The 144,179-nt window shown below is 41.3% G+C and overlaps 3 protein-coding genes across 7 annotated transcripts in view; 1 reads left to right on the top strand and 2 right to left on the bottom strand.

Moving 5' to 3' along the window:
- Window positions 1-21,584, bottom strand: part of LOC137644180 (tudor domain-containing protein 1-like) — a 61,210-nt gene extending 39,626 nt beyond the window's left edge. For 3 of the 4 annotated variants that reach the window (XM_068377179.1, XM_068377176.1, XM_068377177.1), the window contains exons 1-6: window positions 21,465-21,584; window positions 15,885-16,016; window positions 14,674-14,746; window positions 14,037-14,158; window positions 10,725-10,857; window positions 8,866-9,003 (exon numbers count right to left, since the gene is read on the bottom strand). In XM_068377179.1, coding sequence (XP_068233280.1) covers window positions 8,866-9,003; window positions 10,725-10,857; window positions 14,037-14,158; window positions 14,674-14,746; window positions 15,885-16,015 — 597 coding nt within the window. In that variant the 5' untranslated portion in view covers window position 16,016; window positions 21,465-21,584. The remainder of the gene's footprint in view (window positions 1-8,865; window positions 9,004-10,724; window positions 10,858-14,036; window positions 14,159-14,673; window positions 14,747-15,884; window positions 16,017-21,464) is intronic. The other variant, XM_068377180.1, reaches the window with a different exon arrangement.
- Window positions 21,585-27,052: 5,468 nt separating this feature from the next.
- Window positions 27,053-136,206, top strand: LOC137644179 (uncharacterized). 2 transcript variants are annotated; one of them, XM_068377175.1, is made up of 24 exons: window positions 27,053-27,216; window positions 37,402-37,546; window positions 38,624-38,947; window positions 49,803-49,960; window positions 52,245-52,359; window positions 66,618-66,753; window positions 68,613-68,794; window positions 71,675-71,790; window positions 72,976-73,128; window positions 73,301-73,382; window positions 74,039-74,211; window positions 82,621-82,901; window positions 94,186-94,346; window positions 95,054-95,223; window positions 103,065-103,191; window positions 105,289-105,366; window positions 105,916-106,115; window positions 113,924-114,080; window positions 114,440-114,549; window positions 115,986-116,187; window positions 118,160-118,346; window positions 124,410-124,572; window positions 130,140-131,584; window positions 136,146-136,206. In XM_068377175.1, exons 1-23 carry the CDS (start codon window positions 27,169-27,171, stop codon window positions 131,574-131,576), a joined length of 4,905 nt encoding a protein of 1,634 aa, XP_068233276.1. In that variant the 5' UTR covers window positions 27,053-27,168; the 3' UTR covers window positions 131,577-131,584; window positions 136,146-136,206. The 2 variants fall into 2 exon arrangements, with proteins under 2 accessions (XP_068233276.1, XP_068233275.1); XM_068377174.1 differs by lacking the exon at window positions 136,146-136,206 and having other exon boundaries at window positions 130,140-133,156.
- Window positions 136,207-140,153: 3,947 nt separating this feature from the next.
- Window positions 140,154-144,179, bottom strand: part of LOC137644662 (uncharacterized) — an 8,568-nt gene continuing 4,542 nt past the window's right edge. Inside the window, exons 2-5 of the mRNA XM_068377614.1 lie at window positions 143,299-143,696; window positions 142,639-142,850; window positions 141,180-141,966; window positions 140,154-140,813 (exon numbers count right to left, since the gene is read on the bottom strand). Coding sequence (XP_068233715.1) covers window positions 140,759-140,813; window positions 141,180-141,966; window positions 142,639-142,850; window positions 143,299-143,696 — 1,452 coding nt within the window. The 3' untranslated portion in view covers window positions 140,154-140,758. The remainder of the gene's footprint in view (window positions 140,814-141,179; window positions 141,967-142,638; window positions 142,851-143,298; window positions 143,697-144,179) is intronic.

The following is a 144,179-nucleotide window of genomic DNA, read 5'->3' as shown; positions in this document are numbered from 1 at the left end:
AGGTATATCAAAGGACTTAGGCCAAGGACGAGAAGGCAGTTCATTTTTGGCCAGGAAACCAAGTTGAAGTGAACATGTGGCTTTTTCTGTAGAAAAGCCGATGTTCTTACTGAAGGCATGAATTTCACTGACCCTTTTAGCCGAAGCCAAGCACACTAGGAAAAGTGTCTTGAGGGTGAGATCCTTCAGGGAGGCTGAATGTAATGGCTCAAACCTGTCTGACATGAGGAACCTTAGGACCACGTCTAAGTTCCATCCAGGAGTTGCCAAACGACGTTCCTTAGAGGTCTCGAAAGACTTAAGGAGATCTTGGAGATCTTTATTGTTGGAAAGATCTAAGCCTCTATGACGAAAGACCGAAGCCAACATGCTCCTGTAGCCCTTAATCGTGGGAGCTGAGAGGGAGCGAACATTTCTCAGATGTAAAAGAAAATCTCCGATTTGGGCTACGAGGTACTGGAAGAGGACACAGATGCTGACTTGCACCAGTCTCGAAAGACTTCCCACTTCGACTGGTATACTCTGATGGTAGAAGCTCTCCTAGCTCTCGCAATCGCACTGGCTGCCTCCTTCGAAAAGCCTTGAGCTCTTGAGAGTCTCTCGATAGTCTGAAGGCAGTCAGACGAAGCGCGGGGAGGCTTTGATGAACATTCTTTACGTGGGGCTGACGTAAGAGATCTACCCTTAGAGGAAGACTTCTTGGAATGTCTACCAGCCATTGAAGTACCTCGGTGAACCACTCTCTCGCGGGCCAGAGGGGAGCAACCAACGTCAACCTTGTCCCTTCGTGAGAGGCGAACTTCTGCAGTACCTTGTTGACTATCTTGAATGGTGGGAATGCATATAAGTCCAGATGAGACCAATCCAGTAGAAACGCGTCTATGTGGATTGCTTCTGGATCTGGGACTGGTGAGCAATAGATTGGTAACCTTTTGGTCAACGAGGTGGCAAAGAGGTCTATGGTGGGTTGACCCCAAGTCGCCCAAAGACTCTTGCACACGTCCTTGTGGAGGGTCCATTCCGTGGGTATCACCTGACCCCTCCGACTGAGACAGTCTGCCAAGACGTTCAAGTCCCCCTGGATGAATCTCGTCAACAGGGAGATGCCTTGATTTCTTGACCATATGAGAAGGTACCTTGCGATCTCGTACAGCGTGAGGGAGTGTGTGCCTCCTTGCTTGGAGATGTACGCCAAAGCTGTGGTGTTGTCTGAGTTGACCTCGACCACTTTGTTTCGAAGAAAGCTTTCGAATTTCATCAAGGCCAAGTGGACTGCTAATAGCTCCTTGCCGTTGATGTGCATGCTCTTCTGACTTGAGGTCCACAGACCCGAGCATTCCCGACCGTCCAGGGTCGCACCCCAACCCAAATCCGACGCGTCTGAGAACAACACGTGGTTTGGGTTCTTGACTGCTAGGGATAGTCCCTCTCTCAGACTGATATTGCTGTCCCACCATTTCAGGCATGCCTTTACTGGTTCGGAGACTGGGATTGATACCGTCTCTAACATCTTGTCCTTGTTCCAGTGAGAGGCTAGATGGAACTGGAGAGGCCGAAGGTGTAGTCTCCCTAGCGAGACAAACTGCTCCAGGGATGAGAGAGTCCCTAAGAGACTCATCCAACTCCTGACTGAACAACGTTCTCTTTTCAGCATTAGTTGGATTTTGAGCAGGGCTTGTTCTATTCGGGTGGCAGACGGAAAAGCCCGAAAAACTGGACTGCGAATCTCCATCCCCAAATATAGAATAGTCTGGGATGGGATCAGTTGGGACTTTTCTAGATTGACCAAAAGTCCCAACTCCTTGGCCAGACCCAACGTCCAATGTAGATCCTGCAGACAGCGATGACTGGACGATGCTCTGAGAAGCCAGTCGTCCAAGCACAGGGAGGCTCGGATTCCCGATAGATGGAGGAATTTTGCCACATTCCTCATGAGCCTCGTAAACACGAGAGGAGCAGGACTGAGGCCAAAGCACAGGGCTCGAAACTGGTACACCACATTCCTGTAAACAAACCTCAGAAACGGTTGGGAATCCGGGTGTATAGGAATGTGGAAGTATGCATCCTGAAGGTCGAGAGAGACCATCCAGTCGCCTTCCATTAATGCTGTCAAGACAGCTTGGTAGACTTCATCGTGAAGTTTGTCTTGACAATGAACACATTGAGCGCACTTGCCTCTTACGTACTCCTGCAGTGAACGTGGCTGCCAGATCATTGGAGCCATCCCTGATAGTCTTGTTCTTGCAGAGAACGTGGCTGTCAGATTATTGGAGCCATCCCTGATAGCCTTGTTTATGCATGACATAATTGTACAGCAAAACTTCAAACGCTCGAAAAAACTCCTAACAGGAGATGGTCTAGCTCTGAAGCCGACCATAAAATCTTGGAGCGTCTCATGGCCAGGCGCCAGGGAGAGTCTATGAGGTTTGAGAAGTCTATCTGGGCAGAGGCAGGAACTCCCAAGCCGAGAACTTCTCCCGTGTCATACCAGACGCTCGCTCTATAAGCCAGTTTAAAAGGGAGGGAAAGCAAAGGCTGTCTCCCCCAAACTCCTCCTGGTGATCAACCAGTCGCCTAGCAAACGTAAAGCTCTCTTAGAAGAGCGAGAGAGCACTAGCTTAGAAAACAACGGCTTCGAAGTAGCTAGGCCTAGTGTAAACTCTGACGTTTAGGCGAACGAGGAGCAGCAGTTACAAAATGATCCGGACAAAGATCCTTAAAAATCAGCATGATTTATTTAAAGTCCATAGAGGGCTGAGCAGCTTTAGGCTCCTCTCCGTCTGACAGAGTCCACAAGGGAATATCAGTAGAAGGGGGATCAGCAACTTCCTCATCTGAAGGAACCTCGTCCGACAATTGCCGAGTCTCAAGCAAGGGAGAGACCTGCTGTGGTGGCAATGCTTGACAAGCAGAGTCCACACGCAAAGGAGCATCAGTAGCAGTCAAGGACGATACGTCATGTAACTGCTTAAAGGACTGACCAGCAACAACAACAGGTGCGGGAGGACGCTCGACGTCAACTCGAGACTGCCTTGACTGCCTAGACTGAGCAGTCAAAACAACTCTTGACTGCGGTGCTTGACGCTCAACGTCAAAACAAGTCAACTTCGCTGGTTGGCGAACGTCCTGAACGTCAACAAGAGCAAGCGGCAGCGGCTGAACGTCCACAAGCGGCTGAGAGTCAACACGGGACTGCATCGAGTGAGGCTCTACAAAACGTGATTGACGTGACTTTGTAACGTCAACGTCAACAGGACGAGCAAAGGCTCGTTTGGGCGGCTGACGGCCAGGATCTCGATCAGCTAAGCGGCGAGGATCATCGTGAACCTGCTCAGCAGAATAGTCCTCCATAAGAGAGGCAAGCTTATTCTGCATGTCTTGCAGTACAACCCATTTAGGATCAACGGGAATGGGTGCGGTAAGAGACGAGGGTAACGTCTGTGACTGCAAAACCTTGCCTACACTAAGACTCTCGGAGACTGTGTTACGCTTCTGTTTAGGCGTCGAGCAGTCTTCCGATGACTGCACAGGGTCAGAGCTGTGCCAATGGCTACAACCAGGATGCTGGACCTGTCCTGAAGGGACTGACTTTCGCTTTAAGGGTCTCGAAACCTTGCTCCACGGTTTCTTACGCGATAAGCCTTCGGATGACGAGGAGAAAACCGTCTCGCTCGTCTTATGGTAGGGGCAGTCTTGACGAGACACGCCTGAAACCATAGAGGGAACGTCTGTTCGTTGGTTAAAGCCTCTCGAACCCATAAGTCCTACGACATTACTTCTCCCTGGGGCATGGGAGCTTGCAAGAGGTCTCGGACTAGGCGAACGACAGGCACGAACAGACGAACCCTCTGTCGCAACACTGATAACACTTTGCGCAATCATCACTATCACTACGATTTTCTGTTTTTGCACTTACTTCACTGAAATCGAATTTTTCAATAATTTCACATTAGGCATGAATAAAACTGATTTCTACCTGAAGCACGCAATTCTACCCTACATCAAAAGGTTATAATTGCGAAATGAGTCGTATAATGTAAGCACATTAATACAAGCAAAAAACAGTAAACATATATATCGAATAAAACGGAAATATATAAAGATAAAAGGATCAGTGACTGGGGAGGAGACTAAACACTAGTTCATTCAAAACTACGTTTTCAATCTCTCACCGTACAGTGCCTTGGGACGAGAATAAAAACTAAAAACGTTTTATCCTTTCTCCCCGTACAGAGACTTGGGACGAGAATAAAGATCGGAACGTTCTCTCTTCCTCTCTCTCCCTCCGTCTCTCTCTCTCTCTCTCTTGATTTCACACCGAAGAGAAAAGCCCACTCACCTTTCGTCCATAAACAGGTTATTTGACCAAAGGAAAAAACTGAAAGGACTAAGAAATTGAAAATTAACAAGTTCCTTTAAATTAGTATTTAAAACATTTCAGTTTGAAAGAAGAATGAACAAAACGTCAGAATCGATTTACTCTTTCTGCAAAGTGAAACCGTGATTCTCTCTTTCTCTATCGTAACGATAGAGCGCAAACTGCGTAGCATAAATAAACCAAACGTTAGTTCATCTTTGAAACAGCACGAAGACTATTCAAAGAAAATCTTTCATAAAATATCTACTAAAAAATATTCATTTAATAAGTTTTAAATCATTTGCTCTGTAAGAGTTATTAACGATTGAAAGGGCTCAACGTTGTTTAACTTCGGTTTCCAAGTTAGGACCGCCTACTCTCGGATTAGGGGAGGAATAGGTAAGGCCGCATATAAACAAATCATTAAAATTTATCTTGATGTTTATTATAAATGGAAAGCTAATCGAAGAGGCCTAATAAAGGCGGGTGAGATATAAAATATGTAGAGGAAAATCTATAATTAACTTCCGTACTAATGGAAGGGTCGGCCATTTTGAAAAGTCAAAGAAAGTCCAAAAAACAACCCAAAGTCATCAACAATTAAATCTATCCAAAAAAGAGTTCAAGATTTAAGTTGAAGATAAAACACCTGCACTGCGAAAGCTCAAACCAAAAGGAAGTACTTCACCAAGACTGTTGAAAAACTCCAGGTTAACAGCGAGTAATGGTACGTCTTGTCGATCAGACCGACAGAGAAGAATTGAAGCTGTTTACATGTATATGCGGTATCTGGCCGATAGTTGGCGCTGGTGGGCACACCCGCAACCTTCATAGCGATCGCTCGCGAGTTTTTGTGTTTTTCTGTCGAGCCGCCGGAGCGTCAGCTATTATATATTCACCGGCTAAGTTAAATATTTAAAAATGCTCGTTCACGGGAGAGGGAGAAAACGTCTGGGGGGAGAGGGAGCCTTCCTCAAGATGTCCAAGGAGCCAGCTTGACCCTCGGAGAAGTTACCACAGTTTCTACTCCTCTCTTTCTCTTCAGTGGGGTCGGAGCCGCCATAGTTTTGAGACCCATCTCAGCAAAGGCAGGTTTGACAGCCTGCACGACAGCTCTGATGAGGGATCCAAACCATGGCTGCTTACTGACAGCAGCGCTGTCAGAGACTCCCTCTGAAGGGAAGGGGATCGGGCGATCCTTTGGAGTAGACACAACTGCTGGACCTGCCTGGAAGGAAAGGGAAGAAGAGGAAAGTTGGTCCCTGGACCCATCTGGTGATTTCCCTCCCTCCTGCGAGCGCGATGGTCTGTGCTTGCGGGGGGAGGGGGGGGCGGCGTGAGGATGGCCTGGCTGCTCTCGTTCCTGTAGGCGCGCGCAGTGGCTCACGCGGTGGCTCACGCGGTAGCTCACGTTGTGCCTCCCGATGAGAAAGGCACTGGGGATGGCGCTGGCGCTCGCGCGATAGTATCCTACTAGGATCGCGTTCGGGCGATCGGTCGCGCGTGCGCGCGAGGATGATGGTGCACAGGAGAGTGATGGCGCGTTGGCGAGCGATGGCGCGCAGGCGAGCGATGGCGGGCAGGCGAGCGATGGCGCGCAGGCGAGCGACGGCGCGCAGGCGAGCGATGGCACGCAGGCGAACGATGGCATGTAGGGCGTGTAGGCGAGCGACTGCGCACAGGTGAGGGTGCGTGCGGGAGCGTAGGAGATCTCAGAGATGGCGAGAAGGCGCGTTGGAGCGCTGGCGAGCGATGGACCGCGCGGGCACTCTGAAGATCGTTGGCGCGCAGTTGCGCAATCTGGAGAAGCAGGAAGCGCAGGCGGGAGTGCAAGCGTTTGCATGCGCGATGGAGATTGTTCGCAAGCACGTGGGTGCGCAGGATCTCAGCGACCTTTAGGCGAGCACCCACGCGCAGGGGTGTTACCCCTAGCGCATGGGCATGCAGGAGGGCGCACAGCAGGAACTGGTGTCTGTGCACGATGACGCGTAGGCGATGGCTGACGAGCTGGCGGGGTTCTATGGCGCATCGGCGAACGCTGAAGAGAAGGAGAAACTCGGTTCTTCCTTCTTGCGCCCAGATCCGGAGATCGTGGGCACGCAGGCGAACGATGGCGTACAGGCGAACGATGGCATGCAGGCGAACACTGGTGCGCAGGTGAAGAGCGCTGGCGAGCAGGAGACCGTGGGCGCGCGGGGCACGCATCAAGATAAGGGCGTGCAGTTGTATGCGGGCGAGGAGAAGATCGCAGGCGAACAGAAGAGCGCTGGCAAGCAGGAGCGCGCTGGCAAGCAGGAGCGCGCTGGCAAGCAGGAGCGCGCTGGCAAGCAGGAGCGCGCTAGCAAGCAGGAGAGCGATGGCGAGTAGTCTCAGCTGCAGAAGGTCTCTGGGGCGTTGTCTCCGAGGATGAAGTTCTGAGCAGAGACTTCACCGCAGGCGAGCGCTAGCGCGCAATTTCCGCACAAGCACGCAGGAGAACGGAGCGCAGGGGATACCTGGCGCTTAAGGGACTTGCTCACATTGTGAGAAAGCCCCTTTTGCCCCGAAGGCACCGGTGCCCGTTGGAAAACGGGATGCGTGGGCGCCCAAAGCGCGTCAGCAGCCAGGAACGGAGACGACAGGTCCGAAGGAGAACGATCAGCAGAGAGGTCCAAGGATGCAACTGCAATGGTCGGTGCACAGCGAGGAGGATCCTCTACGGGGGACTGCGACGGAGAAGAGCCGAAGAGGTGCCTCCTAACTCCCTTGTGAGGAGAAGGAAGGCCTCTACGGCGAAGAGGAGGGCGAGTCTTCCGATGGATACGTCCTCTGGGGGTGGCAGGCAGACCATCGTCAGTCCTCCGAAAAGGCGTCTCTGTCAGTGAACTCCCCCAAGGGGGAGAATCACCAGCAGGAGAGACCGTTGGACTTAGCTCCTCCCTCGAAGGATGTTCGGAGGGAGAAACTAAGCTTTCAGCTGCATCGGGAACCAAGGCAGGGGTTTGACCTAACTCGTCGGAGGCCCCTGCCACAACAACGTCGACGATAGACAAGAGGGTCAACCTCTGCTACCGCCGGCGACTGTTTGACAGCAGCCCCCAACTGGATTAAGTCAAACAGGACTTCCTTGGAGGGCGAGCCCTTAAGCCCCAAGGAAGCCCTTAAGCCCCAAGGAAGCCCAAAGCTGCAACAAATCATCATTAGCAACAGTGATAATAGATAAATCCTCCCCCGGGGGAGGAGGAGGAGCTGCCTCGCTATGGGAGGCAACTTCCTCTCCCGAACCCCGAGGTCGATCAACAAAAGAACCGCCTACCGCTACCACTCGACGGCCTCTCGGAAGAGACCACTCGAGCGGGAGCTTTGGAGTAGGTTCGGGCTACGTTAGAAGGCTACGGAAGAAGAGTCCTTGGAATTTTCTTTCTTCAAGGAAACCATTGAAGGAGAAAGATCCCTTTTGGACTTCTTCTTCCGGCGCCGGGAAAACCTCTCCCACTAGGAGGTAGACCACTCCCTACACACTTTGTCTCTATCACACTGTTGGCCCCTGCAGAACGGACATGAGGTGTGAGGGTCCGTTTCGACCACCGACATATAAGTACCACAAGGGCGGTCAGGTAATCCGGGGCACTTCCACATAATGGTAGAGGCCAACTTCCACGTACACACTGCAAAGAAAAAGCAAAAAAGATTAAGGCTGTCTATAAGCGAGGGTGGGAGCAGACACGTCTGTTCATCACCCGAGCCAAAAGCAAAGTGAGCTACTCACCGGTGTGTGAGGGGGGGGAGGGGTAGCTAGCTACCCCTTCCCTACCTCCTCGCTAACTAGCGAGGGAGCAGTAAACCCTCGTTAAAAATCTAATGGCTCGTCATTTCAGCTATGCCGAAAGTAATACCCTAATTAAATAGCGTGGTTTGTATTTCGGTTACGGAACAAATAAATATTTCCTATAAAAACTAAAAAAACTTTAACAAAACAATAAGAAGAAAAATTAGATAGAATAGTGTGCTCAAGCAAGAGAACTCTATCCCAAGAGATAGTGGAAGACCATGGTACAGAGGCTACGGCACTACCCAAGACTAGAGAACAATGGTTAGATTTTGGAGTGTCCTTCTCCTAGAAGAGCTGCTTACCATAGCTAAAGAGTCTCTTCTACCCTTATCAAGAGGAAAGTAGCAACTGAACAACAAATAGTTAACCACTTGGGTGAAGAAAAATTGTTTGGTAATCTCAGTGTTGTCAGGTGTATGAGGACAGAGGAGAATCTATAAAGAACAGGCCAGACTATTCAGTGTACGTGTAGGCAAAAGGAAAGTGAACCATAACCAGAAAGATGGATCCAATGTAGTATTGTCTTGGCAGCCAAAGGACCTCGTAACTCTCTATGGTAGTATCTTAACGGGTGGCTGGTGCCCTGGCCAACCCACTACCTAGTACAACTAAATATTTACCAGTGTACTTGTGGAACAGGAAGACCCAGCACTAATACTGTCACTCAAACTCTACGACTGAAATTAGAAAGACTTACCTCTTTGGCTATTGCAGATAACATCTTACCACGTCCAATTCCGCACTCACTGATTGGTGGATGTTCCTGCGAATTACTGGCTGGCATCATTTTCTCTAGGTCCTCAGTACATATACGATTGGATACAAGAGTTTCCATCTGCAAGGATAACAATCTTATAAGGAGAAATCTACAGATTTTTTCACAGCTCATTTAATCCCTCTGTATTACGTGTTTTTATACAAAAGCGTAATCAAATTACTAACCATGTTACACATTGAATAACATGAAGTAGTTCTAGTAAAATAGAATTAATTTTATAGAAACTTGCATTAATAAAACTTTGCTCAATAAGAAAGTAGTAAATGATGACTATCAAATATTTACACTGTATAGCAATATTCCTTCTATAATTTATTCATGCTAGACCACAGTAGAAAACTGTTACCTCTTGGCTGTTATTTCCATTATCATAATCAATAGTTCTGAATGACAAGCTAACAAACTACCATTTGACCTTTTTTGTGCCTATACCCAAGAGCTTTAGATTTGAGGGGTCCTCTCCTTTGCAAAATGACTTTACAAATGGGGAAAAAAGAAAAGAAACCGTGTCCAATTTAACATTTCCCTTCGACCTACAACTTGTTGCATACCACATTAAAATTTGTCATGCTTATTGATAAATGATTCTTATTTACATATGTTTTATCATAAAATATTATTAGTAAAGGTACACCACTGATAGGTCAATAACTTAGGTTCAACAGCCTTGCAGGGTTACGGGGGGGGGGGGATATTCTGTATCACATCTGTCTTCCTAAAATTACGTCATTACGTTTACTTCAACTTTCTAATTATACATACAGTATACTGCTGTCTTAACTATATTGGACTGATAGAAATTTTAATTATACAGCAAAACATATTCCTATTTGCATTAACATAAAGCTATTGTCGTAAATATCCAAAGGCAGAACTGTTTGTAGTGTAGTTCTACTAAGCCAAGATGGGAAGAGACGTGGAAATAAGCGATAAAGTATAGTTTTAAATTTTCATCAGGCTGTACATAAATCAACTTATTTGATATGAAGACCACAATATGAAACATAACCTATGCTAAATAAAATAAACCACAATGTATGAAAAATGAAATTTATTTAGCTTTCGAAGGGACCATCTCCTTTCCTCTTCAGAATATGAAGAGGAAGGGAGATGGTCCCTTCGAAAGCTAAAAAAATTTCATTTTTCATAAATTGTGGGTTATTTTATTTATCATAAATACACGGAACATTGTGTATTTTAATGTAACCTATGCTACTTATTTCCCATTACAAATTATAAGAGTAAAAATAATATAAGCTAAAGTAAGTGATTCCCACCTACAGATTCCAAGCTTCCTACCAAACCACAACAAGAGCTTTAAAACAAGGAGAAAAATACTGTAAAAAAACATTTATATCCACTGAAAAGTAACATCTAGGACAGCCTATAACAGGTATATATATAACCTTGAGCTATAATATCCCCAAAAACAATAGGACCTAAAGCTTCATTCAAATAACCCTTGGAAATGATTCATTTGGTACTACACTGAGCTACAGCTAGAGCTGCTTCCAAGAATATCACAAGCTCTTGTCTTTACTTTCTGAAATGGAAGAGGTGCTTCATCTAACTATGCATGGGCTAGAGTAAAAATACACTTAAAAAAACACAAGTCTTTCATGGGGAAACATAGGGAAATCTAACCCTACAGGATATATTAGGTTCAATAGTCACAGCAAATAAGAGAAAAGAACATTGCAGTAATAATTACAAAAACTAGAGCGTCACTGAAATTGCCGACTAAAATTCCTTTATATTTAAAAATTATGGAATCTAACCTCTTTCTGAGCACTTTTCTCCATTTCTTTTTCCTGTCTTCTCTTTGCTCTTTCCTCTTCAGTTAGAGACAGCTCTACTTTTAACTTCAACGGACTCTTGAGATTCAGCGCCGTGATCATTGCCAATGCATCCCTGCAATAAAAAAAAACATTACTGAATAAAAAGCCTTAAAATTACACTCCATATATCATCATCATCTCCTCCTACACCTATTGGCGGAAAGGGCCTCGGTTAGATTTTGCCAGTTGTCTCTATCTTGAACATTTAATTAAATACTTCCCCATTCATCGTCTCCTACTTTGCACTTCATAGTCCTCAGCCATGTAGGTCTGGGTCTTCCAACTCCTCTAATGACTTGTGGAGCCCAGCTGAACGTTTGGTGAGTGCAAACAGCATGCCATTTACAATGAATGAAAGACAGTAGCATTTAACGTTACAAAACTCCTATAACAATTAATGGTCTGACACTATAAATTGTCGTTATCCTAATACTAACTACTGTATGCTTCAACCCTAGTTGGTAAAGCAGGATGCTATAAGCTTAACTCAAGGGCTCCAAGAAAAAATTACATACAATAATAGTTGATATAGAACTCAGAGCTGCTAACTTTCAAAAATATGAGTTATACTCATTAAAAAAAATGTTAAAGAGGTTTACTTAGATTTTATATTTAATAATGAAACTACTAAATTCATAAAAATATTGTTTTTTATCATACTGAAAAGAAAATTGAAAATCACTAATATAGTATACATTATCTACAAAAGGAAACTTGAAATGACTATATAATCTGTTACTGGTAATACAGTACTTTAATGTATAGGTCCTTGACTTACAAAATTAATTGGTTCCAATAAAAGGTTTTTAAGTCAAATTTTGTTACATTTTGGCCTAGGGTAGCCTAACCTGAATCCCATGTCTAAGATTTCTAGCTACAAAAGTCCACAAATAGTCAGGTTTCATATGAAATAGATATGAGGTCATTAATAATATAGATTTGCTTAGTATATTACCCCTTTTACCCCCACTGGACGTACTGGTACATTTCACAAAACTCATCCCTTTACCCCCATGGACGTACTGGTACGTCCTTTCAAAAAACTGCTATTTACATTTTTTTTACATATTTATTTTTTAACTTTATGAGAAACTTCAGGCATTTTCCAAAAGAATGAGACCAAACTGACCTCTCCATGACAAAAATTAAAGCTGTTAGAGCAATTTAAAAAATATATATTGCAAAATGTGCTTGAAAAAAAAAAAAAAACGGCTGGGGGTTAAGGGTTGGAAAGTTCCAAATAGCCTGAGGGTAAAAGGGTTAAAGATATAATATTGTTTTATTACAGTATTTATTTACCTTTTCATTGTTATTTTCAGTTGGATTTGTTGGGTTGGATATCAAATTTTAGGCCTTAAGCCAAGCACTGGGGCATCAAAGACCATTCAGCGGTGTATAATGTAAATTAATTAACCATAACCATACTCTCACATTTGGTATTTTAACATCTACAACTAATCACACAACTTTCATACAATGATATCTAAAGGCAAAAAAAGGAGGGAATAAAAGGATTAACCCTTATGCCCCCAAGCTATTTGGAACTTTCCAACCCTTAACCCCCAGGGGTTTTCTTTTTCAAGCACATTTTGCAATATATTCTTTTTTAATTGCTCTAACAGCATTAATTTTCGTCATAGAGAGGTCAGGTTGGTCTCATTCTTTTGGAAAATGCCTGAAGTTTCTCAAAAAGTTATAAAAAATATGCAAAAAATTTAATTAGCCCTTTTTTTTGCAAGGACGTACGGGTACATCCATAGGGGTAAAGGGATGTGTTTTGTGAAACGTACCAGTACGTCCATTGGGGGTAAAAGGATTAACCATACCTGTACTCACACATTTGGTATCATTTTAACTTCTAAAGACAACCACAAAACTTTCATACAATAATATCTAAAGGCAAAATAAGGAGGGATTAAAAGGATTAAAAATAAAATTAATAAAATTATTTAAAGCTCATTATCTCAATGTTTTTAAGTTGAAGACCTTCTGTAATTAGAACAGAAAGTGCAGATTTTTTACAGGGACTGGGTTATAAAAGAACAGCCGAGAGTAATTAGAATGAGTTTAAACGATTTCCATCTTTTCTCATCATTTATTTATTTCCTAATTTCCTTTCCTCACTAGGCTATTTTTCCCTGTTGGAGCCGTTGGGCTTATAGCATCTTGCTTCCCCAACTAGGGTTGTAGCTTGGCTAATAATAATAATAATAACCTAAGACTAAAGCACGAAATTTACAACATCCATTGAATAATTCTGATAAAGAACCCTATGATAAATCAAAAGATAATCCAACTAACAGAATGCCGGCCCTCTTAAAGGAAAAGTTACGGATTAATGTCAAAATTTCTTCTTTTCATGCTGACAACAAATTTGTATCATATGAATAACCATCAGCTTTCCCTTTAATCATAGAATTGTTCTTCAGCTGCATCTACATCTATCTAATTTGCCGTTACACAGGAATACGTTGTGATCCTTGTCGTTTTAATGTAGAAAATATATGTGGATTTTGTGCTGGAGAAATAACATGATACCATAAGCGCTGTAGGAAAAACATAATACTATAGTGCTGTAGCAATTGTATAATACAGTACTATAAAGTGCTGTAAACCACCTGAAAAAGAAAAGAGCTAAAAAAAGAGAATATATCGAAGGAGGTTTAATTATTAAACCTCCTTGGAATATATCTAGGAGCCTGTAGTAACAATAATACAGTACTGTAAAGGAGGACATATCTGTTTTGACGTTGTTACTGTTTTTAGAATGATATATTGTTAATTTATTCTCATCACTTATTTATTTCCTTATTTCCTATCCTCACCGGGCTATTTTTCCCTGTTGGAGCCCTTGGGCTTATGGCATCTTGCTTTTCCAACTAGGGTTGTAGCTTGGCTAGTAATAATAATAATGACCTTAGAAAAGAATGTGGGGATAATGAACAAGAGGAAGGAAGGATTACCTATGCAGCCATGGGACAATTTTTTATGGTAAACATAAATACAGATTATCCAGTGTTACAGATTAAGCTCCATAGATTTTGTGGGTCTGCAACCTCCCTGTCTTTTAGAGAAAGGGATGAGCAGTTTGAGGGAGCACTGCATGAACTCCGCTTGTCCTAGCTTGAGTGAAGTGGGGGCTTGGACACCAAGCATAGGTATATACCACCAGTCTCTAAGAAATTGTTATGTTCTCTTTCTGCCGCACGTGAAATCTTTAAAACATGAATTCTACAACCCTGCTATACTTACTTCATGCTCTCCACTTTCACTATACCCCAGGTTTGATTTGAGGCTGCAAAGTCAAGCCGAGGTTTGCCGATGAAGACGTTGAGAACCTTCCCGTGAGCACTGAAGATTTTAAACAAGCTTTCCTGGAATAAATGCAAAAGTTTGTAAAACCAGGACAAGTATATGAATAACTGGGAACTATGTTTGTTTAATAAGTTCGTAAGCCCCAGAAGGATCTACTCAAAAAGAAAATCTTACTGTAATAAAATACATTATTCTGAGACTTGCCTCCAAGTCACATTACTTATATCTATAATTACTTATAAAAGTAAAAGAAGCAAATAAAACAAGACACAGATGGAGACATATGAGTGTTTCAGTCAAGAAACATGACAAGCGCCATTTGTAATATTGCAGAACTCGCGATTGAAAATAGACATTTTTCAATTGCGATTTCTGCAATATTAAAAATGTCACTTGTCATGTTTCTCGACTGAAACACTCATATATGGGCCAAAGCTTTTCTATTCAACTTTAAAGGCTCATATGTTTCTCAATGGTAAAGACTACATTCCATATGCTTTCATGAGACACAAAACAGAAAAACCTTGCAAAGCAAATCTTATACAACACTAAATCTTCCTCCATGTGAACTTACCTCCGACAAAGACACTGGAATATTCCTCACGTAAAGACCACGAGTCTCTCGTACGACCTCTTTGGTTCGAGCTCTAAAAAAAAGAAAAACTTTCAAAGTAGATTCAATTTCAAAGCATTCAATAAATTACTTATCCCATATACCACACATAAATTTCCTTGTCTTTGGAGAAAAAGTTACAAAAAATATGAATAAATCTTTGCTGATACATAAAATATAATTAATCTTTTTATCAAGTCCTCACTACTTTAGCTTCATTACCAGCAAAACTTAGATCTCTTATTTTTTCACTTATAATGAGTGTCTTATGGGTTTTCTTTAGTTTGATCATTAGCAGCTTTACTGGAAGGTTATAGGTTCAGTTCAAAGTAATGATAAGAGTTCCAAGTCCATAGTAAAATATAGAGTACATTTAAAGTGAAAACAGAAATTTGGATTTACAGGGGGCAAGTAGAAATCCAGCAGGACCCCAACATTGCACTAATAGGCAAAACTTGAAAGAGGTTGAACAGTAAGATAAAAAGAAAAGAATTCCCAATAGTAATGAAGAGGGAAGATAGGTAAAGTATAAAGACAAAATGTGAGAAAAGTTTGGGACTAAAGCGACACATAATACCCTAAAGAATCGTCAATAGTTTGAGGCACGAGGTGAACTAACGACTCATATCACCATTGCAGTAAACACCTCACAACTTTTGACACTTTAAAAAAGGTCAGAAAACAGTAAGCAAGAGGACATATGTCAGAATTAAAACCAAATTTCAATTTCATGTTCCATATTTTCCATCAACTGAATCAAACTGGATGAAATGACTTCATATGATAGAGGTAATAACTGGATATGCTCAGAAAACATCTAGAGAAATCAGTATTGTATACTAAAAGAAAAGCTTGCCATTTTGTTTGAGCTAAGCATAGATAATGCATTCATTTTTCACTGTGAATGTTTTTCAACTTATACTTTAAATGTCCTACCAGATTATTAATATTATTAATGTAAAAATTACTACTATATTTGTGTATTTTCATGTGTGTGTTTCATACAGATTCAGATAAGATGGTGTGACTGGGAAGGGAAAAATTCTAAATTTCCTATACTCGGTAAACTCTGGAATAGTTTTCTTCAAGATACATATTTTATACACCATTACGATTTAAGTCAGCATTATAAGGGGAAAAAATGCCATTTACATTGCAGAGCGTAAACTTACAAGTTGTTTGTTCGGCTAAAATTGGTGCCAAAGCTTGTTGAACTCTGCCGATCCAAGTAATCCTCTTTTCTTGGATCCCATCCTCCCAGTTCGTCCTCCCCGCCATCCTGCGGACTCTTCAGCGAACCCATTCTGTGTACGATAAAGAGTAAATTATTAGCTGCAATGCAGTATAGTACACAGAGTATACATAAAATACACCAAATATTTTGTAAAAATAAATTCATGAAGAAAAAATAAAACTTTAAAAGCAATTAGTATTTTCTTAACTAGAAACCTGAGTACTTCAATAGGGAATATGACTTCAACTTGGCTAGAACTCTGCTATTTAAATCTATGAAAAGTTGTTGCTAGTAACTGTTAGGGTGGGACGAAAGCCTCCGCCCCCCCCCCCACACATAATGATACAATTTGACCTTGACCTAGGGCACGCAAGGAGGGTGGGGTCGCGGCAAGAAAAGAAACTTACCAAAATCCGGTTTGTAGTTTAGTAAAATACAAATTTGTTTTTAGAACTAGTGATTTGTTCATATACTAATACAAATCCTCATTTAATAGACTTGCCCTTGGGGGTAGGAAGCCCCTAAAACCCAGTATGTCAAAGGTTAGGCAGATGGTCACAGAGGAACCTATATCCTTGAAGGATATGCTATCATATTGTAGGGCCAATATAAAGTAATGAGTTCTGCATACAAACCATTTTCCCCCTCCTTATCCTAGTCTAACGTAGAAAATGTTATCCTAGACATGATCGGCGACCGTTATCTTAGACGGGATCGGCGACCGTTATCTTAGAAAAGATCTGCAACCGTTATATTAGACGTAATCAGCGACCGTTATCTTAAGACGTGATCAGCGACCGTTATCTTAAGACGTGATCAGCGACTGTTATCTTAAACTGGATCAGCGACCGATATCTTAAACGGGATCAGCGATCGTTGTCTTAGACAGGATCAACGACTGTTGTCTTAGACAGGACCGGCGACCGTTGTCTTAAGACGAGATCAGCGATCGTTATCTTAGACAAGATCAGCAACGGCTATCTTAGACGAGATCAGCGACTTTTATCTTAGACGAGATCAGCGACTTTTATCTTAGACGAGATCAGCGACTTTTATCTTAGACGAGATCAGCGACCACTATCTTAGACAAGATCAGCGACCGATTTCTTACACAGGATCAGCAACCAATTTCTTAGACGAGATCAGAGGCCGCTATCGTAGACTGAGATCATCGACCGATTTCTTAACCCTGGATAGGTACGGTCCTCGGACACCCCTTTAAGGGTATACTCGGACGCGAACGACCCCGACGCCAAAAAAAATTCTTGAAAAATCAGTTTTTGCAGTAACCTCCTTTTTTCTTTTGCCAAAAAAAACTTCAATGAATGCTTAAAACAACTGTAAAGATAAATACTACTCATCTGCAGAAAAACTATTTATTATAAATATTTTAAAAAATTAAGTAGAAAAAATAAAAGACCTGACATAAAAATTCATAAAAAAAAAGTTTATACATATATACACAAATCCTTTTAGGAATTGATTCTTGAATGTTTAGGACACATCTTGATGTATTTTGGATGAAGTCAGACCCATGGAGGTGAAGATCTGAAATGAGAAAAAAAGGGTAACTTTTTTTGGCCAAAAAAATCTGTCCAAATTTCATGAATTTTTTTGGGTACCCAAATGAAATAGGAAGTGGCTAATTTTTTTAGGGAATAAACATATGTTATCCTAAAATAGAAATATGTAAAAAAATCTTCATTATTTTGTAAATTACATTTATATCAGGGGCCATATCTAAAGGTAATTTTTTGAGTACTTGGAAATTTCGTAAAAAAAATACATATATTTAATATATAATATGATATTTATGCAGGTAAAAATATACCAAAATATCACAAATTCTATAGGGAACAAGAATATATATAGATAGGGCAGCTTACGCTTCGGATATGTCCACAAAATGGCCGCCAACCACACTGACTCAGACTCCCTAATCTGCCACTTGAAATGTAGGAAGGGTATGTCATTTTCAAGGTGTTATTTACTAATCTAATTATTATTGGATATGCATAAAAATTGTATGGTGGGTTGCTGGATAATTGTCGATTATTTTACGACTATAAAATTAAAATTCTGACCCAAAAAATTTTTTTTGAAGGGAAATAAAATCGAAAAAAAAAAATGTAAAACAATATTTTAGCTAAAAAAATTTGATGATATTCAATCAAAAAAAAAGTAAACAAAATTTTCCGACAAATAAACATCTAGAGGAATCATTACTCTGTGATAGTTCCTTAGTACGTAGTAATTTTGAAAGAATTGGGAAAAAACGAAAAAATGGCAATCACCGGAAAATCGAACACATACCTATATATACGCCATATCTGGCTAAAAAAAAGATAGGCATGGGTAGCCAGATCATCTAGAAACACTTTCCAACACTATAAAAATATAAGTTTTGCGACACTACTTGCCAATTCCTTACGGTAACATGACTAAGCAAAAAAATGCAAAACAAATAAAAAGGGGCACTCGTGGAAAAATGGCCATTCTAATATACGGCATTTCAGAAAAAAAAAATTTCAGCCACGTGCTAGGCAAACCATCAAGGCATATTTTCTGACAAATAAACATATAAATGAAATATTACTCTGTGATAGTTCCTTAGTACGTAGTAATTTTGAAAGAAATGGGAAAAAACGAAAAAATGGCAATCACAGGAAAATCGAACACATACTTATATATACGCCATATCTGGCTAAAAAAAAAATAGGCATGGGTAGCCAGATCATCTAGAAACACTTTCCAACACTATAAAAATATAAGTTTTGCGACACTACTTGCCAATTCCTTACGGTAACATGACTAAGCAAAAAAATGCAAAACAAATAAAAAGGGGCACTCGCGGAAAAATGCCCAACATTCTAATATACGGCATCTCAGATAAAAAAAAAGACATGCACGTGTTAGCCCAACCATCAAGGCACACTTTCTAACACATAAACATGAAAAAAAAATCAATAATATACGGCAATTCCTTACTACGTAGTAAATTTTTACAAATATTGAAAAAAAACAGAAATTGGCAACCGCAGTTAAATACCCAATATACCAATAACTACGTCGTATCTGACAAAAACAAAATCACGCATGGGTAGCCAGATCATCTAGACACACTTTCCAACATTAAAAAAGCAAAAGTTTTACGACACTATTTCGCAATATCTTACGGAAAAATGACTTGGCAAAAAAATTTAAAAAAATTAAAAAGGGACACTCGCGGTAAAATGCCCGACATTCTAATATACGACATCTCAGATAAAAAAGAAGACATGCACGTGTTAGCCCAACCATCAAGGCACACTTTCTAACACATAAACATGAAAAAAAAATGAATAATATACGGCAATTCCTTACTACGTAGTAATTTTTACAAATATTGAAAAAAAAACAGAAATTGGTAACCGCAGTTAAATACCCAATATACCAATAACTACGTCGTATCTGACAAAAACAAAGTCATGCATGGGTAGCCAGATCATCTAGACACACTTTCCAACACTAAACAAGCAAAAGTTTTACGACACTATTTGGCAATATCTTACGGAAAAATGACTTGGCAAAAAAATGAAAAAAAATGAAAAAGGGGCACTCGCGGTAAAATGGTCCTCGTGGTGATGAACGACATTTTAACTAAAAAAAAAACATGCACATGGTAGCCAAACAATCCACCAAGACTTTCCACAACTGATAACCTATACAAGTTGCACCATTCTACGACAATTTCATAATACGTAATAACTTTGATAATTATGCAAACTACCTCAGAAGGGTAAACTCGGACGCGAACGACCCCGACGCGTCTCAGAAATCGGGGAAGGAGTACAGCTACAGCAATGCACATCTGGACACTACTAGAGCGTGTAGGGGAGACACCTCCTGCAGGTCGATCACCCACAAATTCAGTCACAGGGGTGAGTCACGTGAGAAAAACCTGTTTTTTTTTGACGCTCGGGGTCGCAAACGACCCACCGTACCTATCCAGGGTTAAATCAGCGGCCACTATCTTAGACGAGATCAGCGACTGCTATCTTAGACGAGATGCCCCTTACCCCAAAAGGAGGTAGGTACAATACACAACCTTCTAAGCAGCTACCACATGTCCCAAGACTACTGGGTACACTTTCACAGATAGTACCTCCGAAGGGCTTATGCGGTCACGAAGGGAACATCTGTGGCCGAGTCGTACTAGTAGTCTTGTATCAACTATAACAGATTCTCTATAAGATAATGGAGATTCTGGACAACTTCCATCCGTCCTTAGGGCATTAGTTTTCCTACTAGCAAATGACCATGCTTTTAGCGATGGTTCCCTCATGCGTCAGCTTCTGGATTCTCTATGACCTGGAACTAGAGACACCTTGTGAGTTGGAGAGTAAAAACTCTCCTACGACAATAAGAATATGCGCTTGAAACAATCATAAACAGCACGAAAATCAAGGTCCATAGTACGGACTTCCTGTCCACAATCAAGAGATTTCTGTACATTATTGACAATCTTAAAGTCGTATGTTCTAAACTCTTTGCAACAACCGAACTGTCAATTAAGGAAAAGGTGAATACCTTCAGCATAACTATTTAGACGTTTTGCCAAAAGACGTTCAATCAATCTGCAAACCAAAAGGGAAAGGAAAATATTGCATTTAAAAATCCAAATTTTGTCGCGCACAAGCAACAATTGTCGACTCGTTTTAAGTATAAACGTAAAGTTTCCTACTTTTCAGTTTCAGACATCATGCTATTACAAGAAGGTTCGTATTCATGTAGGGATAAACCCTCTTCTTTAGGGTTTCCTCCTGAAATACCCCATATTATATAGGAGTGAAAAAACACAAAATCCTGAGCTTTGCAAAACTAATAACGGTTAGACGACTAAAACACAGAAACATTAAATGCTATGATTCCCTAAGTTACATTGCCCTGTAATACACTACAATGAACCCATTAAATGGCATAATATATGGTTCATGTGTTCGGCAAGAAATTTTTATCATAGCACTATTTCAGGTTAAGTTTAGGTAACAAAGCATCATTGCATTATACTTGTCTTCCCATTTTGTTGTAATACTTTTTTATTTGCACCCCCCCAAAAAAACACACAAATTATGGAAGTTTTCCACCTTTATTAACATCTCCTTCTTCAAGGAGGTCCTGTATCTATTAAATTACTTAAATTACTCATCGCGTCATCACTGAACATGTGCAGAGTACAGCCCTTGTGTAAGATGAAAATTTCCAAGAGTTCAAAACTAAAAAAGTTTATTGATTATGAAATTTCACATATGTGATAAAGGGAAGCTTCTGATACACACATTTCCTAATAAACACACTGAGAAAACAGTAAAGAAAACATGGAAATAAGCCAATAACTTCAACGTAATGGAATGACATTGTCCCTACGAGAAACTTCTGGATTTGACTTTCAATGGAGAATAGCAAAACATTTCATGGGTCTTATCAACTGGTAGTTAGCCCACATTGAAAAGACAACGAGTGTATACAGAATACTTACTTTAAGTACCTTTAATAGCCAAAGAATAGCTTAATTCACACCACACAGAGAGAAAACAGAAATTTAAGAGATAATGTGTCGTCGTGGACAGAACCAGCCGTCAGGGAACGCCAAGGAATCTCAAGGAGGCACTCATCTTTACAAATAATTATATTAAACGAATTTTATTTATTTTCATCTAATTTTATACAATAAAAATGTTCATTAAAATTTTATATAGAAAATTATGATGTTTATATTAATATGATTAATGTGGTGTTTTATTAATCATATAAATGCTCATTTAGTATGAAGAAAACACCCCTTACTGATGTTTAACATAAATTATATTATACGAATTTTAACCGTTTTTAATCTAATTATATACAAAATATTTATTCATTAAAATTTTATACGGAAAATTATGATGTTTATATGAATATAATTAATGTGGTGTTTAATTAATCATATAAATGCTCATTTAGTATGAAGAGAACATTCCTTTCGAGTTTCACTGATGAATAATATAAATTATATTATACGAATTTTATCCATTTTTAATCTAATTATATAAAAAAGTTAATTAAAAATTTTATATATAAAATTATGATGTTTATATAAATGTAATTAGGGGGGCATTTATTTAATCACATAAATTATCATTTAGTATGAAGAGAACATCCCTCGGAATTTTCAATGATGTTTAATCATTATTTACAATAATGTTCTTCATTAATAACGAAAATACAAAACAAAAAAACAATATCTACAAATAAATAGATTTCATAATCACTAGGGTTTGTTCGTATAATATTAATGGTAAATTGCTCTCTCTCTCTCTCTCTCTCTCTCTCTCTCTCTCTCTCTCCTTGTGTATGCATGTGTATTATACATATACATATATATATATATATATATATATATATATATTGGCGTTAGTACTTTCGTCTTAATAGTGACATCAACGGACTCTTAATGTGAATGTATATACAGATATATCGTATATATACAGGGGAGTGGGATCCCTCAGCTGTCAGATAAAAGATGAATTTAAAGAAGTTCGTATCTACATCATCTCATAAAAAGGAGATGAAGATTTTCTTGATAACAAATGATAATTTATTTATGATAGTAAATCGTACAACAATTTGTTTCTTTACATCCTAACGTGAGTGATTGTAGAGAGATTGGAAAACAATATTTACTTCATTTCGTAGAAGGGGAGGAAGACTTGTGAATATAAATTAAAACATATTACTGAGGGTAATTCGTGCAAGATTGTATTCCATTTATATCCAATCGTGAATTATTGTAGATAAATTTCACTTACCAACCAACATTGGAAGAAGAAAAGTGAGGGAAGCTGTTGAAATGACGGTTGAAAACCAGGTACTATGATCCTACATCTAAATTCACAAATATTTACTGCGATGTGAATCCTTATCACCTTTTTCGTACTAGTTGTCAGTTAATGATTATATCTACCTCTGATAATTTGTTGATAAACAGCAGCTTATTTAACCTAAGGAAAGAATTTTGAAAAATTACAGTTTTGAAGAAAAAAAAAAAAGCTTACGTTTAGGCCTACAATGTAATAACAGACATGAATTACGTCAAATAATAAAATAAAAATATGACGAAATTAAAAACCTGGTATTTGTCATATCACTTGCTATCAGTTATCTTGAAATCTTAGACCAGAAGGAATGTTTTAACTTCTTTTTCCCTTAGTTTAAAGAACCTTTGCTTCAGGTTATGATATATGAAGATGTTGTAAAGGTTATTGTAGGTGAAAATACTTATATTTTAATGACGACGTTGTAGAGATTGTTGTAGAAAATAAGTAACTATCAACAATAAGTTTTTAATGGTGTCACACCAGAAAACAGCGGGGACTTCAGCTGATCTCTTGTCAATCTTTTAAATGACCAACAAAAACGTTAATGACATATAAACTAAACAAGAAAAAGGGAAAGAATCCTATTTTTTATATTGCTTATGAATCCAACTGTCTTGCAAGCAGGATAAACTTAGAAAGAAATCGAATAGAGAACAAACTTTTTAAAAAATAGTTTTGACGCACCAATAAGCATGTTCACAAAGCTACCTATCTATGCTATTCTATCTTATTTCTCTTCCTCTTGGTTTGTTAAAGATTTTATAGTTTATATAGAAAATATTCATTTTTAATATTACTCATCTTAAAATATTTTATTTTCATTTTTTTCCTTTCCTCACTGGGCCTATTTTCCCTGTTGGAGCCCCTGGGCTTTTAGCATCCTGCTTTTCTAACTAGGGTTGTAGCTTAGCAAGTAATAGTAATAGTCATAGTTCTTGAGAGAGAGAGAGAGAGAGAGAGAGAGAGAGAGAGAGAGAGAGAGAGAGAGAGAGTATATATACTAGAAGCATTCCGAGTTTTTCCTTAACGTAGTAACATCAACGACTTTACCCTCTCGTGATATCTCTAGTTATATTTATATTGTGTTTTGTGGGACTAAACCTTCATTTATTGTTATATATAATAAATTTATTTTTAGTTTACACCATTCATAACACAGTGCTAGATCATTCAAATAAACTTTTCTTTTATTTATCAAGTCCTTGTGCTATCCAGAATGGTAAAAATTTTATCAAATTGTGGAATGATCTGCCTTTTCAAACATTTGAATCAGTGGCGCAAAATTTGGTAGAAACTGTTGATATGAGTTTTATTCTATAATTTATTCTTGAACTATTTATCATACATTATAGCTATTCATAAATTATTATATCCTTTGTTATTCCCTTTTTGTAGTTTGCTCTTTATTTATCTTTTTTTCTTTCTTCACTGACATTTTTTATTCATTTGTTCCACTGGCCTTGTAGCATTCTGCTTTTTAGGACAGGGTTACAACAACAACAACAACAACAATAATAATAATAATAATAATAATAATAATAATAATAATAATAATAATAATAATAATAATAATAATAATAATAATAACTAGAAAAGTACCCTGGGAGTGCAGACCTCCACCACGGCAGCATATTTCTAGAAACCAGCTTGCCTTTCCCAGAATCAATTTAAACCGTAGGCATATTTGAAGGCTATGTGGCAACCATGTCGAACTTGGGGTTAAGGTTAGGGTTAATTCGGTTGACCTTTAGCTCGACCTTGACCTTTGACCTAACACTTTAAAAAATGAGTAACTTCCACGTCTCAACATAACAATTAATCCCTGAAAGTTTCACTTCTCTCTGAGTAAAATTGTGGCAAATATAATAAAAAGATAAATATACTTTCCTCTTGTTAAGGGTAGAAGAGACTCTCTAGCTATGGTAAGCAGCTCTTCTAGGAGAAGGACATTCCAAAATTAAACCATTGTTCTCTAGTCTTAGGTAGTGTCATAGCCTCTGTACCATGGTCTTCCATTGTCTTGGGTTAGAGTTTTCTTTCTTGAGGGTACACTCGAGAACACTATTCTAGCTTGTTTCTCTTCTTGTTATTTTGGAGTCTTTATTTTCTTGTTATTTTCAAGTTATTATAGTTTATATATGAAAGATTTATTTAAATGTTATTATTGTTCTTAAACTTCTCTTGTAATTTTTCCTCATTTCCTCTCCTCACTGAGCTATTTTCCCTGTTGGAGTCCTTGGGCTTATAGCATCCCACTTTTCCAGCTAGGGTTGGGGCTTAGCAAGTAGTTATGATAATAATAATAATAATAATAATAATAATAATAATAATAATAATAATAATAATAATAATAATAATAATAATAATAATAATAATAATACAGTATATTAAGGGAGTCAAGAGTTATAGGCCTAGAAACCTTATAAAAGTAACCGTCGAATTATGATATATAGGAATATTTAATAAGATTTCCAACAAGTGTAAAAGATATACAGAAAACAGAAATTTGAGATGTTGGTGTCTACACAAGGAAAAGCCTTTTTTAAAGGTTGTTTTCCTAGGCCTATCACATAAAGAAACTTTAGGCACTACATGATTTGTTTGTTATGTACATTCTTATGCATTTAGAGTATCGTCAAAACCACAATATCGAAACACTTTCAGAGAAAAGAAAGTTTTATTAATATCTTTAGTCTTTTGGATGTATAGTGGGGGCTTATTACATAGTCTTAGCCCACACATTCTAAACCTCTAGAACCTACAGTAGAAGCACATATTGCCTCTAATAACTTGAAACTTTATATATGAAAGATTTATTTTAATGCTAGGCCTACTGTGCTTAAAATGTTTTATTTTATATGTTCATTACTTCTCTTGTAATTTATTTCCTTTCTTCAGAGGCGCCATTGGCTTATGGAATCCTGCTTTTCCAAATATGATTGTACGTTAGCTAGTAATAATTATCACTATTTTCTTGTCGACATGTTCGTTTTCTCCACGATGTTTAACAATTCTCTTATAAATTTTGGACGTCCGGTTCTGATAACTTAATGAGTCATTGTACATATCTTAAACTTTATTCTAGTTTTAAATAAATGGAATATTTCTAAGGGTAAAATTGTCTTGTCCACATCAAAATGAAATTTATTATCAAGGAGGTAAGTGGCCATTGCCTGTGGCATCTAATAAACCAAATAAGCGAAATAATGTATTGTATTCTATGTAAAGGATCTATCTAAAACATTTTACACGACAAATATATGTTATATTAAAAACAACATACAATTGGTTGGTGATGTATCATTTAACATGATTGTTACAGTTTATCAAATACAACACAAGGAATACATTGTATTTTATGCAAATGACCTGTTTAAAACATCTTGCAAGACAAAATAGATGTGATATTATAAAATATTATCATCAGGATAAGTATACGATTAGTTTATCATAGATAATGATAAAAATTGTCTAATTTATCAAACAAGAAACAGTAAATTACGAAGTAGAAGACGTCGAAGAGGAATTGTATTTTATGCAAATGACCTGTTTAAAACTTCTTGCAAGACAAATTAGACGTGATATTATAATAATATAATTATAATAATAAATATACGATTAGTATGCGATAGATAATTATAAAAAATGTCTAATTCATCAAACACGATACAGTAAATTACGAAGAATAAGACGTCGAAGAGGAATTATATTTTATGTAAATGACCTGTTTAAAGCATCTTGGAAGACAAAACAGATGTAATATTATAAAAAAATATCACTATCATTAAAATATACAATTAATTTGTGATAAATAATTATAAAAACCGTCTAATTTATCAAACACGAAATAGTAAATTACGAAGAAGACGCCGACTAAGAAGAAGACAAAGGACAAAACAGATGCGATATTATTAAACAGTATCATTATCAGGATAAATATACGATTATTATGCGATAAATAATTATAAAAACCGTCTAATCTATCAAACACGAAGCAGTAAATTACGGAGAAGACGACGTCGAAGAGAAATTATATTTTATGCAAATGACCTGTTTAAAACATCTTGCAAGACAAAATAGACGTGATATTATAAAATAATATCACCATAATTAAAATATACGATTAATTTGTGATAAATAACTATAAAAACTATCTAATTTATCAAACACGAAACGGTAAATTACGAAGAAGAAGAAGAAGAACGCGATGTCCCCCGAAATTCAGCCATTCTGTGCGAAGCTGACCATTAATATTTCACACATCTTCTCCTCTCGTCCGTTGGTTATTAAACCCTGAAATGGTAAAATTCTTCTGTGACGGTTAAAATGGAGCAGACGAATTTCGTAGAGGTGCAGGAGGAAGTTATAACTCCGGTAAGTTAAGGAGATAAAGGAGATAAATGAGTCTTTGGTGAGGTACAGTTCGAGGTTGAATTTTTGGGGATTTTTCTGATGGGCGCGCCCCCTCATTCATGAATTCAGCTTGAATTAAAATAATGGATATATTGAAGTATTAAAATTTACTATTTAAGGTTAGGAGACCCTAGAAGGGCTACCGTATTAATGCAGATATGATTTACAGTCCCCAGAGGACCCTCCGTAAACTTCCCCAGTGGGTCCTTCGTAGGGTCCTCGTAGCGACGTAGGACCCTCCATATTACTATAGATATGACTCACAGACCCTAGAGGGCTCTCTATATTAATACAGATATGATTTACAGTCCCCAGATGACCCACCGTAAACTTCCCCAGTGGGTCCTTCGTAGGACAAAGCCAATATTACTCGCAGCAATCGTAGCGACGTAGGACCCTCCATATTACTATAGATATGACTCACAGACCCTAAAGGATCCACTGTATTAATGCAGATATGATTTACAGTCCGCAGAGGACCCTCCGTAAACTTCCCAAGTGGGTCCTTCGTAGGTCAATGGAAATGTTACTCGCAGCCCTCGTAGGGACGTAGGACCCTCTATATTACTATAGATATGACTCACAGACCCTAGAGATGATTTACAGTCCCCAGAGGGCCCTCCGTAAATTTCCCAAGTGGGTCCTTCTAGGACAATGGAAATATTACTCGCAGCCCTCGTAGCGACGTAGGACCCTCCATATTAATATAGATAAGACTCACAGGTCCTAGAGGGCCCTCTGTATTAATGCAGATATGATTTACAGTCCCCAGAGGGCCCACCGTAAACTTCCCCAGTGGGTCCTTCGTAGGACAAAGCCAATATTACTCGTAGCCCTCGTAGCAACGTAGGACCCTACATATTACTATAGATATGACTCACAGACCCTAGAGGGCCCTCTATATTAATACAGATATGAATTACTGTCCCCACAGGGCCCTCCATAAACTTCCCCAGTGGGTCCTTCGTAGGACAATGCAAATATTACTCGCAGCTCTCGTAGGACTCTCCATAATAATATAGATAACTCACAAACCCAAGAGGGCCCTCTGAAATAATACAGATATGAATTACAGTCCACAGAGGGCCCACCTTAATAATACAGATATGCCTCATTATTAAGGAAAATACTTTGGGCAATGTTACGTCAGGTTAGCCTACTAGATTTTACGGCCCGGTGTTCGTTTTACAGATGGCTGAGTTATTTTAGCTTAATCAAAGACAAAGTGTTGTGAATTATCCATAGGTTAAGAAGGATGAAGTGGTTTTAGGTGGGGGTCTATGTCCCATGGTAGGTAGGGATACAGTTCCTACGGTAGGTTAGGTGGTGCTCTTGTGTTTGTGCGGTAAAATTATAGTTACGGACGGGACATTTCGATGTTTGTTTTACCATTTTGCCAGTATATTTTCCCCACCCTAAACTCCTAATGTATAGAGATATAAAAGGTTTGTTTGACCATTATCTACCTATTTACCATTTTCCCAACCCAAAACCCCATGTTCCTATGGGGGTCCCCCATTATCGATGGATATCGTTACAGATATATTTCCCTAAGTATTTATTTGCTGTGAAAACAAGTGTAATTTTTTAAGAAAGTGGGCATGTTTCTATTAGAAAAAACTGCTTTTTAGTAGAAAAGCTTGTCCCGTCCATAGCTATACTAAAACCGTATGTTCCCCCTTTTAAAATGCAAGTTTTCAATATTAAACTTACCCGATAATCATGTAGCTGTCAACTCCGTTGCCCGACAGAATTCTACGGGAGGGATACGCCAGCTATCACTATACTAGAAGGGGGTGTACTCACCAGCGCCACCTGTGGCCAGGTACTGCAGTACTTCTTGTTGACACCACCTCAATTTTTCCTCTGTCGTGCTTCCGGCAAGACGTTCTGGGATACGCTTATAATTTTGGAGTATTGTTCACGGCTTTTGGTGAAGTATTTCTCTAAGATTTCGGCTTTCGCTATACTGGAAACTTCTCTATTAGCTTAGATAGCTTTTATTTGGTTTTGATTAATGGTTAACGATCTTTTTGCTTGATTTGGAATCCCCCTTGACTAGCTCTTTGATTCAAGATGTCTGACCTTTCACAAGCCCCACCCCATAGACGATGTAGGTCTTGTAATAGGCGTATTCCGAAGGCCTCGGTTGATCCTCACACCGCTTGTTCTGACTGTAGGGAAAGACCCTGTCAGTTGGAAGATCGATGTGAGGAATGCGCCGGACTTTCGGAACTTGAATTTGTTCGTTTCCTTAAATATTCAACCAAGTTAGAGAGAGAGAGAGTTAGGAGGAGTTCTTCTCGCTCTTCGCTTTTTTCCTCACCTCATGATCCTCAACCTTTTCCTCCCCCTGTAGTGGCTACCCCCGAACCTACTATTTGTGCTCAACCTGATATGTCCGATGTTTTGCGTGCCATTCAGGCTTTAGGTGACAAAGTGGAATCGGTGGTTAGTGACCATAAGTCTCTTATGGCAGAAGTCAAAGAACTTAAGGTCAAAAGTGCAGTGGGAGGTGATAGTGCCAGTGCTGTGCCAAGTGCTAGTGTCAGTGCGTTGCCAAGTGCTAGTGTCAGTGTCAGTGTTGTGCGTGAGGGTACTTCTGTGCGTGCCAGTCGTCCTCCCAGTCCGGGACCTCTTGCAAGCTCCCAAGCCCAGGGGAGAAGCAATGTCGAAGGGCAAAAGGGTTCGGCAGGCCTTGATCGGCGCACAGAAGTATCCTCGGTGGTTGCGGGCGTGTCTTACAGAGACCGTCACTCCCACCCGCAGACGATTGAGCCCGTCTTTTACTCGTCTGCAGAAGAAATGTCGGGGAGAAAACGCTGGACTCAGGTCTCAAGACCTCTCAAACGCAAAGTCCAGACCTCAAGAGTTCTACAACCTGGTTGCAGTCATTGGATTAGCTCTGACTCTCCGCAGTCATCAGGTGACTGCACACCTCCTAAGAGAGGTAAGGTGATGCCGCAACAGACCTCATCTTCTGTTAAGGTTTTGCCTCAGCAGACCTTAGCGTCTGTTGACCCCAAGATGACTTTGCTGCAGTCCATGCAGTCACAGCTTGCGGTCTTAATGCGTGAGTTTCAGGCTGAGAAGGTTACACCTCCTCCTGCGAGCGCTCCGCCTCACCGCAGTCCAGTCTGCCAGGCGTACGAAGTTGAGGTTCCTCAGGCTACCTTACCGCGTTCTGAGTTGCCAGTTACCAGCGGTGTGCAGCAACCTCCGCCTTCCTTAAGGCAACCTCAGCAATGGGAGCAGGAGTCTTATGCCTTACTTCCTCCGCTGCCTCTTGCGGTTAAACCAGCGAGGCAACAACCTCTTGAGGTACGACAACCTCTTCCATCCATGAGCCAGCCACCTCAGCACTCGCTGCAGCGACCTCAACCCTCCTCAAGGCGAGAGCCTCAACTCCTTAGGCTAGCACCTCAGGAACCTCAACTCGCGAGACAGGAACTGCGTTCTGCGCAGCCGCTACCTCAACTCTCGCAGCTCACACCTCAGGAACCTCAACTCGTTCCTCAGGAACCTGCTACTGCGCATCCGCAACCCTTACAGCAAGCGCAACTCTTGAGACAAGAAACTCATGCTAGGAGTCAGCCACCTCAACCCATGCGCCTACCTTCCTCTACTCTTCTTGACCAGTCTTTGCAGCCTGAACCTCAGGTTTTAACTCAGCAACAGAGACTTGAGGATGAAACCACAAGTGTTTATGCACCCGCTTGTTCAGATTCTGCTGTTCAGCATACCGCTGTTACATTACCTCTCACTTCGCTACACTCTGGTGATGAGGTTTCTGAGGAGGAAGCTGCGCACCTGGATCCCTCATCAGACGTGGAAGAACCCAAGTCTTCTCCTCTACCCATTGACTTTCGTAAGGTCCTGGCTCTTTTCAGAGAGGTATACCCGGACCATTTTGTTTCTGCTACCCCCCGCTCTCCTCCATCTGAGTTTTCGCTGGGCATGCAACCTGTTAAGTCAACTTATACTAAGCTCGTCTTTGCTAGGTCCTCTAAGAGAGCTTTAAGAATATTAGGGGAGTGGTTGCAGTCCAAACAGCAACTAGGGAAGACTTCCTTTATGTTCCCACCTACTAAGCTCACTTCTAAGGCGGGTGTATGGTATGCCACAGGAGAGGAACCAGGCTTGGGAGTCCCTGCCTCTGCCCAGGCTGACTTCTCAAGTTTGGTCGACTCTCCTCGTAGATCAGCAATGAGGCGCTCTAAGGTTTGCTGGACCTTTTCCGATTTAGACCACTTCTTAAAGGGTGTATTTCGTGCCTTTGAGATTTTCAATTTTCTAGACTGGTGCCTGGGGGCCTTGAGCAAGAAGACCTCCCCTGCGGACAAGGACTCAGCCATGCTTTTAATGTCCTGCATGGATAAAGCAATTCGGGATGGGTCTGGCGAGCTTGCATCAATGTTTGTTTCAGGAGTTCTTAAGAAAAGGGAGCAACTTTGCACCTTTCTTTCTTCCAGCATCACACCTTGTCAAAGGTCTCAACTCCTTTTTGCTCCGCTTTCTAAGTTCTTGTTCCCCGAAGAGCTTATCAAGGATTTGTCTGCGGCCATGATTCAGAAGGACACTCATGATCTTGTGGCCTCTTCAGCTCGTAAGGCTAAGGTTGCTCCCTCAGTTCCCAGGACTTACCGCACCCCAGTGGCTGATACTCCTGCTACAAGGTTTATTCCGCCCTTTCGTGGCAGAGCCCCCAGCCGAGGAAGCTCCCGTTCAGACTCTTCCAGGAGCAGGTCTAGGAAAGGTCCCAAGACTTCAAAAGGCAAACACTGACTCTCCTCCTCTCCAGACAGCAGTAGGAGCCAGACTCAAGACCTTCTGGCAAGCTTGGGAAAGAAGAGGTGCAGACGCCCAGTCTGTCAGGTGGCTCAGGGAGGGTTACAGGATACCATTCTGCCGCAAACCCCCTCTTACCACTTCTCCCATCAACCTCTCTCCCAACTACAAGGAAAAGGACAAGAGGCTAGCGTTACACCAGGAGGTGTCGCTCCTGTTACAGAAGAAGGCAGTGGTTATAGTCCGGGACCATCAATCCCCGGGCTTCTACAACCGTCTCTTTCTGGTGGCCAAGAAGACAGGAGGTTGGAGACCGGTGCTGGACGTCAGCGCGCTCAATGCTTATGTCACCAAGCAGACGTTCACTATGGAGACGACGAAGTCGGTCCTAGCAGCGGTCAGGCAGGAGGACTGGATGGTCTCGTTGGATCTGAAAGACGCTTACTTTCACGTTCCTATTCATCCAGACTCCCAACCTTTCCTGAGATTCGTTTTTGGAAAGGTTGTGTACCAATTCCAAGCCCTGTGTTTTGGCCTAAGCACAGCTCCTATGGTGTTTACGCATCTGATGAGGAATATTGCAAAATTCCTCCACTTATCGGACATCAGAGCCTCCCTTTATTTAGACGACTGGCTGTTGAGAGCCTCCACGAGTCGTCGCTGTCTGGAGAGTCTCAACTGGACTTTGGACTTGATCAAGGAACTGGGTCTGTTAGTCAACTTAGAAAAGTCCCAGCTCATTCCCTCCCAATCCATAGTTTACCTGGGAATGGAGATTCGGAGTCAGGATTTTCGGGCTTTTCCATCGGCCCCAAGGATAAGCCAAGCCCTAGATTGCATCCTGAGCATGCTGAAGAGGAACAGTTGCTCGGTGAGACAGTGGATGAGTCTCACAGGGACCCTGTCATCGTTAGCCCTGTTCGTCGAGTTAGGGAGACTCCACCTCCGCCCTCTCCAATTCCATCTAGCAGCTCATTGGGACAAGGATTTGACGCTCGAAGCAGTCTCTATCCCTGTCACCAAAGAGATGAAGACCACTCTCTTGTGGTGGAAGACCAACCTCCTTCTCAAGGAGGGCCTATCGTTAGCGATTCAGACCCCCAATCTTCATCTCTTCTCGGATGCATCAGACTCGGGCTGGGGCGCGACCTTGAACGGACAGGAATGCTCGGGAACGTGGAACAGGGAACAGGAAACGCTCCACATCAACTGCAAGGAGCTACTGGCAGTTCATATGGCCCTAATGAACTTCAAGTCCCTCCTGCTAGGCAAGGTGGTGGAGGTGAACTCCGACAACACCACAGCCTTGGCTTACATCTCCAAGCAGGGAGGGACCCATTCGAGGAACCTGTACGAGATAGCAAGGGACCTCCTCATTTGGTCAAGAAGTCTAAACCTCACTCTAGTAACGAGGTTCATTCAGGGCAACATGAACGTCTCAGCAGATCGCCTAAGCAGAAAAGATCAAGTCATCCCCACGGAATGGACCCTTCACAAGAGCGTGTGCAACAGACTTTGGACCTTGTGGGGTCAGCCTACGATAGATCTGTTTGCCACCTCCATGACCAAGAGGCTTCCTTTGTACTGTTCCCCAGTTCCAGACCCAGCAGCAGTTCATGTGGATGCTTTTCTGCTGAATTGGTCCCATCTCGACCTTTACGCATTCCCACCGTTCAAGATCATCAACAGAGTCATTCAGAAGTTCGTCTCGCACGAAGGGACACGGCTGACGCTGGTTGCTCCCCTTTGGCCTGCAAGAGAATGGTTCACAGAGGTACTACAATGGCTGGTCGACGTCCCCAGGACTCTCCCTCTAAGAGTGGACCTTCTACGTCAACCTCACGTAGACAAGGTGCACCCAAACCTCCACGCTCTTCGTCTGACTGCCTTCAGACTGTCGAAAGATTCGCTAGAGCTAGAGGCTTTTCGAAGGAGGCAGCCAGTGCGATTGCCAGAGCAAGGAGGGTATCCACTCGTAGAGTCTACCAATCCAAGTGGGAAGTCTTCCGAAGCTGGTGTAGAGCCAATGCAGTTTCCTCTACCAATACCTCTGTAACCCAAATAGCTGACTTCCTATTACATCTAAGGAATGAGAGATCCCTTTCGGCTCCTACGATTAAAGGGTACAGAAGTATGTTGGCTTCAGTTCTCCGCCACAGAGGTTTGGACCTTTCTTCCAACAAGGACCTTCAAGACATCCTTAAGTCTTTTGAGACTTCTAAAGAACGTCGTTTACCCACTCCAGGCTGGAATCTAGACGTAGTCTTAAGGTTCCTTATGTCTCCTAGGTTCGAACCTCTCCAGTCAGCTTCCTTCAAGGACCTTACCCTCAAGACTCTTTTCCTCGTCTGCCTTGCAACAGCTAAAAGAGTCAGTGAGGTTCATGCCTTCAGCAAGAACATTGGGTTCACATCCGAATCTGCAACATGTTCTTTACAGCTCGGATTTTTAGCTAAGAATGAACTTCCTTCACGTCCTTGGCCTAGATCGTTTGAAATTCCTAGCCTTTCCAACATGGTGGGTAACGAGCTAGAAAGAGTTCTTTGCCCTGTCAGAGCTCTGAAATATTATCTTAATAGGTCAAAACCTATACGAGGACATTCAGAAGCCTTATGGTGTGCAATCAAGAAACCTTCGATGCCCATGTCCAAAAACGGAGTTTCGTATTATATAAGGCTTCTGATTAGAGAAGCCCATTCTCACATGAAGGATGAAGACCTTGCTTTGCTGAAGGTAAGGACCCACGAAGTGAGAGCCGTAGCCACTTCGATGGCCTTTAATAAGAACCGTTCTCTGCAGAGCATTATGGATGCAACTTATTGGAGGAGCAAGTCAGTGTTTGCATCATTTTATCTTAAAGATGTCCAGTCTCTTTACGAGAACTGCTACACCCTGGGACCATTCGTAGCAGCGAGTGCAGTAGTAGGTGAGGGCTCAGCCACTACATTCCCTTAATCCCATAACCTTTTTTAACCTTTCTCTTGAATGCTTTTATTGTTGTTTTTTTTGGGTTGTTACGGTAGGCTAAGAAGCCTTCCGCATCCTTTTTTGATTTGGCGGGTGGTCAATTCATTCTTGAGAAGCGCCTGGGTTAGAGGTTGTGTAGAGGTCCTTTAGTATGGGTTGCAGCCCTGTATACTTTAGCACCTTAGAGTTGATTCAGCCTCCTAAGAGGAACGCTGCGCTCAGTAAGGAAGACGAACTTAATAAAGGCAGAGTAACGGTTCAAGTCGACTTCCTTACCAGGTACTTATTATTTCATTGTTATTCTGAAATAACTGATTATATGAAATACGGGATACTTAGCTATCCTTTAGTCATGTACACTGGTTTTCACCCACCCCCCTGGGTGTGAATCAGCTACATGATTATCGGGTAAGTTTAATATTGAAAAATGTTATTTTCATTAGTAAAATAAATTTTTGAATATACTTACCCGATAATCATGATTTAATTGACCCACCCTTCCTCCCCATAGAGAACCAGTGGACCGAGGAAAAATTGAGGTGGTGTCAACAAGAAGTACTGCAATACCTGGCCACAGGTGGCGCTGGTGAGTACACCCCCTTCTAGTATAGTGATAGCTGGCGTATCCCTCCCGTAGAATTCTGTCGGGCAACGGAGTTGACAGCTACATGATTATCGGGTAAGTATATTCAAAAATTTATTTTACTAATGAAAATAACATTTTTCGGTCAAAACTTTTGGAATCTTAAAATGTCTGTATGGTGAAAAATACAGATTTCTCCTTATTATTTTTATTAAACTGTTCAAAGTACCCATAGATACATCAGGAACTTATTAGGAATTTTGTGCTAAAGTAAATATTTGGTAAATACTTACCCGAAAAGCCTAAGTAGATTAGCTCAGAAATGAAAGTCTATTAAGTAGTAACGATAAAAACCTTGGCCTCCTTAGGGCCACGGTATCCTAACTACAGTGATAGGCTGTCTATTGTAGTGTGAGTTTTATCCCCATTTATAGGTTGAAAATACAATTCTCCTCCTACAGAGGTAGAAGTTAGGCTAGTCAGTCATTTTGTCTGTTGCCTCCATGAGGTGTGGTTTGATGAGCCAATTATCTAAAATTCTAGGGAATTGTAAGGATTACTAAGGAACTGAGAGGTTCCTGTTTAGATATTATTGTTTGAACCATATAACAGATTAGTTGTGATCGAGGAAAACCTTATGGCAACATTTACAGATGTCAAGGCATCCAATGTAGTAGAATTAGATACTTGTCTAGTAAATGTAGAGACTTTATTTTAAAGGACGAAAGGTTTGTAAACGTTTAGGAAGAAATAAATTTTGTATTTTTTCTAGTTATACAATCTGGAATCCTTCATTAAAGGTTAAAGGTGTCTGGTTTCAGTTCCAGTTCCATCAGAATAGATGCTCACCAGAACATCAGCCGGGCAAGCCCAATCCCCCACTGTGGTGCCCTACCACAGCAGTAGCCTCCCCAGTAAACAGCTTAAACTCACGGCCCTGCGCGGGGATCGATCTCTTGCCACGCGAATGCGAGGCAAACACGTTACCACTGTACTAGCCATCTCAATCCCTCTCAGTCATATAGGATAAAAGTGGCTATTCTGTGACAGGAAGGTGGGCGGGGACTTCAGACCCGTGCCACCTGTTGTTACTCAACATTAATACCTCACCCTACATCGTTAATCGGTTCGAGAGTCCCGAAGTAAGGCAATTTTAGATGTAGGTCAGATATTTGTGTTATACATTAGAGTGATTTATGTTTCCTATACTGCTCAGTACACGTACTGAACATGAAAAAGTACTTCTAACTTATCATTCTATAAAAACCATATTCTGTACTGTACATACAGTACAGTAAAAAGTTTTTATGTGAAATAGAGTACTGTATATTATAGCACTTTATCATTATTTTGTGATGTAGAAACCTATGCAAGGTCGAACTGATGTTTGTCGAACCGATGTAAAGAGGGTTATTATTGTACTGTACCTTGTTGATGATTTAAATGCCATTCTAGTGCTGATGGAGACATATCCCCATTTTAAATGATTCAGGTTTGTATAGGTAGGAATAATACAAATTAATTAATTTTATAATTTGTTATACTTCAGTTTTATTTAACAAACTTGGCTAAACAAAATTATCCTCAATCAAAGAAAAACGGGACAAATAGAATTGCAGTTCTGCTTGTAAACTTTTATAAATATTTCACATTTAATAAACTTTGTTCCTATTTTTTCATCTTTGGAATGCCAACAGATATGTTCTCTTGCAGGTGTGAAAGATTTCAAATCTGGCTTTGAAATCGAGAGAAGACAAGAACTCATTTCACTGACACTAAAGTTATCTGTAATTCTCTTTACCTTACAGGACACAACCTACATGTGTGGTGCTTGTTATGTGTGGTTTCCTCACATAGAAGATTTCAACACTCATGACTGCCCTGGTGGTGAGGACAACCATGTCCAAGAGAAAAGTGATAAGCAGTCTTCTGTTACTTTACAAGATGATGGGGGTAAGTTTGTCCTTGCTATAGGCTGCATGTTTTTTCGGTGCAATTGTGACGAGCCGAGAGAAGGTTGTGACTCAAAGACAATATGGAAGCAACTGAGTAAATTTATTATAGAACACTCTCCTTTATATACAAAAGCTCAAAGCAACAAGAAATTTCATGTTAAAAAAACAGACACTGTTACAGAGGAGAAAAGCAGACATGTTCATTCTGGTTCTTTTTAGTGCGAGGGAAGAGAGAAGATACAAGCATAATACATACACAAAATGAACTATGTACGATCGTGTAACACACGGTTGGTACACTATTGTCATTTTTTTGTTATTTTCTGAATCCTGATTCTTTTTTTTTTACTTTGACGATTGAATTCAAAATATAAACCTACCTTTTATTGAAACCTTACTGCTTGTTAGGATAGACAAGAAGTTATTTATTAGTTGTTAAAATAAGTAAAATTGAAATTAAAAGATGGATGCGACCCTAACTACTAGGTTCTCATTATGCATTACTACCGATAGTGAGCCTATTTTGGGTTCATTGTAGGCACTACTAACCTTTTGCGGTGCTCGTTGTACTCACCGTCCTTATCTTTTGTTTAGTGTTAGATCTAACTACCAAGGACTGTGGATATATGTATATATAATGTATATATACATACATATAAAAACACACATGACTATCCTCCAGAGCTCCTTGTGTGAACTCTGTTGGCCAAATTAGTATGCATATCTAGTTCATATAATAGATTTAGTAATGTACTGTAATGAGAACTCATGGCGTGTGTGTGTATATATAAAACACTTTACAAATGAAGGAAGACTTCTTAACCATTTTCTGATCACTGACCAGTGATTCTGTATTTGTTATTATTTATGCAGGGATGAATATTGAAGAATTTCATAAGAGTACAGTGATAAGCTCATGTCTGTGGAATAAAATATCTATACAGAAGACATTGTACAGTAAATCTAAAATACTATATAATTGGTTTATTTCTCTAAGAAATACATGATGGCATATTTTGTAGGTATAAATTACTCGATGAAAACTATACGTATACTGATGATGCTTTTATTTCAGACGTGGAAAAGGCTGTGGCAAATATCTTGGGTGAAATGAAGTATTCCATTCCATCGAGAGCTGCTGGTGATATGCAGGACAAGACGTACGTCATCAATTGTGAAGTAGATCCAGATCAATATCAACCGATAGCAAATGCCGAAGAACAGCGGATGCACTATGACATGGAAACTGTCGTCGACGTGAAGTCCGACATGGAAAGCGTGGAAATTCCATCGTCGTGTCTTTTCCCATACGAAAACCCGGTGTACTTGAACCGTTTGATGAAGGACAACACCGTTGGGAAGAGAGTAAGGCACGATGCGCCTTACTCTCATCGGTTAGGTGAGAGATCTTGCATTGTGTACAATAAGGGATTTTATTGTTTTAGATGGTTTTGAAGGCAGTCATCATAATCATGCCTGGTTTGCTCTTACAGTTTTCCATTATTGTTATCACTCTTACTACTAGCTAAGCTACAACCCTAGTTGGAAAAGCAGGATGCTATAAGGTCAAAGGCTCCAACAGGGATTGATTGATTGATTGATTGAAAGTTTTCTGGCATCCTGACATCTAAGGTCATTGATGCCGATAGCATTTATTATATATGAAAAATAAACGAGAATTCAATTAAAACCATAAAAGTTAAGAAGTCATTAGAATAGTCAAATAGTTTTCAGAAGACCTGCTTCTGAAATAAATCTAAAAATTCCGCTCGCATAGCAGGACACATCATGTCCAAGAATCTTGGCAAGGATGAACCTGCCATCCTCACCTCGAGCCTCAAACAGATATTTATTTTTTAAGTTAAAATTGTAGGCATGTGAGTTAGTTGAATTCTACCCTAGGCCAAAATTTAACAAAATCCGACTTATAAACGATTCAACTCACAAATAGCATCTTGGAACCTGTTAAGTTTGTAAGTTAAGGATTTTCTGTATCCTCTTTTACCGAGTGTAGATCATGACCTGTTAAAAAGTCAAGCTTATTCTTTATTCTTGGAGGAGGCGAGAATGCAAATTTTTCAATATTAAACTTACCCGATAATCATGTAGCTGTCAACTCCGTTGCCCGACAGAACTCTATGGAGGGATACGCCAGCTATCACAATACTAGAAGGGGGTGTACTTACCAGCGCCACCTGTGGCCAGGTACTCAATCATTTGTTGTTGACACCTCCTCAATTATTCCTCTGTCGTGCTTCCGGCTAGACATTCTGGGATACGCTCATGGTCTTCGAGTCTTTTCATGGATATTTGGTGAAGTATTCTCTTAGATTAACGGCTATCGCATACTGGAATCCTTTTTATATTAGCTAGTTAGCTTTTATATAAACTCTGATTTACGGTTAATGAATTTTTGCTTGTTTTTGGATCACCCTTTGACTTACTCTTTGAAACAAGATGTCTGACGTTTCGCAAGCTCCCTCCCATAGACGATGTAGGTCTTGCAATAGGCGTATTCCGAAGGTCTCGGTAGATCCTCACACCGCTTGTTCTGACTGTAGGGACAGGCCCTGTCTATTAGAAAATCGGTGTGAGGAGTGCGCCGGACTTTCGGAATTGGATTTTGTACGTCTTTTAAAATATTCATCCAAGTTAGAGAGAACTAGAGCTAGGAGAAGTTCTTCTCACTCTTCTATCTTTTCCTCCTCTCATGATCCCCTACCTTTTCCTACCCCTGTAGTGGCTACCCCCGAACCTACTGTGTGCCCTCCGCCTGATATGTCAACTGTATTGCGTGCTATTCAGGCTTTAGGAGATAAAGTAGAATCAGTGGTAAGTGACCATAAGTCTCTGATGGCCGAGGTTAAAGAGCTGAAGGTCAAGAGTGCAGTGGGTGGGAATAGTGCCAGTGCTGTGACGAGTGCTAGTGTCTGTGCAGTGCCAAGTGCTAGTGGTGCCAGTGTGGTGCGTGAGGATTTTTCTGTGCGAGCCAGTCGTCCTCCCAGTCCGGGACCTCTTGCAAGCTCCCATGCCCAGGGGAGAAGCAATGTCGAAGGGCATAAGGGTTCGGCAGGCCTTGTTAGGCGCACAGATTTATCCTCGGTGGTTGCGGGCGTGTCTTCTGTAGACCGTCACTCCCACCTGCAGACGATTGAGCCCGTCTTCTCGTCCGCTGATCTTCATGCAGGGAAGAAACGTTGGTCTCAGGTCTCGAGACCGCTGAAACGTAGAGTTCAGTCAGCGAGTGCTCAACCAGGGTGCAGTCATTGGTTCAGCTCCGACTCACCTCCGTCATCGATCGACAGTACTCCGCCCAAGAGGAGTAAGGTTCTGCCTTTACAGACCCCGACTGTGACTTTACCTCAGTCTTTTATCGCCTCTGCCGACCCCAAGTGGACCCTGCTTCAGTCCATGCAAGTTCAGCTTTCGGACTTAATGCGTGAATGTCGGGCTGAGAGTGTTGCACCTCCTGCACTCCCTCCACCTGTTCTCGCTGCACCTGTGCTCTCCCAGCCTGCACCTGCTCCGCCTGTGCTCTCCCAGCCTGCACCTGCTCCGCCTGCACTCCCTCCGCCTGTTCTCGCTGCACCTGTGCTCGCCCAGCCTGCACCTGCTCCGCCTGTGCTCGCCCAGCCTGCACCTGCTCCGCCTGGTCGCAGCACCATCTGCCAGGCGTACGATGTTCAACCACTTTCGGAGTTTGCTGGTCATAGTGTGGTTCAGCCTCAGCCTTCTTTAAGGCTTCCTCTGCTTGGGGATCAGGAGAGTTACACTCTTCCTCCTCCTCCCCTTGTTACTCCACCAGTGGTGCAACTCTCGGATGGGGTACAACAACCTCTCCCCTCCGTGAGTCTGTCTGCTGCACCAGCGCTGCACCGAGTTCAACCCTCATCTAGGCAAGCTCATCCACACCATGCACTTGCGCCTCAGGAGCCTCGGCTTGCTAGAACTTTACCTTGTTCTGCGCAGCCTCAACCTTCTCATGCTCCACTCATCTCTCAGGAACAGGAACGGACTACTCCGCCTCCGTCCTCCGCTCAGCTGGTGCAACCCTTGGGTGCAACTCTTGCTAGGAGTCATCCTCCTGCACCCTTGCACCTGCCTTCTGCTCCGACTGTCGTTCAACCTATGCAGTCTGAACCTCAGGTTTTCCCTCAAGTTGAGGAAACCTCTGTTGTTCCTACCCGTTCTGACTCTGCGGTTCAGCACTCTGGTCCTTTTGCTTCGCTACATTCTGCTGATGAAGTTTCGGATGATGAAGAGGCACATCTTGATCCCTCATCAGACGTGGAGGAGTCTAAGCTTTCTCCATTGTCTGTTGATTTTAGAAAGGTCTTGGCTCTACTCAGGGAGCTTTACCCTGACCACTTCGTCTCTGCTGTTCCCCGCTCTCCTCCATCTGAGTTTTCGCTAGGCGTGCAACAAGCTAAGTCGAGCTATACTAAGCTTGTCCTAGCTAGATCCTCCAAGAGGGCATTAAGGACTTTAGGGGAATGGCTTCAGTCTAAACAACATATGGGCAAGACTTCCTTCATGTTCCCTCCAACGAAGCTCGCATCGAAAGGTTGCGTTTGGTATGCCACTGGGGAAGCACCAGGCTTGGGAGTTCCTGCCTCTGCCCAGGCTGACTTCTCAAGTCTGGTGGACTCGCCTAGGAGGACTGCGATGAGACGTTCGAAGGTTTGTTGGACCTTCTCAGACCTGGATCATCTTCTGAAAGGGTTGTTCAGAGCCTTCGAAATGTTCAATTTTCTCGACTGGTGCCTGGGAGCCCTCAGCAAGAAAACATCTCCTGCGGACAAAGACTCTGCCATGTTGATTATGTCCTGCATGGATAAGGCTATCAGGGATGGATCGGGTGAGCTGGCGTCGTTATTTGTATCAGGGGTGCTGAAGAAAAGAGAACAACTGTGTTCCTTCCTCTCAGCCAGCATTACACCGTGCCAGCGGTCGCAGCTCCTTTTTGCTCCACTCTCAAAGTTCCTCTTTCCCGAGGAGCTCGTTAAGGACTTGTCGGCTGCCCTGATACAGAAAGACACGCACGATCTTGTAGCTTCTTCGGCTCGTAAGTCTAAGGTTACCACCTCTGTCCCCAAGACTTATCGCTCTCCAGTGGCTGATACCCCGGCCTCTAGGTTCATACCGCCCTTTCGTGGTAGAGCCCCCAGCCGAGGAAGTTCCCGTCCAGTCTCTCACAGGGGCAAACCTAAGAAAGGACCAAGGACATCTAAGGGAAAGCACTGACTCTCAGATTCTCCAGACAACAGTAGGCGCCAGGCTCAAGATCTTCTGGCAAGCCTGGGAGAAGAGAGGTGCAGACGCACAGTCTGTCAGTTGGCTGAGGTACGGTTACAGGATTCCATTCTCCCTCAAACCGCCTCTGACCACATCGCCCATCAACCTCTCTCCCAACTACAAAGAAGAGGACAAGAGGCTAGCATTGCAGCAGGAAGTGTCGCTACTTGTGCAGAAGAAGGCAGTAGTTATAGTCCGGGACCATCAATCCCCGGGCTTCTACAACCGTCTCTTTCTTGTGGCCAAAAAGACAGGAGGTTGGAGACCGGTGCTGGACGTCAGCTCTCTCAACGAATATGTCACCAAGCGGACGTTCACAATGGAGACGACCAAGTCGGTCTTAGCAGCGGTCAGACAGGAGGACTGGATGGTCTCGTTGGACTTGAAAGATGCTTACTTTCACGTTCCCATTCATCCAGACTCCCAACCTTTCCTAAGATTCGTTTTTGGAAAGGTTGTCTATCAGTTCCAAGCCCTGTGTTTTGGCCTAAGCACAGCTCCTATGGTCTTTACTCATCTGATGAGGAACGTAGCGAAATTCCTGCACTTAGCGAACATCAGAGCCTCCCTCTACCTAGACGACTGGCTGTTGAGAGCCTCCACGAGTCGTCGTTGTCTGGAGAACCTCTCTTGGACTTTAGATCTAATCAGAGACCTAGGTCTATTTGTCAATTTAGAGAAATCCCAACTCATTCCATCCCAATCCATTGTGTACCTGGGAATGGAGATTCAGAGTCGGGATTTTCGGGCTTTTCCATCGGCCCCCAGGATAAACCAAGCCCTGCAGTGCATCATGAGCATGCTGAAGAGGAGCAATTGCTCAGTGAGACAGTGGATGAGTCTCACAGGGACCCTCTCATCTCTGGCCCTGTTTGTCGAGCTAGGGAGACTCCACCTCCGCCCTCTCCAATTCCATCTTGCAGCTCATTGGGACAAGGGCTCGACTCTAGAAGCAGTCTCTATCCCTATCAACCAAGAGATGAAGGCCACTCTCCGGTGGTGGAAGCACAATCTTCTTCTCAAGGAGGGTCTATCATTGGCCATCCAGACCCCCCATCTTCATCTCTTTTCGGATGCATCGGACTCGGGCTGGGGTGCAACCTTGGACGGACGGGAATGCTCAGGAGTATGGAACAAGGAACAGAATTTACTCCACATCAACTGCAAGGAACTGTTAGCAGTCCATCTTGCCCTGTTGAACTTCAAGTCCCTCCTGCTAGGCAAGGTGGTGGAGGTGAATTCAGACAACACCACGGCCTTGGCTTACATCTCCAAGCAAGGAGGGACCCATTCGAGGAGCCTTTACGAGATCGCAAGGGACCTCCTCATTTGGTCAAAAGGTCTAAACCTCACACTAGTCACGAGGTTCATCCAGGGCGATATGAATGTTACAGCGGATCGCCTCAGCAGAAGGAATCAGGTCATTCCTACGGAATGGACCCTCCACAGGAGTGTGTGCAGCAGACTTTGGAAGTTGTGGGGTCAACCTACCATAGACCTGTTTGCCACCTCCGTCACCAAGAGACTTCCGCTTTATTGTTCCCCTGTTCCAGATCCTGCAGCGGTTCATGTAGATGCTTTTCTTCTGAACTGGTCCCATCTCGACCTGTACGCATTCCCTCCGTTCAAGATTATACACAAGGTTCTGCAGAAATTCGTCTCGCACGAAGGGACACGGCTGACGCTGGTTGCTCCCCTTTGGCCTGCAAGAGAATGGTACACAGAGGTACGTCAATGGCTAGTCGACTTCCCCAGGACTCTACCTCTAAGAGTGGACCTTCTACGTCAACCACACGTAGACAGGTTACATCCAAACCTCCACGCTCTTCGACTGACTGCCTTCAGACTGTCGAAAGATTCGCTAGAGCTAGAGGCTTTTCGAAGGAGGCAGCCAGTGCGATTGCCAGAGCTAGAAGAATTTCCACTCGTAGAGTCTACCAGTCTAAGTGGGAGGTCTTCCGAAGCTGGTGTAGAGCCAATTCAATATCCTCGACCAATACCTCTGTGACCCAAATAGCTGACTTCCTTATTCATCTTAGGAATGAGAGATCCCTTTCAACATCTACGATTAAAGGGTATAGGAGCATGTTGGCCTCAGTCCTCCGCCACAGGGGTTTGGACCTGTCTTCCAACAAGGACCTTCAAGACATCCTCAAGTCTTTTGAGACGTCTAAAGAACGTCGTCTTTCCACTCCAGGCTGGAATCTGGACGTAGTCTTAAGGTTCCTTATGACTTCTAGGTTCGAACCTCTCCAGTCAGCTTCCTTCAAGGATCTTACCCTCAAGACTGCTTTTCTCGTTTGCCTTGCAACAGCTAAGAGAGTCAGTGAGGTTCATGCCTTCAGCAAGAACATTGGTTTCACAACCGAATCAGCTACATGTTCTCTTCAGCTTGGATTCCTAGCGAAGAACGAGCTTCCTTCACGTCCTTGGCCTAGATCGTTCGAAATACCTAGCCTCTCCAACATGGTAGGTAACGAACTAGAGAGAGTTCTTTGCCCTGTCAGAGCTCTCAAATCTTATCTGAAGAGGTCTAAACCTATTCGAGGACAGTCAGAAGCCTTATGGTGTGCCATCAAGAAACCCTCGAGGCCCATGTCCAAGAATGGGCTTTCGTACTATATAAGGCTTCTGATCAGAGAAGCACATTCTCACTTAAAGGAGGAAGACCTTGCATTGCTGAAGGTAAGGACCCACGAAGTAAGGGCTGTAGCTACTTCGTTGGCCTTTAATAAAAACCGTTCTCTGCAGAGCATTATGGATGCAACATATTGGAGGAGCAAGTCAGTGTTTGCATCATTTTATCTGAAAGATGTCCAGTCTCTTTACGAGAACTGCTACACCCTGGGACCATTCGTAGCAGCGAGTGCAGTAGTAGGTGAGGGCTCAGCCACTACATTCCCATAATCCCATAACCTTTTTTAACCTTTCTCTTGAATACTTTTATTGTTGTTTTTATGGTTGTTACGGTAGGCTAAGAAGCCTTCCGCATCCTTGGATTTGGCGGGTGGTCTATTCATTCTTGAGAAGCGCCTGGGTTAAAGGTTTGGTAGAGGTCCTTTAGTAGGGTTGCAACCCCTTGTACTTTGGCACCTTTGGGTTGATTCAGCCTCCAAGAGGAACGCTGCGCTCAGTAAGGAAGACGAACTTTAAATAAAAGGCAGAGTAACGGTTCTATTCGACTTCCTTACCAGGTACTTATTATTTCATTGTTATTTGAGATAACTGTTATATGAAATTTTGGGATACTTAGCTATCCTTTAATCATGTACACTGGTTTTCACCCACCTCCCTGGGTGTGAATCAGCTACATGATTATCGGGTAAGTTTAATATTGAAAAATGTTATTTTTATTAATAAAATAAATTTTTGAATATACTTACCCGATAATCATGATTTAATCGACCCTCCCTTTCCTCCCCAGAGAGAACCAGTGGACCGAGGAATAATTGAGGAGGTGTCAACAACAAATGATTGAGTACCTGGCCACAGGTGGCGCTGGTAAGTACACCCCCTTCTAGTATTGTGATAGCTGGCGTATCCCTCCATAGAGTTCTGTCGGGCAACGGAGTTGACAGCTACATGATTATCGGGTAAGTATATTCAAAAATTTATTTTATTAATAAAAATAACATATTTCCCCGGTATATTTTTTAACAACTCCCATGACAATGCTGGAAAGTTTATTTAGCACTCTGCCATTTGCTGAAGCTTCTGAATATATGGCCCTGGCTTGGTCCCGGGGTGTAGGGCTCTGGTTCCGGAGGAAGGAAAACTTCAATCTATGTTGGGGAGATTTTTCAGGGTTTGAGTGTGAGGTGATTTTCATACTCCAGTGTGCCGGAAGCTCTTCCTTGTAGACTGCCAATGAGGAATAGGTCTTATATATAGGCCCTTCGTACCTTTGAAGGAGCAGGTAGTTGATGCTACTTTTCCCTTGATAACCCCATTGGTGATACTTGTGATTGAGTTGATCCCAGTGCCAGCAGTATCAGTGCCCCAGTACCAGTGACCCTATAGTCAATTTCTTTTAGTGATGCAGATTTGCACCGACTCGCAGCGGTGCCCTTTTAGCTCGGAAAAGTTTCCTGATCGCTGATTGGTTGGACAAGATAATTCTAACCAATCAGCGATCAGGAAAATTTTTCGAGCTAAAAGGGCACCGCTGCGAGTCGGCAGCGGTGCCCTTTTAGCTCGGAAAAGTTTCCTGATCGCTGATTGGTTGGACGAAATAATTCTAACGAATCAGCGGTCAGGAAAATTTTCCGAGCTAAAAGGGCACCGCTGCGAGTCGGTGCAAATCTGCCTCGATAAAAGAAATGGACTATAGTGGTTATCCCTGGATTATACCCCAAACTAAGAAAGCAGCTGAATAGGCTGCTAAGAAGGCTTTTGCTCCTATGGAAGGGAAAGTGCCCACTTCAGAAGGGCATAGGAAAGCGCTGCCCATACCTTCCACCTTTAAGGAGCTTCAGAGAGATGTCTTCATCCAGGACAAACTGCCTGAAATTTCCTCTCTTGGGTGAGAAGAAGAGTCCAAGTTGACCTATTCCACTATATATTTTTGCATTAAAGTAAGAAAAAGAAGGTGCTGATTACTGTTACTTAATAGATTAGACTTCTATTCCACTTTGAAGACACTGAACAGTTGTTATTCTTTTCCGACGAACTGCAAAGATGGCGGTTTAGGGCGTACTGATGCACTGGTAGCATTGTCTCCAACTGGGATGATGGTTTTTTTTCTATGAGACGATGACATAGTAATGACGTCACGCATAGCAGGTGAAGTTCAGCATTATTGGTGCTTTGTCGAGTTCTGTCGAGCCTGAACTCCAAGGTCTCCCTTGTACACACTGAGTCCGAGCTTTGCACGTTGATACACTTAGAGATGGTGAGAATATTTCTTTCGTATTTATGATGTACTGGATTCCCTGGTCTAGCCTTCCACATGGAAGGTCTTGGAGACCACACAGGACCTCCCCATACATAGGTTTTTCCGTTTAAAGGTTTAAAGGTCGCTCATGAATGGCAGAGGCAAGGGACAGTGACAGTGCCCTAGCATTTAGGACAATGCCCTAGAGACTGACCATATGTATTATATGATCAGCGCCCAAGCCTCCTCTCCACCCAAGCTAGGACCAGGGAGGGCCAGGCAGTGGCTGCTGATGACTCAGCAGATAGACCTATAGGCTCCCCCAAACCCCCCAACCGTAGCTCACAAGGATGGTAAGGTTGCAGACACTAATGGCACTAACGAGTCTGAGTGGGACTCGAACCCCCGACTGGCAAACACCAGGAGAGATGTTACCAATCAGGCCACAGTAACCCCTTTTATCGTAACACCCTAAGATGGCATCCTTTCTCTCAATTATTTCCTTCTGTTCAATTTCTTGATCTCACTTTTTTTTCACTTTGCCTTTTCATAATTTTTTATATGATCCTGTCTCACCCACTTCATTGTCTTCGGCTTCAAGATTCTTATTTCCTTTATTATGTGTCTTGGCCTTCTTCCTTTATCCCCTGTGGTGCTCTCTGCTCTCTTCCTTGCTTGTCCTTTGCCAGAAGTGAAGGATTCGCTTTTTTATTTCAGTTGTGTGTATGTCACTATCAGTAGAGCTTCAAAAGCTCAAACTTACAGCAAATGTTTTTATGTTGAACAGGCTGACATAAGTGTTTTTATAGTTTATGTATGAAATATTTGGTGTGATGTTTCTGTTTTTAGAATATTTTGTTAATTAATTATTTCTCAATCTTTGTCTGCATCTTTTCCCACTTTTATGTGGGGTCAATGTTTCTGGCCAGCTTTCTCTGTCTACCTCTGTCCCACACTTCATCACCGGTTAATCCCTTTGATTGAAGGTCATCCTTAATACATGTTAATTATTTCTCATATTGTTTTTTTATTTCCTTATTTCCTTTCCTCACTGGGCTATTTTTCCCTGTTGGAGCTGAGATAAGCTAAACTACAACCCTACTTGGAAAAGCAAGGTGCCATAAGCCCAAGGGCTTTCCCTAATTTCACTCGGCACACTTGCTGACTTGATTTATTTCAATTCATCTTAGATTATTTTCTCTATTACTCGTCAGTATTGTGGACTACTGATAAATTAGATTTTTTACGATATGTGAAATATGTTATTTTTCAATGTTCAGATACATTTTTCCTCGTTTTAAGTGACTAGAAATGAATTAAAAGTGTTTTCTGATTGATTTACAAACCAAAACTCGCTATTTGAAAAGATTTAAGATGCAGTGTTACCATCTCTCTCTCTCTCTCTCTCTCTCTCTCTCTCTCTCTCTCTCTCTCTCTCTCTCTCTCTCTCTCTCTCTCTCTCTCTCTCATATACAGTATATATAAGAGGAGTAAAAATAAGAATAGATTTACTTTGGTCCCAAGGATTCTGTTTACATAGGGTGCACATTTCTTTAAGAAAGAATAAAGCAGTCATAGAATATCTATTCTGAATGCATGTATGTAACCAAAATTTGGGCCAGGAAGCAAGTTACTGTACAAATATTTTTTTTAACCCTTTTACCCCCAAAAGGACGTACTGGTACGTTTCACAAAAGCCATCCCTTTACCCCCATGGACGTACCGGTACGTCCTTGCAAAAAAAGGCTATAAAAATTTTATTTTGCATATTTTTGATAATTTTTTGAGAAAATTCAGGCATTTTCCAAGAGAATGAGACCAACCTGACCTCTCTATGACAAAAATTAAGGCTGTTAGAGCAATTTGAAAAAAATATACTTCAAAATGTGCTGGGTAAAAAATAATCCCTTGGGGGTTAAGGGTTGGAAATTTGCAAATAGCCTGGGGGTAAAAGGGTTAACATTCTACCTTCCTTGTTGCATGTGGCCACAACTACTTTGCCTAATATTACCAACGATAAAACACATTTTTCATTGGTTCAAAATGTATTTTATATTGATATAACAGGTCTTCAATACATTGACAGGTCCATGGGATGACGTTTCTACAAAATTGTTAATAAAATTTGTCAAAGAAGTTCCCGCAGCTTGTTTCATTGCGGATGATAACGTCAAACGAACTGAAGCCTGGGAATTAATTCGGAATAAGCTCACTGAGGCTGATCACTATTTCACTGTTCTTCAGGTAAGTAAAAGTTAATTGCACTATGTTACAATGTAGTTTATTTCATTAGTTAAATTTCAGTGATATAGCTCGATGTTAAACTGGTCACTTAACCAGTTTTTCCCCCTCATCAAGAAATAATTTGTCCTGAGGGAATCATAGGGGCCAGTTTGTCTCAAGGAGTTAAATCTTGACTGCTTAGTTATCAAACCTTAATTTTATGTGCGGGAGATTTGGACGTACTGTTGGTAGTTACGGAGCTAGAAGATGTAGGAAGAGGAGGAGGAGTAAGTAGAGTGGGCTTCTCCATATTAAATAAAATACTTTAAAGAAAAGAAGGAACAAGAAAATGAAAACATAACCAAAGAGATTACGATAACATTGATGAAAATATAGAGTAAAAACATTTACTATAATTGCTGTGACATTAAAAGACTTGGTTGCTGCTACCCAAGCTTTATTCAACTTAAAACTTCAGTAGATTATTCCCTGAAACAACCATGAACATAATTAGCAGACCCCATAATAATTGTAATACAAACTATGTTAGATCCTCAAAGTAAATCTAATTAAACCAAATAGATACAAATGGAATAAACAAAAGGAAATACAAAAGAAACAGAGAATTACTTGATAAGTTGCTTTGACTGTCCCTCCATCAGGTGAGTAAACAAAGTATGAAAAGATCACCAGACAAACGGTTCAGAGTGAGGTATGAAAGAGCAAAAGGACAAAACAATATTATAACAATAATGTTTTAAAAATCTGTCACAAAGTGAAGTGACAAGTGGTTTGGTTGAACTAGAGTGTAGTTTTGTTTACTTAAGCATGCACCATATCAGGTCAGGCTAGTGTAAGAGGGGCATTCATTTTGGACTTTAATGCAACTGTACAGCCATATTAGGGTTGTGGGAGCCCGTTGGAAATATCCCTTCCTGGCAATCTGTCGGCTGTGATTTTGAGACCTGCTTGAACTCGGTAGTTTCTAGTAGTGTGTGCAACCTTACCATCCTTGCTACCTAAGGACTGGGATTTTGAGAAACCTATAGGTCTACCTGCTGATTCATCAGCAGCTATGGCTTGGCACTCCCTGGTCCTAGCTTGGTAGAGAGGGACTTGGGTACTGATCATATAAATATATATATATATGGTCAGTCTCTTGGACATTGTCCTGTCCCTTGCCTCTGCCATTTGTGAGCGACCTTTAAACCTTTACGGCGCTAAATTAACTTATGATTAGTAAGTTGTATTTAGATAATTATGGTATTAAGGGAAGATGGACTACACTTTTGGTAATGAATAAGCATAATGGTAAAATTGAACATTGACTTAATGTTTTGGTGTTAGTGAAAGTTATACTGTCGGATTGTATGTCCCTTGTGGATTCCTATTTTATTATCTAAACTATGGCGATAAGGGTACAGTACTGTAATTCTAATGCTAAGGCTTAGACACTGAAAGTTCTTGTGTTTAAGTATATCAATATGAAAAATGTTGATAACTGTTTACATACATCATACATACACCAAGGCACTTCCCCCAATTTTGGGGGGTAGCCAACACCAAACAAATGAAACAAAAAAGGGGACCTCTCCTCTCTACGTTCCTCCAGCCTGACAAGGGACTCAACCGAGTTCAGCTGGTACTGCTAGGGTGCCACAGCCCACCCTCCCCCGTTATCCACCACAGATGAAGCTTCATAACGCTGAATCCCCTACTGCTGCTACCCTCCGCGGTCATCCAAGGCACCGGAGGAAGCAGCAGGGCCTACCGGAACTGCTTCACAATCGCTCGCCGTTCATTCCTATTTTGATAACTGTTTAGGTTATGTAAATAAAGAATTGGATTTCGTTTATACTGTAATAATAATCTTGTTAAATACTTGTACTGTATATACGTAGCAAGTCTCATTGTACCTGGATTGGCAAGTACATGTATTTACAGAGCGTGTTCAGTATAACAGTGGCGTCAGGTATATATATATACACACACACATACATTTATACACAATTAGTTTCCCCTGTTTCTTTCAAGATCATTAGAAAGTCAAATTTATGGTTATCAACTCAATATTATTGATAAAGTTTTGAAATTTTTTAATTTGTTTTCTTAGAAATACGTTTTTTCAAGTACTTGAGTTCAAAACTCAATTATTTTTCTCCTAAGTCTCAAAAGTAAGTACAAAATATTGTACTGTATTTAAGCCCCCATGCTGATATTTGTTCCTGTCTTCAGATAAATGATTGCCTATCAAATTATGAATTCACTAATTTATTAGTATCTTAAATCTACTATTCTCTTTCAGATTCGAATGCGATGGCGAGAGTTGTGTAAGAAATACCGAAATGTCGTTAACTGCAATGAGATTCATGGAGGAAATAGGACTTGTCAGTATTTCAACGAGCTAAATGACTTATTCGGTGAGTTGATAAGATGAGTTATCGTTTATGGTTAAAAATTCCACTTTATTCTTGGTAAGGGTAGAAGAGACACTTTGGCTATGGTAAGCAGCTCTTCTAGAAGGACACCAAAATCAAACCGTTCTTCTCTAGTCTTGGGAAGTGCCATAGCCTCTGTACCATGGTCTCACACTATCTTGGGTTAGAGTTCTCTTGCTTGAGGGTACGCTCGGGCACACTATTCTCTCTGATTTCTCTTCCTCTTGTTTTGTTAAAGTTTTTATTATTTATATAGGAAATATTTATTTTAATGTTGTTACTGTTCTTAAAATATTTTATTTCCCCTGTTTCCTTTCCTCACGGCTATTTTCCCTGTTGGAGCCCCCAGGCTTATAGCATCCTGCTTTTCCAACTAGGGTTGTATCCTAATAAGTAATAATAATAATAATATATATCACGTAAAATACTATATTAAATCCTCCTTAACAGCTGATTCACCAACCTCTGGATTCAATTGTATTTTATTAAACCTTTTGATAATATTAGGAAAAAAATTTATGCTGGTACAGTGAACCCTCGTTTATCGCGGTAGATAGGTTCCAGACCCGGCCGCGATAGGTGAAAATCCGCGAAGTAGTGACACCATATTTACCTATTTATTTAACATGTATATTCAGACTTTTAAAACCTTCCCTTGTACGTAGTACTGTTAACAAACTACCCTTTAATGTACAGAACACTTAATGCATGTACTAACGTACCCTAAACTAAAACGCACAAATATTAAGGGCGACTTTATATCATGCGTTTCCTAAACATGCCAAAAAGCACTATAAAAAATGGCAACCAATGTTTTGTTTACGTTTATCTCTGATTATAATGAAGAAACAAACGCATTTACACATCTGTGTATAGGTTAGTTTCTGCATCGATTATATTGATTATTCAGTACAGTAAGTTGATTTGGTTATTACTAATGTTTTACTTAATTTTTCTTAGGACTTCCAAATTAAATGTTTTTCTTTATGACGCCGCCTGAAACGACGGCGTCATAAAGTACGCTCAGTAAACAAACTAAGGAATTTAACGCGCATGATGAAAGTGATAAATAATGATATTACAGTAAAAGCTTTAATAAAATATGTTTTTACAAATATTATTTACCACATCTATATAAAATCATACATACGTAGCAAAGCAGGAAAACAATCTACGAGAGAGAGAGAGAGAGAGAGAGAGAGAGAGAGAGAGAGAGAGAGAGTTGTTTTACATACGTAAATGTAAATTTAAAAACAAAAAATAGCCCCATTTCATATAAAATAGATTACAAATATTTCACTTTATCATATTACAGTAGTCTGTACAATACTGTAAAGTTCAGTACAGTATGTTGTTGTTAAAGTCGTGGCGATGAAATTCTCACGAAACAAAAACACGCCATTTGAGTACAACAGCTGATTCTCTCTCTCTCTCTCTCTCTCTCTCTCTCTTCGTGTTATACAATACAGTAGGGTCCCGAATTATGCGAGAATTTGGTCGATGAAAGGCCTCGTGTAATTGGAAATTTGTATATTTCGAAACACATCATGGCGGCAAACAGCAACCCACCCGTCAATTTTTTTTTTCACTCCATTTCTAGCTTTCTAGCTATATATATACTGTATATACACTGTGTGTATGTGTGTATGTATGTATGTATATATTATATATATATAAAACATATATATATATATATATATATATATACTGTAGCTTTTATCTTAACAATACTGTAAGAAATCCTTCTTATAGATTTTTTTTTATAAAATACTGTACAAAATTTCTTTTATGGATAAATAAAACAATAAAAAGTTGTTAAAGTTTTGATAATTTTATATGACTGTAGTATTTACTACTGTACTATGCATAGCTTACTGTTTTCAGTATTTTCCGAATGATGTAGAATTATTTCCTATAGATACAAAAAACAAAAAAGGGTTTTCAAGGTTTGATACAGTACGTATCTAGCAATAGTTAAAAATTACAGTATAGTACTGTATATCCATGATGACACTCCCACACGTAAACACGGCCACTAGGCGCAAGTGTGCACTAGGCTGCTGTACGATAATCACGCTTTTTTTGCCCTGAGCGGTCATTTCACTAATGATAATTTTTCAAAGTTAATATAATTTCTTTATGCTTATAATTCGTAATTATAGTTAAAAGTAGGGATATTAATTAAATGGTTGAGTAAAAAAAACAATTAATACTACTATTTAATTTCAAATGGCTACATAATACTGAATATTCTAATGGGTTCTTTTTATCTTCAATCGTAAATCTTACGCCTGGATAAGCAACAAAAGGAAAGGAATAGGTTTCTCTCTCTCTCTCTCTCTCTCTCTCTCTCTCTCTCTCTCTCTCTCTCTCTCTCTCTCTCTCTCTTCATATCGTTTCCTGTATAGTTTTCAAATATGTTCGTCATACATTTGTACATTATTTATCCACTTTATTCTCTCTCTCTCTCTCTCTCTCTCTCTCTCTCCTCTCTCTCTCTCTCTCTCTCTCTCTCTCTCTCTGTCTCTCTCTCTCTCTCTCTCTCTCTCTCTCTCCTCTCTCTCTCTCTCTCTCTCTCTCTCTGCATTTCCTTTCCCTTTATAGTTTTGTGAAATTTCGTTGTCCAGTCATTCGGTAATGAGAAGTCATTTTCGCTTTCGACATCCAAAGAAAACTTTGTTTCTTCAATATACTCATCACTGGAGGATTCAGAACTAGTGCTCTCATTATCAAACAGGTTATCATTATCAAAATCCACAACAAGAATATCATTTATTTCATCTAAAGAAATAACCTTCCTCTTTAGACCTTTCATTACAAAAGGAACAACAAATAACCACTTATGCATGAACGCCCGAGCGCACTGATAGGAAACCAGTTCAAACCACAGTTTTGTAACATCAAGCTACCTTCAGAAAAATAGTTGCCAGACATCATATAAGTTTCTATTCACAGTCCCCATATGCTGAGAGTGTTGCCAAGTGGTGATCCTATACTTACTATACGAGTAAAGTAACATCACGAGACTGACGGCTTGTAAAAGGCAATTAAAGTCATGAACGGAATATACAGTTGAAGGCGGTACCGAGTAGATCGTGGTGAACGGTTTTATCACGTGGGTGACGCTTAACAGGTTAAAAAAAACATTTTATATAGTTCGGTATTTTCTCTATCCATCCTCTCCCAGAAAACCTTCAAATGTGAATTATCGGAATGTGTGCAGATCTTGGAAGTGCGATAACTAGTTAGCGACTGAGAATAAAAAAAATAAAAAGCCCGATTGACGAATGACGATGCTGATGAAGAGGATATCGAATACCGATTTTTCCCTAATTGATTTTTTCTACGTTCTGTCTAATCCAATGTACAGTACATTCTTATGTAAAGGGCGAACCCCAACATTTCTTGATGCTGCTACACTTTAATTATAGATATTTTACCACCAATTTATAATCTTTATTTATAATAACATCTTTAGTAAAAGCTCTTCAATATCACTTACAGGAGTAAATGCGTTTATGATCGACGATGAAACGTAAAAAAACGTTTTCCTTTTAAGAAGGCGTTTTTTTAGGGAAAAAAAAACCACGAAATAAAATTGCTCATATTTCATATATTTTGATTTTCTAAGGATAAATAAAACATTAATTATAACATTATTATTACATAGTACCTGGTAAGATATCTTTTGCCGCAAAAGTTAACCTATAGACAGATGTTAAAATTGGTTAGCGAGTTCGTTATGATCAGCGATGGAACGTACTAAACAAAGTAATGGGTTTGGTTGTGGTGACATGTTTGGCAGTAGCATGATATAAAATAGTCTTTATTTTGATGGTTTTTAATTTAAAGTTTAATGAATAAGGATTTTTCACCATAATCACAACATAAGTATAAAAATTAATTAGTACAAATATGGAATATTATACATATAGGTGTTGAACAGTTAGGCTAGGCCTAGCGACAAGTTCACACAACAGATGGGCAAACCTTAACATTTTTCATCCAAAACTAGTCTTAAAATGTTTGAACAGAAATCTTTCTCTCACATTCTCCCCCCCCCTTCTCAGACATCGGGGAACCATCACCCCCCCCCCCAATACAATTAAGAAAACAATAGATTTCCTACGCTTCGCGGTGCTTGACTCGCGGATTTAGAATGCTCCTCGCAAATACAGGAAAATTAATTTTTAAAAACTATCGATCGCGTAATTGAGGAATCGCGTAATTAGAACACGTGTAATTCGGGACCCTACTGTACTTACATTTAGATGAAGAAACTAAAATTAGTTTTCTTAGTGTCAATTAAATACGAAACGAAATAATTAGGCCGAGTCTACATCCATTTCAATCATAGCTAAAAATATGGCATCCAATTTCATCAGCAAACCACTATTTTTTGGGAAATATCATTTTATTCTAGAAAATTGCCACTCTTTAAATAGTTAATTGCACATTAAGAAAGCGTGTACTTTTGTTTTTAAATTTCGGGTTTGTTTTAAAAATCGAGTATTGTTGACTTCTTTTTTTTTTTACTTTTGGCTGTGATTAGATCAGCTGTCATCTAGCTGCCGCTCTTGAGTGTGTACGAATACACTAACAAAGTATCATTTATACCATTTCTTAACTTATTCAAACCGTCTACAGTATACAGTTGATATTACATAAGCACCAATGTGTTATAACCTATCAATTTTTTTTGTTTATTACATTTAAACCCCCTCTCTCTCTCTCTCTCTCTCTCTCTCTCTCTCTCTCTCTCTCTCTCTCTCTCTCTCTCTCTCTACCTCTTTCTCTCTCTCTCTTTCTCTCTCTCTCTTTCTCTCTCTGTGGGCTACTTGTCACTACCTCCCATTCCTTACCTCTCTCTATCTCTCTAACAAATGATATCTTTGTTGCTCCTCAAAGTTTCATTTATATTGAAAATCAATCACGATTCAATTTTCCTTACTTTCTCCAATCTCGCACCATCGGTCACATCGCGGTATTTTCGATATTTCTGGAAAATCCGCGATATATGTATATACATGGGTTATGAAAAATATCCGCGAAGTGGTGGTCGAACCGCGAAGTAGCGAGGGTTCACTCTATAAGCACTGCCAAACACTGTTCCACTTTCTACTCAGTAGAGTAACATGCTTTGAACACCACTTTGGGACCTTCTTGACCCTATCTCTATAAATTGGCGCGAAATAGTATGGAATTATAAGAGAGATTACTCTAGTGCCATATGTGGATGAGATCATGGTGAGGTGTAGATGGAGATGGTTTGGGCATGCTCCTCGCACTCCCCAAGATAAATTAGTTCACCAAACTTTTAACTGGGCTCCACAAGGCACTAGAAGAGTTGGAAGACCCAAGCCTATATAGCTGCGGACTATGAAGCATGAAGTAGGAGATGATGAATTGAAAAGAATTGATTTACAATCTCAAGGTAGAGACGACGGGCAAAATCTAATTGAGGCCCTTTGCGTCAATAGGCGTAGGAGGATATGATGAGAACGAGTCTAGAGTTACGTCGGGGTACTGCAGTGTTTCTTGAGCAAACCTGTTCCTGATGTATGAGCTGCCCCACAACAAAGCACATGAGCTGCCATAATAATTTTGTCCTGAATTTCTTTGCTACTCTAATTTCATCTGATTGCCTCACTGTATAAAACTGGTTCTCACCATAAATGGTGCTCAGGGGAAGATACATAGCTACTTTAGATAGTAGGTTGGCCAGGGCACCAGACGCCCGTTGAAATACTACCGCTAGTGTTATGGGGTCCTTTGACTGGCCAGACAGTACTACATAGGACCTTTCTCTCTGGTTACGGTTCTTTCCCTTTGCCTACACAAACACCGAATAGTCTGGCCTATTCTTTACAGATTCTGCTCTGTCCTCATACACCTGACAACACTGAGATTGCGAAATAATTCTTCTTCACCCAAGGGGTTAACTACTGCACTTTAATTGTTCAGTGGCTACTTTCCTCTTGGTAAGGGTATAAGAGACTCTTCAGCTATGGTAAGCAGCTCTTCCAGGAGAAGGACACTCCAAAATCAAACCATTGTTCTCTATTCTTGGGTAGTGCCATAGCCTCTGTACCATGGTCTTCCACTGTCTTGGGTGAGAGTTCTCTTGCTTGAAGGTACACTCGGGCACACTGTTCTATCTAGTTTCTCTTCCTTTTATTTTGTTAAAGTTTTTATAGTTTATATAGGAAATATTTATTTTGATGTTACTATTCTTAAAATAGTTTATTTTTCTTTATTTCCTTTCCTCACTGGGCTATTTTCCCTGTTGGGGCCCCTGGGCTTATAACATCCTTATTTTCTAACTAGGGTTGTAGCTTAGCATTTAATAATAATAATAATAATAAAAGTGTCTGAAGCTTTGATGCTAAAACAAGTTAGGTTCCCGTTGACTGAGGAGTATGCACGTAAAAAGTTGCGGTCAAAGTCGACACCCTTTTATTCGTCCTTCACGGCGTATTCTAAGTCAAAGGGCATAAGAACGACACCAAATTGTATCGTCAGATCCTCAGAGGTTAAGATTCTGCTTTCAAAAAATTCCAACACCATTCGAAGCATTACAGTACAGTACTTACCTTGCTACTGAAGCTCTGCCAATACAGTTGGAAGGGATTGAAGATACATTATCCATTCTTTTATGTGATTGCATAATTGGAATGCTTTTATAGAAAAGTGGTTTTGTGTGGGGATATGTATTATTATTATTATTATTATTATTATTATTATTATCATTATTGTTATTATTATTATTATTATTATTTTTTCAATATTAATCTTACCCGATAATCATGTAGCTGTCAACTCTGTTGCCGACAGAAATCTACGATCGGGATACGCCAGCGATCGCTATACAGGTGGGGGTGAACACCACAGCGCCATCTGTGATCAGGTACTCCAGTACTTCTTGTCAACACCACCTCAATTTTTCCTCTGTCGTGCCTCCGGCTAGACCTACATGGATACGCTGTTGATTCTGGAGTTTTTGCTCACGATTTGGTGATGTATTTGCTCTAGAGTTTAGCTTTCGCTATTCAGGAAGTTTTATCATTAGCTTAGCTAGCTTTTGGAATTAATTTGATTAATTATGGTGACGAAGAGAGTATGAACTCTCTTTCACTTTTAAATGGCCGACCCTTCCCTTAGACGGAAGTGTTGGTGTCTAAGAGAGTATAGACTCTCTTTCTTAATTTTGCTTAACAAAGTTATAGATTTATTTTATATCTCTCCGCCTTTTATAGGCCTCTTCGATTAACTTTCTTTTATTATAAACTTATTAAAATTAATTTTTATATTTGTTTATATTCGACCTTTCCTAATAGTAGGCGGTCTTTTCTTGGTACCGAAGTTAATTAACATTGAGCCCGTCATTTCGTTTTTACCTGTTAACATATTATGCTATTTTAATGTTTTTGAAAGAATTTCTTTGATAGTCTCGTACTGTTTTCAAAGTTGAACTAACGTTTTGTTTTGTCTCTGCAGTTGTTGACGTTCAGAACGTTCAACTTGCGCTCTATCGTTACGATAGAGAGAGAATTTTCACGGTGTCACATTGCAGTAAGAGTAAACCGATTCTAGCGTTTTGTTCATTCTTTCTTAGCTTAATGGTTTTAATTCTAATAAAGGAACTTTTTATTTGGGAAATCTTTCAGTTTTTTTCCTTTAACAATAATATGTTTTAACGATATATATGATTGGGCTCATCTCTCAGGTTCTAAGTCAAGAGAGAGAGAGAGAGAGATAGAGACGGAGGGAGAGAGAGGAGGATAAACGTTTCGTTCAAGCGAGTAACGTTGTTATCGTTTTTGCTCTTCTCCCTAGTCTCTTTAGGGGAAGAAGGTAAACGTTTCTAGAGTTTTATTCTTGTTCTCAAGCTTTATGCGGTGAGAGATTTTAAACGTAGTTTATTTGGTCTAGTGTTTAGTCTCTTTCCAGCCACTGAATTATTTATCTTTCATTATATTTTTCTGTTACATTGTAATTCTGTTTTCGCAATTACTAACTTTTAAGGAAGGATAGAATTGCGTGTTTCAGGTACAAACCACTTAAAGTTTCGAGTTCAGTGAAATAAGTGCAAACAGAAAATCAAAAGTGATAAAGTGATAAGCGCAAAGTGTTACAGTGTTGCGTTCGAGGGTTCGTATGTTCGTGCCAGTTGTTCGCCTAGTCTGGGACCTCTTACAAGCTCCCAAGCCCAGGGGAGAAGTAATGTCGAAGGACTTATGGGTTCAGCAGGCCTTGATCGACGAACAGACGTTTCCCTCCGTGGTTTCGGGTGCATCTACACACGTTGCCGACGTGATCACCCCACCCATACAAAGACGAGAGAGCCCTTTTATTCCTCGTCTGCGGAAGAGGTTTCTCGCAGAAACCATGGACCAAATCTTGCAGCTTTTAAGTGCAAGTCGGTCCCTTCCGCGCAAGTCCAACTCCTAGGTGTAGCCATTAGCACTGGGTCAGTTCGGACTTGCTGCAGTACGACAACTGCACACCTCCCAGAGAGGCAATGTGGTATCGCAACAGGCAGTAGCTCCGTCTGTTGCCGCACCAGCTGTTTTAGACCCTCAGTCTCAACGGACAGTAGCTCCGTTTGTTGTTGTCTTTCTTAAACTCTAGTGGTCTATGCTGCAGACAATGCAGTCTCAGCTTGCGGTGTTGATGCAGGAGTTTCAGGCAGAGAAGGTTAACACACCTCCTCCTGCGAGCGCTCCTCCACCTCTACGCAGTCCAGCCTGCCAGACGTATGATGTTGAGGTTCCTCAAGCTACCTCCATGCGTGAGCTGCCGCATTGGGAGTTGCCAGATACCAGCTCTGTGCAGCAACCTCCACTTTCCTTGAGGCAGGAGCCTCTTGCCACGCGGCAACCTCCTCAACACTTGAGGCAGGAGCCTTATGCTTTGCAGCAACCTCCTCTACCCTTGAGGTAGGAGCCTCATGCGTTGCGACTACCTCCTCCATCCTCGAGGCAACAACCTCTTGCGGTGCGACAACCTCCACCATCCTCGAGGCAGCAACCTCAACTCCACCTCTGCGCAGTCCACCCTGCCAGACGTATGATGTTGAGGTTCCTCAACCTACCTCCACGCGTGAGCTGCCGCATTGGGAGTTGCCAGATACCAACGCTATGCAGCAACCTCTTGCGTTGCGGCAACCTCCACCATCCTTGAGGCAGCAACCTCAACTCTTGCGGCAGCCACCTCCGCTCTTGAGGCAAGAACCTCAACTCTTGAGGCAAGAGCCTCAACTCTTGAGGAACTTCATGCTATGAGGCAGCCGCCTCAACGCATGCAGCAACCGCATTCTTCACAGCATGAGCCTCTCTCTGCGCAGCTACCTCCTCAACCCTTGAGGCAGACGCAACTCTTGAGGCAGGAACCTCACAGGAGCCTCATGCTATGCGGCATCCTCCTCAAACCATGAGGCAGGAGCCTCATGCTATGCGGCATCCTCCTCAACCCATGAGGCAGGAGCCTCATGCTATGCGACATCCTCCTCTACCCATGAGGCAGCCTCATGCTATGCGGCATCCTCCTCAACCCATGAGGCAGGAGCCTCATGCTATGCGGCATCCTCCTCAACCCATGAGGCAGGAGTCTCATGCTATGAGGAGCCTCATGCTATGCGGCATCCTCCTCAAACCATGAGGCAGGAGCCTCATGCTATGCGGCAACCGCCTCAACCCATGAGGCAGGAGCCTCATACTATGCGGCATCCTCCTCAACGCATGCGGCATAAGCCTCTTCCCTTGCAGCTTGAGCCTCATCCCATGCAGCATGAGCCTCATACCATGCAGCATGAGCCTCATCCCATGCAGCATGAGCCTCATCCCATGCAGCATAAGCCGCACGCCATGCAACATGCTCTGCTTACCTTACAGCATGCTCTACATACAGCATGCTCTGCATACCTTACCGCATGCTTCTCAGTCACACATCTTTGGTTGTTGCCAACTCACTAGACTGTCAAGCAGTTTCATAACGTTGCCTTCTAGTCTGCTGCTTTTGCTCCAGTGAAACCCTCACTGAGAGAACTTAGCTTTTCTCGGATATGGTTCCTGTAGATGAGAAAGTGCTATTCTCCCTCCTTCTGATATTCCCTTGAGGACTCTGTCATTTGGAGAGGAGCCTTTAGCTGCGTAGCCTCCTATGGACTTTTATTTAAGCATAACATGCTTCCAGGGAAGGTAATGGTTCCACTTCAGTCGCTAACCTCGTCTGTTACCACACCTGCTCCCATAGACCTTGAGCTGTGTTGTAAGACATGCAGTCCAAGCTTAGTCCTTGTTAGAGGATTTTTTATTTACGGAGTCAGTGTGTCACTGGGAAGACGTTCAACAACCAGCAGAAGTGACTTGTTGTGACGCAGTGCGGCAACCTCAGCAACCCGATAAGGAGTTGTCTGTACGACCCAGACAGTCTAGACAGCTTCGGGTTGTCACTGTACTTCCTCGCTTCCCCATGGTTAACAGTTCACAGACTGTGCAGCAGTACCATGATCTTGTGTCCGGCTCCGTCAGACGACTAGCTTTTAAGAGCTCCCACAAGTCGTCGCTGTCTGGAGATTCTCAGATGGACTATGGATCTGACCAAGGAACTGGGCCTCCTGGTCAATTTTGAGGAGTCCCAGCTCGTCCCATCCCAGACCATTGTCTACCTGGGTATGGATCTTCAGAGTCGAGCTTTTCGGGCTTTTCCGTCGGCCCCAAAGATCTACTAAGCCCTAGTTTGCATCCAGAGCATGCTGAGAAGGAACCGATGCTCAGTCAGGTAGTGGATGAGTCTAACAGGGACACTTTCATCGCTGGCCCTGTTCATCGAGTTAGGGAGACCCCACCTCCGCCCCCTTCAGTATCATCTAGCGGCTCACTGGATAAAGGACATGACGCTAGAGACGATCTCAGTTCCTGTTTCCGAAGAGAGGAGGTCTACTCTCACGTGGTGAAAGAACAGCTTTCTTCTCAAGGAAGTCTACCTTTGGCTGTTCAGAAACCCGACCGCCGTCTCTTCTCTGACGCATCAGACACGGGCTGGGGTGCGACTTTGGACGGACAGGAATGCTCGGGAACATGGAATCAGGAGCTAAGGACACTTCACATCTTTTGCAAGGAGCTGTTGGCTGTTCATCTGGCCTTGATAAACTTCAAGTCCCTCCAGCTTAACAAGGTGGTGGAGGTGGACTCTGACAACACCACAGCCTTGGCTTACATCTCCAAGCAGGGAGGGACTCATTCGTGGAAGTTGTTCTAGATCGCAAGGGACCTCCTCATCTGGTTAAAAGATCGAAAGCTCACGCTGGTAACGAGGTTCATTCAGGGCGATATGAATGTCATGGCAGATCGCCTTAGCCGGAAGGGTCAGGTCATCCCCACAGAGTGGACCCTTCACAAGAATGTTTGCAGCAGACTTTGGGCCCTGTGGGGTCAGCCAACCATAGATCTGTTCGCTACCTCGATAACCTAGAGGCTCCCTTTGTATTGTTCTCCGATTCCAGTCCCAGCAGCAGTTCACGTGGATGCTTTTCTGCTGGATTGGTCCCATCTCGACCTGTATGCATTCCCGCCGTTCAAGATTGTCAACAGGGTACTTCAGAAGTTCGCCTCTCGCAAAGGGACACGGCTGACGTTGGTTGGCTCCGCTCTGGCCCGCGAGTGAATGGTTCATAGAGGTACTGCAATGGCTGGTCGACATTCCCAGGACTCTTCCTCTAGGAGTGGACCTTCTACGTCTACCTCACGTAAAGAAGGTACATCCAAACCTCCACGCTCTTCGTCTGACTGCCTTCAGTCTTTCGAAAGACTCTCAAGAGCTAGGGGCTTTTCGAAGGAGGCAGCCAGAGCGATTGCCAGCGCAAGGAGGACATCCACTCTCAGAGTCTATCAGTCTAAAGGGGAAGTCTTCCGAAGCTGGTAGAAGGCCAATGCAGTTTCCTCATCCAGTACCACTGTAACCCAGATTGCTGACTTCCTGTTACATCTAAGGAACGTAAGATCCCTTTCAGCTCCTACGATTAAGGGTTACAGAAGTATGTTGGCAGCGGTTTTCCGCCACAGAGGCTTGGATCTTTCCACCAACAAAGATCTACAGGACCTCCTTAGGTCTTTTAAGACCTCAAAGGAACGTCGGTTGTCCACTCCAGGCTGGAATCTAGACGTGGTCCTAAGGTTCCTTATGTCATCAAGATTTGAACCTCTCCAATCAGCCTCTTTTAAGGACCTCACGTTGAAAACTCTTTTCCTCGTGTGCTTGACAACAGCTAAAAGAGTAAGTGAGATCCACGCCTTCAGCAGGAACATAGTTTTCACATCTGAAACGGCTACATGTTCCTTGCAGCTCGGTTTTTTGCTAAAACGAGCTTCCTTCACGTCCTTGGCCTAAGTCGTTCGAGATTCCAAGCCTGTCCAACTTGGTGGGGGACGAACTGGAGAGAGTACTTTGCCCAGTTAGAGCTCTTAGGTACTATCTAAAAAGGTCATAACCTTTACGAGGACAATCAGAAGCCTTATGGTGTGCTATCAAGAAGCCTTCTCTTCCAAGGTCTAAGAACTCAGTTTCTTACCTATTCAGGCTCCTGATTAGGGAAGCACATTCTCATCTGAAGGAAGAAGACCTTGCTTTGCTGAAGGTAAGGACACATGAAGTGAGAGCTGTGGCTACTTCAGTGGCCCTCAAACAGAACCGTTCTCTGCAGAGTGTTATGGATGCAACCTATTGGAGAAGCAAGTCAGTGTTCGCATCATTCTATCTCAAAGATGTTCAGTCTCTTTACGAGAACTGCTACACCCTGGGACCATTCGTAGTAACGAATGCAGTAGTAGGCGGGGGCTCAGCCACTACATTCCCATAATCCCATAACCTTTTTAACCTTTCTCTTGAATACTTTTTATGGGTTGTACGGTCGGCTAAGAAGCCTTCCACATCCTTGTTGATTTGGCGGGTGGTCAATTCTTTCTTGAGAAGCGCCGAGGTTAAAGGTTGTGATGAGGTCCTTTAGTATGGGTTGCAGCCCTTTATACTTCAGCACCTAAGAGTCGTTCAGCATCCTAAGAGGACCGCTACGCTCAGTAAGGAAGACGTACTTAATAAAGGCAGAGTAATGGTTCAAGTCGTCTTCCTTACCAGGTACTTATTTATTTTATGTTATTTTTGAATAACTAATAAAATAAAATACGGGATACTTAGCTTCTTTGTTAACATATATGCTGGTCTCCACCCACCACCCTGGGTGTGAATCAGCTACATGATTATCGGGTAAGATTAATATTGAAAAATGTTATTTTCATTAGTAAAATAAATTTTTGAATATACTTACCCGATAATCATGATTTAATTGACCCACCCTTCCTCCCCATAGAGAACCAGTGGACCGAGGAAAAAATTGAGGTGGTGTTGACAAGAAGTACTGGAGTACCTGACCACAGATGGCGCTGTGGTGTTCACCCCCACCTGTATAGCGATCGCTGGCGTATCCCGACCGTAGATTTCTGTCGGCAACAGAGTTGACAGCTACATGATTATCGGGTAAGTATATTCAAAAATTTATTTTACTAATGAAAATAACATATTATTACTAGCTAAGCTACAACCCTAGTTGGAAGAGTAAGATGCTATAAGCCCAAGGGGTCCAACAAGGAAAAATAGTCCAGTGAGGAAAGGATATAAGCAATATAAGAAATGATGAACAATTGATATGAAATGTTTTAAAAAACATTAGCAACATCAAAACAGATATTTCATATATAAACTATTGAAAGACTTATGTCAGCCTGTTCAACATAAAAAAATTTTCTGCAAGTTTTAACTTTTGAAGTTCTACCGATTCAACTACCCGATTAGGAAGATCATTCCACAACTTGGTAACAGCTGGAATAAAACTTCTAGAATACTGTGTAGTATTGAGACTCATGATGGAGAAGGCCTGGCTATTAGAATTAACTGCTTGCCTAGTATTACGAACAGGATAGAATTGTCCAGGGAGATCTGAATGTAAAGGATGGTCAGAGTTATGAAACATCTTATGCAACATGCATAATGAACTAATTGAACGATGGTGCCAAAGATTAATATCTAGATCAGGAATAAGAAATTTAATAGACCGTAAGTTTCTGTCCAACAAATTAAGATGAGAATCAGCAGCTGAACACCAGAGAGGAGAACAATACACAAAACAAGTTAAAATGAAAGAATTGAAAATACTACTTGCTAATCAGTATCAATTATATTTTCAGGAATCTGGAACAAAGATGCTACTGAAATTCTAATAAAAGAGTTAACAGGAAAGAATATAAAGCAGAATGGAGGGCTGCGCATGAGGTACACTACTTGGGATAAGATACGGAGAACATTAATCGACAGGGGATACAGGTAAGTGGTCCTGCTTTGGAACTCTGTTTCAACCTTAATCAATTTAAGTTTTACTTATTAACATTTACGATTTAACTTGGATTGTCTTTGAATCTTTTTTAAAATTATGAATGTCCCCAGAAGTTAACCCTTTTACCCCCAGGCTATTTGGAACTTTCCAACTCTTTACCCTCAGGGGTTATTTTTTTTCAAGCACATTTTGCAATATATAACAATTTACGACTTAGCGGGCAAGTCCAAAACAGAAGGATGACCTGGAGGGCGCGCGTAGAAGGTGTCGGTGGGGTAGTCCAACTGTGTTTTCTAGGGCCTGTCACGGCCCCCCCTTTTGATGAAGGGATTATCTAAATGGAAGACAGCCTGTGAATAGTGGTTTTCACACGCCCCTGTTGTATACACGACACCCACAAGGTGATCGCGCGAGGGTAGTAACCTCTGCATTCCATGCTTTTATCTTTCTCTAGTATATTTGGAAGATTTATATTAGAAAAGTGTAAAGAAGGACTTCTTTCACCGGCCGTCACAGGTCTCTTCCCAGAAATAGATTTTTCCTTTGTCAAAATCCCTTTTTTTAAATTGCTCTAACAGCCTTAATTTTCGTCATAGAGAGGTCAGGTTGGTCTCATTCTTTTGGAAAATGCCTGATGTTTCTCATAAAGTTATCAAAAATATGCAAAAAAAATGTAAATAGCAGTTTTTTGCAAGGACGTACCAGTACGTCCATGGGGGTAAAGGGATGAGTTTTGTGAAACGTACCAGTACGTCCATTGGGGGTAAAAGGGTTAACGTCAGAAGGATTTTTTTGGCCAAGTTGGCAAAAAGATAATCTATTCTTTTATTTCTATTCTTTTTGTATCCACATATATAATTTTGGTATCCGTTTGACAACTAGTAAATTATTTTAAATGTTATCATTAGGATAGTTCAATAAGTTTTAATTAAAAATTACAGTAAAGTGATAAATATTTAAAAATTACAAGCAAAAAAATATAAGTAATAGGTTATTTTATATAAGTGTTTATGAATAATTCTGCCTCATTTTCAAATAGATATATATTCCTTTATATTTCACTTTAAGTGTTAGCTTGAAAACAATTTGTATTACTGATAATAAAGTGTCGTCGTTTAATACTTGAATCTGTACTACTTTATTTGCAAACTGATTGATGTGTTTTTAGTTGGGGAAGTGTTGAATGGGCTTCTAGAGTTCTGCAATATTGTTTAAAGTGCGCCATCGTAAATTTATTTAAAGAAATGCACAGGATAGGATGCAGAGATATTGATAAATAGAATTAGTTGGAAAGCCAAAGCAAAGTCCCTCAAAAGAAGGCAACTGTGTTACCCCATACGAATGGGAAAAAAGCACGCTAATAGTAGAAGATGTCATTTATGCTGATGAGATAATGTTGATGATGCATGTATTAACCCTTTTACCCCCAGACTATTTGGAAATTTCCAACCCTTAACCCCCAAGGGGTTATTTTTTTCCCAGCACATTTTGCAGTATATATATTTTTTTAAATTGCTCTAACAGCCTTAATTTTTGTCATAGAGAGGTCAGGTTGGTCTCATTCTCTTGGAAAATGCCTGAATTTTCTCAAAAAATTATTGAAAATATGAAAAAAAAAATTCTATAGCATTTTTTTGCAAGGACGTACCGGTACGTCCATGGGGGTAAAGGGATGGCTTTTGTGAAACGTACCAGTACGTCCTTTGGGGGTAAAAAGGTTAAAAACATAGAGGCGTAATTACTATTATTACATCTGTTGATTTGTCGGTCAAACATTGAATTTCTTGTTGAAATTTCAATATTTTGTTTATTTTCTTTAAAAAATCTGTCTTTTGTGGTTTTTCCATAGTTATTCTTCCCACCAAATTCACGGCCGATGGAATGCGCTAGTTACGTTGTACCAGAGAATGGTGGACCGGAATATTAATCCAGATAATGAACCCTTGGAGATGGCCTACAAAGATTTGATTGAGCCCATGTTTCCGTATGTTTCATCCAAGAAATTAAAGGCTAAAGTGAAAGAACCAAAAGGTGAGACACTTGTTTTTGTTAAAGTTTTTTTTAGTTTATATAGGAAATATTTATTTTGGTGTTGCTGTTCTTAAAATATTTCATTTTTCCTTGTTTCTTTCTTCACTGTGCTATTTTCCCTGTTGGAGCCCCTGGGCTTATATCATCCTGCTTTTCCAACTATGGTTATAGCTTAGCAAGTAATGATAATACAGTGAACCCTCGTTTATCGCGGTAGATAGGTTCCAAACCCGGCCGCGATAGGTGAAAATCCGCGAAGTATTGACACCATATTTACCTATTTATTTAACATGTATATTCGGACTTTTAAAACCTTCCCTTGTACGTAGTACTGTTAACAAACACTTAATGCATGTACTACAGTACCCTAAACTAAAACAGGCACAAATATTAAAGGCAATTTTATATCATGCGTTTCCTAAACACGCTAAAAAGCACGATAAAAAATGGCAACCAATGTTTTGTTTACGTTTATCTCTGATCATAATGAAGAAACAAACTCATTTAGTGTACACATATATGTATAGGTTAGTTTTTGCATCGATTATATTGATGTATACAGTATGTTGATTTTGTTATTACCAATGTTTTACTTAATTTTTCTTAGGACTTCCAAATGAAATGTTTTTCTTTATGACGCCGCCTGAAACGACGGCGTCATAATGTACGCTCAGTAAACAACCACGCTCAGAACAAAGAAGGCATTTAACGCGCATGATGAAAGTGATGAATAATGATATTTACAGTAAAAGCATTTACAAAATATGTTATTACAAATATTATTTACCGTATCTATATAAAATCATACAGTACATACTGTACGTAGTAAAGCAGGAAAACAATTTACGAGAGAGAGAGAGAGAGAGAGAGAGAGAGAGAGAGAGAGAGAGAGAGAGAGAGAGATTTTGATTGATTGATTGATTGATTGATTGATTGTTTTACGTACGTAAATGTAAATTTTAAACAAAAAAAATATGATAGGTTACAACATGTATACTCTTCAGACTTTTAAAACCTTCCCTTTAACTTAATGCATACAGTACTAAACTATAAAACAGGTACAAATATTAAAATGTTAGAATATTAAAGTAAAAAATAAAGATTGTTACTGTACTCACCACAAAAGAAGTTCAAGAAAAACTTGAATGATGATGGCGATGAATTTGCTGCACAGTAGAAATGATGATGATGAAGCTGATGATGTCTTCTACTGTGCAGCCAATAATAGTATTTTACGTCTCTTCAGACGGAGGTGTCTTTTCCTGGGACACCTCTTCAACTTCTTCCTGAGACACTTCTTCAATTTCTTCTGAGGGCATTGTGATCGGAAGTTGCTGCCGCTGCTTCTTTTTTCGCAAGAGCATCCTGTAGGGAGCCATGTGTTCATCGATCTTGGTGCAGAATTGTACAGAACGAACCATATCCTCGTCCCACTCTTGCGACATTTCTTTCACCTCATTCGCAAGCTTGCAGAGCTTGGCAAGCCGTTCTAATGTTAAGACCGTTTCTTCGACATTTTCTTGGATCTCTTCCTGTGTTTCACTGTCTTCACTGCCCGATTTCGTCAGGTCTTCGAGGTCTGCGGCCGCTTAACTTCTACTGTCTTTTAACATAGTATCGAGAAGCGTCACCTTCTCAGCAATCGTCATCATCTTTCGGTGCTGTTTAGGCTCACTACCAGCCTTAGTAGAAGCAGAAGGCTTGGGAGGCATTGTACAGTAGGGTTTAACAGAAAGTTCAACAAAAAGTTCAACTTAAAACAGTCACGCACACCACAGATTAAAGTTCACAATTAACAACGTCAACACAGCGATACATCGGGAGACAAAATGACCGCGGAAAGAGATGCTGCGGGTTGGAGAAGCGGTCAAAACACCAATCAGAGGCTAGATTACAAAACTTGGGTTCTGATTCGTCATCTATCAGCGCTTGAACCAATCACAACCCAATTCAAAGTACAAGATACCCTGCGTACAGTATACTGTACAGTAATAATAATAATAAATAATGATACTGTAATAATAATAATAATAATAATGATAATAATAATAATAATAATAACAATAATAATTTTAATAACAACAATAATAATAATAATAATAGCTTTACGTATGCTATTTTACGCTTTTGTTGTAGGATGTGTGTGTGTGTCTCTCTCTCTCTCTCTCGTACGCTTATTCGAAATGTGATTTTTGCAACAAAGAATATTATTGGATGCAGTACTACGTACGTATACATACAAAAGATTCATGGAAAAGAAGCACTTCCATTACATTTGTAGTAATGTACAGTACAGTAGTAGCCAACAGCAGCCTTACACCATTCTAATATGGTATGACTGCATCTGATTTGCGTTTCATGTTCGATTTAATTTTACTACGTACTGTATACAGTACTGAATTATCGTATGATCACATTCTCTTTTCGTGTTTTATTTCTTTCTGTGCTTAATTATATGTCATATGTAATGCAATGAACAATCAGTAAGAGCAGATATTACTAATTACAGTATTAATGGAATTACAGGTAACGAAATATCGTATTTGGGGTCTTCAGATATTGCGGTATTTTCGAAATTTCCGGAAAATCCGCGATATGTATATATATATGGGTTATGGAAAAAACCCGCGAAGTGGTGAATCCGCGATGGTCGAACCGCGAAGTAGCGAGGGTTCACTGTATAATGATGATGATGATGATTATCTTTTACTATATCTCTACAAATATCTATAATAAACTACAAAAAATAGTTAGATTTTAGTTTTGATACTTGGTATTGAGAAAGATAGTGTATGCTAATTTGTTTTATAGGGTGTCAATAATGATCATTTGTTATTCATTGCCCTTATTTTATCTTATTGGATTTTTTCGTGTTTATAGATAAATGGAATGTCCAGATGGAGAGAGCCCTACTGCAGGCATACACCGACAACATTGAAAACTTTCGGAAGAATGAATCTAAAAACAATAGACAAATTTGGTCAGGTATAGTTGAGGTAAGTTCTACGCATTTATTTTTATATTGGAAAACGGGAAAATATATAAATAAAAGGAGGAAATGGCAGAAGGAAAGAAGGACTCTCAAGACTGGAGTGATATTTTTTGAAAAGGATGAAGGGGTAGTTATATGAGAAAGAAGGATAGTCACAAGACTAGAGGGATGCCTCGGTTAAATACATCACATGAGGTGCAGATTTACAAAGCTAAGCAATGAGAGTTTAAAAGGTTTAAAGGTCGCTCATGAATGGCAGAGGCAAGGGACAGTGACATTGCCCTAGCAATCAGGACAATGCCCTAGAGACTGACCATATATTATATGATCAGTGCCCAAGCCTCCTCTCCACCCAAGCTAGGACCAGGGAGGGCCAGGCAGTGGCTGCTGATGACTCAGCAGATAGACCTATAGGCTCCCCCAAACCCCCCAACCTTAGCTCACAAGGATGGTGAGGTTGCAGACACTAATGGCACCAACGAGTCTGAGCGGGACTCGAACCCCCGACTGGGAAACACCAGGCAGAGACGTTACCAATCAGGCCACATAGCATAGCTGGTCTTAGTGCCAGGTAGTGTGAAGTAAAAGAAACTGAGACTTATGTTTCCCCTTATATATTTTTTCTTTTCATTACAACTATGTTGTAATTATATAGGTTTCCTCACCCTTATATCTCAGTTGTTACCCAGGTGTTGTCCTTGCATTGCCTTGTAAGAATACTTTAAGTATAGAAAGCTTGCGTTACTCCTTAGGGTTTCTCAGCTTCTTGGTAACGTCCTTGCTTGGTAATTGACAACTGGGGATCGAGTCCTCAAATTCATTAGTTCCTTTGATTGCTGCAATCTCACCATTCTTGTGAGATAGGGATGGGGGTTATGGGAGGTTTGGGGGAGCCTATAGATCTATCTGCTGAATCATCAGCAGCCATTGCCTGGGCCTCCATGGTCCTAGCTTGGGTGGAGAGAGGTTTGGGCACTGATAATGTATATATGCTCAGTCTCTAGGGCATTGTCCTGCTTGATAGGGCTATATCACTGTCCCTTACCTCTGCAATTCATTAGTGGCCTTTGAACCTTAAGTAAACCCTTTTGAGATGTTAAATTGCATTTTTATGACAGAAAATTTGGTACGTATGATTATAGTTTAATTTTGACATCTTCCTTTTAATCCAACATAAAATTCTTTACAGCAATTGAAGAGAGAACAAAACTTCAATACAACCGTTGAAAAAGCAAGGACCCGCTTTTACGAGCTTACAAAATACTACAGCTCTATGCTACGATATAATTCGCAACCAGGGGCTCTACACAGAGAATCCAAACATCATGAAATTCTTGCAAAAGTGAGTTTTGATTTTTGAATTTTATGTAAATGGTATCGCTAGAACGTACTATATAGTTTGAGAAGTATTCTCTTGAATATAGATAATCTTATTAAGCAATGTCTAATGCTTTGTAATATATATTGTGGAAGCAGAAAAATGTTTCTATAATTTTCCTAATTTTACATTTTAGATCTACAGCCAGTACAATTTGTGGCCTCATGATGGCTCTATCATTAAATTGGACAACACAAATGCCAGGAGAATGAGGCAGTGTAAGTTCATTTTATTTTTGAGCAAAGAAATATTGTATTTAAAGAAAAAAAACTTCATCAGGTTTTTGTTACGTTAATAATTTAAGTAAAGCTAATTTCACATATCAAAAGGCTACTTAACCCTATTACCCCCAAGGTATGTTGAACTTTTAAGCACATTTTGCTATATATTTTTTTTTTAATTGCTCTAACAGCCTTAATTTTTGTCATAGAGAGGTCAGGTTGGTCTCATTCTTTTGGAAAATGCCTGAAGTTTCTCATAAAGTTATCAAAAATATGCAAAAACATGTAAATAACAGTGTTTTGCAAGAACGTACCGGTACGTCCATTAGGGGTGAAAGGGTTAATTTTGGTACTGAGATGAATGAATTACTGCTTTTATATTTTGATTGATACATCCAAAAGCTTTTTATTATTTAGTAGACGAAGTAAGTTTTAGTATAGGTTCTGGTACAGTAATTGATTTGATAAATGCCTGATTTGTTCTTATGATGCAACTGTTCTTCCTTTCAAAGCTTATAATTGCATTGTTCATCTGAGTAGCTTCCTAAATAATGAGGAAATACATACAGAGAAGTTTTGGAATAATGATGGGTATGTATTTATGAAATTTAAAACTATCCTAATTTTTATTTTTATTTTTTGACGAACATCAGTAAACGCACAGCTTCGATGGTCGGAAGAAGAGTCGCGGGCAGTGTTGCAACTCTACCCCCAAGTCTTGACGGAACATTTACAGAGTGCGGAGCAACAGCCTTTAGAAGAGCTGTGGGTGCAGATGGCCAAGATGCTACTTTGTGTGAAAAACATTCAGAAACTCCCATATGAGGTATGATATTTCTATTTTAACCCTTTTACCCCCAGGCTCTTTGGAAATTTCCAACCCTTAACCCCCAAGGGGTTATTTTTTTCCCAGCACATTTTGCAGTATATTTTTTTTAAATTGCCCTAACAGCCTTAATTTTTGACATAGAAAGGTCAGGTTGGTCTCATTCTCTTGGAAAATGCCTGAATTTTCTCAAAAATTCATCAAAAATATGAAAAAAAGAAATTGTATAGCATTTTTTTGCAAGGACGTACCAGTACGTCCATGGGGGTAAAGGGATGGCTTTTGTGAAACGTACCAGTACGTCCTTTGGAGGTAAAAGGGTTAAAAGAAATTTTTAATAATTGATGCTTTTGAAAATTAAAAGTAATACAGGAAGTCCCCAACATACAAATATCCGGAGATAAAAACATAAATCCAGCTGAAAATAGCAAAGATACCATAAAGAAATGATGTAATAAAACAATATTATGTCAGTTGATACAGTAAACAAAATTATATTTGTCATAACCTGATATCTATTTCATATGAAATCTGTCTACAGTATTTGCTGACTTTTGTAGCTTGAAATCATAGGCATGAGATTCAGATTAGGTCTATGGGATTCCGGTTAGGCTTACATTGCCCAAAATTTCACAAAATTCAATTTGCAAACAATTCGATATACAAACAGTTTTTTGGAACCTAGTAAGGTTGAGAACTTTCTGTATTGGGTTTCAATTGTCTTGCATGACAGTACTGTACACTATTATTATCTGTTCTGAGTTTTCTTATTTTCAATATTAATCTTACCCGATAATCATGTAGCTGTCAACTCTGTTGCCCGACAGAAATCTACGGTCGGGATACGCCAGCGATCGCTATTCAGGTGGGGGTATACACAACAGCGCCATCTGTGGTCAGGTACTCTAGTACTTCTTGTCAACACCACCTCAATTTTTCCTCTGTCGTGCCTCCGGCTAGACCTACTTGGATACGCTGTTGATTCTGGAGTTATTGCTCACGATTTGGTGATGTATTTGCTCTAGAGTTTAGCCTTCGCTATTCAGGAAGCTATATCATTAGCTTAGCAAGTTTTTGGAATTAATTTGATTTAATTTTTGATTTAATTTTGGTACGAAGAGAGTATGAACTCTCTTTCACTTTTAAATGGCCGACCCTTCCCTTAGACGGAAGTGTTGGTGTCGAAGAGAGTATAGACTCTCTTAATTTTGCTTAACAAAGTTATAGATTTATTTTATATCTCTCCGCCTTTTATAGGCCTCTTTGATTAACTTCCTTTTATTATAAACTTATTAAAATTAATTTTTATATTTGTTTATATTCGACCTTTCCTAATAGTAGGCGGTCTTTTCTTGAACCGAAGTTAATTAACATTGAGCCCGTCATTTCGTTTTTACCTGTTAACATATTATGCTATTTTAATGTTTTTGAAAGAATTTCTTTGATAGTCTTGTACTGTTTTCAAAGTTGAACTAACGTTTTGTTTTGTCTCTGCAGTTGTTGACGTTCAGAACGTTCAACTTGCGCTCTATCGTTACGATAGAGAGAGAGTCTATCACGGTGTCACGTTGCAGTAAGAGTAAACCGATTCTAGCGTTTTGTTCATTCTTTCTTAGCTTAAATGGTTTTAATTCTAATAAAGGAACTTTTTATTTGGGAAACCTTTCAGTTTTTTTCCTTTAACAATAATATGTTTTAACGATATATATAATTGGGCTCTTCTCTCAGGTGCTAAGTCAAGAGAGAGAGAGAGAGAGAGAGATAGAGACGGAGGGAGAGAGAGGAGGATAAACGTTTCGTTCAAGCGGGTAACGTTGTTATCGTTTTTGCTCTTCTCCCTAGTCTCTTTAGGGGAAGAAGGTAAACGTTTCTAGAGTTTTATTCTTGTTCTCAGGCCTTATGCGGTGAGAGATTTTAAACGTAGTTTATTTGATCTAGTGTTTAGTCTCTTTTCCAGCCACTGAATTATTTATCTTTCATTATGTTTTTCTGTTACATTGTAATACTGTTTTCGCAATTACTAACTTTTAATGAAGGATAGAATTGCGTGTTTCAGGTACAAACCACTTAAAGTTTCGAGTTCAGTGAAATAAGTGCAAACAGAAAATCAAAAGTGATAAGCGCAAAGTGTTACAGTGTTGCGTTCGAGGGTTCGTCTGTTCGTGCCAGTTGTTCGCCTAGTCTGGGACCTCTTACAAGCTCCCAAGCCCAGGGGAGAAGTAATGTCGAAGGACTTATGGGTTCAGCAGGCCTTGATCGACGAACAGACGTTTCCCTCCGTGGTTTCGGGTGTAACCAACTCACGTAGCCGACGTGATCACCCCACCCACACAAAGACGAGAGAGCCCATTTATTCCTCGTCTGCGGAAGAGGTTTCTCGCAGAAACCATGGACCAAATCTTGCAGCTTTTAAGTGCAAGTCGGTCCCTTCCGCGCAAGTCCAACTCCTAGGTGGTGCCATTAGCACTGGGTCAGTTCGGACTTGCTGCAGTACGACAACTGCACACCTCCCAGAGAGGCAAGGTGGTATCGCAACAGACAGTAACTCCGTCTGTTGCCGCACCAACTGTTTTAGACCCTCAGTTTCAACGGACAGTAGCTCCGTTTGTTGTTGTCTTTCTTAAACTCTAGTGGTCTATGCTGCTGACAATGCAGTCTCAGCTTGCGGTGTTGATGCAGGAGTTTCAGGCAGAGAAGGTTAACACACCTCCTCCTGCGAGCGCTCCTCCACCTCTACGCAGTCCAGCCTGCCAGACGTATGATGTTGAGGTTCCTCAAGCTACCTCCATGCGTGAGCTGCCGCATTGGGAGTTGCCAGATACCAGCTCTGTGCAGCAACCTCCACTTTCCTTGAGGCAGGAGCCTCTTGCCACGCGGCAACCTCCTCAACACTTGAGGCAGGAGCCTTATGCTTTGCAGCAACCTCCTCTACCCTTGAGGTAGGAGCCTCTTGCGTTGCGACTACCTCCTCCATCCTCGAGGCAGCAACCTCTTGCGGTGCGACAACCTCCACCATCCTCGAGGCAGCAACCTCAACTCCACCTCTGCGCAGTCCACCCTGCCAGACGTATGATGTTGAGGTTCCTCAACCTACCTCCACGCGTGAGCTGCCGCATTGGGAGTTGCCAGATACCAGCGCTATGCAGCAACCTCTTGCGTTGCGGCAACCTCCACCATCCTTGAGGCAGCAACCTCAACTCTTGCGGCAGCCACCTCCACTCTTGAGGCAACCTCAACTCTTAAGGCAAGAGCCTCAACTCTTGAGGAACCTCATGCTATGAGGCAGCCGCCTCAACGCATGCAGCAACCGCATTCTTCACAGCATGAGCCTCTCTCTGCGCAGCGTCCTCCTCAAACCATGAGGCAGGAGCCTCATGCTATGCGGCAATGGGCTCTCGTGGCATGGTTGGTTTCGACCTGGCCTTTCATTAGAAGGGGCTAGCGTTCGATCCCAAGTATGAGGTAGAAATTTATTTCTATTTGAACACGATGTTGTGTTGATATTTATCCATATTGACTCATTAGGGGTAATTTGAATGAATTACTACCAATTGTGTCACGTGGTGGCCCGGGGAAATCTGGTAAAACTCGCTGGTAAAGAGACTGATGTCTCAACAGGTAAATCCTCGGACAGCTAGATTAGGGTCAGGTTCAGATTTCCTTTTAAGAATAAATAACCGCCTCAACCCATGAGGCAGGAGCCTCATACTATGCGGCATCCTCCTCAACGCATGCGGCATAAGCCTCATCCCTTGCAGCTTGAGCCTCATCCCATGCAGCATGAGTCTCATACCATGCAGCATGAGCCTCATCCCATGCAGCATGAGCCTCATCCCATGCAGCATAAGCCGCACGCCATGCAACATGCTCTGCTTACCTTACAGCATGCTCTACATACAGCATGCTCTGCATACAGCATGCTCTGCATACAGCATGCTCTGCATACCTTACCGCATGCTTCTCAGTCACACATCTTTGGTTGTTGCCAACTCACTAGACTGTCAAGCAGTTTCATAACGTTGCCTTCTAGTCTGCTGCTTTTGCACCAGTGAAACCCTCACTGAGAGAACTTAGCTTTTCTCGGATATGGTTCCTGTAGATGAGAAAGTGCTATTCTCCCTCCTTCTGATTTTCCCTTGAGGACTCTGTCATTTGGAGAGGAGCCTTTAGCTGCTTAGCCTCCTATGGACTTTTATTTAAGCATAGCATGCTTCCAGGGAGGGTAATGGTTCCACTTCAGTCGCTAACCCCGTCTGTTACCACACCTGCTCCCATAGACCTTGAGCTGTGTTGCAAGACATGCAGTCCAAGCTTAGTCCTTGTTAGAGGATTTTTTTGTTTACGGAGTCAGTGTGTCACTGGGAAGACGTTCAACAACCAGCAGAAGTGACTTGTTGTGACGCAGTGCGGCAACCTCAGCAACCCGATAAGGAGTTGTCTGTACGACCCAGACAGTCTAGACAGCTTCGGGTTGTCACTTTACTTCCTCGCTTCCCCATGGTTGACAGTTCACAGACTGTGCAGCAGTACCATGATCTTGTGTCCGGCTCCGTCAGACGACTAGCTTTTAAGAGCTCCCACAAGTCGTCGCTGTCTGGAGATTCTCAGATGGACTATGGATCTGACCAAGGAACTGGGCCTCCTGGTCAATTTTGAGGAGTCCCAGCTCGTCCCATCCCAGACCATTGTCTACCTGGGTATGGATCTTCAGAGTCGAGCTTTTCGGGCTTTTCCGTCGGTCCCAAAGATATACTAAGCCCTAGATTGCATCCAGAGCATGCTGAGAAGGAACCGATGCTCAGTCAGGTAGTGGATGAGTCTAACAGGGACACTTTCATCGCTGCCCTGTTCATCGAGTTAGGGAGACCCCACCTCCCCCCCTTCAGTATCATCTAGCGGCTCACTGGATAAAGGACATGACGCTAGAGACGATCTCAGTTCCTGTTTCCGAAGAGAGGAGGTCTACTCTCACGTGGTGAAAGAACAGCTTTCTTCTCAAGGAAGTCTACCTTTGGCTGTTCAGAAACCCGACCGCCGTCTCTTCTCTGACGCATCAGACACGGGCTGGGGTGCGACTTTGGACGGACAGGAATGCTCTGGAACATGGAATCAGGAGCTAAGGACACTTCACATCTATTGCAAGGAGCTGTTGGCGGTTCATCTGGCCTTGATAAACTTCAAGTCCCTCCAGCTTAACAAGGTGGTGGAGGTGGACTCTGACAACACCACAGCCTTGGCTTACATCTCCAAGCAGGGAGGGACTCATTCGTGGAAGTTGTTCTAGATCGCAAGGGACCTCCTCATCTGGTTAAAAGATCGAAAGCTCACGCTGGTAACGAGGTTCATTCAGGGCGATATGAATGTCATGGCAGATCGCCTTAGCCGGAAGGGTCAGGTCATCCCCACAGAGTGGACCCTTCACAAGAATGTTTGCAGCAGACTTTGGGCCCTGTGGGGTCAGCCAACCATAGATCTGTTCGCTACCTCGATAACCTAGAGGCTCCCGTTGTATTGTTCTCCGATTCCAGACCCAGCAGCAGTTCACGTGGATGCTTTTCTGCTGGATTGGTCCCATCTCGACCTGTATGCATTCCCGCCGTTCAAGATTGTCAACAGGGTACTTCAGAAGTTCGCCTCTCGCAAAGGGACACGGCTGACGTTGGTTGGCTCCGCTCTGGCCCGCGAGAGAATGGTTCATAGAGGTACTGCAATGGCTGGTCGACATTCCCAGGACTCTTCCTCTAGGAGTGGACCTTCTACGTCTACCTCACGTAAAGAAGGTACATCCAAACCTCCACGCTCTTCGTCTGACTGCCTTCAGACTTTCGAAAGACTCTCAAGAGCTAGGGGCTTTTCGAAGGAGGCAGCCAGAGCGATTGCCAGAGCAAGGAGGACATCCACTCTCAGAGTCTATCAGTCTAAAGGGGAAGTCTTCCGAAGCTGGTACAAGGCCAATGCAGTTTCCTCATCCAGTACCACTGTAACCCAGATTGCTGACTTCCTGTTACATCTAAGGAACGTAAGATCCCTTTCAGCTCCTACGATTAAGGGTTACAGAAGTATGTTGGCAGCGGTTTTCCGCCACAGAGGCTTGGATCTTTCCACCAACAAAGATCTACAGGACCTCCTTAGGTCTTTTAAGACCTCAAAGGAACGTCGGTTGTCCACTCCAGGCTGGAATCTAGACGTGGTCCTAAGGTTCCTTATGTCATCAAGATTTGAACCTCTCCAATCAGCCTCTTTTAAGGACCTCACATTAAAAACTCTTTTCCTCGTGTGCTTGACAACAGCTAAAAGAGTAAGTGAGATCCACGCCTTCAGCAGGAACATAGTTTTTCACATCTGAAACGGCTACATGTTCCTTGCAGCTCGGTTTTTTGCTAAAACGAGCTTCCTTCACGTCCTTGGCCTAAGTCGTTCGAGATCCCAAGCCTGTCCAACTTGGTGGGGGACGAACTGGAGAGAGTACTTTGCCCAGTTAGAGCTCTTAGGTACTATCTAAAAAGGTCATAACCTTTACGAGGACAATCAGAAGCCTTATGGTGTGCTATCAAGAAGCCTTCTCTTCCAAGGTCTAAGAACTCAGTTTCTTACTATTCAGGCTCCTGATTAGGGAAGCACATTCTCATCTGAAGGAAGAAGACCTTGCTTTGCTGAAGGTAAGGACACATGAAGTGAGAGCTGTGGCTACTTCAGTGGCCCTCAAACAGAACCGTTCTCTGCAGAGTGTTATGGATGCAACCTATTGGAGAAGCAAGTCAGTGTTCGCATCATTCTATCTCAAAGATGTCCAGTCTCTTTACGAGAACTGCTACACCCTGGGACCATTCGTAGCAACGAATGCAGTAGTAGGCGGGGGCTCAGCCACTACATTCCCATAATCCCATAACCTTTTTAACCTTTCTCTTGAATACTTTTTATGGGTTGTACGGTCGGCTAAGAAGCCTTCCACATCCTTGTTGATTTGGCGGGTGGTCAATTCTTTCTTGAGAAGCGCCGAGGTTAAAGGTTGTGATGAGGTCCTTTAGTATGGGTTGCAGCCCTTTATACTTCAGCACCTAAGAGTCGTTCAGCATCCTAAGAGGACCGCTACGCTCAGTAAGAAAGACGTACTTAATAAAGGCAGAGTAATGGTTCAAGTCGTCTTCCTTACCAGGTACTTATTTATTTTATGTTATTTTTGAATAACTAATAAAATAAAATACGGGATACTTAGCTTCTTTGTTAACATGTATGCTGGTCTCCACCCACCACCCTGGGTGTGAATCAGCTACATGATTATCGGGTAAGATTAATATTGAAAAATGTTATTTTCATTAGTAAAATAAATTTTTGAATATACTTACCCGATAATCATGATTTAATTGACCCACCCTTCCTCCCCATAGAGAACCAGTGGACCGAGGAAAAAATTGAGGTGGTGTTGACAAGAAGTACTAGAGTACCTGACCACAGATGGCGCTGTTGTGTACACCCCCACCTGAATAGCGATCGCTGGCGTATCCCGACCGTAGATTTCTGTCGGGCAACAGAGTTGACAGCTACATGATTATCGGGTAAGTATATTCAAAAATTTATTTTACTAATGAAAATAACATATTGTTCTTTCTATACTATGCAATATCTTATGCCTTCTGTTATGTTAGAATTCTAATTCAGGCCTATACAGGGGCAATAGTATGGATAGAGAAGGCTTTACAATATTATAAACATTAAAAGTTATGTGTAATCTTTTTCCAACTCAATGTAAAATAATCAAAATCCATATGATGAGACCTGACAGTACTTCATTGGATCCTTCTCTCTGGTTAGGCTTCACTTTCCCTTTGCCTACACATACTGTACACCGAATAGTCTGGCCTATTCTTTACATATTCTCCTCGGTCCTCATACACCTGACAACACTTGAGATTACCAAACAATTCTTCTTCACCCCAAGGGGTTAACTACTGCACTGTATTTGTTCAGTGGTCTCTTTCCTCTTGGTAAGGATAGAAGACACTCTTTATCTATGGTAAGCCGTTCTTCTAGGAGGACACTCCAAAACTAAACCATTGTTCTCTAGTCTTGGGTAGTGCCATAGCCTCTGTACCATGGTCTTCCACTGTCTTTGGTTAGAGTTCTCTTGTTTGAAGGTACACTCGGGCACACCATTTTATCTTTTTTCTTTTTTTCTTGCTAAGTTTTTATAGCTTATATAGGAAATATTTATTTTAATGTAGTTACTGTTCTTGAAATATTTTACTTTTCCTTGTTTCCTTTCCTCACTGGACTATTAACCCTGTTGGGGCAGCTGGGCTTATAGCATCCTGCTTTTCCAACTAGGGTTGTAGCTTAGTAAGTAATAATGATAATGTAATGATAATAATGTAAATCTACATCTTTTAATTCTTGTTTTGAACACAACAGATCGAGGAACACATTGTACTCTTACGGCGGGGCTTCAAAAACGACAATCCCTTCCCCTTCCGTGCCGAGATGGAAGAACTGGAAGAGACGGAGCATAGCCTCTGTTTCTCTCCCACCGAATCGCCTTCAACGGACACAGTTCAGATGATCCCTTATTGGAGCCACGTGGCCGCATACACTCTTCTGGATTACGTTATTCACTACCGACAAGAGGGAGTCAAGACTTTGAATGACTGCATGTATGAAGTCATTAGTATGGATTTAGAATCTCATGGTTATAAGTAAGTACAGTATAGTAATAGTTCATTACCTCCGCCAACGAAGTTGGAAGGAGGTTATGTTTTACCCCCTCTTTGTGTTTGTTTGTGAACAGCTTCCTGGCCACAATTTTAATCTTAGAGTGATGAAACTTGCAGGGATTAACTGTTATGTAAAAAACTGTAAATGATTAAGTTTTTTAAGGTTAAGGTCACGGTCAAGAAAAAGGTCTAATTCATGTAATCAGCCATAAGTTTGGATATTTCTGGGCTCGAACCTGTGCCGCCCAGTGAATAAGCTCCATTTAGCACTTATTCTTAGGTAATTTACTGCTAAATATACCAGAGAAAAAATGTAAAGGAGTGCTAGGTTAACTAGCTCGCTCACCTATTGGTGTCGGTATAAAATTGGGCGTATAGTCCAGAGGTCCCGCACTATTTAGATTTATCCACGACAGAAACCCCAATAGAGGAGAGCCGTTCAACCTCACTCGGTACTACTAACAATGCATCCGCTCAGAACCCAACTCCTTTTAGCACGACGAGTATAGTAACCCGCATTTTTGTTGTGCTCTCGTTTTTTTGTTTAATTTCCATTGAATTATGGCTTCTTCGTCGGTTTCCCAGGAGACACTGTCTAAGTTAAGTACCAAGCTTGGTTTTACTGTGTTTTGAGCAACCTAGATCGTTTAATATTTATATTATAGGAGTTTATTCTCTTCGTTCATATCGATCTTGCTTGATTTCACTACAGTTGGTACTCCTGTTTTTGAGAGCTTTTAAGTTTCACTCGCGGTGTTACTATGTGTATTATTTTTATTATTAAATATTATTTGTTATTGTGAATATTCATTATTTAGCGTTTAGAATCCTCGTGGTTCAATTTTAGGGCCGATATCATTTACGTATCGTTATGGCTGCCGACCTTCGTTACTAGGCGGCAATGTTATTTTTAGCCATCAGGTGTGTCTTTTGTGATTTAATAATTATGTTGCATGCCTTGCCCAAAATTCTATGTGTTTATTCATATAATTTTTAACGCTATTATTATTATAATGAATATTTGTGCCATTACTCCGTTTGATCTGTCTGGTTGGGGATCGTCAGTTGGTAGCCCTGCTGCCTCGTATCACGTGATCCTCCCCCACGCTCCCCCTCTCGCTAGGTGGGCGACTAGGCTTCTCCCCCCTCCACTAGGGGACCGTTGCCTTCCCTCCTTTTAGAGGGGGTAGTTCAGTGTTTATGGACCTTGTCCTCCGGGTGTCCCGGCGGGTTCGTCTCTGTCTAGTCTGGTTGGCCACCGGTCAACAGAGTTGGATCCCGGTGCACCCTATTTTATATTCACTTTTCATTCTGGCTTATGTTATACGAAACCCTCCGGGTTCAGTGGCGGTTCTTAGCTACAGTTCCGCCCCCCCTATTATTTTATAACATTTCCTATGATGATATATGATGATTATATATGACAGATCACTACCCCGGAGTCCCTAAATGAATTGGTATTGGATATACTTTTATTTCCCGGCCCGGGGCCTACCCCGCCCCGGGAAATCAGACACCATATGTCTTAATTCCTTGTTATTGCATCCTTTTTTATGCTCCCGGCTCGACCGGAATGGATTGCTATACTTTAGTTTCAAGTTAGACTTATGTTTAGGCCCGGGTCCTCCGGTCCCGCCCCTACGTAAGAATATTACAGTTAAGCTCTAACCTTGTGTTAGACCTATGTTAGGCCCGGGTCCTCCGGACCCGCCCCTACCTAAGAATATTACAGTTAAGCTCTAATCTTGTGTTAGACCTATGTTAGGCCCGGGTCCTCCGGACCCGCCCCTACTTAAAGAATATTACGGTTAGGCTCTATTCTTGTGTTAAACCTATGTTAGGCCCGGGTCCTCCGGACCCGCCCCTACTTAAGGGAATTACAGTTTCTCATATACTATTCTTTTTATAGATGGTGCATTGTCTGACGCCGGCCTGTGCAGCTGTTCTGCACCAGCCTTGTGGCCACTCCGTCTGCCGATCTCACGCCCTTTGTGGGGTTCAACTGGAAGACGTTGTGGTATGGCACCCGGATAACTGTGTGATTTGCTTCGACCTCATCACTACCCTTGGATCTGACTCGGTGAGTCCCGTTGGCTATGTTGCCTTCTTATTTATTTTACTATTAGTAAGATATCTATGGTCTTGAAGGACCATTGGGAGTTTTCCCTTTTATAATTCCCACTATTATTTCAGGCATCCCCGGAACAAAAGTCTGCGGCTCGGGCCACACTGAAGGTGTGGGTTGGTGGGTTTGCCCGGAATGTAAAGTCTAAGCGGCCGTACGTCCTATCTGAGGACTACTGCACCATGGTTTACCCCAACGCCAAGTCTTCAGCTGCTGTGGCTAGGCATGTGGCAGCTCCCATCATTGCCCACATTGATGCCACTATAACGGGTCTCATCGACCCAGAGCAAGATCCATCGGACGCCCCCGGAGGTCTGGAGGACAATGTTGCCTCCATGAACCTGGACGTCGAACCAATGTTACTAGACGAGCCGGATACAGGTAGGGTGGTAAGTGAGGCAGGTGTGTCCGGCACTGAGATTCCTATCCTCAGCCCCGCTCTTTCTTCTTCTTCTGATCGCTCTTCTTTTCATGGATTTTCTGGGGACCGTGATTCGTCTCAACGATCATACCCGGTCCCCCCTAAGGATAAGTCTACTTCAAGAACCTTACCCAAAGCTCGCAAGCCTCACAAGACTTCTCATGGCTCTAAACAAAGTACGAACCTGTCATCAAAGGCCTCTGGTTCCTCCTCTAAGTCTCACGACCCGGGAGTTCATTCCGCCCCTCCTGCTGCTAGCCCGGGCCTTTCCGAATCAGCCATGCTTCGCATCGTGTCAGAGATGCAGGCAAAGTTGGTTTCGGAGATGCAGTCGAAGATGGACACGATGTTCTCTAACATCGGTCAGAGACTTGGGGCTTTAGAGCAAGGAGCTCCGGAGAGAGTCCAAAGCTCTCTCATCCCGGATGCCTCTAAGCTCCCGCCGTTTGCCAAGAACAACCCCTGGCGTATGGCTCTTCATTCCCCGTTCTCAGACGGAATGTTGACTTTGGAGGGCCTTGGCACTCGTCCTCTAGAGGACTTTGAATTCTTTCCTCCTGGTCTGGCATTTCCATTTCATGGTTATGCCAGGCTTACCGAGGAAGCTTTAGTTCGATTAGACAAGGTCCCCAAAGAGACGGTCATCTTCCCGAAGGAGCAAGCCCAATCTGTTTGGGCCAGATTTTTGAACGACATCGGCTGCACTAACACCATGCTGACGCCTTATAAAAGCTCCTTTACGATGTTCTTAATGGACAAGAACACCTTGACTCCATGCGTCAATAAGGTGGCAGAGCTTGCCTTCCAATATGCTCTGGAGGAGAAGCCCTTGCCTCCCATCCGAGAGGTGGATCCAATCTCCCTCCTTCTTCCTTCAGGCATTGAGTGTTGGGACAACGTCCATACCACCTTTACCTCTGGCAAGCTTGCAGCAGACTGTGCCTCAGTTTTGTTTAGTGAGAGGCTTCCCCGTCTCCCGGAATCCCTCATTAAACAGGAATATGATTCCCGCCTACGTGTGGGCCGTACTCTAAACTTGGCCACATCCACGGAGTCGATAGCCTTGACTTACGATACGGAGAGTATTTTTAAGTCTCAACAAGGCTACGTTACAGTCTCTATATTATGACTTGTATGACTTCGCTACTGCTAAACGCAGATGTCGCAAGCATGTCCTAGCTGAGGCGACGATTAGGCATGAACCTAATAAACTCATCCGGTCCTCCTGTTGGGGTTCAAATCTCTTCCCCGAGGATCTCGTAGAGGAAGTCTTGGCGGAGGCCACTAGGGTTAATCAGAGCCTTAAAGCCCGTTGGGGTTTGACCCCTAAACGCAAATATGACCCCGCAAATTATCAAGCCCGGGGTAGGAAGAAGCTTAGACCATATACCTCCACCCAGTTCAGGCAACAGCAGAGTGCTTCATCCAACTTCCGGCTGCCTCTTCCTCCATCTTCTGTTGTCCCTGCACAGCCTTCCACCTCTCAGGCTCCTTCGGACGACTATGTCACCGTTCTGCTCCCTAAGAGCCAGCTTTCTGGTGCCTCCGCCACTTCTCCTGCCTTTAACCAGTCTTACGAGGCTCATAGCTCTTCCCAGAGTTATGGTAGAGGTAGAGGCTACCACCGTGGCTCTAACCCGAACAAAGGCAGGGGAAGAGCCTTTCGCAGAGGAAAGAACTTCCGAGGCGGACGTGGAGGCAACTCCTCAAACCAATACTGAGGTGCAGCAGGTAGGGGGGAGGCTCTATGCCTTCCGCAACAAATGGAGGTTCAGTCCCTGGGCGTTCAGTATCATCTCCAAGGGACTGGGGTGGAGTTGGATTCAAGGACCTCCTCCTCCGAACAAATTTCGTCAACATTCCACTCCGGACCTGGTCGAATTTGTCCAGGATCTTTTACAAAAGAACGCCATACAAGAAACGAAACATCTGAAGTTTCAAGGTCGGCTGTTCAGTGTCCCGAAGAAGGATTCAGACAAGAGAAGAGTGATTCTAGACCTATCCCTTCTCAACTTGTCCATTCAATGCGACAAGTTTCGAATGCTTACCGTCTCGCAGGTGCGGACCTTACTTCCCCGTGGGGCCGTCACCACCTCTATCGATCTTACAGACGCCTATTATCACGTCCCGATAGCGAGACACTTCCGTCCGTACCTAGGCTTTCGCTTAGGGGACAAAAGTTACTCCTTCAAGGTGATGCCTTTCGGGCTCAACATCGCCCCAAGGATCTTCACAAAGTTAGCAGAAGTCGCTGTTCAGGAACTCAGGAATCAAGGGATTCAAGTAGTAGCCTATCTGGACGACTGGCTCATTTGGTCAGACACCTCCCAAAATTGCCTAAAAGCCACTCACAAAGTCATCCATTATCTTCAATCTCTAGGCTTCCAGATCAACTTCAAGAAGTCCCGTCTTCTTCCAAAATCGAAGTTCCAATGGCTCGGCCTGCAATGGGATCTTATTTCTCATACTTTGTGTCTTCCCAGACCCAAGAGGTTAGAGATTGCAAGGAACACCAAACGCTTTCTCAAAGACAAAGTAAGTTCCAGACGACTCCAAGAGAGGATTCTGGGGTCCCTTCAGTTTGCCTCAGTGACGGATCTTCTTCTGAAGGCAAAATTGAAAGATATCAATCGTGTCTGGCGTTCGAGGGCGAACCGGAAGCTCCGGGACAGGAAAGTCCGCCTTCCTCCCATTCTACGGGAAAGACTTCTTCCTTGGACAAGAGCAAACAGTCTGTCAAAGTCAGTTCCCCTTCGATTTCCGCCTCCGAAATTAATCATTCACACGGACGCATCCTTATCAGGTTGGGGCGGCTATTCTCAGCTCAAGAAAGTTCAAGGTCTTTGGACTCCCTTGTTCCGCCAATTTCACATCAATGTGCTAGAGGCCATGGCAGTTCTTCTAACCCTGAAACGTCTCGCTCTTCCCAAGAAACAACACCTTCGTCTGGTCCTCGACAGCGAAGTGGTGGTCCGCTGCCTCAACAGAGGCGGGTCAAAGTCAGGGCCTCTGAACCATGTTCTAGTAACCATATTCTCCCTAGCAGCCTTGAACCGTTGGCATCTTTCAGCTGTCCACCTGGCGGGAGTCCGGAATGTAGTGGCAGACGCCCTGTCCCGGACCTCCCCTCTAGAATCGGAATGGTCACTCGATCTAAAGTCATTTCGGTGGATTCTCTCTCAGGTTCCCGGTCTCCAAGTGGACCTCTTCGCCACGGAATCCAACCACAAATTGAGAGTATATGTGGCTCCCAATCTAGACCCTCAGGCTTACGCCACAGACGCCATGTCACAGAATTGGGACACCTGGGAAAAGATTTATCTCTTTCCCCCGGTGAATCTTTTGCTGAAAGTTCTAGACAAACTGAGATCCTTCAAGGGACAAGTAGCCTTGGTCGCACCCAACTGGCCCAAGAGCAACTGGTATCCTCTCCTGCGAGAGTTGAGACTATACCCTCACCCGATACCCAATCCGGTTCTGTCTCAGATAGTACAAACACGCGTTGTGTACGCTTTCTCAAACATTCAGAGCGCCCTAACTTTATGGACTTTATGAAGTTTGCGGCTATGCATGGTGCCAATATTGATCCTCAAAACACCTTGTTCCTAGAATCGGATAAACGGGATTCCACCATCCGCCAGTATGACTCTGCAGTTAAAAAGTTGGCAAAATTTTTAATAGACTCAGACGTGAACTGTATGAACTTGAACCTTACAGTCACTTTCTTTAAATCTTTATTAGAATCAGGTCTGGCAGCCAATACTATCACCACTATTAAATCGGCTCTGAAAAAGATCTTCATAGTGGGTTTTAACATAGACTTAACCGACTCTTTGTTAGCTTCAATTCCGAAAGCTTGTGCCAGACTGAAACCGGTTACTCGTCCTACCCCGGTGACCTGGTTCCTTAATGACGTACTCAAATTGGCTTCTGATACCATTAACAGTTCTTGTGATTACATGCCCCTTCTCAGGAAAACACTTTTCCTGGTGAGCTTGGCTTCCGAGGCAAGAATTTCTGAATTGGCAGCCTTGTCGAGAGACCCGGGTCATATTGACTTTCTGCCTTCGGGAGAGGTCCTTCTTTCTCCTAACAAATTCTTTTTGGCTAAGAACGAAGACCCTCAAAACAGATGGTCCTCCTGGAAAATTGTTCCCCTCACGCAAGATCCGTCTCTGTGCCCTGTTACTACTCTTAGGTCTTATTTATCCCGGACCTCCTCTAACTCCTCGGGGCCTCTATTCGTTAGAGAACAAGGCGGTACCATTACTATTAAAGGGATCAGGCAACAAATTTTGTATTTTATTGAACAAGCTAACCCTGACTCTTTTCCTCTTGCACATGATATCAGGGCGGTTGCTACCTCGGTGAACTTCTTTCACCACATGAATTTTACAGACCTTTCCAGGTTTACAGGGTGGAAATCACCGTCAGTGTTCAAGAAACACTACCTTAAACATTTGGAAGCCCTAAAATTTTCTACAGTAGCCGCAGGGAGCGTAGTTACTCCCAGGTAACTCACAGGTTAATGCCTTGTCTCTTTATCTCTCCCTCTTACCTGCCTCATTTATACCCTATTGTATTCGTTGGTCTCGCACCTGAATACTGTTATTATATTTGTAAATTTTTATATACTCCTGAGTATCTGTATATTATCACTCACGGCATTATTATACCTACCTTATTGGATTTATGTTCATATTTAAGATACCCTTATAATTGTTTTTTGGTACTCATCTCTGATTAAAAGCATCCTGTATTTCCCTTACGCTTATGTTTTTTCCTTTATTTTGCAAGTTTGGTGACATTTTCTCTTGTATAGATTCACTGGGCGGCACAGGTTCGAGCCCAGAAAAGGGATTTTGACGTAGGAAAAATCTATTTCTGGGCGAAGGACCTGTGCCGCCCAGTGAACCCTCCCAGCTCCTCTCCCTTGGAGTCCCCAAAATTTGGGTGCTAAGGAGTTGGGTTCTGAGCGGATGCATTGTTAGTAGTACCGAGTGAGGTTGAACGGCTCTCCTCTATTGGGGTTTCTGTCGTGGATAAATCTAAATAGTGCGGGACCTCTGGACTATACGCCCAATTTTATACCGACACCAATAGGTGAGCGAGCTAGTTAACCTAGCACTCCTTTACATTTTTTCTCTGGTATATTTAGCAGTAAATTACCTAAGAATAAGTGCTAAATGGAGCTTATTCACTGGGCGGCACAGGTCCTTCGCCCAGAAATAGATTTTTCCTACGTCAAAATCCCTTTTTTGTCACAGACTTCAAACTTGGTTCGTATTTGGGTGTATAAAAATCCACGCCAATTAATACATGTTAAAGTCAAAGGTCAAGGTCAAGAAATAAGCTGCCGTGGTGGAGGTCTGAGCTCTACTGAGTGCCCCTCTAGTTTGATATGTTAGGTAAGAGTACGAATTGGCAGCATACTTAGTTTTAATCATTAAAGAAAGCAAACCTTACCCCTTTTACCCCCAAAGGACGTACTGGTACGTTTCACAAAACTCATCCCTTTACCCCCATGGACGTACCGGTACGTCCTTGCAAAAAACTGCTATTTAAATTTTTTTTTGCATATTTTTGATAATTTTTTTGAGAAACTTCAGGCATTATCCAAGAGAATGAGACCAACCTGACCTCTCTATGATGAAAATTAAGGCTGTTAGAGCAATTTAAAAAAAATATACTGCAAAATGTGCTTGAAAAAAAATAACCCCTGGGGGTTAAGGGGTGGATATTTCCAAATAGCCTGGGGGTGAATGGGTTAATCAGGTTTTGACATAAGGGTACTCGTTGGTAAATACTGAATCTAATCAGTTATTATGCATATATGTTACCCCGTTTAATATTTCCTCGCAGAAATGAGGAAGTGTGAAGTGAATGGTTCTTAGGTCATGGTAATCAGGAGAAACATACTATAATTACATAACCCTTTTACCCCCAAGCTATTTTGAACTTTCCAACCCTTAACCCCCAGGCGTTTTTTTTTTCAAGCACATTTTGCAGTAGTGTATATTTTTTTTTAAATTGCTCTAACAGCCTTAATTTTCATCATAGAGAGGTCAGGTTGGTCTCATTCTCTTGGAAAATGCCCGAAATTTCTCAAAAAATTATCAAAAATATGCAAAAAAAAATGTAAGTAGCAGTTTTTTGCAAGGACGTACCAGTACGTCCATAGGGGTAAAGGGATGAGTTTTGTGAAACGTACCAGTACGTCCATTGGGGGTAAAAGGGTTAAGTCATGATAATCAGGAGAAACATACTATAATTACTAAAGTCATGGTAATCAGGAGAAACAGTATAATTACTTAAGTCATGGTAATGTGTAGACGTACACTATAATTATTTCAATTATGGTAATGAGTAGAAGCAGACTATAATTACTTAAATCATAGTAATGAAAGGAAGCAGACGATAATAATTTAATTCATGATAATCAGGAGAAATAGTATAAGCAATCAAACCATTAGGATTTGGTTCTCCTGGCAGTCTGACACCTACATTCATAACTTGTCTTTTGAGAAGATGGCATTTTATTCATAATATACATTGCCATCTTTGTTATTCTATGTCGTCTAATATATACATTGCCATCTTTGTTATTCTAAGTATGTCGTCTAATATACATTGCCATCTTCGTTATTCTAAGTTTGTCGTCTAATATACATTGCCATCTTCGTTATTCTAAGTATGTCGTCTAATATACATTGCCATCTTCGTTATTCTAAGTATGTCGCCTAATATACATTGCCATCTTCGTTATTCTAAGTATGTCGTCTAATATACATTGCCATCTTCGTTATTCTAAGTACTGTATGTCGTCTAATATACATTGCCATCTTCGTTATTCTAAGTATGCCGCCTAATATACATTGCCATCTTCGTTATTCTAAGTATACATTGCCATCTTCGTTATTCTAAGTATGTCGTCTAATATACATTGCCATCTTCGTTATTCTAAGTATACATTGCCATCTTCGTTATTCTAAGTATGTCGTCTAATATACATTGCCATCTTCGTTATTCTAAGTATGTCTTCTAATATACATTGCCATCTTCGTTATTCTAAGTATGACGTCTAATATACATTGCCATCTTTGTTATTCTAAGTATGTCGTCTAATATACATTGCCATCTTTGTTATTCTAAGTATGTCGTCTAATATGCATTGCCATCTTCGTTATTCTAAGTATGTCGCCTGATATACATTGCCATCTTCATTATTCTAAGTATGCCGTCTGATATACATTGCCATCTTCGTTATTCTAAGTATGTCGTCCCATTTAAGAATTGTTTATTGTCTGTAGTATATTATAACAGTTTATTTTGATATTTAAGAAATCAGATCTGTATGGTTAGACTAATGAAATGGTGAAAAAATCAAAGTGAATTGTGACCAAAGAAATTTATATCACAATCTTTAAGAACACAGTACAGTATATACGTTTTGAAATAAGGTAAAGGCATTTTTGGAATTTTTAAAGTTAGGCAGATGATAAGAAACTTACTCTACATAGGTCACATACATACATACATATACCAAGGCACTTCCCCCAATTTTGGGGGTTAGCCGACATCAACAAATGAAATAAAACAAAAAAGGGGACCTCTGCTCTCTACGTTCCTCCCAGCCTAACAAGGGACTAAACAGAGTTCAGCTGGTACTGCTAGGGTGCCACAGCCCACCCTCCCACATTATCCACCACAGATGAAGCTTCATAATGCTGAATCCCCTACTGCTGCTACCTCCGCGGTCATCTAAGGCATCGGAGGAAGCAGCAGGGCGTACCGGAACTGCGTCACAATCGCTCGCCATTCATTCCTATTTCTAACACGCTCTCTTGCCTCGCTCACATCTATCCTCCTATCACCCAGAGCTTCCTTCACTCCATTCGTCCACCCAAACCTTGGCCTTCCTCTTGTACTTCTCCCATCAACTCTTGCATTCATCACCTTCTTTAGCAGAAAGGATTTTTTATTATTTCTGTTTTAAATTACCATTTCAAAGTTTTAACTGATATTTGTTTGTTGTAAAGTATATCTAACAATGATTAAAGAATAGTAGGTTGGTAGGGAGTGTGGCCTATTCTTTACATATTCTCCTCTGTCCTTATACACCTGACAACACTCAGATTATCAAGAACAGTTCTTCTTTCAAGGGGTTAATTATGGCACTGTAATTCTTTAGTGGCCACTTTCTTCTTGGTAAGGATAGAAGAGACTCTTTAGCTATGTTAAGCAGCTCTAATAGGAGAAGGACACTCCAAAATCAAACCATTGTTCTCTAGACTTGGGTAGTGCCATATCCTCTGTACCATGGTCTTCCACTGTCTTGGGGTAGAGTTCTTATGCCTTTGGGTCCACTTGTGCACACTTTTCTATCTATTTATCTGACTCTTATTTTGATAAAGTTTTTATAGTTTATATAGGAAATATTTATTTTAATATTACTGTTCTTGACATATTTTATTTTGATTAGTTCTCTTATTTCCTGGGTTCCTTCACTGGGATATTTTCCTTGTTGGAGTCCCTGGGCATATAGTATCCTGTTTTTCCAACTAGGGTTGTAGCTTGGCAAGTAATAATAATAATAATAATAATGATAATAATAATAATAATAATAATAATAATAATAATAATAATAATAATAATAATAACGACAATAATGATAGTGGAGTATGGTTAGAACTGACATTGCATTTCGTTGCCTTACACAGCTATTCGGGAAAGGAGTGCCGTCAATACTACCTCCTCCTGCGGAAAATGTTCAAGAATAAGGTGCAGGCTGGTGGAGATGAGCAGAGAGAAGTTTCTGGCACCTTTCCTTACTGGGATAGGATGATGGAACTCAAGTCTATATCCCATTTTGATTTTGAAGGTAGAAAGTGGTTTATAGTTCATGTTTTTAAATGAATGTAATATTTAAGAAAAAAGTGAGAGATTATCTTTTTTAATTGAATTCAGTATAATTTTACTTGCTCTTATTTAAGTAGAGGAGACTTTTTCTTTGCATAGACAAGTATTTATAGCTGAATTATCTTATTTGAAAAGTAAGTAAAATTGGAGAGTTGCATTATTTGAAAAGTAAGAAAAATTGGAACATTATTTAATTTCTTTGTTGTGAAAAACTAAGGAATTGGTATAATAATATAGGAAAATAAATCTTTAATATTATTTTGTTTTTGTATTGTCACAAGAGTCATTGGACCAGTTATAACTGGTTATGATATATGATTGCAAGAGTCATTGGACCATTTATAACTGATTATGATGTATCATTACAAGAGTCATTGGACCAGTTATAATTGATTAGGATATATCATTGCAAGAGTCATTGGATCATTTATAATTGATTATGATGTATCATCACAAGTCATTGGATAACTTATAACTGATTATGATATATCATCGCAAGAGTCATTGGATCATTTATAATTGATTATGATGTATCATCACAAGTCATTGGATAATTTATAACTGATTATGATATATCATCGCAAGAGTCATTGGATCATTTATAATTGATTATGATGTATCATCACAAGAGTCAATGGACCATTTATAACTGATTATGATATTTTTCAGTTGACAGTGAACTCAGTTTGAAGATACTAGAAGCCGCATCATCCAAGATAGAAGGGGAGGAGGATGATGATGACGCCACAATGCAACTGAATCTGGAGAGAAATTTAACCCAGTTGAAGATTTACCTGATGAACGGGAATGTGGTTCGTCCGCCACCGCCTGTAAAGAGTGTATGTATACATTTAACCCTTTTACCTCCAGGGTATTTGGAAATTTCCAACCCTTAACCCCCAGGGGGTTATTTTTTTCCCAGCACATTTTGCAGTATATTTTTTTAAAAATTGCTCTAACAGCCTTAATTTTGGTCATAGAGAGGTCAGGTTGGTCTCATTCTCTTGGAAAATGTCTGAATTTTCTCAAAAAATTGTCAAAAAATATGAAAAACTAATTTTTCAATATTAAACTTACCCGATAATCATGTAGCTGTCAACTCCGTTGCCCGACAGAATTCTATGGAGGGATACGCCAGCTATCACAATACTAGAAGGGGGTGTACTTACAGCGCCACCTGTGGCCAGGTACTATAGTACTTCTTGTTGACACCTCTTCAATTTTTCCTCTGTCGTGCTTCCGGCAAGACGTTCTGGGATACGCTTATGATCTTGGAGTATTTTCACGGCTTTTGGTGAAGTATTTCTCTCAGATTTCGGCTGTCGCTTTACTGGAAAACTTCTATATTAGCTTAGATAGCTATTATTTTGTCCTGATTAACGGTTAACGATCTTTTGCTTGATTTTGAAACCCCACTTGGCTAACTCTTTTGATTCAAGATGTCTGACATTTCTCAAGCCCCCACCCATAGACGATGTAGGTCTTGTAATAGGCGTATTCCGAAGGCCTCGGTAGATCCTCACACCGCTTGTTCTGACTGTAGGGAAAGGCCCTGTCAGTTAGAAAATCGATGTGAGGAATGCGCCGGACTTTCGGAACTTGATTTTGTCCGTCTTCTTAAGTATTCAACCAAGTTAGAGAGAGGGAGAGTTAGGAGGAGTTCTTCTCACTCTTCACTTTTTTCCTCACCTCATGATCCCCTACCTTTTCCTACCCCTGTAGTGGCTACCCCCGAACCTACTTTTTGCCCTCAGCCTGATATGTCGGTTGTTTTGCGTGCCATTCAGGCCTTAGGCGACAAAGTAGAGTCAGTGGTTAATGATCATAAGTCTCTTATGGCCGAAGTCAAGGAACTTAGGGTCAAGAGTGCAGTGGGTGGTATTAGTGCCAGTGCTGTGACGAGTGCTAGTGTCAGTGCAGTGCCAAGTGCTAGTGTCAGTGTCAGTGTGGTGCGTGAGGATACTTCTGTGCGTGCCAGTCGTCCTCCCAGTCCGGGACCTCTTGCAAGCTCCCAAGCCCAGGGGAGAAGCAATGTCGAAGGGCAAAAGGGTTCGGCAGGCCTTGATCGGCGCACAGAAGTATCCTCGGTGGTTGCGGGCGTGTCTTCCAGAGACCGTCACTCCCACCTGCAGACGATTGAGCCCGTCTTTTACTCGTCTGCTGATCAATTGTCAGGGAAAAAACGCTGGACTCAGGTCTCAAGACCACTCAAACGCAGAGTCCAAACCTCAAGAACTCAACCGGGCTGCAGTCATTGGATCAGCTCTGACTCGCCGCAGTCATCAGTTGAATGCACTCCGCCTAAGAGGAGTAAGGTTCTGCCGCAACAGATCTCTGCTGTTAAGGCTTTACCTCAGCAGACCTTAGTGTCTGCCGACCCCAAGTTGACTCTACTGCAGTCCATGCAGTCACAACTTACGGTCTTGATGCGTGAGTGTCAGGCTGAGAAGGTTGCGCCTCCTCCTGCGCTCGCTCCGCCTGACCGCAGTACTGCCTGCCAGGCGTACGATGTTGAGGCTCCTCAGGATACCTTACCACGTTCTGAGTTTACTGTTTCCAGTGGTGTGCAGCTCCCTCCGCCTTCCTTAAGGCAACCTCAGCAATGGGAACAGGAGGCTTATACCTCTCTTCCTCCGCTTCCACTTGCAGTTCCACCAGTGAGGCAACACTCTCTTGAGGTACAACAACCTCTCCCATCCATGAGTCAGTCTCCTCAGCTCTCGCTGCAGCGAGCTCAACCCTCCTCAAAGCAAGCACCTCAACACCTTAGCCTTGCGCCTCTGGAACCTCAACTCGCGAGACAATTACTGCGTTCTGCGCAGCCACTACCTCATCGCTCACAGCTCACACCTCAGCAACCTCAACTCGTTCCTCAGGAACTTGCTACTGCGCATCCGCCAACCACTCAGCAAGCGCAACCCTTGAGTTCAGCCACTCATGCCAGGAGTCAGCCTCCTCCACCCATGCGCCTACCTTCTGCTACTTCTTTTGATCAGCCTTTGCAGACTGAGCCTCAGGTGTTCCCTCAACAGAGTCTTGAAGAGGAAACCACAAATATTGTTGTTCCAGCTCGTGCTGACTCTGCTGTTCAGCATACCTTACCGATCTCTTCGCTACACTCTGGTGATGAGGTGTCTGATGATGAGGCTGCACACCTGGATCCCTCATCAGACGTGGATGAATCCAAGTCTTCTCCACCTTCTATGGACTTTCGTAAGGTCTTGGCTCTTTTTAGGGAGGTATACCCAGACCACTTTGTCTCTGCTATCCCCCGCTCTCCGCCATCTGAGTTTTCGCTGGGCTTGCAGCCAGCTAAGTCTACCTTTACTAAGCTCGTCTTAGCAAGGTCCTCTAAGAGAGCGTTAAGGATTTTAGGGGAGTGGTTGCAGTCTAAGCAACAACTTGGAAAGACTTCGTTCATGTTTCCTCCGACTAAGCTCACTTCTAAAGCGGGCGTTTGGTATGCCACAGGAGAGGAACCAGGCTTGGGAGTACCTGCCTCTGCCCAGGCTGACTTCTCAAGTCTGGTAGACTCTCCTCGTAGAACAGCAATGAGGCGCTCTAAGGTTTGCTGGACCTTCTCAGACCTTGATCACTTCCTGAAGGGTGTTTTTAGAGCATTTGAGATGTTCAACTTCCTAGACTGGTGCCTGGGGGCCCTCAGCAAGAAGACCTCCCCTGCGGACAAGGATTCTGCCATGCTCTTAATGTCCTGCATGGATAAGGCCATTAGAGATGGATCTGGCGAGCTTGCTTCGATGTTTGTGTCAGGGGTTCTTAAGAAAAGGGAGCAGCTTTGTACCTTCCTTTCCTCCAGCATCACACCTTGTCAAAGGTCTCAACTCCTTTTCGCTCCGCTCTCGAAGTTCCTTTTTCCCGAAGAGCTTGTTAAGGACTTGTCTGCTGCCCTGATACAAAAGGACACACATGATCTTGTGGCCTCATCGGCTCGTAAGACTAAGGTTGCTACCTCAGTCCCCAGGACTTATCGCACCCCAGTGGCTGATACTCCTGCTACGAGGTTCATACCGCCCTTTCGTGGTAGAGCCCCCAGCCGAGGAAGCTCCCGTCCAGACTCTTCCAGGAGCAAGTCTAGGAAAAGTTCCAAGGCTTCTAAAGGAAAAAACTGACTCTCCGCATCTCCAGACAGCAGTAGGAGCCAGACTCAAGATCTTCTGGCAAGCCTGGGAAAAGAGAGGTGCAGACGCCCAGTCTGTCAGTTGGCTGAGGGAGGGTTACAGGATACCATTCTGCCTCAAACCCCCTCTGACCACATCTCCCATCAACCTCTCTCCCAACTACAAAGAAGAGGACAAGAGGCTAGCGTTGCACCAGGAGGTGTCGCTCCTTGTACAGAAGAAGGCAGTGGTTATAGTCCGGGACCATCAATCCCCGGGCTTCTACAACCGTCTCTTTCTGGTGGCCAAGAAGACAGGAGGTTGGAGACCGGTGCTGGACGTCAGCGCGCTCAATGCGTATGTCACCAAGCAGACGTTCACGATGGAGACGACGAAGTCGGTCCTAGCAGCGGTCAGGCAGGAGGACTGGATGGTCTCGTTGGACCTGAAAGATGCCTACTTTCACGTTCCTATTCATCCAGACTCCCAACCTTTCCTGAGATTCGTTTTTGGAAAGGTTGTCTACCAATTCCAAGCCCTGTGTTTTGGCCTAAGCACAGCTCCTATGGTGTTTACGCTTCTGATGAGGAATATAGCAAAATTCCTTCACTTATCGGACATCAGAGCCTCCCTTTACTTAGACGACTGGCTGTTGAGAGCCTCCACGAGTCGTCGCTGTCTGGAGAATCTCAACTGGACTTTGGACTTAATCAAAGAACTGGGTCTGTTAGTCAACATAGAAAAGTCTCAGATCATTCCCTCCCAATCCATTGTGTACCTGGGAATGGAGATTCGGAGTCAGGATTTTCGGGCTTTTCCATCGGCCCCAAGGATAAGCCAAGCCCTAGATTGCATCATGAGCATGCTGAAGAGGAGCAGTTGCTCGGTGAGACAGTGGATGAGTCTCACAGGGACCCTTTCATCACTGGCCCTGTTTGTCGAGCTAGGGAGACTCCACCTCCGCCCTCTTCAATTCCATCTTGCAGCTCATTGGGACAAGGGTTTGACTCTCGAAGCAGTCTCTATCCCAGTCACCAAAGAGATGAAGACCACTCTCTTGTGGTGGAAGACCAATCTCCTTCTCAGGGAGGGCCTATCGTTGGCTATTCAGACCCCCAATCTTCATCTCTTCTCAGATGCATCGGACTCGGGCTGGGGTGCGACCTTGAACGGACAGGAATGCTCGGGAACGTGGAACGAGGAACAGGGAACGCTCCACATCAACTGCAAGGAGCTACTAGCAGTTCATTTAGCCCTGCTGAACTTCAAGTCCCTCCTGCTAGGCAAGGTGGTGGAGGTGAACTCAGACAACACCACAGCCTTGGCTTACATCTCCAAGCAAGGAGGGACCCATTCGAGGAGCCTATACGAGATCGCAAGGGACCTCCTCATTTGGTCAAGAAGTCAAAACCTCACTTTAGTCACGAGGTTCATTCAGGGCAACATGAACGTCTCAGCAGATCGCCTAAGCAGAAGGGATCAGGTCATTCCCACGGAATGGACCCTCCACAAGAGTGTGTGCAACAGACTTTGGACCTTGTGGGGTCAGCCTACCATAGATCTGTTTGCCACCTCCATAACCAAGAGACTTCCGCTGTACTGTTCCCCAGTTCCAGACCCAGCAGCAGTTCATGTGGATGCTTTTCTGCTGAACTGGTCCCATCTCGACCTTTACGCATTTCCACCGTTCAAGATAATAAACAAAGTCCTTCAGAAGTTCATCTCGCACGAAGGGACACGGCTGACGCTGGTTGCTCCCCTTTGTCCTGCAAGAGAATGGTTCACAGAGGTACTTCAATGGCTAGTCGACGTCCCCAGGACTCTCCCTCTAAGAGTGGACCTTCTACGTCAACCTCACGTAGACAGGTTGCACCCAAACCTCCACGCTCTTCGGCTGACTGCCTTCAGACTGTCAAAAGATTCGCTAGAGCTAGAGGCTTTTCGAAGGAGGCAGCCAGCGCGATTGCCAGAGCAAGAAGGGTTTCCACTCGTAGAGTCTACCAATCTAAGTGGGAAGTCTTCCGGAGCTGGTGTAGAGCCAATGCAGTATCCTCTACCAATACCTCTGTGACCCAAATAGCTGACTTCCTATTACATCTTAGGAATGAGAGATCCCTTTCAGCCCCTACGATTAAAGGGTACAGGAGTATGTTGGCTTCAGTTCTCCGCCACAGAGGTTTGGACCTTTCTTCCAACAAGGACCTTCAAGACATCCTTAAGTCTTTTGAGACTTCTAAAGAGCGTCGTCTATCCACTCCAGGCTGGAACCTAGACGTAGTCTTAAGGTTCCTTATGTCACCTAGGTTCGAACCTCTCCAGTCAGCTTCCTTCAAGGACCTTACCCTCAAGACTCTTTTTCTCGTCTGCCTTGCAACAGCTAAGAGAGTCAGTGAGGTTCACGCCTTCAGCAAGAACATTGGTTTCACGACCGAATCTGCAACATGTTCTTTTCAGCTCGGATTCTTAGCTAAGAATGAACTTCCTTCACGTCCTTGGCCTAGATCGTTTGAAATACCTAGCCTCTCCAACATGGTAGGTAACGAGCTAGAGAGAGTTCTTTGCCCTGTCAGAGCTCTCAAGTATTATCTTAATAGGTCTAAACCTATTCGAGGACAGTCAGAAGCCTTATGGTGTGCCATCAAGAAACCTTCGAGGCCCATGTCCAAAAACGGGGTTTCGTATTATATAAGGCTTCTGATTAGAGAAGCCCATTCTCACTTAAAGGAGGAAGACCTTGCGTTGCTGAAGGTAAGGACCCACGAAGTAAGAGCCGTAGCTACTTCGATGGCCTTTAATAAAAACCGTTCTCTGCAGAGCATAATGGATGCAACCTATTGGAGGAGCAAGTCAGTGTTTGCATCATTTTATCTTAAAGATGTCCAGTCTCTTTACGAGAACTGCTACACCCTGGGACCATTCGTAGCAGCGAGTGCAGTAGTAGGTGAGGGCTCAGCCACTACATTCCCTTAATCCCATAACCTTTTTTAACCTTTCTCTTGAATGCTTTTATTGTTGTTTTTATGGTTGTTACGGTAGGCTAAGAAGCCTTCCGCATCCTTTTTGATTTGGCGGGTGGTCAATTCATTCTTGAGAAGCGCCTGGGTTAGAGGTTGTGTAGAGGTCCTTTAGTAGGGGTTGCAGCCCTATATACTTTAGCACCTTTGAGTTGATTCAGCCTCCAAGAGGAACGCTGCGCTCAGTAAGGAAGACGAACTTAAAAAAGAGGCAGAGTAACGGTTCAATTCGACTTCCTTACCAGGTACTTATTATTTCATTGTTATTTGAGATAACTGTTATATGAAATATGGGATACTTAGCTATCCTTTAATCTTGTACACTGGTTTTCACCCACCCCCCTGGGTGTGAATCAGCTACATGATTATTGGGTAAGTTTAATATTGAAAAATGTTATTTTTATTAGTAAAATAAATTTTTGAATATACTTACCCGATAATCATGATTTAATTGACCCTCCCTTCCTCCCCATAGAGAACCAGTGGACCGAGGAAAAATTGAAGAGGTGTCAACAAGAAGTACTATAGTACCTGGCCACAGGTGGCGCTGTAAGTACACCCCCTTCTAGTATTGTGATAGCTGGCGTATCCCTCCATAGAATTCTGTCGGGCAACGGAGTTGACAGCTACATGATTATCGGGTAAGTATATTCAAAAATTTATTTTACTAATAAAAATAACATTTTTATAGCCTTTTTTTGCAAGGACGTACCGGTACGTCTATGGGGGTAAAGGGATGGCTTTTGTGAAACGTACCAGTACATCTTTTGGGGGTAAAAGGGTTAACAAGTAGGTTTTATATAAAATATCACGATGACATATTGCGGTAGTTACTTTTTGCACCTCGTAGTATCGGGGGATATTGAGGAAGGAGAGGACTAATTGGTAAGGGACCTCTGGTAGTGGTTCTAACACGCCCCAGTTACTATACCGACTTTCTATTAGAGTGAGCGAGCTGGGTTTATTCCTGGCATTCCATGCAACTTTTTCTCTGGTATATTTAGCAGTATTTATACTTTAGAAATGGTGCTATAAGGAGCTTTTCATGGGGCGACACAGGTCCCTCGCCCAGAAATAGATTTTTCCTTCATCAAAATCCCTTTTATAAGCTACCATTAAAGATTTGCATGATGAATTTTGTTGTAAGGAAATCATTTACTATTTTACTCTATTCTGGAATAAAATAAGGTAAATATTGGGTTTGCTTAGTTCTTAAGATTTTAAATTACCTGTTCTATTAATGACTAACAATTTTTTTTCAAATTGCCAAGATCTTAGACACAAGTTCATTTTGTAAATTTTATCAAAATATCACAATTACATACTGTACTGCTTTTCTTTATGTATTTTATGTTTGTAAACCTTGATAAAAAGTTTGTCAAATATATGGTAAGATATATAACACTGACTGATAAATTTCAATGTATGGACACCATTTACTCTCTTTTACTCATCTAGAAGAAAGTAACGTAAATATTTTGTTCAATTAGTTCTTAAGATTATGAATTACCTGTTCTATGGACGTCTTCCCTTTTTTTCTTTTTTCAGATTGCCGAGACATTAATCAAATTCATGAAAAATGAAGAAGTTGTGTCGTCAATTGATACAAATGTGTATTTTTCAAAATTGAGAAGTCTTCTGTATCCATACACGCATATGCTTTCTGTAATTGCCGGTGAGTCATAATATTTAACTAAGTATTTTTTTATTATTTCCATTATCTTTCTGAATACTGTATAGAGTTCAGTATTTGATATATTGCAAGGGTTTTACTTTCGACATGTACATACATACATATACCAAGGCACTTCCCCCAATTTTGGGTGGTAGCCAACATCAACATTTTGGTTACTTGATTAGAAATTTCAACTGGTATTCTTAACCTAAAATCACACACTACTCTTTTCAAAAGAAAACTTCAAATTTATGATGGTTAAAACATTTGCTGTAACCCTTAAATTATTTTGAGAAAGAGAGTGAGGATGGTATTTGTTGAAACTTTTTGGGAAAACATGAATCTTCAGTATTATATGCACCTGTCAGAGGGTGTTACAATACTGCATCTTTATTTTCATTAATTACAATAATCCCTTGCCATAATGGTGTTCACCTAATACTCCCTCAGGACATTGCAAATTTATAAATATATTGCATATGAATCTATGAGGCCCTTTGCATCAATAGACATAGGAGGACATGATAATGATGATGACGAAATGAATCTAGGCTATATAGTGCGATAAGTTTTATAGTTTTCATATTTGAATGATTTTATATATAGTTATTTTAAGCCTTATAAAGCTCTAAATACTAATCTTTGGGCTTATAAAAGCTTAAATTTATAAAGATAAAATATGAAAAATTCTAAAAAATTTAATCAGGTCTTCAACTTGCAAATATTCGGAGATACAAACACATATCCAACTGAAAATAACAAAGCTAAGATAAAGTGATACTGTAATAATACATTGGATCATTTAACCCTTTTACCCCCCAGGCTATTTGGAACTTTCCAACCCTTAACCCCCAGGCATTTTTTTTTCTTTTTTTTTCAAGCACATTTTGCAATATATATTTTTTAAATTGCTCTAACAGCCTTAATTTTCATCATAGAGAGGTCAGGTTGGTCTCATTCTTTTGGAAAATGCCTGAAGTTTCTCCTAAAGTTATCAAAAATATGCAAAAAAAAAATTTAAACAGCAGTTTTTTTGCAAGGACGTACCAGTACGTTCATGGGGGTAAAGGGATGGGTTTTGTGAAACGTACCAGTACGTCCATTGGGGGTAAAAGGGTTAATACAGTAAGCACAACAACATTTGTAATAACCTGATATATATTTCATATGAAACCTGATTATTTGTTGACTTTTGTAGCTGGAGATCATAGGTACTGTATGGGGTTCAGGTTATGCCTACCTTTAAGGTTATGCCTACCTTTGGGGAAAATTTAACAAAATCCAACTTACAAACCATTAGGCTTCTTTGAACCCATTGAGTTTGTAAGTTAACCCTTTTACCCCCAAAGGACGTACTGGTACGTTTCACAAAAGCCATCCCTTTACCCCCATGGATGTACCGGTACGTCCTTGTAAAAAAATGCTATAAATTTTTTTTTTTCATATTTTTGATTATTTTTTGAGAAAATTCAGGCATTTTCCAAGAGAATGAGACCAACATGACCTCTCTATGATAAAAATTAAGGCTGTTAGAGCAATTTAAAAAATATATACTGCAAAATGTGCTGGGAAAAGAATAACCCCTGGGGGTTAAGGGTTGGAAATTTCCAAATAGCCTGGGGGTAAAAGGGTTAAGGACCTGTACTGTAGATTTCTGATGCTACTTTGAGTTGTTTTGGCTATCCAAGGGGGGGAGGGCTTCTAACGTAAAACCTGCGATAGTCGAGGGAATCATCTATTCATTTTGTAAAAGTTTAATGGGTGTTTTACAAGTGTTCTATAGTAGGTAAAACTACTTGTTTTTTATTTTTAAAAATTCCAGTTATATGGTCTTGTTTTTATTTTCATTTGAAAAATTAAGTTCTGTGAAAACTTGCTTTATTTATTCAAGGCTTACCAGCATGTTCAGTGAGTGTTTATTTCCATTTTGATTGATTATACACTAAAAATTTGGTAACTGTAGGTGATTTACCTACTTTGTAGGCTTTTGTGGTGACTGAGTTCTTAGTTATTAAGATTCTTGTAGACAATTATAGATATCAGACTAAGGTTACTCCGTTTAACGTTATAACCTCTTGCACTTTTATTTTTCATCAGATCGAGGAGCTGTTCGATATCTTGAGAAGCTTCAGTTAGAAGGAAAGAAGCGTTTACTTTCGAAAGGACACAAAATGAGTAAGTTTTCTTTTTTGTATATGGTTATATACTTGCATTGTTGAATTTTTGTAAAATAATAAAACCAAGATAGATATACATACATACATACACCAAGGAACTTCCCCCAATTTTGGGGGGTAGCCGACATCAAACAAATGAAACAGAAAAGGGGACCTCTCCTATCTACGTTCCTTCCAGCCTGACAAGGGACTCAACCGAGTTCGGCTGGTACTGCTAGGGGGTGCCACAGCTCACCCTCCCCCGTTATCCACCACAGATGAAGCTTCATAACTCTGAATCCCCTACTGCTGCTACCTCCGCGGTCATCTAAGGCACCGGAGGAAGCAGCAGGGCCTACCGGAACTGCGTCACAATCGCTCACCATTCATTCCTATTTCTAGCATGCTTTCTTGCCTCTCTCACATCTATTTTCCTATCACCCAGAGCTTCCTTCACTCCATCCATCCACCCAAACCTTGGCCTTCCTCTTTTACTTCTCCCATCAACTTTTGCATTCATCATCATCTTTAGATATAGTGTTAATAAAGTATTTTTTTTTTTTTTCAGAAGCCGTAGCTGTTAATTGGAGCGATGAAAATGTTCAAAATATGCTTACAACAGTTAAAGAGTGGCGTCAGTTATGTCACGACGAAGTGGAACTTGAAAGAATTCTAAGTAGCGGTCAGACACTCTGGGACGAAGTCGCTTACAATCTTAGTCGCCGAGTTAAAAAATGTCCAGATATGTGTAAGGATTATTTCGATATGGTAAGGGCCCCTCACCAATGTTTCTCTTAAGGTGAAATGTACAGCAAGAGTAGATGAAGTAGGTAGTATTTTTAAACACAAGACTTACCTGGTAGTTATACATATAGCTTACTTCTATATATATAACTACCAGATAAGTATGTTCAAAAATTTATTTCATAATGAAAATAATATTTGTTCCAACATGAAGTACTTACCTCGAACTACTTTCTTAGGAGTATCTGGGATCTCCTTCCCATCCGACCAGAGTTTTGTGTAGTTTACCCTAAACCCATTTTCTATGAGGGGTAACCTCAGGTGGAGTGATACGCGCCCTGAGGCTAACCCCGGGTCAGAGAGCATGCTTGCTCAGTTCTCGACCTCCAGTAAGTTCTCTGGTCGCGTAGCGATATCATCTCGCCGCTCTCCTAATCCCAGTGTGACTTTGTGTGTCCCCGACCCCTTTGTGTCTCACGCGGTATCCACGTGGTTGGTCCCCTTGTGCTTTCTCTTTGTGCTTTCCCTGTGCGTGCTTGTGTCTCGTGGTGCTTTCTCCTGTCTCATGGAGCATCCCCACCATTGTCCTGGGCCTATGGCCGGTAAATCGTGTGGAGCATTTCTCTCAAAACCCGAAGTTGACCCGCACTCCTTGTGTTTCTCGTGCACGGGCAGCGTTGTTCCCCTTCCGCCACGTGTCCGGAGTGCGAGTCATGGAATGAGGTGCAGTGGGTGCAGTATAGCACCAAGAAGAAAAAGGCGGCGAAGAAGTCGCCTAAGAAGCGTCCCTTCCTCCCTTGCTTCGCCGGGCGTCTCGTCGGACCGAGCTTCCCTTCCACCCTCCCCTACCCAGAGTAGGGGACGAGGTAAGTCCGTTGCGGGGAAGAGGCCCGCGGCCCTTCCCCAAGAGTCTGACCTTTAGGATAGTGGGGTTGTGGCGTCGTTCCAGGCGAGTGAGGGGCCTGAGGGAGGGGCGGGAGTGTGTACGGGAGACGGATTCCTGGTGCAAGCAGGTCACGTGTCCTCGGATGACCCCATGTGGGGGAAAAATGTACCTAATTCTTCTCCAGCCTCTTGGGCGTGTTTTTCAGGCACTTCTGCAGCCGAAGGCAACGTTGAGAAGGAGCTTTCCCCGCCGTCGCACCCCACTGCGTGGGTTCCCCCCAAGACGCCTTTCAGGTCACCGCTGTGGATGGAGGAAAGCTTCGGGACCTGGTCCCCCATGGAAGAGCCTCCATGCTCCCCCCCAGCGCCGTCGGCCATATTCCCGGAGGTTTTTCTACAGGCGTCGCCGTCCACGGAGCGTCGAAGGAACCTTCCTACACCAGCGCGGGAGGCAAAGTCATCAAAGAGGGCCTACAAGTCTTCGGTCTCCTCAGTGGAGGAGCTTTCCTGCTCCTCGGAGGACGAGGCGCTGAGGAAGCTCAAGAGACAGCGAGAGAAGTCCCGTAGGAAGCTATCGCGCTTTCGCTCTAGATCGCGCCACGAGAGTCAGTGCCCAGGATCCCCCAGGAGGAAGTGGAAGAAAAGTGCCTCCCCGGACGGTGAGTGGGTGATGATTCACCTCGACAGGCTGCTGGAGTTAGCTGCGGCGCCAGGCCCTTCAAGTTGGCGCCCGAGGACGCGCTCCCCAGATAGATACTCATCCGGCAGCAGTGGCAACCGACGGAGGGATCCATCCTTGCAGGTTCCAGTCGACAGGCGTAAGTCCGCGAAGGTTCCGGCTCCATCCGCCCAGCGGAGAGAGTCGCCCCCTCGGTCTGGCAACCGAGTCCTGACCTCAAAAGCTCACCTAGCTCGTCACGAGCGTGACCTACGGCTCCCCTCGGCGGGCAGGCCCGCAGACTCGTGGACCTCCGGAAGGGGTGATGGACCTAGGACGGAGGCCCCTGTCCCGACGGCGATGCCCATCCTTCAGCGAGAACCCCCGCAAGAGGGTCGGTCCAGGACCCCCCCACGTGCGAGGGCCTCCGCCGGAGTATCCCCCGTCGTATGCGTCGGCGCTTCCTTCGGAAGAACTCGACGACCATGGAGAGGGTTCAGCAGCAGAGGTATCGGCCTATCGGAGGGTAATAGGCCTCATCAGGACCCACCACAGAATGGACGAGCCAGAGCCCTCCTCCGAAGATTCATGGCGTTCCAGTCTCAATAGGCTAGTGGACGCCCCGGTCCAGCAGCGACCCTCCTTGGCTCTTCCTTTAGCGAGGGACATGAAGTTGGGTAGAGCCCATGTGGTCAGGATCGTGGCCAACCACGCCGAGGCTCCCAAGAATCAGAGTGCTTCCAATCTACTCCAGGGCCTGAAGTCCCAGAGTAAGTTTTACCTCCCGGAGGGACAGCGAGCAGGTGCCTGTGCACTGGAGCCGGCACTCGCCGTGTTGGGGCAGGGAGCCTCAGAAGAGAGGGCGGCGACGGCTCCGATCTGCTTCTCTCCATCGGAGGCAATCATGATGGAGGAGATTGCGAAGGACTTGGTCAACGTCTCCTCGTGGTTAGACTGGTGGGCCTCCACCCTGGTGGGCGTCCAGTCCTCATATGATCTCATGGTACCAGAAACTCAGGCCTTACTTAAGGAACTTATCAGTTCGGGAGGTAATGCCCTGAAAATCCTCTCCTACCAGACGCTAGCTTTGGCCGCCAACTGGGTCCTGCGGAGGAGGGACACGGTCTTGAGAAAAATCACTAGGCGGCTTCCTGACAGAGAGGCCAGGTCTCTGAGAAGCCTGACCCTGTGGGACGACGCTATCTTTCCCCTGAAGGCAGCGGAAGAGTCGATTGAGAGGGTTAGGAAGTTGAAGGACCCGAACGAGCCCAGGCCCCACCCGGTCAGAAGGCCGACGTACAGAAGGTCCACCGCCGACATGCCTCTCCCTCCTCGGGCCTCTCCTAGCCAGCCCAGAAGAGACAACTCGTCTACGGCCTGGTCCCAGTCGTCTCAGCCCTCCCGTAGGGGAGCAGCCTCGACCTAAACCGCCTATAGACCATCGTTCTCAGCGTCCAGAAGGGGACGTTCAGGCCGCACCTCAAGGAGAAGATAGGGAGGGAGGCCCCCTACTCCTGCCAAAGCCTCAGGTGGGGGGATGCCTCAAACATTCTTGGCAAGCATGGGAAGACCACGGGGCAGACCCGTGGACCGTGACAGTACTGAAGGAAGGGTACACGTTGCCTTTCCTAGCGGACCCTCCACCTCTGATGCCAGACCAGCAGGCGGAGTGGCTAGCCCCCAAGGACCCCTTGAAAAAGACAGCTCTGCAGGGAGAGGTCTCAGCAATGTTGGCAAAAGGAGCAATGGAACCTGTCCAGGACCCAGGTCCAGGGTTCTACAGCAGGCTGTTCCTGGTGGAGAAAGTGACAGAAGGGTGGAGACCGGTCATAGACCTCTCAGCCCTCAAGTTCGTCTGCAAGACCGACTTCAAAATGGACACTCCTAAGTCGGTCTTGGCATCCTTGAGAGAAGGGGACTTCATGATGTCAGTAGATCTCAAGGATGCTTACTTCCAAATCCCGGTTCATCCCTCCAGCAGGAAGTACCTAAGGGTAAAATGGGGTACCCAAACATTGCAGTTCAAGATCCTCTGCTTCGGGCTGTCCACAGCCCCCCAGGTCTTCACGAGGGTCTTCACGACGGTCTCAGTCTGGGCGCATGAACAGGGCATACGTCTGATTCGGTACCTAGACGACTGGTTGTTACTTTCAGCCTCGGAGGAAGTACTGAAGGAACAAGGCGTGAAGCTGCTGCAGTTCGGCAACGTTTTGGGTATCACCATCAGCCTAAAGAAGTCCCAACTGATACCCTCCACCAGGATGACCTACCTCGGAATGGTCCTGGATTCCCGGTTGGTGAAAGCCTTCCCCTCCTCGGAAAGGCTGGACAACTTAGACCAGGTCCTCCGCCCCTTCCTGACGGACCAACCCAGGAGGGCGAAGGACTGGCAGAGACTGGTAGGCCACCTTGTGTCGTTGGAGAAACTGGTCCCCCAGGGCAGGCTGAAGCTCAGGGAGGTCCAGTGGAACATGAAAGAGAGCTGGAACCAGACGGACTCCCCCACAGGGTGGTCCCGGTGTTCCCGAAGACAAAACAGGTCCTGGAATGGTGGAGCTGCAGGACAAACACCCTCAAAGTGATGCCCTTTGCAGCCGACCCCCCGGAGATGCTCCTGTTCATGGACGCATCGAAGGAGGGGTGGGGTGCCCATCTCCTAGGGAATTCAGCAAGAGGGAGCTGGACGGCCCAAAAGAAGACCCAGCACATAAACGTGCTAGAGATGAGGGCAGTACGAAGGGTGTGCCAGGAGTTCGTCCACCTACTCCTGGGAAACACCGTGGCTCTGATGTGCGACAACGCCATGGTGGTAGCTTACATAAAGAAACAGGGAGGCCTAAGGTCGAAGGAGCTGTGCGTCCTCACGTTAGAACTTCTGGAGTGGGCCGAAGTGGAGAAGATCAGAATGTCGGCAAGGTTCATTCCGGGGAAAAGGAACGTCCTCGCCGACGGCCTCAGCAGGATGGGGCAAGTGGTAGGGTCCGAATGGTCTCTGCACCCGGGAGTAGCCAGAACCGTCATTCAAAAATGAGGTTCTCCGGTGATGGACCTCTTCGCAACGAGGCTGAACACACAACTCCCCGTGTTCTGTTCTCCTGTGCCAGACCCAAAAGCGGCGTTCGAGGACGCCTTCCAACATCCTTGGGACAATCTCGACGTGTACGCTTTTCCCCCCTTCGGGATGCTCAGGCAGGTCCTCAACAGAGTAAGAAAGGCGGACAACCTGTGGATGACTTTGGTAGCGCCCTGGTGGCCGGAGAGAGAATGGTTCGTGGACCTAAGGGAGTTAGCACAACAGCTGCCCTGTCCCCTTCCGAACAGGCCAGACCTTCTCCAGCAACCACACTTCCAAAGATTCCACGAGAACCCTCAGTCCCTTCGCCTTCACGTGTGGAGGTTATCGAGCGCCTCCTGAGGAGGGAGGGCTATTCGTCGAGTACAGCAATGAGGATGTCGGGCTACCTGAGACGATCATCAGCAGCGGTCTACCAGGCTAAGTGGGCCACTTTTACCAAATGGTGCACCGCTAGGGACATCAGGCCCCTGAAGGCCTCCATTCCGCAGATAGCGGATTCCTAGTTTACCTCAGGGATGTGGTCAACATGTCCATCCCGGCCATCAAGGGAGTCCGCGCTGCTCTGGGCCAAGTTTTTCTCCTGAAGGGCATAGACCTGAGTAACTCCAGACATATCTCAATGCTCATTAAAATTTTTGAACAATCATGCCCCCCACAAGCTGTGAAGGTGCCACAATGGGACGTGACATCGTGGACAGGGATCTCACTCTCAAGACAGTTTTCTTGCTGGCGTTGGCTTCAGCTAAACGGGTGGGTGATATTCATGGTCTGTCCTACGAAGTGGCTCACTCGAAAGGTTGGCGGGAAGTCACGTTCAAGTTCGACCCTTCCTTCGTAGCGAAGACCCAGAATCCTGTCGTGTGGGACCCCAGGTTTGAAGGTTTCTCAATTCCGGCAATCCCCCAGTCGGACGACTCGAAGGATTTGCACCTGTGCCCCATCAGGGCGTTGAGGAAATACTTGGAGAGGACAGCCAGACTCCGGCCCGAGATCAAAAGTATTTTTGTTTCCACAGGCCTCGTGGAGAAGCCAGTCTCGAAAAATACCATCTCCTTCTGGTTACGGCAGGTCATCATCAGGGCCTACAGTAAGGCAAGAATCCCCCTGCCTGGAAAGCCCAGGCCCCATGACATTAGGGGCCTTAGTACTACCTTAGCTTTCGAGAAGAATATGTCAGTGGGCCAGATCCTAAGGGCAGGCACCTGGGCCAACCCGTCTACCTTCACGGCTCACTATTTGAAGGACTGTTTAAGAAAATCCCTGGACGGGTTCTCGATAGGTATCATCGTTTCCGCTCTCCCAACGGTTTAAAGGTATAGCCTCAGTAACAAGCACAAGAGACACAGGTTTTTTCCTTAAACCCCCTTGTACTTTCTTCCCCTTTATCCGCTTCAAGTGGGCTCTGAGGGGGCCCTGAGCCGGAGACAAGTACCTCAATGGGGGGAAGACATGTCCCCTAGGATTTCTTGCACAGGTGAGTTTCTTAGACACTAAGATAGGTTTTTGTGTAGTTTCCTCTCGATCGATTTTCTACGGGGTCAACACGACCTAGCCTCCTTTTTAGGTCTCTGGATATTCCTCAGCACGGTCTCAAGAACTTTTTAGGGCCACGCCCACCTCCTAAAGTATAAGTCTCTAAGAAAGTAGTTCGAGGTAAGTACTTCGTGTTGGAACAAATCACAAATTTTAGGTAATTTGTATTTTTTCTAACAGTACTTACCTCGAACTTCTTTCGGGTAATGGCCTACCCTGCCTTCCCTGAGTGTCCCCTGGTATTCTTAGAGACCTTAGCTACTAAGAACTTACTGGAGGTCGAGACCTGAGCAGGCATGCTCTCTGACCTGGGGTTATCCTCAGGGAGCGTATCACTCTGCCTGAGGTTACCCCTCATAGAAAATGGGTTTAGGGTAAACTACACAAAACTCTGGTCGGATGGGAAGGAGATCCCAGATACTCCTAAGAAAGTAGTTTGAGGTAAGTACTGTTAGGAAAAATACAAATTACTTAAAATTTGTGATTTTTAGGAGTTTGTAGTTACAAGACTTCATAAGGTGAAGGATAACTGATAATATGGAGTAGAAAGATAGTGAACAAAAGAAACATTTAGGAAATGAACCCCAAATTCAGTCTTGAAAACCATTTTATTTTGGGTAATCGACATTGTTGAAGAATTGATGCTTAAGATTTTTATGTTTCGTTACTTAACAAATGTGTAAAGTAACTAAATAAGGAATCTTAAATATATTTGATTCGTTTTGAGCCAATTCTTCTTTATCAGTGGCAGTTATTGATATTGAATGAAAGAAAACAATGTTGAGATGAATTGTATGTAAAGTGGATGTAACAAAGGAAGAATTGAAAGGGTGAAATATGTGATGATGCTTAGCTGAAGTGGTGAAAGGGTAAATGTAGTTGGAAACTTTAACCAGTGTTATTTGACATGGTTTGGTCATGTGGAAAGAATGGATAATGATAGGCTGGCCAAAAGTGCATAGTGTGGGAGTTTTTAAGGGAGGAGGAAAAGAAAGGCATAGAAGGGCTGAACATACAGAGAGAGAGAAATGAAGAATACTACAGTAGGAATGTTAATGTCTGTTTTGTAAGTAATGTATTTATTAACCCTTTTACCCCTAGGCTATTTGGAAATTTCCAACCCTTAACCCCCTGGGGGTTATTTTTTCCCCAGCACATTTTGCAGTATATTTTTTAAATTGCTCTAACAGCCTTAATTTTTGTCATAGAGAGGTCAGGTTGGTCTCATTCTCTTGGAAAATGCCTGAATTTTCTAAAAAAAATTATCAAAAATATGAAAAAAAAAAATTTTTACAGCATTTTTTTCCAAGGACGTACCGGTACGTCCATGGGGGTAAAGGGATGGGTTTTGTGAAACGTACCAGTACGTCCTTTGGGGGTTAAAGGGTTAAAGAGGTTTTTAGATACAAAATAATTTTTGTATATAAGATGACAATTATTAATTTTTTATTCAGATTTATATTGAATGTAATAACCACAATCTTTTAAAGAACATTCCAAAATATTTATAGAAACCTTTTAATGAACATTTTATATTGAATGCTTTGTACTGAGACCCTTTAGCAGCTTTACTAACACAGTAATATACAAAAATATCAATACCCTAGTTTTATCTTGTAACTAAAATTGTATTGGATATATCTTATCCATATTAATTTGAATTAAATAATGTGCCAACAGTTATGCTGCAAGTACATAAGAGAAGAATTGGGCTCATATCAGGAAATTTTGCCCGAAGAAGACCTCGATGAAACGCCGTTGCAAGTGAAAAATAAAAATATCCTGAGGGATATTTTGAGCCCTCTTGTGGCACATGATGCGGAATGGGACCCTAGAGGTGAGTTTATGTGTTGTTTTCATTTACTGTTGTTCATTTGTATTTTTTATATATTTTTTTCTTTTACAAAAATGCCTTCCGACTATTCTTCATTTAACGATGCACAAAGTCGTCTTGATCATTTGTCTGCTAAAATTTAAGATGTTAGCTTGATAACCTAATACCTTTTTATGCTGAATCTTATCGTATTATTATAGTTAGTTTTTTTTTTCTTTTTTTTTTTTTTTACAAAAATGCCTTCCGACTATTCTTCATTTAATTATGCACAAAGTTGTCTTTATCATTTATCTGCTAAAATTTAAGATGTTAACTTCATAATCTAAGACTTTTTATGTTAACGTTTCAATTTTTGTCAACAGACATTTGGAGGGCCGCTGATACTGATGGCTGGAGTTCTGACGAGACACTCGAATTGCTGTTCACGGTTCGGGAATTATTGAGTGAAGACAATGGAGTAGATTGGAATCAGGTAATCACGACTAATGTGTGTTCATTTTATTAATACGATACTCTTGAGAGAATGGAAAATGGCTGTCTGCTAAAGAAGGTGATGAATGCAAGAGTTGTTAGGTGAAGTACAAGAGGAAGGCCAAGGTTTGGGTGGATGGATGGAGTGAAGGAAGCTCTGGGTGATAGGAGGATAGATGTGAGAGAGTGCTAGAAATAGGAATGAATGACGAGCGATTGTGACGCAGTTCCGGTAGGCCCTGCTGCTTCCTCCGATGCCTTAGATGACAGCGGAGGTAGCAGCAGTAGGGGATTCAGCATTATGAAGCTTCATCTGTGGTGGATAATGTGGGAGGTTGGGCTGTGACACCCTAGCAGTACCAGCTGAACTCGGTTGAGTCCCTTGTTAGGCTGGGAAGAACGTAGAGAGTAGAGGTGTCCCCTTTTTTGTTTTGTTTCATTTGTTGTCGGCTACCCCCCAAAATTGGGGGATGTGCCTTGGTATATGTATGTATGTACTCTTGAGGATCTACTGTATCTCACCTGGTGTGAGTTAGAGGGAACTAGAATTAGATTTCTTTTGTAACACCTTTTAGATCTCGGTTGCAGTACTTTCAGCCTTTTAGCATTTTCTCCTTTCTCTTATTTTCTTCCCTCCCAACTGCCAAATCTCCACCCTTGTATCCTCAACTTACAAACTTGATGGTTCCAAGAAGGTGTTTGTAAGTCGATTGGTTCCAACTACAAAAGCCAGAAGATATGAAATAGAGATCAGGTTATTAAAAATGTCATTTAGCTTACTGTATTAAATGATGCTAGAGGATCCCGTGTAAATTACACGAAATGATATTTTCAATACTTATTATCTTGTTCCTAACATATACATGTTTGAATAAAATGTCCTGAGATTAATTTTATAATCTAGGTTATGGAAATTGATAGAACTCAATTTTTTGTCTAATATTTAAAAAAAGAAGTCAGGTGCCAAAGACAAAATTGGGAAAACTATATAAGATGTGCTTTGGTAAAGTAATCAAAGTCTAATGTGAATTTGTAAGAGTACACCATGAAATTATTTCCATTTTCTTTAAAGTGTGAATTTGCAAGAGTATACCTTGAAATTATTCTCATTTTCTTTAAAGTGTGAATCTGTAAGAGTATACCATGAAATTATTTCCCTTTTCTTTAAAGCGTGAATTTGTAAGAGTGTACCTTGAAATTATTCTCATTTTCTTTTAAAGTGTGAATTTGTAAGAGTATACCATGAAATTATTTCCATTTTCTTTAAAGCGTGAGAGAGACAATAAATAATACACATGCTATCGTATTAATATATAGATAATATTGTTTTATTATAGTATTTCTTTATCTTTCTTATTTCCAGTTGGACATTTGTTTGTACCTCAGCATGTTTATAAGTTAAAGACCTATATATGTATTTTCTCCTTCAACCCACAGGTTAGGCTCATGATGCTTGCGGGTGGCTTTGAACGGACCTCTGAGAGATACCAGTCAAAGTTTATAGATCTTTATAATGGTTACAAGAGAGCCTATGTCCACAATAAGGTTTGCCTCATCAGGACACGACGCCGTCCACCCTACTACTTCAAGATTCACTCGCTGTTTGGATTTAAAGATGCTATTAAGAGTTGCAGTATAGGTAAGCATCTTAAGAGAGTCATTAACACTCATTTATGAACATACATGTGGTAAAATTACTTAAAAAAGTTGAGTTATATTAAATAATTCTAAGACTTAACCCTTTTACCCCCAGGCTCTTTGGAAATTTCCAACCCTTAACCCCCAAGGGGTTATTTTTTCCCCAGCACATTTTGCAGTATATATTTTTTAAATTGCTCTAACAGCCTTAATTTTTGTCATAGAGGTGTCAGGTTGATCTCATTCTCTTGGGAAATTCCTGAATATTTTCAAAAAATTATCAAAAATATGAAAAAAAAAATTTTTATAGCATTTTTTTGCAAGGACGTACCGGTACGTCCATGCGGGTAAAGGGATGGCTTTTGTGAAATGTACCAGTACGTCCTTTGGGGGTAAAAGGGTTAAATAATTCTAAGACTTAAAGAATTTGTAAGAAATAAGTGGAGGTCTTAATGGTCCTCACATGTCTTTTTTGAGGAGTATGATTTTTTTAATGATATTATGATTAACTAAATGTTTTTACAGTGTCTTCACCCCTCAGCTATATAGCGGTCTGCCTTTTGTGATTATCTATTTCCTTTGATGTTTTCTTTCTTCAGTATTCACATTCCAACTTAAAAAAATTCTCTGAAGCATCATTGTTCATCTAAGAATGATATGATGGCTTTGCTTAACTACTTTAACCCTTTTACCCCCTAAGGACGTACTGGTACGTTTCACAAAAGCCATCCCTTTACCCCAAAGGACGTACTGGTACGTTTCACAAAAGCCATCCCTTTACCCCCATGGACGTACCGGTATGTCCTTGCAAATAAATGCTATAAAATTTTTTTTTTTCATATTTTTGATAATTTTTTGAGAAAATTCAGGCATTTTCAAAGAGAATGAGACCAACCTGACCTCTCTATGACAAAAATTAAGGCTTTTAGAGCAATTTAAAGAAAATATACTGCAAAATGTGCTGGGAAAAAAATTACCCCCTGGGGGTTAAGGGTTGGAAATTTCCAAATAGCCTGGGGGTAAAAGGGTTAATAATGAATGAATTGTCCTACTTTTCTATATTCCCAGGATAAACTTCCTTCTTGTTTCTACTCATCCCTTTGTTATGTGTGGCTAATTTTCATTGAAAACATCTATCGTTGAACTTTTTAAGGTGTACACTTGCATATATTGATATGATAACGCTCAGCTTGTGTGTAATTGAATTATTTCAGTTTGACCTGTTTGGGAAGCTGACTAAAATTTGAGTATTTTTGCATGAATATGTAAGAAAGGTACACCTTAAAGATAGATATGATAATCTCATATAAGGGATTTTGACGAAGGAAAAATCTGTTTCTGGGCGAGGAACCTGTGTCGCCCAGTGAAATGCTCCTTAAAGCGCCATTTCAAAGGTATAAATACTGCTAAATATACCAGAGAAAAAAGTTGCATGAAATGCCAGGAATATACCCAGCTCGCTCACCCCTAAAGGGTGTCGATATTAAAACTGGGGTGAGTGATACCACTACCAGAGGTCCCTTTACAAGTAGACTTCTCCCTCCTCAAAATCCCCTGTTACTACGAGGTGCATTTTCAACAAACCATAAAAATATTAATGATTTTATGGGCAATTATTAGTTCTTTCCATGCATGGAAATGAGTTTTAGGTAGTTGCACATTGCACTTTGCCACCTTCATTGCGACGAAGGTAATATTTTGATAGAAGTATGTTTGTATATCTGTCTGTCTGTGTGTTTGTGATACGCATAAAAACTATTCGACAAAATTTTAGTGGGATAATTGGCGATGATCTAAAGACAATTTGGTTAGATTTTGGGTTGATTGTCAAAATTCAACCACCACTACCTATCCTTCTCCCTGTATTTGATTTATAAATTAGGTTATACATGCATCATTATTGATATGTTCTTGATTAATTCTTATCAAACTAAGTCATCTAAACTAATTACTTTTCTTGAAAACATACCCAGGCTCATGGCAATCCCATTCTGTGAATGATGAAGTTGCAGAAGAAGTTTTTGAATCTCTCATGGCTGCCTTTAAGGAAAAGAAAAACCTTTTCTGCCACATGGTACCTAGGATTCCTCTCTTAAACAGCTTGTCTATCGCCATGGACGAAAAATACAAGAATTTGGACTTCAAGTTTTCGCCGAATTTGTAAGTTTCTAGATGTGAGAATTTATTTGGTTTTCATTATATCTTTTCTTATTTAATTTTGAACTTTAATCTTCTGGTTAATATACATATTTTTTCAATTGATTTTATCGGATATTTAATATTTTGAATCATCATATACCAAGGCACTTCCCCCAATTTTTGGGGCTAGCCGACATTTTGAATATTAACTAAATATATCGAGGGGACTATGCATTTTTATTCAGTCTAAATATGGGATGCTGCATGGGGTATTTCTGTCAAAAATGTAGTAGTAATAATGTGATATGAATACTTTATATAATATTAACTTTTCAGATTTGAGTTAAACAAAAATATCATATTTATTTTCAATTGTTTCAAGGTATAAGTTTGCTTCTACGTGGATACAAAGCTTCGTTCCTTAACCCTTTTACCCCCAAAGGACGTAGTGGTACGTTTCAAAAAACTCACCCCTTTACCCCCATGGACGTACCGGTACGTCCTTGCAAAAAAATGCTATTTAAATTTTTTTTTGCATATTTTTGATAATTTTTTGAGAAACTTCAGATATTTTCCAAGAGAATGAGACCAACCTGACCTCTCTATGATGAAAATTAAGGCTGTTAGAGCAATTTAAAAAAAATATACTGCAAAATGTTCTTAAAAAGAATAACCCTTGGGGGTTAAGGGTTGGAAATTTCCCAAATAGCCTGGGGGTAAAAGGATTAATGAGAGTATAGTATGATTTCAGGGAAGCTGGAAACGCTGCTGTTAAAATTTACAAGAGGGTGATGGGGAATCCCCTTCTCCATCTACACTAAAAAGCCACTTTGACTTCAGCCACCAAGCCGAGCAGACATACTCTTGGTCTCTCTAACTTAGCTGGTTTAATTTTCATTTTCTCTTTACAGAGCAAATTATGATTGTGATATAATAGGTAGTAGGTTGACTAGGGCACCAGCCACCCGTTGATATTCTACCGCTAGAGAGTTGTGGGGTCTTTTGCCTGGCCAGACAGTAGTACATTGGATCCTTCTCTCTGGTTACGGTTCATTTTCCCTTTGCCTACATACACGCACCGAATAGTCTGGCCTATTCTTTAAACATTCTTTTCTGTCCTCATACACCTGTCAACACTGAGATTACTATAAACTTCTTACTCCACTGTAATTGTTCAGTGGCCACTTTTCTCTTTGAAAGGGTAGAAGAGACTCTTTAGCTATGGTAAGCAGCTCTTCTAGGAGAAAGACACTCCAAAATCAAACCATTGTTCTCTAATCTTGGGTAGTGCCATAGCCTCAGTACGATGGTCTTCCACTGTCTTGGGTTAGAGTTCTCTTGCTTGAGGGTACACTTGGGCACACTATTCTATCTTATTTCTCTTCCTCTTGTTTTGATAAAGTTTTTATATTATTTATAGGAGATATTTATTTTATTCTTGTTGCTCTTCATAAAATATTTTATTTTTCTTTGTTTCCTTTCCTCACTGGGCTATTTTCCCTGTTGGAGCCCCTGGGCTTATAGCATTCTGCTTTTCCAATTAGGTTTGTAGCTTAGCAAGTGATAATGATAATAATTTTGATATAAAAGCATGTCATTCTTCCAAATCGGTGGAAGTAGTTAATTCCAAGGCTTTTTATATTCCTGAGTTCTCAACTTTGTGGCAGATAGAATTGATATATTATTGTCACAGATTTAGAAAAAACTAGCAATTCCAGTTTCCATTTAGCCTTTAATCCTATTACGCAGAGATATGCTGATTTTCATAAGACTCATCAGTTTTATGATATTGTCTTTGATTTCAATTTGATTTCTAGTCTTGAACCCATCATTGCACCTCATAAAAAAGAATCTTTAAGTTCAGGTTTTGAAGTTGGCCTAATTAACCCTGGATAGGTACGGTCCTCGGACACCCCTTTAAGGGTATACTCGGACGCGAACGACCCCGACGCCAAAAAAATTCTTGAAAAATCAGTTTTTGCAGTAACCTCCTTTTTTCTTTTGCCAAAAAAAACTTCAATGAATGCTTAAAACAACTGTAAAGATAAATACTACTCATCTGCAGAAAAACTATTTATTATAAATATTTTAAAAAATTAAGTAGAAAAAAAAAAAGACCTGACATAAAAATTCATAAAAAAAAGTTTATACATATATACACAAATCCTTTTAGGAATTGATTCTTGAATGTTTAGGACACATCTTGATGTATTTTGGATGAAGTCAGACCCATGGAGGTGAAGATCTGAAATGAGAAAAAAAGGGTAACTTTTTTTGGCCAAAAAAAATTGTCCAAATTTCATGAATTTTTTTGGGTACCCAAATGAAATAGGAAGTGGCTAATTTTTTTAGGGAATAAACATATGTTATCCTAAAATAGAAATATGTAAAAAAATCTTCATTATTTTGTAAATTACATTTATATCAGGGGCCATATCTAAAGGTAATTTTTTGAGTACTTGGAAATTTCGTAAAAAAATACATATATTTAATATATAATATGATATTTATGCAGGTAAAAATATACCAAAATATCACAAATTCTATAGGGAACAAGAATATATATAGATAGGGCAGCTTACGCTTCGGATATGTCCACAAAATGGCCGCCAACCACACTGACTCAGACTCCCTAATCTGCCACTTGAAATGTAGGAAGGGTATGTCAATTTCAAGGTGTTATTTACTAATCTAATTATTATTGGATATGCATAAAAATTGTATGGTGGGTTGCTGGATAATTGTCGATTATTTTACGACTATAAAATTAAAATTCTGACCCAAAAAAATTTTTTTGAAGGGAAATAAAATCGAAAAAAAAAAATGTAAAACAATATTTTAGCTAAAAAAATTTGATGATATTCAATCAAAAAAAAAGTAAACAAAATTTTCCGACAAATAAACATCTAGAGGAATCATTACTCTGTGATAGTTCCTTAGTACGTAGTAATTTTGAAAGAATTGGGAAAAAACGAAAAAATGGCAATCACCGGAAAATCGAACACATACCTATATATACGCCATATCTGGCTAAAAAAAAGATAGGCATGGGTAGCCAGATCATCTAGAAACACTTTCCAACACTATAAAAATATAAGTTTTGCGACACTACTTGCCAATTCCTTACGGTAACATGACTAAGCAAAAAAATGCAAAACAAATAAAAAGGGGCACTCGTGGAAAAATGGCCATTCTAATATACGGCATTTCAGAAAAAAAAAATTTCAGCCACGTGCTAGGCAAACCATCAAGGCATATTTTCCGACAAATAAACATATAAATGAAATATTACTCTGTGATAGTTCCTTAGTACGTAGTAATTTTGAAAGAAATGGGAAAAAACGAAAAAATGGCAATCACAGGAAAATCGAACACATACTTATATATACGCCATATCTGGCTAAAAAAAAAAATAGGCATGGGTAGCCAGATCATCTAGAAACACTTTCCAACACTATAAAAATATAAGTTTTGCGACACTACTTGCCAATTCCTTACGGTAACATGACTAAGCAAAAAAATGCAAAACAAATAAAAAGGGGCACTCGCGGAAAAATGCCCAACATTCTAATATACGGCATCTCAGATAAAAAAAAAAGACATGCACGTGTTAGCCCAACCATCAAGGCACACTTTCTAACACATAAACATGAAAAAAAAATCAATAATATACGGCAATTCCTTACTACGTAGTAAATTTTTACAAATATTGAAAAAAAAACAGAAATTGGCAACCGCAGTTAAATACCCAATATACCAATAACTACGTCGTATCTGACAAAAACAAAGTCACGCATGGGTAGCCAGATCATCTAGACACACTTTCCAACATTAAAAAAGCAAAAGTTTTACGACACTATTTCGCAATATCTTACGGAAAAATGACTAAGCAAAAAAATGCAAAACAAATAAAAAGGGGCACTCGCGGTAAAATGCCCGACATTCTAATATACGACATCTCAGATAAAAAAAAAGACATGCACGTGTTAGCCCAACCATCAAGGCACACTTTCTAACACATAAACATGAAAAAAAAATGAATAATATACGGCAATTCCTTACTACGTAGTAATTTTTACAAATATTGAAAAAAAAACAGAAATTGGTAACCGCAGTTAAATACCCAATATACCAATAACTACGCCGTATCTGACAAAAACAAAGTCATGCATGGGTAGCCAGATCATCTAGACACACTTTCCAACACTAAACAAGCAAAAGTTTTACGACACTATTTGGCAATATCTTACGGAAAAATGACTTGGCAAAAAAATGAAAAAAAATGAAAAAAAATGAAAAAGGGGCACTCGCGGTAAAATGGTCCTCGTGGTGATGAACGACATTTTAACTAAAAAAAAAAACATGCACATGGTAGCCAAACAATCCACCAAGACTTTCCACAACTGATAACCTATACAAGTTGCACCATTCTACGACAATTTCATAATACGTAATAACTTTGATAATTATGCAAACTACCTCAGAAGGGTAAACTCGGACGCGAACGACCCCGACGCGTCTCAGAAATCGGGGAAGGAGTACAGCTACAGCAATGCACATCTGGACACTACTAGAGCGTGTAGGGGAGACACCTCCTGCAGGTCGATCACCCACAAATTCAGTCAAAGGGGTGAGTCACGTGAGAAAAACCTGTTTTTTTTTGACGCTCGGGGTCGCAAACGACCCACCGTACCTATCCAGGGTTAATTCATAACTCTCCTATCCATAAATATATGGGTTTTTAATGTAATAATTCATTTGGTATCAGTCAAACTCGGTTGAGTCCCTTGTTAGGCTGGGAGGAACGTAGAGAGTAGAGGTCCCCGTTTTGTTTTTGTTTCTTTGTTGATGTCGGCTACCCCCCAAAATTGGGGGAAGTGCCTTGGTATATGTATGTATGTATGTATCAGTCAAAAGTATGATTTTGATCAAGAATAATAGTTTAGAGACAAGCTACATTCTGTTATTTACGATAGCTTTAGTAATGTGGAATCTCGTATTTCAAACTGTATTTTGAGATGGTTTGTTAAAAGCAATCTAGAGCAGTTTTGTAAATCTTAACTATGGTATATTGCTTTTAATTAAATTCATACCATTATTATTATTATTATTATTATTATTATTATTATCAATTGCTAAGCTACAACCTTATTTGAAAAAGCAGGATGCTATAAGCCCAGGGGCTCCAACAGGGAAAATAACCCAGTGAGAAAAGGAAACAAGGAAAAATAAAATATTTTAAGAAGAGTAACATTAAAATAGATATCTCCTATATGTACCATAAAATCTTTAACAAAATAAGAGGAAGAGAAATAAGATAGAATAGTGTGCCCGAGTATACCCTTAAGCAAGAGAACTCTAACCCAAGACAGTGAAGACCAGGGTACAGAGGCTATGGCACTATCCAATACTAGAGAATAATGGTTTGATTTTGGAGTCTCCTTCTTCTACAAGAGCTGCTTACCATAACTAGTCTCTTCTACCTTTACCAAGAAGAAAGTAGCCACTGAACAATTACAGTATAGTAACCCCTTTCCTTCACTGGCATCCTATCTCCAGTAGGCCGAGTGTGGGAGTTAGCAATATGAACATCAGGAGATGTTCATACAATCAGCTTTAATAATACAATATACATGCCCACCCTCCTCCCCACTGCCTCATGTTATCAAGGGTCTAGGGGTAAATTCCATTTGGAAACTGAAGGGACAAGGAAACAATGAATTGTTAGTTCTGAGATTCTTGCCGCTTACCGCTAGAATATTCAATTCCTTTACTAAGGCCATTTTGTTAAAGGTGAAGAAAACGTGGAAAACGTAAATTTTTTTCTGAATTTTACGTGTAAATGTTAGTTAACCAGAACTTCTGGAGAAGAAATATGAACATCAGATGAGTATAGAAATAAGATAATTTTATTAGAATTGTTTTTAGTGAAAAGGAAAAGTTAGTATTTAGAATAGATTGAAAATTTTGAAGAATGAACGTGGATAAGGTCAAAGACGACCATGTAAGGTCAATAACGGCCAATGTAATACGAATTAAATGGGCGGGATTACCTCTTTATTTCATTGAATATTTTTCCAACAGAATTTGGCACCTTTTGGTCCAGCTACACAATGCTCAAGCTGATTCTCTTTCATCGCTGGATAGAGGCCCTTTTGGAAGTGATCTAGATGGCTTGTGGCAAAATCACCCAAATCCTCTTGTGGCTTATGGACTACAGGCAGTACCTACCTCTGGATGGCAATGGGTAAATATATAATTCTAAACTCTTTTACTTATATTACTCTGCATGTCGATTACAAATCAACGTTTTACAAATTTAGTTATGTGAACAAAAATGGGATATTGATTAGTGAAATTATTCCGCTATACAGTACATCTCATGGTATTCATATTGTTTTGGGTGGTCGTGGCTTTGCAACGGCCACGCACACACACTTGGCCCACATCGTTTTCACTGCGGCTCAAGACATATGAGACAGGCGGCTTCTCCGATGTTGGTTGCATCGGGCTGCCGGGTTCTTGTTATGTCAAGGCCCGCCTTGTTGCCTGCCCGATAGGCATTGCTCTCTTCCGCCGGCTACTGGCACTCTGTCGTTTCCTCCACCCTTCTTCTGATAGGAGGCTGATGGCTAACGACAGAACCCAATTCTCGGACACGAGTGGGCGCCGATGACGACGACGATTCATATTGCTTTTCTCAATGTTTGTTGATTGTTGACGTCAACCCTTAAACTGAAAAATTCATGCTTTAAATTACAAACCATTATTTTACAAGTTTAGTTATGCGAACAAAAATGGGATATTGATTAATGTAATTATTCCGCTATACATCTCATGGTATTCATATTGCTTTTCTCGATGTTTGTTGATTGTTGACGTCAACCCTTAAACTGAAAAATTCATGCTTTAAATTACAAACCATTATTTTACAAATTTGGTTATGTGAACAAAAATGGGATATTGATTAATGAAATTATTTCACTAAACATCTCATGGTATTCATATTGCTTTTCTCGATGTTTGTTGATTGTTGACGTCAATCCTTAAACTGAAAAATTTCATGCTTTCTTTCCGTGCAATTGCCTTATCCCTCTATTATAGTATTGGGATCTTATGGTGGTGTATCACAATACTGCTGTGTGGATAGATTACAGTATATCCCTCTGTCTTTCAGTTATCTCGTCATAATGGATGATAAAAGATTCTGGTTTTAAGAAATTCTTTAAAAAACAAATTTCTGGCACGTCCGAATGTTCATGGGTGCTAAAAAGGAATGATGGGAGAAGGTTAGGTAGTGGTGGTGGTGGGGGGGGGGGGGGGGGGGGCAGTAGCTGTAGTGAATGACACCTCGTAGTAACGGGGGATTTTGAGGAGGGAGAAGTCTAATTGGAAAGCGATCTCTGGTAGTGGTATCACTCGCCCCAGTTTTAATACCGACATCCTTTAGGGGTGAGCGAGCTGGATATATTCCTAGCATTCCATGCAACTTTTTCAATGGTATATTTAGCAGTATTTATACCTTTGAAATGGTGCTTTAAGGAACATTTCACTGGGCGACATAGGTTCCTCGCCCAGAAATAGATTTTTCCTTCGTCAAAATCCCTTTATTATTTCAAATTAAGGGGACAGCATCATCTGGCAGAGAATGATTTCTTAGGAGGCTTGTTCAAGGATTGATTGCTGCTAATGATCCTCATTATCTATGTGTCAGGAGCCGGCGGATAAAGTTCGATTCGAATAACCATTTTGAAGATTGATTCCCTCTCAGTTCCTCATAGAAGGATTATCTTCAGTTAGTAGGTGTGATAGATTTGATGGATGCTTATTTTCATGCTCCCAATCATCTGATGGCCAGGAAATATCTTTCCTTTGCTTGGAAGGGGGAGATTTAACAATCATCTGATGGCCAGGAAATATCTTTCCTTTGCTTGGAAGGGGGAGATTTATAAGTTTTGTGACCCATGATTTGGCCTTGCAACAGTGCCATGTGGTCAAGGTGGACTTAAGCACAAGCAGAAACAAACTGGAATGTATTTGGTGCGGCATTTTCTGCGAAGGTATTTAAACGATCGGTTAATGCTAGCAGAATGGGTAATAGATATAAGGCAAGATTTGATTCACCTATATACTGCAATGTGAATCTTTCTTTGGAATTGTTAGACTTAATGGGTGAAAGAAATCTCATCCTTTCTGCTTGGGCAAGCTTTCTAGGTTGGGTTTATCCCTCACCAGACAAAATTGCAAGGCAGATGTCCATTACTCAGCTGCTTCAATGTTTTCTGATTTATCAAACTAAATATCTGCAGCTTCATTTGGGAGTTCTCTTATCAGGAGAAGTTAGTTCTTCACAGCTATTTCTGAGAAATCACTGCATCACTGACAAAGTCCTGATGAGCTATGAGTCCGTCAGGTGTTTTTCTATTCGGGTTAAGCTTAAGAGGAAGTATTGATGGATTTTTAGTGTTGGCAGGATTGGCTTCTCTTTCTAGAGATATCAAACCAGAGTTTGATGATCTCATGGATAAGATGGTAATAGGAAGTTTCATGGTAAACTTTGTAGTTTAAAATGATCTATCTATAGTCCATTTCTTTTAGCTATGCAGATTTGCACCGACTCGCAGCGGTACCCTTTTAGCTTGGAAAAGTTTCCTGAACGCTGATTGGTTAGAATTATCTTGTTCCAACCAATCAGCGATCAGGAAACTTTTCCGAGCTAAAAGCGCACCGCCGCGAGTCGGTGCAAATATGCCTCGCTAAAAGAAATGGACTATAGTGTAACATTACAGGCTTCAGTTCCCCCTTGTGCAATAACTCAAATTTTACAAAATCTGAAAAAAATAATCTGTCATTGGGTAATAGAAATCTTCACATGGGAGGTTAGACCAGATTTTTTCCAAAGAAATAATAGACAACTACCTTTGCAAGAAAAATCAAATTCTATCCCTAGACTGGTCGTTGAGCTCTGACATTTGCAAGGCACTTTGAAAATTGTACGGATGCCCCTTGCTAATAATACATACATACATACATATACCAAGGCACTTCCCCCAATTTTGGGGGGGGTAGCCGACATCAACAAATGAAACAAAAACAAAAAAGGGGACCTCTACTCTCTACGTTCCTCCCAGCCTAACAAGGGACTCAACCGAGTTCAGCTGGTACTGCTAGGGTGCTACAGCCCACCCTCCCACATTATCCACCACAGATGAAGCTTCATAATGCTGAATCCCCTACTGCTGCTACCTCCGCGGTCATCTAAGGCATCGCAGGAAGCAGCAGGTGTATAATAATGCTTCCCAGAATCTCAAAATCACCTTATATTGTAAATTGTAGGATTCAAGTGGATCCATAAGCTTCGAAATTTAATGCCCACATCACAAGAGGGATCTCTTTCCTTAGGCTACAGATCCGTATTTTCCCTCTTTTCAGTCTGCTTTGACAGATTCTGAGGAAGTTGGTCTTGTTTGCCCCAGTAATACGGTAGTAAGAATGCTTTAGCCAGTTAATGTGATGGCTGTAAGTTAAAGGGAATAAAGGTGTTCAAAAAGTTAAGACGATAATGAAAGGAAACTAATGTTATGAACTAGACCAAATGCAACTCATTTTTGCCAGTTCTGTTCTGCATAATTTTTTTTGTACTGCAGTGCTCTGTTAAGTGTAAACATTTTGTCCTTTGCATATTTATAGTATCCATGCCCTTCAGCATGTTGAGGCTGAAGGGCATGTCTTGAACGCAAAGGCTTTCCTGCCTAGGCGGAAACCCAGATAAGAAGAGAAGTTTCGAGCTATAGGCACATGATAATAGTCGTCGGAAAGATCGACAGAGGTGGTGACGGCCCCAAGGGGAAGTAAGGTCCGCACCTGAGAGATAGTCATCATCCGGAACTTGTAGCAGAAGATGTAAGAGTTTAGCTTTGACAAGTCCCGGTCCACTCTCAATGTCGACAAGCCTTTCTTCGGAATTGTGAACAGGAGGCCTTGGAACTTCGGTGATTGGTCCCGTTTGATTGCTTTCTCCTTTAGTAAATCTGTGGTGTACTCTTTCAGGATGGGAGTGGATTTCTGGGAGAAGGTCACTGGTGGAGGAGGAGGACCTTGTGGCCATTTCCACCTCAAACCTTTAGAGATTATGCTATGAGCCCACAGACCGAAGGTCCAATGGTCTTGAAAGTGGTAAAGTCTCTCCCCTACCAGGACCACCTCGTTGTGAGGGAGTGAACCTAGGTCCTTTCCTTCCCCGAGCCCCCTTTTTTTCTAGGTCCGCCTCGATGGCGGAACTGTCTTCTACTCCTGTATCTTCCTCTCTGGTGTCCACGAATGGAACCTGAGGGTTCGGAGCTAGGGCTGTATGCAGGCGAGGGCATCGAATCGGGGTTGGGCTGTGTACCTGGGGAATCAGTGAGGGGTCGAATCAGAGGAAGACTGTGATGACGAGTGGGTAACTGACTATTGATGGCAGTGACCCCGGTTCGTTTTGTAGAGGGCAACTCTCTGCTTCTTCTTGAAGAAAGCTTGCTTTAGGTCTTCGACCTTCTTTCTGGCAGTGAGGCCCCGCCTTTCCTGCAATTTTGGGTTGCTCTCGTATCATCTTGTAGAACCTTGTTCACCTCCTGAGGGAAGAGGGTTTTACCCCATCAGGGGGAAACTATCAGCCTGCTCGATTCCTGTCTGATAGAGGCCACAGACAGAACGTATTTCCTACAACTAACTCGACCAGACCACCAAACGTGTAGGTCGAATTGGAAGGGCAGAGATTGGTTCTTCATGAATATCCGAAACAAAGTCTCAGTGGGATAAACCGAGGCTAGGGTCTCCCCGAGGTGGGGTCCGGCTCTTTAAGAGCCGGCATGGCCGAACCTTCTTGTCAGCTTGAAAAGTAAGACCTGTCCAATTATCCGTAATAGGCAAGGCAACAATGATAGCAGTTGTAGATATGGCGTATTCCCCATTGGAAGATTTATATTAGAAAAGTGTAAAGAAGGACCCTTTTCACCGGGCGTCACAGGTCTCTCCCCAGAAATAGATTTTTCCTTCGTCAAAATCCCTTTTATAGTAACCAAATATTTTATATGGCAATTAAAGATTAAATTTTGGCAAAGTGTAATTTTACCTGGTGAAGAATAACATCATGAGTGTTTTTGGACCTTTGTTGATTTAAGATATCTTGGTTTGATTTTCTAAATTATTACTTATCATGTGATTAGTTGTTGAGAATGCTGACATATATTACCTTTCCTGTAAAGCAATGTTTTCAAAACACTGTTTTTGTAGGTTACTTGTGTGAATGGCAAAATTTTGATAAGCATTTGCTTCTATACTCTCATTACAAGTATTGTTTCATACATTTAGCAATTATATTGACAACTGATTTATATTTATTCTATTTTTTTAATCAGATTATTCCTTCTTAAAGTGTATTCCCAATTTTCAAAAGTACCTTTCTATTTGTATTACTATCTTCCATTTTACACATTATTATTATTATTATTATTACTATCCAAGCTACAACCCTAGTTGGAAAAGCAAGATGCTATAAGCCCAGGGGCTCCAACAGGGAAAAATAGCCCAGTGAGGAAAGGAAATAAGGAAATAAATAAATGAAGAGAACAAATTAACAATAAATCATTCTAAAATAAGTAACAACGTCAAAACAGACATGTCATATATAAACTATTAACAACATCAAAAACAAATATCTCATAAATAAACTATAAAAAGACTCATGTCATGCTAAAGACATCAATTTTTTTATTATTCATGTATTTGGTTTACTTTAAATTTACTAAAATGTATATTACTAATTTTTTTCAGGTGAAGAACTGGAGCATCGAGGAACTAAATATTCTCATCGACAATGTAATCCAACAGTGTATGCCGGAGAGTTCAAAGAAGAAAGATCTCTCGAAGATACCCAATATCTTCCTTTATCAGTTGGGTTACATGTTGTCAACATTCAAGCACGGAGGATACGAGGCCTTCGAGAGGCAGCTTAACCTCGTGTACATGCTGCAGAAATGGTCGCATATTGTGCTGGACGAGAAGAATTTCATCTTGCAAAAAGTAAAGGACAACTACAGGAAAATTGAGGAGAGCAAAGCTATCTTTAGAAGTGCTTTTAATGGAAAGTCGGAGAGTAACTTTCCCGTAGGCGAAGAATACGCCGACTCCTCTGATTTCAGTGACGATATGGATAGCTTTTCCGACTCCGATTTTGAGAAGGACCATGAAGAAACCGATACAGATGAGGAGCATGCTCAGAACGTAGTATCTGGGGAACAGAAAGATGCGAGCGGTAGAGGCAAACCAGAACCCAGCACAAAGTCAGAAAATAAATCTGGAAGAATTGTTGCCCAAAAGAATACCATGAGTACCTCTCCCACTAAAAAAAGCAACGAGGATCCAGACAATAGCGATGTAAAATTTGTTTTCAAGGTTACTACCTCTCCAGATTTTAAGAATAGAGCGAAGGCAATGAAGCATTTTGCAGAAGCGCAAGCATCAGAATTTGATGACAGTACAAAAGTTCTTTCTGTTACAAACCCAATGCAAGAAGGTAAAGGCAAATGTGGCTCTGTTTCGCCAAGTAAAAAGTCCCCCAATATTGGTAGATCATTGCCGCTGGTTGCAGAGACTAGTAGACATGGAGGAAATACAAAGAATTCTGCAACTACCCAGAAAAGGAAATATATAGAGGAGAAAGAAAAGCCAGTTAAAAAAGTGAAGTTTTCCAAAGTTATCGAGGCTGAAAATAATCATGTTCCAGAACAGGAGAAAATTGTACCTAGACATAAGGTCAAGACTTCGGCCATAACCTCGGCCGTAACCGTAACCTCTAATAATAACAGTAAAACAATGCCAAAAGGTTTTCATCTCACAGGACCTGTTTCAATACAAACCAGGAAGTTTGTCAATGAAATGAAGGTCAAAAGCGGCAGTAATCGAGCGAAGAAGGAAGTGAAAAGAAGGAAACCGAAATCTCAGTCCCCGCTGAAGATAGTGCAAATGTCTGATATTGGCATTAAGAATGTGTCCACAGTAAGCCATGTAAAGAGAGAGGTAGTAGTCCAGGAGGAAAATCAGGAGGAGGAAGGCAAAGAAGCTTTCATGGAGTTGACTAACCAGTACTACAAAAGAAGGAATCAGGAGAAAGACAGGCTGATCACGGCCTTCAATTCCGTGCAGGAGAGTCACCAGAAACAAGCTTCCGCATTGCTACAGATGTTTGATAACTTACAAAATTTATTATAGTCTTCGGAGTAAGTTTCCCTCTCTTTCATGCTCTCTCTCTTTCTCTCTCTCTCTCTCTCTGTATCCTAGTAATTTCATTATACAGTACATATTTTCTCCTTTTGTATTAAAAGATTAAAAGGATGAAGTAATCTGTAATCTTCAATAGATTTTGGAATGGTTATATTTATATAATGATTGAAAAATTATATTTTTATTTATATGAATCTCTCCCCAATGTTCATATTGCTTGTTCTCTAAAGACTCGATTTGTTTGACATTTACCCGTAAAATTCTTTAAAAGATTTTAAGAATTTCCCATTTTCTTTAATTTTAATAGACACATGCCTCTATTAAAGTAATGAAACACTATTATTATTATTATTATTGTTATTATTACTAGCTAAGCAAAATCATAGTCGGGAAAGGAGGATGCTATAAGCCCAAGGGCTCCAATGGGAAAATAGCCCAGTAAGGAAAGGAAATAAGAAAATGCATAAACTATATGAAAGTAATAGAATATTTTAAGAACAGTAGCAACATTAAAACAGATCAAGTGGTTAATGGTAAACAGCAAAGCAGTATCATGCCGTGGAGTCTTTGTTGTAGCAGGGAAGACAATTTGAAACGTAAGAAACTTATTACAATTTGGGAAGGGGAGACGTCTTGGTATAACAGGAACGGCAGAACAACTGAAGGGGCCACGGATAGCTCTCCTTACGAAGGGGCTACGGATAGCTCTCCTTACGAAGGGGCTACGGATAGCTCTCCTTACGAAGGGGCGACGGATAGCTCTCCTTACGAAGGGACTACGGATAGCTCTCCTTACGAAGGGGCGACGGATAGCTCTCCTTACGAAGGGACTACGGATAGCTCTCCTTACGAAGGGGCGACGGATAGCTCTCCTTACGAAGGGGCTACGGATAGCTCTCCTTACGAAGGGGCGACGGATAGCTCTCCTTACGAAGGGGCTACGGATAGCTCTCCTTACGAAGGGGCTACGGATAGCTCTCCTTACGAAGGGGCTACTGATAGCTCTCCTTACGAAGGGGCTACGGATAGCTCTCCTTACCATTAACTGCTAGATAGTTTCATTATTCTACCATGAGCATGTATCTTTTGAATGGAAGGTTATTGGTAAACTTTGAAATAAATTTTTTGGGAAAACATTTAGGGGCCTTATCTTTTGAATTGAACAATAATGGTAAAATTATGATTAATTTTTTGGGGAAAACATTTAAGGGCATGTATCTATTGAATGGAAGGAAAATGGTAGAATTTAAAATAAAATTTGGGGTAAAAGATGATAAACTGAGCATCTGGAGAAAAAACAATATACTTTCGATAGGTGAGTCTAGAAATAACAAATTCTATAATTAAAATTCTGTTTATTTTATACAATTTCTGTTTATAATTAACCTATCACTTCCCTTCACTGGCCTCCCACCTTCATCTGGGGGTGGGGAGGGCATTCAGGAATATGAACACCATAGAGGCTTATAGGAGTAGATTGAATTTAGATAAGATTTGTTATTTCTTTACTGGTCTGATGTTCATATGCCCATACTTCTCCCCACTGATTTGTGGGTTTCAAGGAAAAAAGGAATAGTTTCGATTTTGAGCCTCGAATAACAAAGGGAGACTGGGGTGTCGTGGTTCGTTTCTTATGATTAATTTCCAGAGTGATTCATTATTTTATTCCCAGCTTTATACATAACAGCTAATCCCTGTAAGTTTCATTACTCTATGATATAAGTTGTGGCCAGGAAGCTGTTCATAAACAAACATACACACACACAAACAGGGTGTAAAACTTAACCTCCTTCCAAATTTTTTGGCGGAGGTACTAAAGGCATGTCTATGGAAAGGAAGGTTTTGGGAAACTTTTAAAATTCTTTAAAATTGCACGGGTAAATGCCATTTAAACAGAGCCTCTAGAGAAGAAGTAATGTGAACATCAGGTTGGTATAGATATAACAAATTCTGTTTATAGAGTTCCATTTATTTTATATACAAAATTAGGGATTAAGGCTTGTCCGGAAATATCAGTTGAATTCTATAAGTTTATTGCTGTATATGCGTATGAACATGACACTTATGCTAAGGATTTTGTTAATCCTGTTCTTCCAAAATTAGTACTGGGTCTAAATGCCTGGTGAATGTCACCAAGATTTGCATCAAGGTATGTACATAGAAAACTTGCTAAGAGAGATTTGGTTTAAATTACGTTTTGCCATTTTGTTCACTTGCCTGAAGAGGGTTTTGAGATTCGTACTGTATCATTTTCATTGAATGAAAATAGTTTGTAGGGTATTTTATTTTCTATTCTTTTTTAAATCCGTTTGTTTTCTTAAAGGCAGAAAATGTGCCATTCACAGAGTTCCTTTCATTCTAAATTTACAAAAGATTATATGTTCGGTTCACTTTCATATTACTACATAAGATAATTTTTAGGCAATTTTCTATTGTTTTGAGTACGTTTGTTTACTTAAAGGCGGGAAATGTCCCATCCACAGAATTCCTCTTCATTCTAAATTTGCAATAGATTATCTTTTCAGTTCGCTTTCATATTACTGCGTACGACAGATACGATTTTGCAAAGTACCGTATTTACTTTACCTAGTTTTAACCCAAACTATCAGGTTTGGGAAAAATCCATGAAATAAATTATATAAATTTATTTAACAGTTTCAGTTTATCTAGTCAAGGAATTTTGAAATAGTTGCTATATATTGAATAAGATATAGTATTGTATCTTAAGTAAGAACAAAAAATTCAGGCCAGTGGTATGAGAGTTAAGAATGTTGAGTCGGTCATCTATTTGTTGATACTGGATGATAATTATGATGATAATGTTAGGAAAATAATGAAGGCAACAAAATTATTATTATTGGAATTATTAAAATCATTATAATTGACAGAGAAGGATGACAGTATAAAAATGAATTTATTTGCATCTCTTTGGCAGGAAAATCAGTTTAGTTTTTTTTTTTTAATTAACTCAGGTTAAGTTTACTTTTTGATCCGTATTACTGGGAAAAACAGCATTATTTTGTATTGCGTCTGAACGTCATGTAACACTACATTCTATACACTGTATAGAATCTATCATGATGTGAAATCATATACTGTAGCGTGTAAATTTATAAGTGAAGAATATTTTTTTACTTTCAATTCATTGTATAGTTTTCTTATCACATTTAGAAACGAACAAATAATATTTAACTTTTTTTTCTTAGAGGCAGAGGTATAAGTATTTCTTTATTTTATTTAATGGTTCTCTGTTATATATGTACTTTGCCTTTAATCATGATTCTTTTGGGCATTATACGTGATTACTTAATTTTAATTGACCATTAAACTTGGGCCAGAATTTATCTTTGAAAGGTCTTGGGAATAGCTAGAATGAACAAAATTAAACCAAGGAAAATTTTCTTGCCCATTAACTCCGTTTTTACGGTTAGATAGTCCTAATTTTTAATAGGATGAGGGATAAGACTTGAAATGACATTTTATTTTAGACAATTAAAGTCATATATTTGTGCATTAAACAAAACCTAATTGGATAATTACCCATAGGGTTGTGGTGGGCGATGTGGTAACGTCCCTGACCGGTGATCTTGTGATCGTCAGACTGGGGTTCGAGTCCCCCTAAAACTCGTTAGTTCTTTTAGTCGCTGCAACTTCACCATCCTTTTGAGCTAAGGATGGAGGTTTTGGGAAAGCCTGTAGGTCCATCTGCTGAGTCATCAGCAGCCATTTGCCTGGCTTTCCTTGGTCCTAGCTTTGGTGGAGAGGAGGCTTGGGTGCTGATCATATGTATATGTGGTCAGTCTCTAGGGCAGTCATTGTCCCTTGCCTCTGCTATTCATGAGCAGCCTTTAATCCTTTAATACTGTCTCATATTATTCTGTGAAAAATTTTCTTTCGTTGATGCAGTTAAGTGATGATTCTTATATGAATTTGTGAATAATAAAGATTTTTTGGCGGGGCGGGTTAACTTTTAAACATTTTGCAGATTACAAAAGGAGAAAAAAGTATAATGAAAGCTACAGGAACATTTCATATTAGTGTTTCTTATACAGAAGGTTCTGAACTTACAAATTTAATAGGTTTCAAGAAGCTGTTATAAGCCGAATTGTTTGCAATTTTTTTTTTTTTTTGACCAATGTAGGCCTAATCTGAATTCCATGCCTATGATTTCGTTACAGAACTCAACAATTAGTCTGGTTGCATATGAAATAGATATCAGGATATTACAAATGTTGTTTTGCCTACTGTATTAAATAATATCAATTTTTATTACAGTATTTATTTATCATATCTTTGTTATTTTCAGTTAGATTTGTGTTTTTTTTATCTCCGGCTTTTTGTAACTCGAATGTTTGTACAGTAAGTTTGGAACCTTCTGTACTCACCGATTTCTTAATTCTGCAGCGTCAGAATTCTCATGACTTTTTCTGTTTACACGTAAGTTTTACTCTAGGAATATAATTTTCTGCTTTAATTTTTACCTAGCATATTTAATGTATTGTTTATACAGTTGAAAGAATAAATTTATTCTATTAGAAATCTCTTTCATTTATCCAGGAGTGTGTTGTAGATTAAGCTCAAGCAGAAGGAACCATTTGCGAAGGCTAGGTAAGTGATTAATTTAGACTTATTTGAGTCAAAGGTTTAACATTTAAGTGTGAATGGTATCAGGTAATGTAGAATTTTTCTTTTAGAGCTCTGTAAGTTTGTGTGTGATTGTGGTCTTTTCTTACTTGAAAAGCAAGTGTAGTTATGCAGGTCTTCGAGTTAAAACGGTCTTAACTTAAAAGGTGTCTTAGATATAACTGCGAGTAGTAGTACGAGGTTGAACGGCACCTTGCTGTTCGGGGATTTTGACAGGAGATATCTAAATGGTGCGAGGCCTCTGGTTGTGATTTATCGCGCCCCAGTATTATATCGACACCTTATACAGGTGAGCGAGCTGGGTTCAACCTGGCATTCCTATGCAATTTTTTCTCTGGTAATATATAGCAGTTATATACCTTAGAAATGGTGCTTAAGAAGCATTTCACTGGGCGACACGGGTCTCTCGCCCAGAAATAGATTTTTCCTTCGTCAAAATCCCTTAACTGCGTCCATAAAGAAAATGCATTATTTTATTAATGTTTGAATTTATGATTCTATATTTAATCATCCAAGTTTATTTTTTAGTCTCGTTATGCTTCAATGCGTAAATTGTGATTCATGTCCTATATTTTAACTTTACTACTGCATTATTATAGGTGAATGACATCCTCTTACGTACAATAGTGTTTGTTCCTTCACACGTACAAATCCTTATCCCTTGAAAGGAGTACTGTATATGGAGTATGTTATTAGCATAGCAAGAATTCTTCTGTAAGAATTTATATCGAGGTGTTGGTAGTTATTTGAGGTTGGCGAGGAAGCCCAGCCGACTCTCCCTGCCAACCCATTGAGTAGACACTTCGTTTTTAGCCACTGGTAACAACTCATCCCTTTACCCCCATGGATGTACCAGTACGTCCTTGCAAAAAAATGCTATAAAAATTTTTTTTTGCATATTTTTGATAATTTTTTGAGAAACTTCAGGCAATTTCCAAGAGAATGAGACCAACCTGACCTCTCTATGATGAAAATTGAGGCTGTTAGAGCAATTAAAAAAAAATATACTGCAAAATGTGCTTGAAAAAAAATAACCCCTGTGGGTTAAGGGTTGGAAAGTTCCAAATAGCCTGAAGGTAAAAGGGTTAAAGAAAAAGAAAGGTTTTGCAATTTGCCTGATAACTGTAGATGACTGACAGTTGTCTGCGGAACTGTCGATATGCACTTTCTTGTTCCTGTTTGAGAGCATTCCTGTTGCTGGTTATTCCATTATGAGGGAGAAAGATTATCTGTTGCTGCAAAGTTGAAAGGTAAGGGCTCCGCCCTTCTTATCATCAGTGTCTTCCTGTGTCTGGGAGGCGTTTGGGATGTAGCTCCTGGTATTGGTGATTGATTTATTTGAAGTTCTCTGGCATCCTGACATCGAAGGTCATTGACGCCGATTGGTATATCTTAAAGAGTTGCTAGGATCTCTCTCCTGGGAGTGTCATCGCTGTTGACCAAGAAGCCACACAACTTCATCTCCTTAGTCACTGCCAATTGGTATGGAAGGGCTCTGCCTTTCTTTTCTCCTTTATGGCCCAAGAAGTCCTAGACTTATTGATAAAGTTTTCGTATATGTGACTCTTACCGCTTCTTTACCCCGTGGAAGAGACATGAGTCTCTTATCCGAAGACGAGGAATATGACCCTGATAGGCAACCAGAGGACACATGAAATTGCTCCTTTGTGTCATCACACACTGCCGGTTAGTGTTTGTATTTTCCCGTTTTGGACGGAGAAGTCCTATAAGAGTGATTGATAGGAATTGTGTTCGTGTGATTCATACCGTTTTTCTCCCAGAGGGAGCGACAGTGTTACCTGTGAGCCTGCCCTCTTCTATTTCTGCCTAGTAGCATGTTACGTATTTTATAGGAGTGCTCCCTTATGTGGATGTGCCCACTAGTGTTCTGGAGCCTGCCGGAACACCTTGCCCATCTGTTCGCGCCTCCACCAGCACACTACTAGGCACGTTTCTACAGTAGCCCACCCTCGTCTGCTTGTGGGTAGAAGATGATCTCCTTCAGTGTGCCTCTACCTGTATCCACACCCGGTAGTGCTCTCCTACGTGAGTGTGCCCTTACCTGCTTCTGCTGTTGCATGTTTGCTTACTGTACTTCTATAGGAGGGTGATCTCATCTCATTTGTACTCCCTTCTACAGTAGCTTGAGCTCATACGATCATACGGGAGGGTACACTTACCTCTCTGCTCACCTTCTTTTGAGAGCAAACATTTGCCTTCTAGTTAGGCTAGAAACTTGATAATTATACGTTTATCAGAATGTTTTACGATGTGAGAGAATAAGAACCGATAACGTACTTTCCTTGAAAGTACTTATCTGTATGCGGTACATGTGTTCACACACACTGGCTACCTCTGATCTTTTCTCACAAAAATTAGCATGCGTATTGCTGGTAGGAGTAGCGTCTTCCCCTTCTCTTCTCTTCTTGAAAAATCCCTTTCTCTCTTTCGGAAAAGAGAGAGAGAGAGGGAAAAACTTCAAATTGGGAGTTGTCCCTTCAGGAGCAGATTTCGGGAGATGCTGTTTTGAAACTATGGTCGGTGTTGTTTCGAATGCAGTGCCTGCGTAAAAAGGTTCAATCAACGTACTGATGATCTCTGAGCATTGGAGGATGGTATGCACCAGGTGAAGTTTGTGATACAAGTGCTCATGCACCTGTTTCGAGCACTCTTTCTCGTATGAGATTGAGTTCTCATTCTCTCGATCGGGAGAAAAGGTCCCTCACCAAGCTCAGTAAATTAGACACTTCGTACATTCTCGCTTCTTATGTGAGATGAGAGGTTATGTATCAAAAATGCTTACTTCCTGGAGCATACGTTTTGATATGTGGTTTATGTGGTTCAGGTGTTCACGGCACCTGTTCGACACTAAGCGATCGAACACTTCATTTATGTTCATTGACTTTCAGATCACAGGCCTTATGGCACCTGCTTCATTTCTGCTGTTACACTGGAAGAGGAACCCATGAATTTCTCATTACATATAGGGGCTAGGAGATCTTACCATCTTGAGCGTTAAGGTTATATTATGTCCCGCAAGCAGGTCGCCTTGCGCTTGTTTTTTATGATCAAAGTATTCCTGAGGATTGGTTTGGAGATGCAATTGAAAACCCTACAATTGTTTCCCACAATTGGGAACCTTACAATCATTTACCAAGAACAAGAACCTTTTGCTTGTTTACCGCATTCGCTAACCTTACAGTCATTCACAGCAATCGGGAACCTTGTGATAGTTTACCGCGATTGGAGAACTTACGATTGTTTACAGCGATCAAGAAACTTTCGATCAGATTGTGTGATCGGGAGGATTACAATTGGTTCCCTCAATCTGAATTTCTGTGATTGCTAACCTTACAATCAGGAATAACTGTCAGAACTTACGTTAATGCCTCAAGTGATCGTCACCTCTTGGTCAAGTCACTAGGGAACCAGTTTACAAGGTTTTTCTAGCTTGAGCAAGTCTTAACCCTTTTACCCCCAAAGGACGTACTGGTACGTTTCATAAAACTCATCCCTTTACTCCCATGGACGTACCGGTACATCCTTGCAAAAAACTTCTATTTACATTTTTTTTTGCATATTTTTGATAATTTTTTGAGAAACGTCAGGCATTTTCCAAGAGAATGAGACCAACCTGACTTCTCTATGACGAAAATTAAGGCTGTTAGAGCAATTTAAAAAAAATATGATGCAAAATGTGCTTGAAAAAAAATAACCCCCTGGGGGTTAAGGGTTGGAAAGTTCCAAATAGCCTGGGGGTAAAAGGGTTAAACGCCCTTCCAACAGATGGCCAGGCAGGAACATTTTCAATAGGCAACTACAATTTTCAACCAAAAGATCATTATTGAATATTCCTTATATAGAAGAGGTTACATATAAATAAAACTTCAAATTTTTAAACTGTACAAAGCATTTTATTAAGTTAAATGTACACAATTAAATCTAGATCAGCGTTTAGTATAACGCTGTTTATCACGTGAATTTGAATGAAATGTTTATGCCAGTGATTGCTAATGCTGTATGAAATTTTGAGCATATCTTCAGTTACAATGACAGACTATACGTTCTCTGCATTTTTTCTTACTGTAGGAACATGGTTTACGTAAACTTAGCACTTGAAATATCATCAGTTTTCCTGCTAACTTTTTTTTTCATTTTTATGAGTATATTGCTTTATGAATTTTTTGTATTTTTAAGAGTGTATAGGATTACGGTAAATGTGCATAGATATTGCGATAAATCTAAGATTAATACTGTAATGGGATTTATTCAATACACATGAAAGTTTTAATACTAAGTCACTCAAAGAAAATTCACTTGCGAACTCTCATGGTTTTACTAAAGCAATGCAAGCGTGGCCAAAAATACTGTTTGTGGAACACTGAGACATCTCTCGTGATTCGGGGAAGGTTGCCGTGCACGATCTGCAGTAGACCGTAGGATGATGATGCCCATATTGGTAAGCAAAGAAACATGATTTTGCTCATAAATATATAATTTAAGAGTGGAGCAAAGTTCAGATTTCCCTACCACATATCAGACATCTCGTCAGTTTGAATTTCTACGACCTCGTCCTTCAACCTGAAAGAGAAAAGAACAGATCAGACGAGATATACGCAGTTGTTAAGGAAGCTGTTCTAATAGAAATTGTCTTTATGGAATGGCAGGTTAATCATGAAGGAGGCTATGAATAGTTTATACAATTAACATTTCTTCTGAAAAAATTAAACTTATTTAAAGAAAACAAGTATCTCACTGAATCTAATGCCAAAATATAAAAGTCAACTTCAGTAATATATCATATTTTCCATATAAAGCATTAGATTGTCTTTGTTTGTTTACTTTTGTCATGATGAAGCAGTTTGCATTTATGTGATCAAGGTATGCAGTGTGTGTTTTATATCTGATGTAGGCTACTCGTTTATTATTTTTTGCTTTAAACCTTACCTTTGCAGTTGGCCTCTAGAGTCAGTTCTGTGGAAGACAATAATGTTTCCAGAATTGTTTCTTGTAACGGGGGCATGAGGGTTCTCCTCATTGGATATTTTTCTAATGCTTGGGTCTCGGGACAACATGCCGATACCAAATGAAGATAATGAGGAAGACACGGATTGACTTGAATCCTGTCTCAACATATTAACACCAACGGGCATGACAGGAGTCGACCCTCCGGGATGGACACTAGGTCCTGGTATCGCAGTTTCTTCAAAATTAACGCTTTTGGGCGAAGACGCTATCGACGCAGATGAAATGCTGCTCTGTTTAGAGTCTGTCCTCTGGAAATGCTTTGTTTTCTCTTCGTAATCAGACAACTGCGGAATATCCAAAAATTGCTGTGATCTTGTAGATGCATTCCTAAAGTTGACGGACTTTGTAGATTTCTTGGAATCTGTTCGCATCATGATGCTCGAGTACCGAAGAGACTTGGTGGGTTCCAGTTCGAAGGCGTGGTTGTCAATGCCTGGGACGGTGTTGGTTTCATTCTCACTGTTGTTCTCCTTTCCGCGTTTGGAAAGACGTCTCAGAAGTCTAGAGCCGGCAGTGAGACCGGCATTCAGGGGTTCCTCTAGACGTGGGATCTTGAAACGCCTCTTGCGTGTGTCATGGGAATCCTCAATGATGATGTGGCGATCATAAGGTGTGTCAAAGTCTACTTCCAAGATAGTGGAGAATTTGTGGGGGTAAATCCAGTCCACTATTGAAATTATCATCCCTGATATTGCCATAATGCTTCCTGGAATAGAAAGAAATAAGAATTAGTATTTTAATGTTACAATATGAGCAGTTCTAATATTTCGAAGATATATTAGGTTGATGTTTTCAAGTATTTCGATGATCGACAGAGGTTCGACGTTTGTAGAATTTTTTATATTCTATTTTCTATCATTTGTTTATATCAATAGTTAGAGGAGCAAATTTTCAAACAGATAAATCTTAGTATATTGAGAATGATTGAAAGCCAGAAAATGAATATCAGATCACCCAGTTATTAGTATGAAAATTGTTTCTCTGACTGCGATATCTTGCGTGTTTAGTGACTGTTCAAAAGTTACAACTAGCAGCAAATGTTTTCATGTTGAAGAGGCTGACATAAGTCTTTATAGTTTATATATGGAATATCTGTTTTAATGTTATCGTTTTTAAAATATTTTATTTTAATTGTTCATCACTTCTTATATCGTTTATTTTTTTCCTTATTTCCTTTCCGCACTGGGCTATTTTTCCCTGTTGGAGCCCTTGGGCTTATAGTATCTTGCTTTCCCAACTCTGGTTGTTGCTTAGTTAGTAATGATATAATAATAATTAATAATAATAATAATAATATTAATAATGATAATAATAATAATAGCTATTGCCTCGTAGAGGCGTGCTTTCAAAGACAAGACGATTTACTGATGTCACTTACCCACAATGAGTGTGAGCCAGAAACACCAGCCTAGTCTGAACGTGATAATGGCTTCCTCAAATCGCATCACTAGGGGCTTCTCTGGCATTAGAAGGTAAAAGATTGCCGTTGCGAGACACATGAAACTTCCACTGATGACCATCATGTAAGCTCCGTAGCGGGGGACGTTCACCATCAGTATGTTCATCAGCAGCCATGAGGCAAATGACGACCTGGTTATGGGGGAGAGAAATATGTGTTGATTAGTAATGCAAGTTAATTTTTATAGTTTTTTAACATATCTTCCTATTTGGATGATTAAGGAAAGGTATTGGGATATGGGAATTATCCTTGATAAACCTGTGTGAAACAATTGGATTAATTGCCTCTTGATACCTAAACTATATGCAAGCTAGAAGAAAATTTATAAGGAAAATTTTGAATAAATGAAGATATCTTGGACCAGATTTTCACACAACATTTCATAAATAATTATAAGGGAAGGTATTGAGAAGCATTAAATATCCCTAAAGTTGGTGACTTATAAAGAGGAATTATTGAAACTATAGAAGAAACAATGGATTACAGCATAGCCTACACAAGTATTTGACATGTAATATATCTGGTGAAGAACTCAGTAAGAGTACACAAATCGAAACATTACTGAAGACGCGAACTTACCACAGAAGAATATTGGTATAATATCCTGCATTACGGTAGTATCTTCCCCAGGCAAAGCCCTCATTATCGAGGGTGAGGTACTCGGCCACGGTGAGGATGGGGTAAGGCAGCCCCTTGACCAGGGCTGATCTGTAATGCTCCCTCATATCCGATGTCTTGATCCAGTGGAAGCGCTCGTTGAAGTTGATGTCGAGGCTCCGGTTGTGTTTGGGGATGACACACATCGTTATGTTGACGTGGTCGAGACCGATCGCCACGCCCAGGTTGGCGTCGATCTTCTCCCTGGAGAAGGCGCGGTAGGAGGACCTGATGACTCCGTTGGCGACGTGCCAGGAAGAACCAACATTGCATACTGAGGGAGGAAGTAATCGGTGACGGTTAGTTTCGTCAAAGACCTTCTACAGATTTCGGTTTATATTAACAGAAATATTTGCGTTGTCAGAATCTGTGATATATAATTGCAGATTTCTTATTAGTACCCAGATATTATAGAACCCATACACGTATTTATTGTTTGTTACTGAATACGTAGAAGAAATTTATGGAAAATGTATGTCATTTGTTACATGTTCTAGATTGAAATTAAAGCATTGACATTATTAATAATTGAAAACGAATGATGTATGAATATCACATGTTGTATGTGACTGAACTCGTATAAGAAATTTATGGAAAATGTATGGTATTTGTTACATATTCTAGATTGAAATTAAAGCTTGGGCATTATTAATTATTGGAAACGAATGATATATGAATATCACATATTTGTTGTATGCGACTGAAATCGTAGAAGAAATTTATCGAAAATGTATGGTGTGTTACATATTCCAGATTGAAATTAAAGCTTGGGCATTATTAATTATTGGAAACAAATGATGTAT

This window comes from Palaemon carinicauda, chromosome 7 (genome assembly GCF_036898095.1).
Source record: "Palaemon carinicauda isolate YSFRI2023 chromosome 7, ASM3689809v2, whole genome shotgun sequence".
NCBI classification, from domain to species: Eukaryota; Metazoa; Arthropoda; class Malacostraca; order Decapoda; family Palaemonidae; genus Palaemon; species Palaemon carinicauda.
This window is presented reverse-complemented; position numbering and strand designations above follow the sequence as displayed.

Excerpts from the sequence above, each read along its gene's own strand:
- LOC137644179 (XM_068377175.1), top strand. The coding sequence starts at position 27,169 with ATGGAGCAGACGAATTTCGTAGAGGTGCAGGAGGAAGTTATAACTCCG. Across the intron at positions 37,547-38,623 it reads TACTTTACAAGATGATGGGG|ACGTGGAAAAGGCTGTGGCA; the intron begins GTAAGTTTGTCC and ends CTTTTATTTCAG. Across the intron at positions 106,116-113,923 it reads GTAAGGATTATTTCGATATG|TTATGCTGCAAGTACATAAG; the intron begins GTAAGGGCCCCT and ends ATGTGCCAACAG.